This window comes from Scyliorhinus torazame, chromosome 8, assembly GCF_047496885.1.
Source record: "Scyliorhinus torazame isolate Kashiwa2021f chromosome 8, sScyTor2.1, whole genome shotgun sequence".
Lineage (NCBI taxonomy): Eukaryota > Metazoa > Chordata > Chondrichthyes > Carcharhiniformes > Scyliorhinidae > Scyliorhinus > Scyliorhinus torazame.
The window spans coordinates 58,064,566-58,208,744 of record NC_092714.1 but is presented as its reverse complement, the minus strand read 5'-3'; the positions used below and the strand labels follow the sequence as shown (position 1 = coordinate 58,208,744).

At 50.1% G+C, this 144,179-nt stretch overlaps 1 protein-coding gene across 2 annotated transcripts; it reads right to left on the bottom strand.

The window, feature by feature from the left end:
• Positions 1-23,094: 23,094 nt before the first annotated feature.
• dusp27 (dual specificity phosphatase 27) lies at positions 23,095-103,659 on the bottom strand. Of its 2 annotated transcripts, none has more exons than XM_072513675.1 (6): positions 103,498-103,659; positions 65,318-65,442; positions 55,530-55,624; positions 53,747-53,933; positions 42,324-42,541; positions 23,095-26,154 (listed from the first exon to the last, which is right to left on the bottom strand). In XM_072513675.1, exons 2-6 carry the CDS (start codon positions 65,425-65,427, stop codon positions 23,324-23,326), a joined length of 3,441 nt encoding a protein of 1,146 aa, XP_072369776.1. In that variant the 5' UTR covers positions 65,428-65,442; positions 103,498-103,659; the 3' UTR covers positions 23,095-23,323. The 2 variants fall into 2 exon arrangements, with proteins under 2 accessions (XP_072369776.1, XP_072369775.1); XM_072513674.1 differs by having other exon boundaries at positions 53,747-53,975; positions 103,498-103,658.
• Between the last annotated feature and the right edge of the window lie 40,520 nt (positions 103,660-144,179).

Here is a 144,179-nt window from a genome sequence, read left to right as displayed (position 1 = left end):
GCCATGGTAATTTTATTATTTCTAATTTTATTATATCTTGAATAAAATATTGTCATGTTTTTATTAGAAACATTGGTAATTATAACTTTCATTTGATAGAGAACGTAGTAAAATCTGTTGCTGTTTCCGTTAGTTATTTCCTTTAACGCATGTGCACTCTAACGTGAGCACAGTGGTTAGCACTGTTGCTTCACAGCGCCAGGGACTCGGGTTCGATTCCCCGCTTGGGTCACTGTCTGTGCGGCATCTACAGCTTCTCCCTGTGTCTGCGTGGGTTTCCTCCGGCTGCTCCAGTTTCCTCCCACAAGACCTGAAAGACGTGCTTGTTAGGTTAATTGGACATTCTGAATTCTCCCTCAGTGTACCTGAACAGACGCCAGAGTGTGGTGACTAGAGGATTTTCACAGCAACTTCATTGCAGTGTTAATGTCAGCCTACTTGTGACACTAATAAAGATTATTGTTATGTGCTTCCTGTTATATAGAATCCCTTCAGTGCAGAAGGAGGTTATTCAGTCCATCAAATCTGCACAGACTCTCTGAAAGAGCACCCCACCTAGGCCCACTCCCCCATCCTATCCCCGGAACCCTACATATTGATCATGGCCAATCCACTGAACCTGCACATCTTTGGAATGGGGGAGGAAACCCACACAGACACGGGGAGAATGTGCAAACTCCACACTGACAGTCAACCAAGTCCCTGGCGCTGTGAGGTATCAGTGCTAACCACTGTGCCACCATGCTACATATCATGATGAATCAAAAGGCTGCGGAAGTAAATATTTAAAATCATTTCAAGCTAGCCAGCTTCTTTTGTTACACACATAAAGCATGGCCTTGGTTGTCAGCAATAGGTGTTCCATTGTTTATATCTATAACACCAAATATGTAATTGATCTTTTAAAGCAGCAAAATCATTGTCAATATGAATATTTCAATGTACCACATTTCACTTTCCTCAAGTGATTACATTTTTTATAAAAGGTTCTAACATTTCTGGACATTATTTAACATTGATAAATAAGGGTGGTTGAAGCTCAATCTAACAATGTCCTTCACTAACATTCTGTTAGAATGAGTATTTTTATTAAAAGAATGTTATTTCTTCAAAGTGTATATGAAGAAAAGTAAAGGTAAAATTCCCGAAAACTACAAAAGCACTCGTTACAATCTAACAATAACAGCTCCAGTGATTGTATAATGCCATACATCTTTGTAGATGCAATACATTCAGGAGGGTACACTTAGAAGGAGCTAGTAACCTATTGAAAGAAAAACTGTCACTAACAATTTTAACTCAGAGGAAAACCTCTAAAAAGTTTCTGAATCATGAAATTTGAAATGTGGAAATTCCATTTCTGTCTCCAATGGGTTGTTGTGATGCACTTAGTGTGTGGGTGAAGAGAGTTAGCATATTATTTTCACATTTGTGGGATAGTTTGCTTCTCATTTTCAACACCCAACATTGGCTAGCAGCATTGTGAGAAACAAAGGCAAATGTTTTAGTCTCTCCCCAGCACAGCCCCTCCACTTGTCAGTCCCCAGCTATGTCTCCTTGGGGGTGACACACAGAAATTGTGTCCCTTGTGGTCTCAGACTAATGTTTCAGAGGAATTCGAAGGAGGTTTGGCCCCCAAACATGCAGTACATAGGCCCACTGGCATGTGGATACATCCTGCCACTCATGAACCAAACTCCCAGCTATGGGTGAACAGCTCCAATGCCTTATGGATACCTCAGAAGAGTTTAAAAAAATAAATTTAGAGCAATTCTTTTTTTCCAACTAAGGGACAATTTCGCGTGGCCAATCTCCCACCCTGCACATCTTTTGGGTTTGTGGGGGTGAGGCCTACGCAGACATGGGGAAAATGTACAAACTCCACACAGACAGTGACCCGGGGCTGGGTTCCAACCCGGGTCCTCGGTGCCGTCAAGCAGCAGTGCTATACACTGCACCACCATGTCGCCCTACCTCAGAAGAGTTTAAGGTTAAGGGTAGACCCTGACAAAAAATCTGGAGTGGAAAGAAAGGATGGACTAATGTCTAAATATGTCATCATTCAAACAACTCCTGTGACCGAGCCGGGATCAAACAATACATTGCATTTCTTTGGATTCAAAGGGACGTCAAGAAGTATCCTTGTGGAGGAGGTTTGGACACTCAGGAGGTCATAACAATGTGGCCAATTCACTATCTGATGAATGTAACAAAACCAACACAGCCATCGTTGGCTTAGCAGTATATATCTGCTTATTGGCCTATTTTTGTGCCTATAAGTTGATGTTGTCCTGCCTAAGGATGCAAACAGGGTCCATACACTCACAAAGCTTAGTACATGCAAGTCATTGCAGCATGGAAGGTGCTACAGAGACTTTGTTTCATGCTAAATATTGTGTCTGCATGGCCATAAAAAATGTAAGTGCGGGGTTTATTAAAAAGCTGGCCCAGCCCAACAATTAAATTTTAAAGTGAATATTGGGTGAATTAAGACCCATATTTTTGCGTGCTATGGATCTAATGGCTGTTTGAGGCACAAGTTGTAAAATTTAGCTGTCCTGACTGCATTCAGTGTCAGACTCACTGCGTTCAGGAGAGGCAGGACTACATGTGGTCTTAGCAATGTTCCTTAAGGGGTCGGGTGCAGGCAATCACCAAAAAGGTATGTTTTTAACAAACTTAGTTCAGTTCTGGGTTGGTAGGAACAGGAGTGTTCACTCCAGTACCAAATTACAACTGTGGCCACTGATTGCCTTTCTCCCTGACCCAATTGCCCCATCCCACCTCTCCCTAGGCTGCTTCCTCTAATGGTCACCCCCCCCCCATTCCCACATAATTGCTGCCCTTCCTATTTCCTAGCTACCTCCACTCCCTTTCCTTTACTTCCCTCCTTCCAGTCAAACCTTCCTTCCTAATTTATTCCTCACTTCTTGCTTCCCCTTTCCCTTGATCACTTCCATTCCTCTCTGCCCATCACATCCACAATCATTTGCAACCCCCTCCTCCTAATCACCCCCCTCTCCTGATCATTCGCTCTTCCTGACTATGGCTTAATTGTTTTCCCTCACTTCCAAGATTTTCCTAAAACTTCCTGAAATTAAAATATCTTCTGCAGTGTGCAGCCTGGGAGCACCCAATCGAACTGTGGCTCAATATTGTGTGGGCCTTGGGTCTGACTGTTCTGGCACGGGGAATTTCCTTGCTTCTAGTTCATGCCAGCTGCTTCCAGTGAAAGAAAAGATGGACACTGAAAATTTCAAGTTTTGTTGTGAAGATGGAAGAAAGCTGTGACAAGAACATTATGATGCTCCTTTGGAATCCTTAATCCTTGAGTGGTAGCAAAGAAAAATTGCCATCTTATGAGCAACACCATATAAACAATAACATGATCAACCACTTCTCAAAAGCTAGTAAATTCACCAAAACGGTGACAACAGTAGAATGTCCCTGGGCAGGATTCTCTGTGCGCCGACGGCAGAATTGCAAAACGCGATTTGGCGGAGAATGGGTCGACACCGAAATCATGGTGGGCGCCGGGTTCACGCCAAATCCCAATTCTCTGGTGTCTCGACAGCGGCGCCAATGCATTCCACTCCACACACATGCAGTAAACGGTGTTTGCATGTCATTTGCGGTCCTGACCCGGTATTCTCCGGAGCCTCAGCGATCGTCCGCCTCCACCAGTGGGGATTCCCGATGGCGAGATTCACTTGTGCTTTTAAAAATCGGGAACCAGGCGCTGTGGCTGATGAGGGAGAGAGGAGGTAGGACATGCAGAGACGCGACCATGGGTTGCCAGTCCTGACACTGGCTGGGCTGGCTGGGGGAGCCCTGCAAGGGCTGGGAGGGGGAGGCGGCGTGAGATGACCAGGGGACGGATGTGGGGCCGGGGGATCCCCCTCAGGACTGGGGCAGTGTCCAGGCCTGCAAGGTAGCCATCTTGCTGCGCACCCCACTGATCACCCACCGTGTCCTGTGGTTCTCAGAGTGGCCTTAGGGTTGCCCTCACCCCACCACCCACCGCACCCTACCGGCGCACCCTTCCGATTAATCTGGCCAAAACCCAGTTTGAAATGGCTAACCCGAAAGACTGCTGGGAAAAGCAGCTAACAAGACACAAGCAGGCAGCTGCAGACAGTATTGCATATTCGGCTCTGGGGAAGTTAGCCCAGATCGATACTCAGGGCTATCAACAGCCCATCAACCCAGTTATTTGCAGTTACATTCAGGACTGTTTGCAGCCCATCTATCCAGACATCTGCAGTTAAATCGGCTATCCCCGGGAACAATTGCAACATATTAGCAATTGAATACCGGGCCAGACCTGTCAGCGCCTGCAGTGGCCGAAACAAAGACAGGTGAACGACCACCCCCCGATCGAGGAATCGCCTCACCATTGGACACATCGACCCCAGGGATTGGGAACAAATCCAATCACTTGGGACTCAGGGTCAAGGGCCGCCCCGGGAGGCGGGAAGCCCCTGGGCCCTATAAAAGTGAGGGGCCAAGTTCAGATCTCTCTCTCTCTCCTCTTCGCCTGCTCGAGACCTTCGCAAGAACAGCAACCGGCAACAGTAAGTTTGAATCCAGCGATCGCTATCCGCTAGAGTCATCTAGCCACCGACCTGTAGCAGCCTTTTGAATCCCGCGGGCCAGATCTGATTGGACAAGCCATTCGTTTCCCTGACCTGGTGGGCTCTTCCTAAGTTAAGTATTGGCCAGTAGTGATAGGTTTATTATATAGAAAGTAGTATTAGGGTATTAATATTGCTTGTTGTATATAATAAATGACTGTTGTTTTAATCCTTACTAAGCGGTGTGCTGTATTATTAATCATAACCTGAACTTGAACCACGTGGCGGTATCATAAAGATACCTGGCGACTCGTGAGCAAAGGTGACGTAATCAGAGCAAATAGACTAAGGTTAAAAAGAGCAACATAATTGGCGACTCCGCCGGGACCCGACTTAGAAGTGGAAAACCACTCCAGGAGAACCCCAACATTTTGAATTAGAATCCAATCGGAAACAAAACAAAAAAAAAAAACCAAGTGTTCAAGCGGTTCCGGTTAATAATTCACAGTTCGGAAGTGTGTGTATGCATGCGTAACTAACAGGGTTATAAGGCAAAACTGATAGATTTTTTGTTGCGTCAAAACTATCGGCAGTTGGTATTTCGGAAATTAGCGCAAGCCGTACCCGCATCTACCACACCACCTTAGCCCCCTGTTCCAAATTCGAACGTAACGAGCAGATAAGAGAGAGCCATGCAGGCAATGCAAGCGATGCAGCGCTTCATGAACCCCAAAGATTTTGCTGTCGCACCAGTCAGCAGCGTAGGAGCGGGACAGTGTCCTGTTTGGGAAGTGGAAATCCGCAAAATCCTGCAGGGCAAAGGATGGCCCATGTGGAAGGATTTCTGCAATAACGACGACTCAGGTCCTGGAAGTATAGGGCATACTTGGTGGGAGAACCGGAGTGAGATCCACCAGAAGAGTTTAACAAAAGCGCGCAAGCCGATTGCAATTGTGTCCTGTCTGGCACAATTGCGAGGCACAGAGGAGGTCGTCAGGACGCTCCGCAAGGAAATAGAAGGCATACATCGGATGAGTAAAATCGATGTATACGAAATTGAGAAAGAGAACCTGGAGTTAAAAGGGAAATTAGCAGCAAAGGACGAAGAGGTGGCTGACGCCAAACGGGGTCACCAATCTTGTCTGGCGCCTTTGGGTAGTTTCCAGTCACAATATGAAAAGGCTTATCAGGACCTGCAGTGTGCAGTCCTGGTAAAGAAAGAAACAGAAAACCAGTTAGAGACGCTCCAGAAACAACGCAGTGATCTCAAGGCAGTCTTGAGAGCGCTCCACGCCACAACCACGGAACAAAGGCAGAGTACTTTGGACCATGCAAAGTGCCGAAAGCAGATTGCAGACTTGAAAGCACTGCTTTCTGTCCAAAAGGGATTTCAAGAAACCTTTGGGGACATGTTAGACCAGGAAGACGGCCCTGATTGGGAAGAATTGCAAGAGACAGCGCAGAGATATGTTCAGGGAGCATGTGCGCAGGGAAAACCCCAAAGGAGGAAAGCACCCCCACCCCCCACACAACAGATAATACAGGCTCCCATGAACCCTGTAACCACCCACCGCACCGCCACAGCAGACGAGGCGGAAGTCTTATATTCCACCCCCCTCACAGTGACCCAATTACGGGACGCGTGTGCCAAAATCACACCGTTCCTCCCCGTTTCAGACCCACACCATTTCTTTGCCACCATCAAACACCAGGCGACCATGTACGGCCTGGATGAGAAAGAGCAGGTAAAGCTCACGGTCCTCAGCTTAGACCCATCGGTCGCAGCAGCCCTTCCCGACCCACAGAATGTAGGAGGAGGCACCCTTGCAGAAATGCATACCGCGATCCTGGATGCGATCAGGTACAACCGGGGCGACCCCGTAGACGGTCTGAATAAATGCAGACAGAAAAAGTCTGAACACCCCACAGCGTTCGCAGGACGCTTGTGGATTCATTTTGAAGCCGTTTTCGGCAACGTAGATCGTGCCCATTTGTCCCCAGACAATATGGCCAAGTGGACCCGCACCCTTATCTCCCATGCCACGGAAGCAGGACAGAATGCCTGTAGCAATTATGACCCCTCGGCGGAGGCTCATAATGAAAAGTGGGTGGTCAAAAAATTGTCCCGCGTTTGGGAACAAGCGGCTCACGGCAAATCAGCAACTAGAACCCCCGAGGAAAACCAAGCCGTCGCAGAGGTGCAGGCAGTAAGAACCACTCTCCACAACCCCGCCTGGGTAAACGAGGGAAAGAACCGCCCCCCCAGCCAAACCGCAAGAGTGCTACAATTGCAGATAGTTGGGACATTTTGCTAAAGAATGCAATGGCCCTAAAAAAAAAAACCACAGAGTGCCCAACCGACAGGCACTCTCAATAAGAAAAAGGCAGAACCCATAGCGACCGAGAACTGAGGTGTCCACATGATGATTTGAAGGAGCCACTTGGTGAAAAGTGTTGTCCTTCCTGATGGAACCTGCAGAATGTTTTACGTTGTCTGTCTGTTTGTTAAATGTTGTTCGTCCTACAGGAGAATGTTCTCACTGCCCCACACCCATTCACCTGAACTTTTTAGCTCTTTTCCAATTGGACAAGCCAGACGCTTGTTCAGCGGTACCAACTTGTCCACAGATACCTGGTCACCAGACCAGACGCCCATTGAGAGGAACTAGCTTTTCAACTGATACGTGGTCACCAGATCAGACACCCGATCGTAGCTACTCTTCTGATTTGATGGTAGAATCAGAACAGTAACCCCACCATGATGACTACATTTTTGTCCGTTCTTTGGTCGCTCAGGCAGTGGAGAAATGGCGTGAGACCCGCCCTGCCTGGGGACCCCCCCGTTGGTCAAAAACGCTCGGGTAGGGAAGATACGGTATTGGTAGCCGTCCTACCCGGGGACTCCACCCAAATCTTAACCGTCGCGGCCCAGACGCACCTCATTCGAACTTTTCTTTCAAAAACAGTTTTATTTTATTTAGGCAACCTTTGGGTTGCTGCCACATGCTATTTACATCCTGGAACATTTGGATGATAAACCTAGAACTGGTCCACCATTGGGAAGTGTGCCGTGTCCAAACATTTGTTTTGAAAAAAGAAAATGGGGGGAGAGTCACATACTGTGACCAATTATAAGGGTTTAATTGGCCCCAAGGACAGACACACTAACACACCAGATATTAAACCGAAGTATTTACACACACTACGCTTGTCTTACAGAACTCCAGAAGCTCCAAGTCCGGAGAAAACCAGCGAACACAGGAAAAGGAAAGAAAGAAGACAGCCATGAGGACTCCTTTCTTCGTGCTCAACATGTTTGTGCTGGACTTTTGGTTGCGCGGGAAAATTGGACCCCATCACTCCAAACCCCTTTACTGTTAACACTTCACGGCCCAGTAGTACCGAGGGCCAGTCACCAACCACGCTGCATTATCCTGGTGTGCCAAGTTCATAACTTGGTACTCCTTATCGTACATCATTGAGACACTGTTAGCATTGGCTATACTCGGTTGTGCAGTACAGACCATGCGCCTCCGCAAGTGGAAAAGGAGAGCGTACCGCGTTCGAACCCTGGTCTATCGGATCCGATCCCCGATATTCGGCTATGACCAGACCCCAGACCCCCGCGACATATGAATAATAAAACATGCACTGGCGGTTTTTTCAGTAAATAAAAAGAAAATGTATGGAAATGTATGATCCTGAGCTTGACTGCCAAGCCAGGAAAGAATATATTAAATGTTGTGATTGTTATTGTATGTTTAGAGAGATAAGATTGTATAATGCTTGAAAAATTGTTTAGGTAAAATTAGAGGTTCCCAGTTTATTTTTTTTTATAGATACATGCCCCTGCCTGACATAGCGGCCTCAAGAATTGTTTAGGTAAATTTTTGCGCATAGCTAGAGTCAGAGTAATGGCCAATAAGGAGGTGTGTGCCCCCCCCCCCCCCCCGGTCAGGGAACGAAGAGGACAAAATTTATGTGATCCTTCACGCTTCGCGTTAGGATCACAAGGCGGGAATGTAGCCATGTAAAATGTTTGAAATGGCTAACCCGAAAGACTGCTGGGAAAAGCAGCTAACAAGACACAAGCAGGCAGCTGCAGACAGTATTGCATATTCGGCTCTGGGGAAGTTAGCCCAGATCGATACTCAGGGCTATCAACAGCCCATCAACCCAGGTATTTGCAGTTACATTCAGGACTGTTTGCAGCCCATCTATCCAGACATCTGCAGTTAAATCGGCTATCCCCGGGAACAATTGCAACATATTGGCAATTGAATACCGGGCCAGACCTGTCAGCGCCTGCAGTGGCCGAAACAAAGACAGGTGAACGACCACCCCCCGATCGAGGAATCGCCTCACCATTGGACACATCGACCCCAGGGATTGGGAACAAATCCAATCACTTGGGACTCAGGGTCAAGGGCCGCCCCGGGAGGCGGGAAGCCCCTGGGCCCTATAAAAGTGAGGGGCCAAGTTCAGATCTCTCTCTCTCTCTTCTTCGCCTGCTCGAGACCTTCGCAAGAACAGCAACCGGCAACAGTAAGTTTGAATCCAGCGATCGCTATCCGCTAGAGTCATCTAGCCACCGACCTGTAGCAGCCTTTTGAATCCCGCGGGCCAGATCTGATTGGACAAGCCATTCGTTTCCCTGACCTGGTGGGCTCTTCCTAAGTTAAGTATTGGCCAGTAGTGATAGGTTTATTATATAGAAAGTAGTATTAGGGTATTAATATTGCTTGTTGTATATAATAAATGACCGTTGTTTTAATCCTTACTAAGCGGTGTGCTGTATTATTAATCATAACCTGAACTTGAACCACGTGGCGGTATCATAAAGATACCTGGCGACTCGGGAGCAACGGTGACGTAATCAGAGCAAATAGACTAAGGTTAAAAAGAGCAACAGCACCCTCCGACATATCACCCCCCCCCCCCACGACTGCCCACCACCCGCCGGCGGGGCATCACGCGTCCCACCCAAGGGCAACACTCACAGTAGCCCCTGCAGGGGGAACGGTGCATACTGCTGGCAAGGGCAGCCAGCGGTACCCCTGGCAGCAGGAACGGGTGCCAGGGGCAGAGTCCCCCACGATGACGGGCACCAATGGGGCTTAAGGTGTGGAGATGGGGCAGGGGGAGGGGGACATGCAGAGGTAATATCCTCAGTGCCAACCGGGAAATCCACCTGTCATTGACCCACCGGTAGTCCAGAACATTTCTCCCATTTGATTGCTGTGAAGACATCGCAGAGTAGACTTGCTGGCACCCACACACCTCTGCAGGTCAACAGAATCCGTAACCACGAAGAGCACATTGTCGGTGTAAGCCAATAAGACTTGTAGGCTTTGTGGTGAATGTATTACTGCTACCATTCACCATTGTAATTGCATTACATTGTATTGTATCATGTTGATGCCCTTGTGGGCTCCGCCCCTCGGGGGAGGTATATAGAGCTGCAGTCTGTAGGTGGCACTCAGTACAAAGCAGTCGCAGGTAGGCACAGTTCTCGCTGATTAAAACCACTGTTCACTTCAACTTTCCATCTCGTGTGAATTGATGGTCACATCAATTTAATCAGCTACAATATCGCTATGGAAGCAGCCCGGAAACCTGATCGACTGGAACTCAACCCACAGGCAGCTGAAGCCAAAGGAATTTTTTCGCACTGGCTCCGCTGTTTTGAGGCCTACCTCGCCGCCTCCTCCTCGTCCACCGTCACCGAGGAACAGAAACTGAGTCTCCTCCACGCCCAGGTGAGCCACAGAATCGCCGTGCAGATCGAGGAAGGGACCATGTACGCAGACGCGGTAACGATCCTGAAAAGGCAGTATGTGAGGCCGGTGAACGAAGTGTTCGCACGGTATCTCCTCACCACTCGTCGTCAACGCCCCGGGGAATCGCTGGAGGAATACCTACGCGATCTGAATGTACTTGCTCGAAACTGCAACTACAAGGACGTCACGACCTCGCAGCATATGGAACTCGCCATCCGGGATACCTATGTGGCTGGAGTCCGGTCCAACCACATCAGACAGCGCCTGCTCGAAAAGGGTGCCCTCGACCTAGAAGAGATGGTAAAACTATCCACCTCCTTAGAAGTAGCGTTTCAGAGCCTCAATGCTTTCCCCTCCGGCCACGCAATCCCCTCGTGGACACCCAACCAGGGGGTGTCCCAGGCCTGTGCCGCGCGGCTGCCCGCCCAACCCAGGGGGCTGCCCTGCTATTTCTGTGGTCAGAACCAGCAACTCAGGCAACGTTGCCCGGCTCGGAACACGACCTGTAGTGACTGCGGCAAGAAAGGACACTTTGCCAAAGTCTGCCTGGCCAGATCCAAAGCTCCTAAATCACAGGCCCGACTCCCAGACTCACAGGCCCGCAGACACCGCAGTGTGGCTGCGTGCCTGCCGGTACCGCCCCCTTCGGACGCGTCATCAGCTTCGTGCTGTCCGTGGGGGCAGCCATCTTTAACCCAACCCGACACGTGCGACTCATGGGGGCCGCCATCTTGGCCGCCATCTCCAACGCCACCCGACACGTGCAACTGATGGGGGCCGCCATCTTGACGCCATCTTCAACGCCGCCCGACACGTGCGACCGACGGGGGCCGCCATCTTGGGAACGCCCCACCACCTCCGACCATGCCGGCTACCCGCAGCTCGGTGCTGTCACCTTCGACCAGGCACGGCCCAAGCATCTCAGGAACTCGATGATGACCATCCAGGTCAATAGGCACGAAACACCCTGCCTGTTTGACTCTGGGAGCACAGAGAGCTTCATACAGCCAGATACGGTAAGGCGTTGTTCGCTCCAAATTTCCCCCGCATTCCAAACAATCTCCCTCGCTTCCGGATCACATTCAGTGCAGATCCGGGGGTACTGTGTCGCGAACCTCGCGATACAGGGCGCTGAGTACGCCAATTTTAAACCTCCCCGACCTCTGCACTCCTCTCCTGTTAGGACTGGCCTGCCAGTGCAACCTCAGGAGCCTGACCCTGAAGTTCGGCGGGCCCCTACCCCCTCTCACCATATGTAGCCTCGCGACCCTTAAGGTCGCCCCTCCCCCGCTCTTCGCGAACCTCACCGCCGACTGTAAACCCTTTGCCACCAGGAGCAGGCGGTACAGTGCCCAGGACAGGACTTTTATCAAGTCAGAGGTCCAGTGGCTCTTGAGGGAGGGGGTCATCGAGGCCAGTAATAGCCCCTGGAGAGCCCAAGTGGAGGTCGTCAGGACCGGGGAAAAGAACCGGATGGTTGTAGAGTACAGCCAAACCATAAACCGGTACACGCAACTCGATGCGTACCCCCTTCCCGGATAGCGGACATGGTGACTCAGATTGCACACTACCGGGTGCTCTCCACGGTAGATCTGAAGTCCGCATACCACCAGCTTCCAATCCGCCCGGAAGATCGCCACTAGACGGCCTTTGAGGCAGACGCCCGCCTCTTCCACTTCCTCCGGGTCCCCTTCGGCGTCACCAACGGGGTCTCGGTCTTCCAAAGAACGATGGACCGAATGGTGGACCAGTACGGGCTGCGGGCCACATTTCCGTACTTGGACAACATCACCATCTGTGGCCATGAACAACCTTCAGAAGTTTCTCCAAACCGCCCAAGCCCTCAATCTCACCTATAACAAGGAGAAATGCGTTTTCCGCACAACCCGACTGGCCATCCTCGGCTATGTCGTGGAAAACGGAGTCCGAGGGCCCGACCCCGACCGCATGCGCCCCCTCCTGCAACTCCCCCTCCCCCACTGCCCCAAGGCCCTGAAAAGGTTCTTTTCATATTATGCCCAGTGGGTTCCCAACTATGCGGACAAAGCCCGCCCACTTATCAAAGCCACCATCTTTCCCCTGACGACTGAGGCCCGCCTGGCCTTCAGCCGCATCAAGGCAGATATTATCAAAGCCGCGATGCACACGGTGGACGAGTCCATCCCCTTCCAGGTGGAGAGCGACACGGCAGATGTCGCCCTGGCCGCTACCCTTAAAGAGGCAGGCAGGCCCGTAGCCTTTTTTTCCCGTACCCTCAACGCCTCTGAGATTCGACACTCCTCAGTCGAAAAAGCTCAAGCCATTGTGGAAGCTGTGCGGCATTGGAGGCACTACCTGGCTGGTAGGAGGTTCACCCTCGTCACCGACCAACGGTCGGTAGCCTTTATGTTCAATACACAGCGGGGCAAGATCAAGAATGATAAAATCTTGAGGAGGAGGATCGAACTCTCCACCTATAATTACGATATTGTGTATCGTCCCGGGAAGCTCAATGAGCCCCCAGATGCCCTGTCCCGCGACACATGCGCCAGCGCGCAAGATGACTGACTCCCGGCCATCCACAATGACCTCTGTCACCCAGGGGTCACCCGGCTTCTCCATTTCATCAAGGCCCGCAACCTGCCCTACTCCACCGAGGAGGTCAGGGCCATGACCAGGGACTGCCAAGTCTGCGCGGAGTGTAAGCCGCACTTCTATCGTCAAGGCCCACCTGGTGAAGGCATCCCGGCCCTTTGAACACCTCAGCATCGATTTCAAAGGGCCCCTCCCCTCCACTGACCGCAACGCGTAATTTTGTAACGTCGTTGACGAGTATTCCCGTTTCCCCTTTGCCATACCATGCCCCAACATGACCTCGGCCACTGTCATTAAGGCCCTGCATAGTATCTTCACCCTGTTCGATTTCCCCACTTACATCCACAGTGGGCTCCTCATTTATGAGCGATGAGCTGCGTCAGTACCTGCTTGGTAAGGGCATTGCCTCGAGCAGGACTACCAACTACAACCCCCGGGGAAACGGACAGATGGAGAGGGAGAATGTAACGGTATGGAAGGCCATCCTTCTGGCCCTACGGTCTAGGAGTCTACCAGTTTCCCGCTGGCAGGAGGTCCTCCTCGACGCCCTCCACTCCATTAGGTCACACAGCCACGAACGAGACCCCTCATGACTGCCTATTTGTTTTCCCCAGGAAATCCACCTCCGGGGTCTCGCTACCGTCCTGGCTGACAACGCCGGGGCCTGTCCTCCTCCGAAGGCACGTGAGGAGTCATAAGTCCGACCCCCCTGGTCGAGAGGGTCCAGCTCCTTCACGCCAACCTCCAGTATGCCCACGTGGCGCACCACAACGGCCGACAAGATGCAGTCTCCCTCCAGGATCTGGCACCCGCTGGTTCCCCTGCGACCATCACCTGTTTTGTGAAGGGGAGGTCGTGTCTCACTAACTTGATAGAGTTTTTCGAGGAGGTCACAAAGATGATTGATGCAGGTAGGGCAGTAGATGTTGTCTATATGGACTTCAGTAAGGCCTTTGACAAGGTCCCTCATGGTAGACTAGGACAAAAGGTGAAGTCACACGGGATCAGGGGTGAGCTGGCAAGGTGGATACACAACTGGCTAGGTCATAGAAGGCTGAGAGTAGCAATGGAAGGATGCTTTTCTAATTGGAGGGCTGTGACTAGTGGTGTTCCGCAGGGATCAGTGCTGGGACCTTTGCTGTTTGTAGTATATATAAATGATTTGGAGGAAAATGTAACTGGTCTGATTAGTAAGTTTGCAGACGACACAAAGGTTGGTGGAATTGCGGATAGCGATGAGGACTGTCAGAGGATACAGCAGGATTTAGATTGTTTGGAGACTTGGGCGGAGAGATGGCAGATGGAGTTTAATCTGGACAAATGTGAGGTAATGCATTTTGGAAGGTCTAATGCAGGTAGGGAATATACAGTGAATGGTAGAACCCTCAAGAGTATTGAAAGTCAGAGAGATCTAGGTGTACAGGCCCACGGGTCACTGAAAGGGGCAACACAGGTGGCGAAGGTAGTCAAGAAGGCATACGGCATGCTTGCCTTCATTGGCCGGGGCATTGAGTATAAGAATTGGCAAGTCATGTTGCAGCTGTATAGAACCTTAGTTAGGCCATACTTGGGGGTATAGTGTTCAATTCTGGTCGCCACACTACCAGAAGGATGTGGAGGCAGGAGAGGGTGCAGAAGAGATTTACCAGGATGTTGCCTGGTATGGAGGGCATTAGCTATGAGGAGAGGTTGAATAAACTCGGTTTGTTCTCACTGGAACGACGGAGGTTGAGGGGCAACCTGATAGAAGTCGACAAAATTATGAGGGGCATAGACAGAGTGGATAGTCAGAAGCTTTTCCCCAGGGTAGAGGGGTCAATTACTAGGGGGCATAGGTTTAAGGTGAGAGGGGCAAGGTTTATAGTAGATGTACGAGGCAAGTTTTTTTACACAGAGGGTAGTGGGTGCCGGGAACTCGCTACCGGTGGAGGTGGTGAAAGCAGGGATGATAGTGACATTTAAGGGGCATCTTGACAAATACATGAATAGGATCGGAATAGAGGGATACGGACCCAGGAAGTGTAGAAGATTGTAGTTTAGTCGGGCAGCATGGTCGGCATGGGCTTGGAGGGCCGAAGGGCCTTTTCCTGTGCTGTACATTTCTTTGTTCTTTGTACCCACCCCCCCACCCTACACCGAACACCGCCCCTACCCCCTACATGGACTACACCTCCCCTCACCCCATCGGCAACCTACAGTGATGAAGCTCCAGAAGAGACGCTCCGGGAGTCAACGAGCCCAACAACCGTGCCCGCACCGACGAGTTCAACACCCGTGCCCGCAGCGATACCAGAGCCCAGGCGATCACAGCGAACGATCAAGGCGCCGGAAAGACTAGATCTGTGAGCCCACTTCACCCCTGCTGGACTTCAATTTTTAACAGGGGGTGAATGTGGTGAATGTATTACTGCTACCATTCACCATTGTAATTGCATTACATTGTATTGTATTATGTTGATGCCCTTGTGGGCTCCGCCTGTGGCTCCACCCCCTCGGGGGAGGTATATAGAGCTGCAGTCTGTAGGCGGCACTCAGTACAGATCAGTCGCAGGCAGGCACAGTTCTAGCTGATTAAAACCACTGTTTACTTCAACTCTCCGTCTCATGTGAATTGATGGTCGCATCAGGCTTGTTATGTCTTGTGGTTGGCAAAAATTAGAAATAATCACACATTAGACTCAGAATGCTGGAGCTTCATTGAGCGATTCTCTGGCCTCGTTTCACTTGAGCGAGAATGCAACAAGGCTAGTGAATAGCATGAGGCAAAAAACGAGAACCGCACCAGGCGCCAAACATTTTGCGATGCAACTGGCTCGCTCCCATAGGCGAAATCGGGATCCCGCCATAGCGTGGTGAGAAACCAGTAATCACCATTTAAGCCCTATTTCCATACAATTAACAGGAGCCACCCATAACCAATGGCTTCCTGTCATTCAGCGGCCTCCCCAGCAAGTAGTCACGCTCATGCCGAATAGTATTCCTTTTGAAAAACGTGAACCTGGCGGAAGAGCTTCTGTGGGGAGTCGAGGAGGCGAGTAGCCATCTTTGCTCACAGGCAAAGAACCCGGGGGCACTGGGCTTGCCGCCGCAGTGTCTGGCGAGAGGTGGGGGGCAGCCTTGACTGGGGTGGGCCACCATGGGAGTGGGTGGCCCGCTGAGGGGGGCAACTGCAAGTGGCCATGTCAACCCCTGGATCATGTGTACCTGTTCCGGGGGCAACCCTTGTCCCTGCCCGTTTGCCCCACAGACAACCCGTAATGCCCACCGATTGCTGAGGCCTCTGGCTGTGCGGCTGAAGGTTATTGCTGAATTGGCAATCGTGGTTAAGTGAGCACTTCATTCATCCCGAGCAGATTCCCGTGTAGCATGTAGGAGATATTGCTTGGCATCCCAATCAGACCGTGATGCCTGGACACTGCCTGAACACTTCAGGAGGCCACACCAGCAAACAACATCCAAACTCCCAACTGATGGGACAGAGCTCCAGGGACATTTTCACAGCTGGAGTTTGGGTGAAGTGCAATGGGGCGGGAACCAACACCCGATCCAGGTAACATTATGTGCCGGTGTAAGGGGTACAGGGTCTGGGGCCGTTGAGGGGGGCCCTCTGCGGCTGGGAGTGTGTGGGCAGGGCATTCCGGGTGTGGAGTGGGGGGAGATCAATGGAGGAATTGAGGCTCCCGGGGTGAGAGCCACCATTGTTTGTCAGTCAAATACACTCTCACAATTCCTTACAGATATTGAATGATATGGACGGTGCCTTGGACCCCGTAGAAGAGGCCCCAGTTGTGCTGCTGGTAGGTCGAGCGGCCAGATGCCGGAGATGATGGCAGGAGCAGCGTCTGCAGAGCTCGAAATGTGGCCCATGTGATGGATCACGCCCCACACCATGAGGTCCCCACCGCCCATCAGGCCAGAGTGAGACCCAGAGGGGGAGTCCCGCGACTGCCCAGGGCGTACAGGCGTCGCTGGTCATTTGAATCGATGATGGACAGCGCACGCCGCAGGAGGCTCCGCCTCAACAAGGAGACGGTGTAGCACCTAAGCCATGTCCTTGCAGACTTGGCACCACTTGAAGAGGAGGACACCCGCTCTCTGTGGCTATCAAGGTCACTGCAGTCCTGAACGTTTACACCATGGAATCTTTACAGGGCTCGAGTGGGGACCTGTGTGGCATCTCTCAGGCCACGAATGCCCTGTTTGCCCGGATGGAAAACTATATCAACTTTGACATGGACCAGGCCCAACAAGATGCCCGGGCAGCAGGATTCTCCGCGATCGCCAGGATGCCCCAGGTCCGGAGACTGATAGACTGCACACATGTAGCTTGTGTGCACCAGGACAGCTGGGAGTGACCTACATTAACAAGAAGGGATTCCACTTCCTGAACATACGGCTTGTGTGTGACCACCACATGCAGATCATGCACATGTGCGCACGCTTCCCAGGGAGTGTGCACGACAGCTGCACCTTGGGGCAGCCAGACAATCTATGCCATCGTCTGACCCCTGCCTGTCTGCTGAGTGCTCCCACAGACCCATCAGTTGCACGTGGTGTGCCCTGGGCGAGAGGGCGGGGGGGCAGTGCATGGCTGGAGAGATGGGCAAGAATTTGGAGGTTGGCCCACATTGTAGGAGAAAGTGACAAGAGGCTTCATACTGGTTGTGGTGAAGGGTTTTTAATGTTTCACAGGTGCCAAACAATCCCCCACTCTACCACTGTAGCCTCATCAGAGGGGTGGAACTCGGTGGAGCTGGTGACCATCATCCCCACTCCATGGGACGGATCTGGGTTGGCACCTATCGTCCCCTTCTCCCAGTTAGTGCCCATTGGGCCCTGGGGTTCACCTTGGGACAGAGGGGCAACTGGTTTGAGCCCCGGCTGCCCCTGCCCATCTGGCTCTGCCAGCCCTGGTGGCTCCCCAATGTCTGCACAATTGTGTCAATGACATCTGTGATTCTCCTTAGTGACTGGGACATGCTCTGCAGCACCTCGGGCATTCCCATCTGAGAGCGCGTCCTGTTCCGCAGAACCTCATCAAGATCAGCCTAGTACTGGGTCACATTCCCCAGCGAGTCAGACATTCTGCCAAGGCCCTCAGCCATGGCTGTCACCGACTACACCATGCCTTAGACACCTCTACTAATGCTGCTAACGTCATGCACCAAGCTTTCCACTGCGGTGGCCACCCTAGCAGTGTTGGCCTCGGTGCCTCGCATTGCCAGCAACATCTCTTGCTCCCCTAGCCTCTGGAACTCCTCCAATCAGCTATGGGCCTGCTGGAGTGTCGCTGACATCTTCCTCTGAATGTCCCAACTGCTCCCTAATTCCTCCATATGCTCTGGGTTAGCCGTGGCCGAGGCTCAACATCTAGCAGGGACCAAGCTGGGTCCTGGGACCCAGCAGACCTCCGACTGCTGTCTCACATGGGGGTTACTGCCTCTACCTGATGTGCATCAGCAACTGTGTGGTGCTCACCATAATGTGACCCAGAAGCCTGACCACTAACCACCGAGGTGTGTGTCTCTGCGCTGGTGGAGGGATGGGATGACAGCTGTGACGCGTTGATTGTGACATCCTCAGAGCTCTCCGCCAAGGTGGTCCCTTGTGAGGGGGTCACCCTGGATAGGCCTGCGCCGTTGGCTGGAGGGCCTGCGGGAGAATGGACATGTGGTCAGTGGGAGGGATGGCTCAGTCTGTATGGCAATAACAACTCGCGTTTGACAGGTCCTCTGGGTGGGGCTCGGTGGTTACTCACCTCTGCGGAGTGCACCAACCTCCGCATTGGTGACCGCTCTGTCCTTGGCCACCCCCATCACCTCCAGGGCCCGATCCTCGAAGGTCTTATGTCCGGCACCCCTCCGCCAGTACAAGCCCTCTCCCAGCGATTTTGGGAGAGCTTCTCCTGTGGAGATACAGAGAGGGCATTGTTAGCTGAATGTGCGGTTCACAGTGGTGGGGGTGGTGGTGAAGGAAGGATTGAGGGGGGTTAAAGGGAGAGTGGGTTAAAGGGAGAGTGGGGTGAAGGGAAGGGGGTGAAGGGAGGGTTGGGGCACATGGAGGGTTGGGGGTTGCCCACGTGGGAGTGGAAAGATCTTGCGGCGGGTGCATCAGTGTCAACTCACCCATGCTGTCTGGTGTAGGTCGTTGACCTTCTTGCGGTACTGGAGGGCAATCCTCCTGGTCATGCCTCCTGAACTTCACTTTCCCGATCTCCCTTGCTGCCTCCTATTTCCTCAACTGATGCGCCAGCTTCCTGTTCGCCTTCTCACCATATCCATAAACCGTCCCTCTCGCCCTCCTCAGCTGCCCAACCGCTTTCCCAGTGGGTAACATCCCAAACTCCATCTGCAGTTCCTTCAACAGCCCCGCCTCCGGGGCTTCCGGGAACCTCCCTTCTACCTGCATAATTTCAATTAGCCTTTCCATGCGCTCCGCCTTGTCCCTGTGTACCCGTATAGAAATGAACTCCCCTCCCACCACTACCTTCAACACCCCCCCACAACGTGGCTGCCGAGACCTCCCCTGAGACGTTTAGCTCCACATACCCCCGGATGGCCTCCCTCACCCGCTCACACACCTCACCCGACAAAAGCCCCACATCTAGCCTCCATTGTGGGCACTGCCCCCCAACCCCCCTTACTCACACGCAGGTCCACCCAATGCGGAGCATGAGCTGACACCACTATCACCGAGTACTGAACATCGACCACCCACGTCAACAGTATCTAAGACAAAAAAGTCAATCCGGGAGTACACCCTGTGCTTATGCGAGAAAAACAAAAATTCCTTCACTCTCCATCTCCCAAACCTCCATGGATCCACCCCCACCACCCATATGCTTCATAAACCCCCTTAGCACTTTCGCTGCCTCCGACACCCTCCCTGACTTCGAACACAACCGATCCACCTTGGGTCCAAAACAATATTAAAATCCCCCCCATTATCAGCCGATGCGAGTCCAGATCAAGGATCTTTCCCAACACCCGCCTCATAAACTAGGCATCATCCCAGTTCGGAGCATATTCACCAACACTACCGGCATTCCCTCAATTTCCCACTCACCATCACATATCTCCTCCCCAGAGTCAGCAACTATACTCCCCACTTTGAACGCCACCCGTTTATTAATCAAAATCGCCATCCCCCTCGTTTTAGAATCTAATCCTGAATGAAATACCTGTCCTACCCACCCTTTCCTTAACCTAGTCTGATCCACCAGCTTCAGGTGTGTCTCCTGCAACAGGGCTACATCCACCTTTAGACTTTTTAAATGTGCGAACGCACGGGCCCTCTTGACCGGCCCGTTCAACCCTTGCATGTTCCATGTGATCAGCCTGGTCGCCCCCCCCCCCCCCCCCCCCCATAACCCCTCCATAACTCCTCCTGGGCCAGCCTCCAGTCCGTGTCCCGCACCTGCTCAGGCCCACCCTCGGGCCCCCACCATCATCGACCCCCCCATACCATCTTTTAGAACCACCTCCCCTCTCAGCAGTCCCCCCCACCACAAAATAACAACCCACTAGCCTCCCCATCCCGCTCAAACATACTCCCAGTGCAAACTTCACAACACCCAAACACAAAGAAAAGACCACCCACCATCCCCACCAAGCACAAATCCTGAGCAATGGTCCCAAACACAGTACAAAAATAACCCAAACAAACCCCAAAGGGACCTAAAGGGAACATTTCCTCCAAGGTTCAGTGTCCTCCTCCTGCCAGTCCCTGACAAAATCCATCGCCTCCTCAAGCATCCCGAAATACAGCTCCCGACCCTTATAGGTCACCCACAGACGCGCCGGGTACAGCATGCCAAACTTCACCCCCGACTTAAAGAGGGCCGCCTTCACTTTATTGAAGCCAGCTCTTCTTTTAGCCAACTCCACAACCAGGTCCTGGTAGACCCGCAGCTCGCTGCCCTCCCAGGTACAGCATCTCGTCTGCCTGGCCCACCTCAGAATCCGTTCCTTGTCCAAGAACCGATGCAGGCGCACCACCATCGCCCTCGGCGGCTCATTCCCCTGCGGGCTCATCAGTGCTCTGTGCGCCCAGTCCACTTCCAAGCGCCGTCCCCTCTCCCAGCAACTTCTCGAACATTCGAGCAACATACACGCCATTCGAGCAACATACACGCCGGCATCTGCTCCCTCGCTGCCCCCTGGCAGACCCACAATCCTCAAATTTTGCCTGCGATACCGATTCTCCAGGTCCTCCACTTTCTCCTGCAGCCGCCTCTGTTGATCCCGCATCAACCCAGTCTCAACTGCCATCAAGGTGAGCTGCTCCTCGTGCTCGAACACCTGGTACCTGACCCCACCACCTGCTCCACTTTCTGGATCACCTGGCTCTGGGCCTCCAGCCTCGTCTCTATGCGGTCGATCCCCGCCTTTGTGGGGTCCACCAACCTAGCTAGGCCCTTCAAATTCTCCTTCCTCTGCTGGGTGAGCTTCTCAATAAGGAAGCTCACCAGCTGCTCTGTCGACCATTGAGAGGGTAGGACCGATCCCTGACCCTCCGCCATCTTCTCCTGTGTCGCAGGCACCACTTCAGCTATCACAACCCGTTTCCTTCTTTTCGGCCACTTCTGGTCCACGCCTCCATCCACCGATGGGACACTGTCTCCTATCATCTCTCCTGCACCTTTTTAAATCAAAAGATCCATCCGTTAGCCATGGAAAAGGTCTGAAAATTCCACCACGAGCGGGAGCCATTAAATGTGCGACCATTCACCTGGCCACCACCGGAAGTCCTCACCTAACCTTTTTGGACACTAAGGGGCAATTTAGCATGGCCAATCCACCGAACCTGCACATCTTTGGACTGTGGGAGGAAACCGGAGCACCCGGAGGAAACCCACGCAGACACAGGGAGAAAGTGCAAACACCACAGACAGTTACCCAAGGCTAGAATTGAACACGGGACCCTGGAGCTGTGAGGCAGCAGTGCCACCACTGTGCCACCATGCCGCCTGTTGTGTCAGTGCTTCTGAAACATTTTGGTTTGAAGTTGCCCCATTTAAATTATAATACAATGGAATTCTCAGAACACCTGGTACCTGACAAAACTCGTATTTTGGTAGCTTTTGGGATTATGGTGTGAATATATTTTTTTAAACTTCCCTCTCTTGTGTAAGGGTGAGCTCATCTGGTAACCACCATCAAGTTTGGCAACAATGGGTCAACCTGGCAATCTTCCTGTCACTCTCAGTGCCCCTCCTTGCATGCCTCCCTTCAGACTAACAAAGCCAGCCCACTCTGTGCTGCACATGTGGCGGCTTGCACTTTGTTTCTGGCTCTCACTCAGCCTGATTCTTTTACAAACCCCAAGGGTCCAAGGAACCCAGTTTGAGAAACACACTGCTGCGCCTGAGCCTGAAAGTCACATATTGCATCTTCATTTAAAAAAAATGCTTTTGCTGCCAAATTAGATCCTTAGAAATGGACATTTATTTTCAAACTGTAAAATTGCAATGCTGGAAAAATATAAAGTAATAAAATGAATGAGTAATTTAAATTGATACTTTTCTTGTAGGTGTAATGCATTATATGATCTTAAGGTAATCTTAGAATAACTGCAGGCGGCAAATCGGTCATTCATAACTTAGACTCCCAGGAGCAAATAAAGTCAACAGTCGTGCCCTGCCTGAAGTCAAGGAAAGAGCAGTGACCATCCCCCAATCAACAAACAATTCTGAGTTAATGGAGGAAAGACCCCCTGTGCCTCTTTGGTGGACATCAGGGAACAAGACCAAACAAATGGTGTCGACCAAGGATCAGATGTTGCACTCAGTGTATGCAAAGCCATAACAAAAAAAACAAATGTACCAATGTTCTGCCCTTTGAACATTGTGCTTTGAAAATCTGCAGCGTGTTCACAAAGTGTCCCCAAGATGTTTCACACTGAACTCCTTTATTCAGTGTATAGCAAAAAATAAGGATCCCAATATGCACGGAGGCTCTCGCCTCAACTGCCCCCCCAAAAGCAGCAGTGTTAAAAGCTCACGTCGGTGAGAATGAAGCAGGTAAATGGAAGTGCTCCATTTGAATGGCATCCCAGCTGCATTCTGTCTTAAAATCACCACATAAGCTCTTTATAAATGGAAGCTGGATGCTAAAGACATTCCAAAGCAAAGTTAAATGAAGAGGTACTCATTTAAACAAAAAGTATATATTGATATGGGTTTTATTTCCACTAAAGGATTGTAAAACATCTTTCTCTCAAACATGAACAGAAAGTTTAAAATTTGCATCGCATTGCACTGCTGTCGCCATGTTTGGTGGGGTCAGAGGGTTGTTAAATTGTTAAAATTGGCTTTAATTCTGTTGTACATACCAATTCAATTGCACATACACAGCTTCTCATTCATTAATTCTATTATACCAGCGATTATTACGTTTATTCTCTTTGGCGCCTTTTTTTATCCTTTATTCTGCTTTCTTGACGACTCCTCCAAGCAGCTATAATCTCATCATCATCTTCAATGTTGTTTTCTGATACAGACTTCATACCTTTCTTTGCTGAAGAATTTTCAAGGTCACTGTTATTACCTTTTGTACTGGCTTGTTCATCTACATTTGCAAAACTCTGCTTAAATGTTCTCTTTGTATGCATCTCCAGGGTATCTTCATGATCATGGGCATTTAGTTCTGTCTCTGTTTGGCGCAAGCAAGATCTCCTTGGGAAAAGGTGAGTTGGTTGGTCTGCTGGCTGAAAACCAACATATGAATGCTGTGTTTCAATAGGGGACAATTCTCTGGAACTACCAGCTTCATTAGCCTTTAGCCTTCGGAAATTAGAGTCAGGTGGTGGGGTGGAATATTTTGATTTAGTTACATTGTCATCATCAATATTTGATTTGTAGGAAGAAGCAAATCTTCTAGATGTATATTCTTCTGAGTTTGCCAGTGGTGTTTTCAAATCAACATCTCTTGTAAGATACAATGAAGCTGAACCTTTTGTTGCATCCAATTGGCGATTTGGCAACAACCCACTATCAGGTTCATGCAGATAAGAAGCCCGATTGAACTTTGTTTCTTTATTCATAACCTGGTCACTTGTTAAGGATTTGTCATCAACAGATACTTCCTTAACATTTCGAAGCCATTTATGTATATTGGTAGTCGAAGTTGGTGTGCTGATGCCTGTGCATAAACCATTATCTGAAATATTGGAACTTGTGTCAAACCTATCTGCTCTTGAATAGGAAAGACATCCTGAATTTGTTTCAGCCAAATCCTCATCTCCACTTTCATCCTTCTTCTTCTTTTTAAATAACGTGCTGCGTTTATTGTCAACAACAACCTTTTCTTTTTTGTACGCATCCATCTTATCTTTCATTTCACTTTTTATTTCCTTGTTCTTGGAGTCCAACATTTTAAGGTTAACTTCATCTGCAAATAAGCTATAAAGTGGCTTGCTTGTTTTTGTAATCTTCTCCTTTGATTTGAAGCCTTCAGACCTGAAGCTAGATAGACTGCTGCCTGACAAGGCAGTCTGAGTACTGGTGCGGTGGGCTGCTTTAGTCCCCAGCAGCGAACTAGCACAGGCACTTCCAGTTTGCATGCTGAGAAGTGAAATTTTGTCATCTTCTGCATATATTCCAGTGGCCCCTTGTTGGAGGTTTTTGTCTAATATTGAGGCAGTGCCCAAGATCTCAGTTTGCTTTATTGCAATTTGCTCATTAACCACAGAAGCAATCCAATCTTGAATGCTAGAAAGTGAAACAGTGGCATCAGCATTTACTTGCAATGGTGGCATAGGCACTGCAGTAGCTGAGGCAGTTCTGGCTCTAGACATTGAAGTTCCACTACTCTGTATGCTTAACATCGAGGCAGCATCATCACTTACATTTCTATCAGAGATTCTGCACCCGAAAATAGACAGTGGAATGCTCCCGCTCATGGAACTCTCTGTCTCACACTCAGATAAGGATTTACTCTCTTCCAATGTTCGTTTGGAACGTTCCAAGACCTCGGCACGCCTTTGCTTAGTTCTCTTAGATGTAATATCTTCATCTTTTGCCAGACCAATGATCTCATTTTTGTTTTCATTGCCCAATTTTTTCTGATGTTTCAACTTCCAGCTCTGATAAGCAGTCAGGTTGACATCAGCAAGTGATTTTAGTCCTCCTTCATCCCCCTCCTCATTTTCTTCAATTTTGTTCTCATCATCTGCTTTGGAATCTTTTTTATTCCATCCAAATTGTATCCGTTTGATACGCCACCTTTCGAGAGGGGTGAGCTTGTCTTTGTTCTTCTTGCAGAAGTTGAACAGAGAACTAGTTTCTGAGAATGCAGAACTTTCCTCATCTGGGTCCCTTCTTTTTTCACCGTAGCTAAAAGAAACTATGCTACTGTTGTCATCACCTCTTGCAGCTTTCTTGCTGATCTCAAGCAACCGTTCATCCCACATATCCCAAGTGCTGGCTTCAGTGGACAAGGAGTCATTTCGAGTTCTCCTTGGTTTGTTTAAGCACTCCTCTAAATGTTGACGGAGAAGATCACTGTCAAGACTGTCAACACTCACGGTGTCATCATGTTTACTGGCAAGACATTGTCTGCTTCCTGCAACAATGGATCCTCTGTCTTCTTCATCGTGGCTAAGTCGTTCAGGCAGCCAACATGGATCCAATTCAAACTTTTCATTTTTACTTTGCCATTCCCTAATTAGCCAATCAACATTATTCTCTTCCTCAAGATCTTCAGGAAGTTTGGGTCTATCCTCTCTCGGTTTCTTGGTTTGTTCTATTGGTGACAAACCTTGTTTTGCTCTCCACTCTTCATAAATCCTTTCTTCTTCAGCTTCATCAATTAACGGTGGCCTTTTGGAAGCAACACTTGATTTTGTTGCAGAGCTCATTAAACTGCTCGCAATTAAGCTATTTGTGTCTTCCTCTTCGACCATGATAGAATGTGCTTCTGCACCCATGATGCTCTGTCTCTCCTCTTCGGCTACAGAGAGAGAATGGGCTTTTGCTTCTATGACAGAACATTGGCTTAGAGTCTCATCATCATCATCATCAGGATCATACTGGCCACGTTCTTCCAAAAGATTTTCATTTAGTTCCCTAAGCTGCATCAAGAAACCCTCATTTGGGAAGACTGGACGTTTTTTACGTAGCGTCATTAATGCCTCCATGATTGTCATATAGTGAAAGATCATAAGGTAGGCTGCCACTAGGGCTGCTGATCGACTGACTCCCATGACACTGCAAACCAAAACTTTACCTATGGAAAGAGGAAAGAAATGAATGTTTTGATGTTATTTTACTTCTCCTGTAAGAATTGTAACATATGCATGGAAGAGATACACTTATGTGTATGAGTCAATGACAAGGAAGAAAATGGTTGAGGTCAGAATTTTCGTAGCTAGGGTGGAAGTACAAAGGCATGATTACTCCCATTGCCTTTTGTTATTGAAATAGGAATAATAGGATAAAAAGGCCAACGCAAGGCTGAAGAAATGTTTCAGGCTCCTGGGCATTGGGACCAAGAGGTACCTGTTCAAAGATGACAGGTTGCACCTCAACACTGCTAGGAGCAATATCCTTGCAGGCTGATTAACTAATGATGTGGGAGAGTGTTTAAATTCAATTGGAAGGGGAAAGGCACCAGGATGAAATATTAACGAGGAAAAAGAAAGTGCACAAAGGACTGAGAGAGGCAAATAGCACTAGACTAAAGAACAATTCATAAATAGGAGAGACGAGACAAGGGATAAAGCTGCAGCAGTCTAAGATGGGTTTGGAGTGCAAGTACATAAATACAATGAGAGTGGGAAGTAAGTTAGTGAACAAGTATGTTGGTGTAGAAGTTATGATAGTGGTAATAACAGAGAGCTCTCTGCAAGGTAAAAAAGGGGGTTGGTCACGCAGGCAATATTGATTGATTGAACTATTCAGACACTGGAAAGGGGTTGTGTAGTTCAACTGCCACAGACAGTATTTAATTAGAAATTAGGTAAAATAGAGGAGCTAGTTAATGTGAACGAGATAGAGGAGCAAATTTAGTTTTCATGGAAAGTTACATACAGAGGAGGCCATTTTGCCCATTGAGATTGTGCTGGTTCTTTGGTAGATATCACAGCCCTGCTCTTTCCCCAGAGCCCCACAATTTACTTCCCTTAAATATTTATCCAATTTTCTTCTGAATATTACTAATGAATTTGTTTCAAACAGCCATTAAAACTGTGCACGAAAGAGCATAAAAAGTAGTTATATGCAAAAAAAGGTCTCCTCATGTTTCCTCTGGTTCTTTGTCAAACACCTTGGTCGGAATCTACCGACCGTTCACATTGATGGGATATTCCAGTCCTGCCAATGGCGCACCCCCACCGCTGGTTTCATGGTGGTGAGGAGTCCATTCAACAGGAAACCCGTTGTCAACGGCGGGACTAAATGATCCTGCCACCGGCCAATGGTAGGCCACCTTTGCCGCCGTGAAACATGTGGCAGGTTGCAAGAAAACTCCCGCCTTAAATTTGTTACTTCTTGTCATCAACCTTTCTGGCCATTGAAAGTAGTTTTTTCTTATTTACTCTTTCGAAAACCATTCATGATTTTGAGCACATTTCAGAAAATGTAAAAACTACAGAATGGGAAATTCCGGAGATGGGCTTTTGAAAGAACGCCAAAGGCTGCAGCTAGAACTTGGGCTCCTGTCCACAGGTAAGGCGGTGGGGCAGCTGAGGAGAGTATGGGGGTGTTGTATGAGTATGGGGAGAAAGTTTGTAGGATGTTGGCGCATCAGTTGAGGAAGCAGGAGGTGGTGGGAGAGATAGGGAAAGTGAGGGATACAGGGGGGACGGTTGTTCTGGACCTGGCCGGGCTGAATTGTGAGTTTGGGGATTTTTATAGTAAGCTGTATAAATCGGAACCCCAGCCAGGGAGAAGGGGATGAGACAATTTGGGGGGGGGGGGGGGGGGGGGGGGAGGCTGGAGTTCCCAAAGATAGATGGTGCAGGGCCTGGGGAGGTAACAGAGGGGCTTGGACGATGAAATCGGGCAAAGCCCCGGGACCGGTGGAACTTCATAAGAAATTTTCCGTGATGCTAGGGCCGCTTTTGGTAAAGGCTTTTAATGAGTCAAAGGAGTTGGGAGTGCTCCCCCCGACGTTATCACAGGCACGATCTCTCTCATCTTGAAACGGGACAAGGATCCGGAAAGCTGTGGGTTATATAGACCAATCTCCTTATTAAATGTGGATGCTAAATTGTTGGCAAAGATCCTGGCCATACGGATTGAGGACTGTGTCCCAGGGGTAATAGGGGAGGACCAAATGGGGTTTGTTAAGGGGCGACACCTGGCAATCAATATTAGACTGCTCTTAAATGTAATAATGATGCCTACGGAGGGGCATGAGGTCGAGGTGTGGGCACCGATTTGTGACAACCATCAGTTCGCTCCGGGGGGGGGGCTGGACGGGGGCTTCAGGAGGTGGTTGTGGGCAGGGATCGAGAGAATTGGAGATCTTTTTATTTAGGAGGGCTTCCCTAGTTTGGAGGAGCTAGAGGAGGAGTTTGAGTTGCCAGGAGGGAACGAGTTCCGCTATTTGCAGGTACGGGATTTTGTTCGGAGGCAGGTCCCAAGCTTTCCTCGCCTACCACAAAGGGAGCTACAGGAGAAGATGATGTTAAAACAGGAGTCTGGGAGGGGAGGGTCTCAGAGGTATACAAGGAGCTGATGGAGTGGGAATGAGTTCCAATAGGGGAGGTGAAGAGGAAGTGGGAAGAAGAGTTGGGAGGAGAGTTGGAAGCTGGGTTATGAGAGAGGCCCTGCGGAGAGTCCATATCGTGTGCCAGGTCAGCTTGATCCAATTCAAGGTAGTCCACAGGGCTCATATGATGGTGGGCCGGATGAGCAGGTTTTTTGAAGGGGTGGAAGACAGGTGTGGGTGCTGTGGGGGAAGTCCTGCGAATCATGTACACATGTTCTGGGTGTGTCCAAGGTTGAGGGGCTTTTGGCAGGGATTTGCGGACCTCATGTCTGAGGTCCTGCAAGGGAGGGGGACTTTGAGTCCAGAGGTGGTGATATCCAGAATGTCAGAAGATCCGGGGGGGGGTTACAGGGGTTTGCTCAGAGGTGGCAGCCGTTCATCGACTTCTTTAAGGAAAATTAGTCTGTCAGCAAGGGTGGGGGAATGTCAGAGAAAAGGGGGGGGCATGGAAGTGACGAATAAGGGTAGGAAAACCAACGAAGGGAGGGCTGTGAAACAGTGTGGTTATATGGACCATGTTGGATAGGGTCTGTGTTTGGGGGGGTGATTATGTTATTGTGGGCGTTTTGCCTTTGTTAAATCTTTCCGTTTAAAAGTGTTAAAATTACAAATGCCTTAATAAAATATTTTCTGGGAAAAAAATACAGAATGGTGCTCATGGGACATTTCAATTATCCTAAAATAGATTGGATTAGCAACAGTGTAAAAGACAAAGAGGGGGAGGAATTCCTGAAATGCGTATAATAGAACTTTTTTGACCTGTGTTTTCAGTCCAACAAGGAAGGAAGCAGTGGTGGATGTAATCCTGCAAAATGTGGAGCAAGTGGAATATATTTCAGTGAGGGATTAGTTGGGGAGCAATGATCATAAAGCATTAGTGTTAGAACAATCGTGGAAAAAGAAAAAGTGGAATCAAATACAAAAATACTTAACTGGAGGAAGGCTAACTTCACTCAGTTGTAAAGGGATCCGGCCCAGGTTAATTGGAATCAAAAATTGATAGGTAAAACAGTAATTGAACAATGAGGGGCCTTCAACAGAAAATGGTTCATAATAACACAAGAATTAGGAACAGGTGTAAGCTATTAGGTCCCTTGAATCTGCTCCACCATTCAATAAGATTGTAGTCTCAACTCCACTTTCTGCCTGCCTCCCATAACCCTGGAATTATTTGTCGATCAAATATCTATCCACTCAGCTTTACATTCAATACTCCAGCCGCCACTGGTCTCTGGGGAAGTGACTTCCACAGACAAATGGTCCTCAAGAGAAAAATATCTCATCTCAGTCTTAAATGGGAGACTCCTAATATTTAAACGGTGCCCCCTCGTTCAAGATTCTCCCACAAGAGAAACATCCCCTCAGCATCTACCCTGTCAAGTTCCCTCGGGATCTTATATATGACAATAAGATAAACTCTCGTTCTTCTCAACTCGAATGGGTATATGCCCAACCTGCCCCCTTTCCTCATAAGATAAGACCTTCATCTCAGGAATCAGCACTCCTAATGAGGTAGCAGACACATCCAGAGTGAGACACATCGAAGAGCGAGTTTGGGAGCTGGGAATTAAATTGGGAAGACTGTTCCTTTTTAAATTTTGTTAGTCTCGTTTAATACAAAGGTTGTGCAGTAAAGGTAAATAAGGGGCTGCCCCACCCACTCACGCGATATTATTGGGCAGTACAACTGAATAGATTAAAATAAATTAACCAAGGGACAAATTAAAAGGGGCCGCCCCTAGGTAGGAACACAGCCCAAAAATAACAGAAGAGAAATAGAAACTTAAAAACATCAAATCAACGTATGTCCACTCACATAACTGAGTGGCAGTTAACTGTCAATCACCTAAACCCTAATTATGAGGCAAGAGATGCTGACTGCAATTGTTTTGATCTAAAGTTACCAGATGTGTGAGTCATCTCAGGCCTATTTAAGAAGGGGTGTTCAAGCACACTCCCAGTGAGACAGAGAGTACATGCCCCGAGTGAGATACATTGAAAAGTGAGTTTGGGAGCTGGGAATTTGAGGCTGGGTGGGAATTTGAGACTGGGGGTGGTGCTTTTTATCCCTTGATTTGTAACACTCAAATTTGCAGTGTGTGGCCTTGCCCTGCTGCAGGTGACTACAAGGGAGAGAGCTGATTGGTGAGTAGCAGGTAAGTCCTTCATATCGGAAGTGGAGCTGAGGGGGAGAAATCCAGAGTGCAGTCTGTGAAGATAAGTGGTATTTGTGTCTGTCTTTCTGTGTTTTCAAATTGTGGGGGGAAAAAAACTGAGAAGTGATGACACAGTAAAGTTGTGACCTGTAGGGAATCTGTTAAATTTGGGGAAAAAACATTGAAAAACTAATTAATTAACTAGGTAGAGGAGTAACTAAACCGGAGGGCAGAGATTAGTAACTTTAATCTAATAACAATTTAAGTATTTATTTTAAATAAATTAACTAGAGCTTAAATGTCACTCAGCAGGATGCAGTGCTCCAACTGTGAGATGTGGGAGATCCGTGACGCTTCCAGTGTTCCAGTTGACTACGTCTGCAGGAAGTGTAACCAATGGCAGCTCCTCGCAGACCGTGTGGTTCAGTTGGAGCAGTAGTTGGCTGCACTTAGGAGCATGCAGGTGGCAGAAAGAGTCATAGATAGAAGTTATAGAGACATGGTCACACCCAAGGTGCAGACAGATGGGTGACCGTGAAAAAGGGCAGACAGTCAGTGTGGTAATTCCCTGTGGCTGTCCCCCCCTATAACAGGTATACCATTTTTGATACTGTTGGGGGGGTCCCCCATCAGGGGAAAACAACAGCAGCTAGAACAGTGGCACAACTGCCTTGGATGCTCAGTTGGGGAGGGCAAAGTGCAGGAGAGCGAATAGGGGACTCTTAAGGGGCACAGATGGTTGCTTCTGTGGACATGAAAGAGACTCCAGGATGGTATGTTGCCTCCCTGGTGCCAGGGTCAAGGATGTCTCTGAATGAACACAGGACATCCTGAAGGGGGAGGGTGAACAGCCAGAGGTCGTAGTACACATAGGTACTAACGACATAGGTACAAAGGGCGATGAGGTCCTGCAGAAGGAATTCATGGAATTAGGTAGTCAGCTAAAAAGCAGGACCTCTAGCATTATAATCTCAGGATTACTCCGTGTCATGTGACAGTGAGGCTCGAAATAGGAGGATAGTGCAGCTAAATATATGGCTAAACTAGTGATGTAGGAGGGGGGGTTCAGATTTCTGGGCCACTGGGATCTCTTCTGGGGCAGCTGTGACCTGTATAAAAAGGACGGGTTGCATCTAAACTGAAGGGGCACCAATCTCCTGCCTGGGAGGTTTGCAGCCTCCCCGAACAGGTGCCGGAATGTGGCGACTAGGGGCTTTTCACAGTAACTTCATTGAAGCCTACTTGTGACAATAAGTTATTATTATTATAGAGTCACTCGGGAGGATTTAAACGAGTATGGCAGGGGGGGTGGGAACCAGAGCGTTAGCTTAGAAGGTGCAATAACTGAAGGGGAAATAGAGAACAAAAATAAGAGAACATCACCCTGTCTGCTCAAAAGCAGTGCTTTGAAGTGTATTTGTTTCAATGCCAGAAGTATTGCAGGTAAGGCAGATGAACTTCGATCACTTAATAGTACTTGGAACTATAATTGTTGTGGCCATCTCAGAAAAATGATTAAAGAAAGGGCAGGATTGGCAGCTGAATGTTGGGAGGATATAGATGCTTTAGGAGGGATAGAGGGGGATATAAAAGGGGTGGGGGAGTAGCATTGCTGGTTAAGGAGAATATTAGAGCTGTATTGCGGGAGAATTCATACAATGAGGCAATCTGGGTAAAGCTCAGGAACAGGAAGTGGGCAATCACAATGTTGGGCATTCATAAACTATTTTATTGAGGAGTTTTGGCATAGTAAACAGTGTGCGCAAAAACCAATCAACATAGTGCAAAAACCAGCTCCCATCCCACAAGGACCGCCTAACTAACCCCCTAATCTACGTTGCCCTAACTCCTCTCTTTTCTCCCCCCCCCCCCTTGCTGACGATTAATTTTCCGTGAAGAAGTCGATAAATGGTTGCCACCTCCAGGCGAACCCTGACCGTGACCCTCTCGGAGCAAACTTAATTTTCTCCAGACCGATGAAGCTCGCCATGTCCAATAGCCAGGCCTCCGACTTCTGGGGGTTTGAGTCCCTCCATGCCAGCAGTATTCGTCGCCGGGCTACCAGGGAAGCAAAGGCCAGAACTTCGGGCTCTCTCTCCTCCTGGACTCCCGGGTCCTCCGAAACCCCAAAAATTGCCACCTCCAGACTCATCACCACCCTTGTTTTTAGTACCCGGGACATAACGTCCGCGAACCCCTGCCAGTAACCCCTGAGTTTTGGACTTGCCCAGAACATGTGGACATGGTTCACAGGTCCTCCTGCACATCTGGCGCACCTGTCCTCCAGTCCAAAGAATTTACTTAACCGGGCCACTGTCATGTGGGCCCGGTGGACGACCTTGAATTGGATCAGGCTGAGCCTAGCGCATGTTGTGGTTGCGTTTACCCTACTCAACGCCTCCGCCCACAAGCCCTCTTCTATCTCCCCTCCGAGCTTCTCTTCTCACTTAAGCTTCAGCTCCTCGGTCAGCGTCTCCTCTGCCCCCATAAGTTCTTTATATATATCCAAGACCCTCCCCTCCCCCACCCATCCACTCGACACTACCCTGTCCTGGATCCCCCTAAGTGGCAGGCGTGAGAAGGATGGAATCTGTCTGCATAGAAAGTCTCGCACCTGCAAGTAACTGAAATCATTCCCTCTCGCCAGCCCAAATTTCTCCTCTAGCGCCCTCCTGCTCAGGAAGCTCCCTTCTAAGAACAGATCCCCCATCCCCTCAATCCCAGCCTTCCGCCGTATTCGGAACACACCGTCCATATTCCCCGGGGCAAACCATTGATTGTTGCAAATTGGGGACTAAATCGATGCTCTCACTTCCCCCATGTGCCTTCTCCATTGACCCCAGATCCACAAAGTTGCCACCACTATAGGGCTGGTGGAGTACCGTGCCGGCGGGAGCGGCAGGGGTGCCGTAACCAGGGCTGCCAAACTGGTGCCCCTGCACGAAGCGGCCTCCATCCGCTCCCAAACCGATCCCGTACCCACCATCCACTTCCTTATCATAGCTATGTTGGGTGCCCAGTAGTAATTACTAAAGTTTGGCAGCGCCAGCCCCCCCTCCCCTCGGTTCCTCTCAAGTATCACCCTCTTCACCCGCGGGGACTTTCCCGCCTACACAAATCAAATAATAATTTTATTGACCTTTATAAAAAAGGACCGTGGAATGAAAATGGAGAGACACTGGAATACGAACAGGAATCTTGGGAGGATCATCATTTTAACTGTCTCCACTCTCCCCGCTAGTGTCAGTGGGAGCGCATCCCACCTCCGGAACTCGGCCCTCATTTGCTCCACCAACCGGGATAAGTTCAACTTGTGCAACCGACCCAAGTCTCGCGCCACCTGTATCCAAGTATCTGAAACTGTCCCCAACTAACCTAAACGGCAGCCCCCTCAGCCGACCCTCCTGGCCCCTCACCTGAACTACAAATAACTCACTCTTTGCCATGTTCAGTTTATACCCCGAGAACAGGCTGAATTCCCTCAAGGTTCCCATGATTTCATCCATCCCAGCCATTGGATCCGTAATGCATAAGAGCAGGTCGGCGGTGTATAACAAGACTCTGTGTCCTCCCCCCCTCCCCCTTCCCCCCTCCCCTCTCCCTCTCCCTCCCCCCTCCCCCCTTCCCCTCTCCCCCCTCCCCCCTTCCCCTCTCCCCCTTCCCCTCTCCCCCCTTCCCCTCTCCCCCCTCCCCCCCCTTCCCTCCCCCCTTCCCTCCCTCCCTCCCCTCTCCCCCCACCACCCCCCTGTACTAGCCCCTAGAAGCTCTCAGGGCAATTGCCAGCGGCTCTATTGCTAGCGCAAAGAGCAGTGGGGAGAAGGGGCACCCCTGCCTTGACCCTCGGTACAGTCTAAAATAGTCAGATGTCGTCCTGTTCGTCCTTACACTAGCCTCCGGAGCCTGGTACAGCAGCCTAACCCAGTCGATAAAGCCCTACCCGAACCAAATCATCCCAACACCTCCCATAAATAGTCCCACTCAACCCGGTCAAAACCTTTTCGGCATCCATTGCCACGACTACCTCTACCTCCCTACTCTCCGGGGGCATCATGATCACATTTAGTAGCCTTCTTAGGTTGGCCACCAGCTGCCTGCCCTTGACGAACCCGGTTTGGACCTCCATAATAATGTCCGGCACACAGCCATCAATCCTAGAAGCCAGAAGCTTGGCTAGTAATTTTGCATCTACATTGAGCAGAGAGATTGGCCTATAGGACCCACATGCCTCCGGGTCTTTGTCCTGTTGCAGTATCAGAGAGATGGTGGCCTGTGACATCGTTGGGGGGGCAAAACCTCTCTGTCTCTTGCCTCTTTAAAAACCCTAACCAGCACCGGCCCCACTATCTCAGAGAACTTTTTATAGAACTCCACCGGATATCCATCCTGGCCCGGGGCTTTACCCGATTGCATGGCCCTCAAGTCCTCCAATGTTTCTTCAGTCCTAATCGGGGGCCCCCGCCTGTCTGCCAACCCCCTATGCACTTTTGGGATGATCAGTCCGTCCAAAAAGCGCCTCATCCCCTCCGGCCCCACGGGGGGTTCCGAGGTATAAAGCTTACTGTAGAAGTGCCTGAACAACTTGTTCAGCCCTGCCGGATCTCCTCCCAAGTTTCCACCCCCCACACCCCCGTCGACTACTTTCCCCATTTCCCTAGCCGTCTCCCTCTTCCTCCGTTGCTGTGCCAGCATTCTACTGGCTTTCTCCCCATGCTCGTAGATCGCGCCCCTCGCCTTCATAAGCTGCTCCACAGCCTTACCTGTGGACAACACCCCAAACTCCGTCTTCAGCCTTCGTCGTTCCCTTAATAACTCTGCCGTCGGAGTCTCCGCATACCTCCTGTCTATCTGTAAGATCTCCTTTACCAGTCGGTCCGTTTCTGCCCTGTCCTGCAGGTCTGTCCCTATGTGCTCGGATCGAGATCAGCTCCCCTCTCACCACTGCCTTCAGCCCCTCCAGAGCACTGCAGCTGAGACTTCCCGTGTCATTAACCTGCAGGTAGTTTTGCATACATTTCCTCACCCTCTCACACACCACCTCGTCCGCCAACAGACCAACCTCTAACCTCCATTGTGGGCACTGAAAGCTTTCCTTACAGACCTGCAGATCAACCCATTGTGGAGCATGGTCCGAAATAGCGATCGCCGAATATTCTACGTCTGTCACCCCGCCAGCAAATCCCTGCTCATGATGAAAATCCCTGCTCATGATGAAAAAGTCAACTCCTTCCTCGTCGGCCGACTAGCCCTTCATGGGTCAACCCCCCCATTTGCTCCATGAACCCCCTCAGTTCCTTTGCCATCGCCTGCACCCTACCCGTTTTTGAACACTACCGGTCCAGGCCGGGGTCAAGGACTGTGTTAAAATCACTTCCCATAATCAGCCTGTGCGAGTCCAGGTCCGGTATCTTCCCCAGCAGTATCTTAATAAAATCCACATCATCCCAGTTTGGGGCATATACATTGACCAAGACTACCTTCACCCCCTTGAGCTTGCCACTCACAATGACAAATCTACCTCCCCCATCCGAAATTGTGCTACCCGCCTCGAATTGCACCCGTTTGTTAACCAAAATGGCGACCCCTCTGGTCTTAGTATCCAGCCCTGAGTGGAAGACCTGGCTAATCCAGCCCTTCCTTAATCTGACCTGGTCAGGTACTTTCAGATGTGTCTTCTGTAGCATACTTACATCCGCCTTCAGCGCCCTCAGATGTGTGAACACGCGTGCCCTCTTTACTGGCCTGTTTAACCCTCTAACGTTCCAGGTGATCAGCCTGGTTGTGGGGCACCGTGCCCCCCCCCCCTTCACCGATCAGCCATCTTCTTTCTTGGACCCGCCCCAAGCCCGTGTCGCGCCTCCCCTGGCCCGCCTCCTGGCAGCCCCCACCTCCGATCTCCTCCATGTTACTGAACCCAAATGCCTCCCTAGTCAGCATACCAACTACCCCCTTATCCCCCACACCTAGCAACAACACCCTGTAACCTAACCCCTGCCATAAACTAGCTATACGCACCACCCCCCCTACCTGGCTTCCGTAGACCAGCTCACCCAGCTAGCCTGGTGGCTCTCTACTCCGGCGCCATCAAGTCTCCCACCTATTGTTCCCTCTGTCCCATTTCCCCCACCCATCGACACCACTTCCCTAAACCAGCCACCTTCGAGCAATTGCTCTGAAAAAAAGTGATCAAAGAAAACCTCGACACTAGTGCAATCCAAGTAATACAAAGTAAGTAATCGGCACTTCCAACCACCCCCATCAGAACACCAAAAGCCCCCAGACCAAATACCTTAACTTGCCTCTTCTCCAGCAAAACTCGAATACAGAAGAAAAAAAAATAAACAAGAACAACATATAGACATCATTCAATAACTTTTTTAGTTAAGTCAGTTTGGCATCAACCCTTCTCTCTTGACGAAGTCTATCGCGTCCTCTGGCTCTTCAAAATAATAGTGCTGTCCCTCGTGCGTGACCCAAAGGCGTGCCGGGATATAGCAGCCCAAACTTCACCTGCTTCTTAAAACAAACTCTCTTTGACTTGTCTGTAGCCTGCCCTCCTCCTGGCCACCTCCACGTTCAGGTCCTGGTAAATGCGCAAGACACTACTGTTCCAATTCAGCTCCGCGTGCGCTTGGCTCACTGTAGCACCCGCTCCTTGTCCAGGAACCTGTGGAACCTAACCACCATCGCTCGTGTGGGGCGGGGGGGGGGGCTGTCTCGCCAGCGCTCTGTGCGCCCTGTCGACCTTCAACGGACGAGGGACGACATCATCCCCCAACAGCTTCTGGAACATGTCTGCCACATATGCGGTCGCATCCACTCCCTCGGCCCCCTCCGGGAGACCAACGATTCTTAAATTCTGCCGACGGGACCTATTTTCCAGGTCCTCCACCTTCTCCAGAAGCCTTTTTTGTTGGTCTTTCAGCCTCCCCATCTCCACCTCCACCACCGTTTGGTGATCCTCCTGCTCCTCCAGCGCCTTCTCCAGCTTCTGGATCGTCCGATCCTGTGCTCCAGGCGCTCGATTGATTTCTGAACCGGGTCTAAACTGTCCCGTTTCAGCGCGGTGAAGCCCTCTTGGATGGCCTTCAACGGATGCTCCGTTGTTGGCTGGGCTGTCTGCACCGGGGTCCGGACATCGGCCATATGTCCTCCTCCGCAGCCTCAACACTGCCCTTGTTTGCCCACTTCGTCAACTGTTTACGATTCTTTCCGCTTCTTAATTCCATACAACCTATATCTGGAGTCAGTGCCTATGCCTTCAGATCCAGCCCTCAAAAGCACAAAGAAGTCGGGGGGTGGGGGGTGGGGGGGTGGGGGGGGGGGGGGGGGGGGGGGGGTGGGGGGGGGGGGGGGGGGGGGGGGAGTCCAAAAGTCCGACCGGAGCGAAAGCCACCAAATGTGCGACTTACTCCCTCATAGCCACCACGGAAGTCTCCAATGTTGGGCATTTATTACAGGTCCCCAAACTGCCAATGAGCGAGAGGGGCCGATGGTAGAGAGATTTTGTGTAGGTGCAAAAGTAACAGGGTTGTTGTGGTAGGGGATTTTAATTTCTTCTATATTGACTGGGACTCACTTAGTGCTCGGAGCTTGGGTAGGGCAGAGTTTGTAAGGTGCATCCAGGAAGGCTTCTTGATACAATATGTAGATAGTCAACTAGGGAAGGGGCAGTATTGGACCTGGCATTGTAGAATGAGGTGGTTGAGGTTTCAGTAGGGGAACATTTTGGGAGTAGTGACCACAATTCCACAAGTTTTAGGGTACTTTTTAATAGGGATGAAGGTAAACCTCGCGTTAAGGTGCTAAACTGGGAATGGCAAATTAGGACAACATTGGACAGGAATTGAAGAATTTGGATTGGGTCTGGCTGTTGGAGGGTAAATCAACATTGGACATGTGGGAGTCTTTCAGCGACAATTGATTAGGATTCAGGAAAGTCACGTTCATGAGAATGAAGGATAAGTATGGGAAGTTTAGGGAGCCTTGGATAACGGGTTATTGTGAACCTTGTCAAAAAGAAAAAGGAGGCTTTGTATGGTCTAGAAGGGTGGGGACAGTCAAAACCCTTGAGGAGTATAAAAAAAGTAGCAAGTAGGATTAAGGTGAATCCCAAAGCTTTGTATTCATATGTAAAAAGCAAGAGGGTGGCCAGGGAAAGGATTGGGCCACTTGAGGACTGTGGGGGGGGAATCTATATGTTAAGCCAGAGGAAATGGGCGAGGTACTAAATGAATACTTTGCATCAGTGTTCACCAAAGAAAGGGAAGAAGATTCTTCGCTAGGCTGTGTGGACAGTCTGGGTCATTTTGACATTGAAAAGGAGGAAGTATTGGGTCTTCCAAAAGACATTAAGGTAGATACGTCTCCTGGGTCGGATGGGATTTATCTCAAGAATACTGAGGGAAGCAAGGGAGGAAATTTCTGGGGCCTTAAACTTACATCTTTGTATCCTCATTGGCTACAGGTGAGAACCCAGAAGACGGGAGAATAGCTAATGTGGTACTGCTGTTTACGAAAGGTTACAGGGCTAATCCAGGAAACTATAGGCAGTGAGTGAACCTCACATCAGTAGTAGGTAAATTATTGGAGGGAATTCTCAGGGACAGGATTTATACATTTGGAAGCAAATGGTCTTATTAGCGATAGACAGCATGGTTTTGTGAAAGGGAGGTCATGCCTCACTAACTTTATCGAGTTTTTTGAGGAGGTGACAAAGATGATTGAGGGGAGGGCAGTGGATGTTGTACATGGACTTCAGTAAAGCCTTTGACAAGGTACCTCATGGCAGACTGGTATGAAAGGTGAAGTCACATGGGATCAGAGGTGAGGTGCCAAGATGGATACAGAACTGGCTCGGTCACAGAAGGCAGAGGGTAGCACTAGAAGAGTGTTTTTCTGAATGGAAGGTTGTGACTAGTGGTGTTCCACAGGGATCTGTGCTGGAACCTCTGTTGTTTGTCGTATACATAAACGATTTGGAGGAAGATGTAGCTGGTCTGATAAGTAAGTTCGCGGGTCAGTGCTTCTAAATAGTGAAAAGCTGTAAACAGTAGAAGTCTGAAGAGATTTAGAGGTCCATGTCTGTAGGTCATTAAAATGCCAGACAGGTGCAGAAAATAATTTAAAAAGACTAATTGAAGGCCTAGAATAGAAGTCATGCTTCAGCAAAACAAAGCCCTGGTTCGGCCACATCTGGAGTACTGTGAGCAATTCAGGGCACCACACCTTCTCAACAACAACATTTACAAGTTTCAGCCCCTTTAAAATTATATTCTGCTTTTCTATTATTATGATCAAAGTGAATAACGTCACACTTGCCCATATTACACTCCCATCTGCCACATTGTTGTCCATTCATGTAACCTGTTCAGATCTCTTTTGTGGCCTCTTATGATCCTCCTCGGAGCTTGCATTGTCACTTCGCTTTGTACAGTCAGCAAACCTAGATGCATTACTCTCTCTTGCTTCATCTTAATTGTCAACATAGGTTGTAAACAGATGAGGCCCCAGCACTGGTCCTTGTGGCACTCCACTAGTTGTAGCCTGCCAATGTGAAAATGCCCCATTTATCCCTTCTCTTTGCTTCCTGTCCATTAACAAATCCTCTATTCCTGCTAATACATCACCCCCAAATCAATGAGCCCTTGCCTTGTGTATTAACCATTTATATGGCACTTTATCAAATGCCTAACAATATGGGATGATTTGATCCACGTTTTTCAAATGGAACTCTAAGCGAGACTGATAAGGGAGAGAGAGCGAAATTATTTCTGCTGACTGTGGGTGCCTAAGATTAAGGGACATAAATATTGGAACCAGATTTTTCATGAATGAAGCTCGGAAACACTTTTACACAGAGGCCAGCAAAAATTTGAAACTCTGCTGTGAGTGACATTTGTTGCCAGGTCAATTGATCATTTTAAATTTGTGATTGATAGATTGTTGTTAACCAAAGCTATTAAGGGACATGGGTCCCATGAATAGCAGAACAGGATTGAGGGGCTAAATGGCTTATTCCTGTTTCTATATTCCTATAATCTTCCAATCGACCCATTGAGATGGAGATGGTGCCAGAGGACAGGAATATTAAACTTCTGTTTAAAAATGAGGAGAGGGATAAACCCAACAACTGCAGGCAAGTCAGCCCAATGTCGTTGGTGGGGAAACTTTCAGAGACAATATTCTGTGAAAAAATTAATTGGCATTGGGGAAAAGTATGGACTAACAAATGAAAGGCAGCACAGATTTGTTAAAGGCAAATCATGTTTGACGAACATTATCAAATTTTTTGATGAAGTAACAGGGTAGATGAGGATAGTGTATACAAGATTGGCTATTGGATAGAAAACAGTAGTGAAAAATTGTTTTTGAGACTGGAGGGAAGCAACAATGATATCCTTCATGGATCAATGTTAGGGCTCTCTGTGATATAGATTAATTATCTGCACAAGTGTACTCTGGGTAGAATTTCAAAGGCTACAGATGATACAGAACTTGGCATTGGAGTGAACAATAACTCTTGCTTTGCATATTTACTGGCTGTCTTTTTGATATAAAATATACTTGGGAGTATAGTGTTCAATTCTGGTCGCTGCACTACCAGAAGGATGTGGAGGCTTTAGAGAGGGCGCAGAAGAGATTTACCAGGATGTTGCCTTTTTTTACACTAGTGTAGTGGGTGCCTGGAACTCGCTGCCGGAGTAGGTGGTGGAAGCAGGGACGATAGTGACGTTTAAGGGGCATCTTGACAAATACATGAATAGAGAGATATGGACCCCGGAAGTGTAGAAGATTTTAGTTTCGATGGGCAGCATGGTCGCCACAGGCTTGAAGGGCCTTTTCCTGTGCTGTACTTTTTGTTTTTTGTTCCAAAATGATCAAAGTTGCATTCTGGCCTCATTTAACTAATATGGAAAAAGTTTGGCTACCTGAGAAGCATACATGGGGATACCTGTGAAATATATAATATCTAGTTCATATCAAATCATAGATGGGATACATTGCTAGCATTAACCCAAAATACAAATATATATTGGGCTGTGTCCGGCAACTCCACAACATCAAGGACATCAGGTCCAAACGGAGGCCAATGTCGGTCGGGGCTATTATGTTACTTTACGTAGTATATATATATTACTCTTTGAACCAGCTGAGTTGATGAAATAAACAATAGTCTTTTTTAAAGATGAACTAATTTAATGAGTAATATAAATAATATTTGAGTCCTTTGTACTTAATACTCAACTAGTAAAAGAAATAAAATACGGCAAAGATATAACTATACAATGTAATAATGAAATAACTTATATTCTCTCTAGCTATTCTATGTCTTGTCTGTTCACTCTCCTGAAGCACACTCTCTCAGAAAGAGCGTGAAAGTCTTTCTTACACCATCTGATAGTGAGTCATCTAGTGTTGAATTGACCGTACTACATTTACATATTCATATACATAGATCACTACAGGGGCTATGCCATTTACTATGCCCTAGTTTGATTAGCATTGAGAATCTGAATCACCGTTTACCTCTGCATGTCAGAAGTGCTTCATCCATAAACTCCGCAGCTTTACGAAAGTGTTTGGACAGGTCAAAGTCAGGGAAGTCATCCGCTTCGATTCCTAGGTACTGAATTTCCATTCCTGCATAAAAGCCTGTTGTGGTGTACACACCCGTACCGTGGGCAGCATTAAGGATGTGAGTTATACCCAGTCGTTTCAATCGAACCTTATTCACCGTTGCACTCCTGGAAAAACAAAATGAAGCTGATACCAATTTTCTGTGGTCATGAGCCAACTAAACAGTAATTTAGAGCATAAAGGTTTACCCTCTGCATTTTCCCAGCACTGGGACAGTTTTCAAAGCACCTTTTTGTGTCAAGTGCTCTGAAAGAACATTCCAGATTTTGAAAGACCTCCATCATTCCCTTATTTTTTTAAAAGTGTACTTTATTCCAAATATATGTAAAACAGCAACAAATAAAATACACACTCCACAAAATCACAGTCCACGGTTTATATAATTTCCCCCCTTTTATCCCCTCCCGCCCCCTGTGACGAACAATTCCTCAAACAGTGTCATGAACAACCCCCACCATACCTCAAAGCCCTTCGCTGCCCCCCAATCATCTCCAACTGGAGAAAGTTGTGCAAGTCTCCCGGCCACACCCAGCAGCGTATCTAACCTCCAATTCAACAGGATCCTTCCCAGGCAATTAGAGTGGCAAAGGCCACAACGTCGGCCCCCTACCACTCCAGCATTTCCGATACCCCAAAAATCGCCACCATTGGGTCCGGCCTGACCTCCACCCCCACAATCTTAGATAGCGTCCGAAACACCGCTTCCCAGATCTCTCCAGCTTTTCATAACCCCAGAACATGTGCGCATGATTCGCTGGCCCTCGCCCACACTTCTCGCACTTGGCCATCCTCTGGAGGAACCCACTCATCCTCACCCCGGGTCACATGTACTCTATGTAACACCTTGAATTGAATCAAGCTCATTCTCGTGCAGGGGGAAGCTGAATTCACCCTCCGTATCGCCCCACACCACAGTCCCCAGCCTAATACCCCCAACTCCTCCTCCCATTTGTTCTTGATCCTCACCACTTGCGCTCCCCCAACCACCCATATATATCCCAAATCCTACCCTCTACCAACCCACCTGGGAGCAGCAGGTTTTTGAGTACGCATACGGAACATGTATCTCTCAAATGTCTCATTCTTTTTGGGGGAGTAATGCCGATTGAAGTATCTAACGACTTCATTGTATCTCTTGGTATCCTCCTCTGTGCCGAATGCAGTTGCACAGTTAAATTGCTTCTGGGCCTGCCACCGTTGGCAGCAACACAATTCGCCTTTCATCAGGCTGAGCCTGCAGGCCTAGGGCCGGAACATCTAGTTTGAACTGCTGCTTGAAGAGCCGCCAGCTTTTGTCTACGTTACTGGATATCTGACGCTGGTGGGGGGGGCTTTCTGTCCTTCCATCTCGCTCTTCAGCGTCTTCTACTGCATTCAGTCACAAGCTGCAGTTCACCAGATCGGTCTGTCCGCCAAATTTGAACTTCGTCACTGCCTTTGTTATCTTCAAATATTCAGCACTCTTGGTATCATGTTGCGTTTGGTGTTTAATGTCAAGCAAGGAATCTACCAAATGACTCGACTTGTCCAAACCAGGATCTTTATTGAATCACACATGGCAAGATTGCGATCTGTTACAGAGCAAGTTATCATGGTGTTTCTTTGTACTGCTCTGGAATACACCGAGCACGACTGTTCACTTGTACGTCTTGCAACCATCTGCCGATGGATGGATATGCCCCCACTTATTTTGGAGTGCCTTGTCACATGACCACTGTCTTGAGACTGCATGGTGTGTCTGTACCGCCACCTGCTGGTTGGAGTTCGCACCACCAGCCATCTATGATATTGCTTACATGCATCTCACCACAGAAATGTTGAGCGCAATTCTCCGGAAAGATTTCTAGGTGTGGTAGCGAGGGGGAACTCCTGTAAGCTTCTCAGCACTCGGCCCAGAGATGCCGGAAACACTATTCAATGTTAATTGGCCCACTTAACGAGGCCCCATGGGCTTCTCGCCGCAAATGAAGACTCAACCAGCTGATTCGCCGGCACCGTGCTTGCCAGCCCGCCACTAACCAGTTCGAGCAGCACTTAAGCAGAACTTGCTCAGCTCGCAGCCATGGCGCCGAGAAGACCGGTCCCAAGATTCGGCGATGCGGACCTGGGGAGGCTCCTTGATGCGGTATAGGCCAGTAGAGCTATCCTGTTCGCCCGAGGATCCCGGAGATTGAGCCACAGGGCAGCCAGTGCTGCCTGGGATGAGGTGGCGGCGGATGTAAGCTCTGGGAGTATGACCAAGATGACTGGCTTCTGGTGCTGTAAAAAGGTCAATGACCAACACCGGTCAACACGGGTGAGTAAACCCCAGACCTCCCTTCACTTTCCCCCCCACCCCGCCCCCACCACCACTGTGAACCTCACGTGTGGCTAACGAAGCCCTCGGTCTTCTCAGGATAAGCTTCCGCAAAACCGTCGGGCGAGAGCGCAGACTGGCGACGGGTGCCGGACAAGAATCCTCACCTCCTTCAAGAAGCGGGCCGTGGAGGTGACTGGGGTGGCCGAGGACATGGCAGTCACCATTGCAGAGGTTGGTGGAAGCGGAGGTGAGGAACCACCGGACCCCACCCCAAGAACCTGTCAAACGTGAGTTGTTATTGCCGGTCTAACTGACCCATCCCTTCCACTGACCACATGTCCATTCTTCCGCTGGCCCTCCAGCTAAGGATGCATGACCATCCCGGGTGGCCCGCTCCCCAGTCTCCCAGGAGACCAGCTCAGAGGAGAGCTCCAAGGAAGACGTGATCAAGGCATCATAGCTTGTCATCCCCACCCTCCTCCACCGCAGATACACTCAACTCGCTGGTCAGATTTCTGTGGCACAATCTGGTGAGCACCATGCAGTTGCTGATGCACTTAAGATGGAGGCAGGAACCCCCAGGCGAGACAGCAGTCGAAGGTCTGCTGGATCCCAGGACCCAGCTGGGTCCCAGCCAGATGCTGAGCCTCTGGAAGAGTTGTACCCGGAGCTAATGGAGATGATAAGGAGTGGCTGGTATATTCAGAGGGAGATGTCAGTGACATTCCAGCAGCTTCATAGCCGATTGGAGGAGGGCACAGGCACAGGAGCTGTCGCCAGCATAGTGTGGCACCGAGGCCAACAATTGCTAGGGTGGCGAGCGCAGTGGAGAGCATGGTGCACGATGTCGGCACCATTAGTGAAGGTGTCCAAGGTGTTGTGCAGTCGGTGATGGCCATGGCGGAGGGTCTCAGCAGAATGTCTGACTCGCTGGGGAAATGTGACTAGTACCAGGCTGACCTTGATGAGGTGCTGCAGGACATATCCCGCTCTCAGATGGGCATGGGCGAGGCGCTGCGGAGCTTGTCCCAGTCGCAGGTGGGCATTGCTGAGGCGCTGCAGTGCATAGCCCAATCACTGAGGAGCATCGTCGAGGCCATCGACATGATGGTGCAGGCATCGGGGAGCCACCAGGGCTGGCAGAACCAATGTGAAGGGGCAGCCGGGGCTTGAAACAGCTGCCCCTCCCTCCCAAGGTGAGCCCCAAGGCCCTATGGGCACTGAGCGGGAGGGGGCACTGGGTGCAAACCTGGACCGGACCCATGGAGTGGCGATGGTGGCCACCAGCTCTCCAGAATCTCCCCCCCCCCCCCCCTCTAATGAGGCCGCGTATCAGTGAGCACACGGGACATGCCGGCACGGCTGGGCATATGCCGCCGACAAGTGCGCCAGCCCGGGAGCCCCCAGAGGATGCCCACCAGGGGCATCAAATGCCATTGTATGAGGCAAGCAGCCGACTGCCCCAAGCTCTGATATGCATTCTGGGGGACACCTAGCGGTAGAGCTAGGAGGACCAAGCACATCGAGGATCACTGAGGGCACCGGGGGAGGGGTGGGCGGCACCATCGGGAGTGGGGAATTGTATCACACATTGAACACACTTGTGAACAACCAGTGTGATGACTGTCACTTTCATCCACTATGCGGGCTGATATCCGAACCCTTGGCCCATCTCTCCAGGCATCCTCCTCACAGCACCCTGGAGAGATGTGACACAGACTCTGGGAGATGGGGGCAGGGGGTGGGTAAGGTATCAACGACGGACCAGGTCACATCCTAAGTGAGTGAGTATGAGGGCCTCCCTGGCCCTCCAGGCTTGTCGGACCCTCACCGCTGCCACCTGTCCTGCAGCCTCCGGCTGGTCCTCTGGTTCCTCCCTGGGCTCATCCTCCTGCCCCGGCTGGTCCGGCACCACCTCCTCATCCTCCTTGGAGATGGGCACATGTTCCTCATCACTAACCTCCATCTCGTCACCCTGCTGCTGTGAGAGGTTGTGGAGGACACAGCAGACCACAACAAAGCGGGCTGCCCTCCGGGCGGTGTACTGGTGAGCACCAGCGGAGCGGTCGAGGCATCGGAACTGCATCTTGAGGAGTCCGATGCTCTGCCCATTCACGGCCCGATTGGCCACATGGACCTCGTTGTACCGGATCTCTGCTTTGGTCTCCCGCCTCAGTAATGGCGTCATTAGCCACCTCCTCAGCGGGTACCCCTTATCCCTCAAGTGCCAGCTGCCCATCCTGGGGTGGCCCTCTGCATCTGGGGATGACCGACTGCTCCAGGATGTAGCTGTTGTGCACACTTCCTGGGAAGTGTGCACACATGCCTGATCTTCATGTGTACGTTCAGGGTGTGCAACCCCTTCCTGTTAGCGTAGGGCACTCCCAGATGGCCAGGTGAGCGCAAGGCAACATGGGTGCCATCCATTACCCCCCTGGACTTGCGGCATCCTGGCGATAGCAGAGAATCATGCTGCCCGCCCAGCCAGTTGGGCTTGGTCCATGTCAAAGCTCAGACAAACCGGGTATCCGTGACCTGTCGGATACACCTGTGGCCTGAGATGCCACAAAGGTCCCCACTCGAACCCAGGAATGATCCTGAGGTGTAAAGCTTCAAGGCTGTGGTGATCTTGACGGCCACGAGCGGGTGACGTCCTCCTCGACGTGGTGCCAAGTTTGCAAGGACATGGCTCAGGTGCCGCACTGTCTCCTTGTTGAGGCAGAGCCTCCTGTGGCACGTGCAGTCCGTCATCTGTTCGAATGACCAGCGATGCCTGTACACCCTAGGCAGTCGGGGGACTACCTTCTGGGTCCCTCGGCCTGATGGGTGGCTAGGTCCTCAGGGTGTGGGGTGGGGCCGACACGTGGACTGCATCTGCAGACGCTGCTGGTGCCGCAGTCTGGCCGTCCGGCCCAGCATCAGCACCACTAGGGCAAGTTCTTCTGGGTCCAAAATCCTTTCCATAACGTCCAATCTCTGTAAGGCATTGGGAGAGGGTGTTAGACTGACAAACTCATTGGGAGAGGGTGTTAAGACTGACAAACAGTGGTGGCCCCCCCACCCATGCACTCCTAGTCGCAGCAGGCTCCCTACCCCGGACACCGCACATAACGTCACCTGGACTGGGCACTGGTCCCCTCCCCAGGGCGCTCGCCCACCCTCTGGCTGTGGACATGTCCCCGGAGCTGTGTTCCATCTCCTGGGTGTTCGGACCTCGGCTGCTGCGCGTGTGGTGTTGCCTCCCGCAGTGTTCAGGCATTGTGGTCTGATTGGGAGGCAATGACTCCCACATGCTACAAGGCCTGTCCACCCACAAAAATCCACTAGCATTGTGTGAATTGCTCACTTAACCATGATTACCAATTCCCTATTAGCAGTAGCTTTCAGACATGCGGCCAGAGGCCTTGTCAGTAGGTGAGGGTTAAGAGTGGTCGATGGACCCGCTAACGGAGCCCCAACGGCACTTTTTTTTTTAAAAAACCAACCCGTGGGGAAGGAAGGAGAAAGGTCCCCTACAGACCTGCATGGATCGGACCCGCAGCAAAACGGGGAAAAAAGTGGCCCTGGAGCAGCGGGAGAAGAAAGAAGAAAAAAACAAAATGGCGGCACCCATGGACAGGGAGGAGATGAAAGAGTTCATCAAGTGCTGCTTCGAGGAGCTGCGTAAGGAGATGGTGGCGCCTATACTGGCAATGGTTGAAAGACTTGGAGCAACCCAGAAAGCCCAAGAGGTGAAGATCCAGGAAAAAGTGAGTGAGAACGACGACGAGCTCATGGGCCTGGCGAAGAGAGTGGCACGGCACGAGGCGCTGCACAAGACATGGGCGGGAAGACTCGAAGACCTGGAGAACAGATTAAGGAGAAACAACTTGAGGATCCTGGGTCTCCCAGAAGGAGTGGAGGGGGCCGATGCCACGGCATATGCGGGCACAATGATCGGGGCGCTGATGGGTGCGGAGGCCCCCCGGGATTGCTGGAGCTGGATGGGGCGCACTGAGTGCTAGCGAGGAAGCCCAAGGCAAAAGAGCCTCCAAGGGCGATGGTGGTGAGATTTCACTGGTTTACGGACGAGAGGGTCCTGAAATGGGCCAAGAAGGAACGGAGCAGCAAGTGGGACAATGCGGAGATCAGAATATACCCGGACTGGAGCGCGGAGGTCGCTAAGCGGAGAGCGGGTTTCAACCGGGCCAAAGCGGTGCTGCATCGGAAAGGAGTGAAATTTGGAATGTTGCAGCCAGCGCGACTGTGGGTTACACATAATGGCCAACACCACTACTTCGAAACGCCCGAAGAGGCATGGACCTTGATACTAGCTGAAAAATTGGACTCTAATTGAGGGTTTGTGTGGGAGGGGGGTGTTTGAGGGTTGAAGTATGATGGTTGTTGTACATAGGGGGTCAACCACACGCAGGAAATGCTATATGGGCTGGGGGAGAGGGACAAGGCCACGACAGGAGCTGCGCCATGGGGGGCGGGGCAGACTTTGGAAAACGCGGGGTTGTCTTTCCCGCACGCGGCAAGAGAGGCGGGAAAGGGAACAAAGGAATGTACATTGATTGGGAGATTCCCACACGGGTGGGGGTCAAAGGGATGGCGGGGGAAGCCGGGGTCAGCAGGTGTCAGCTGACTTACGGGAGGGATATGGGGGGAGCAAAAAAGCTGTGGGGGGGGGGGGGGGGGAAGGGAAAGGGTTGCTGCTGCACTGGCCGAAAGAGAACGGGACACAGAAGAGGTGGCTGGGACGGGGGGTCCCCCGGCTGGGGGACTGGAGAGTGAGGGAGACGCGGACAAGGGACTGGCCCAGAAAAGGAGATGGCTAGTCGGGTTTCAACCGGGCCAAAGCGGTGCTGCATCGCGCGGGTTCCGGACCTGGAGGTAGGAGGACTGATAATGGGAGGGGACTTCAATACGGTGCTGGACCCAGCACTGGACCGCTCCAGATAAAGGGTGGGAAGGAGGCCAGCGGCGGCCAAGGTACTTAGGGGGTTTATGGATCAGATGGGGGGGGGGGGGGGGGAAGAGAGTGGACCCATGGAGGTTTGCAAGACTGCAGGCCAGGGAATTTTCTTTTTTCTCCCACGTGCATAAGGCTTACTCCCGGATAGATTTCTTTGTTCTGGGCAGGGCGCTCATCCCGAGAGTGGAGGGGACGGAGTATTCGCCCATAGCCGTTTCGGACCATGCCCCGCACTGGGTGGAACTGGAGCTGGGAGAGGAGAGGGACCAACGCCTACTGTGGTGGTTGGATGTGGGACTGCTGGTCGATGAGGTGGTGTGTGGGAAGGTGAGGGGGTGTATTGAAAGGTACTTGGAGGCCAACGACAACGGGGAGGTATGAGTGGGGTTGGTATGGGAGGCGTTGAAGGCAGTGATCAGGGGAGAGCTGATCTCCATCAGGGCTATTAGGGAGAAGACAGAGGGAATGGAAAGGGAGAGGTTAGTGGGGGAGATCTTGCGAGTGGGCAGGAGATACACAGAGACCCCGGAGGAAAGATTACTTGGGGAAAGGCGACGGCTCCAGACGGAGTTTGACCTGCTGACCACGGGCAAGGCGGAGGCACAGTGGAGGAAGGCGCAAGGGGCGACTTACGAGTACGGGGAAAAGGCGAGTCGGATGCTGGCGCACCAGCTCCATAAGAGGGCGGCAGCGAGGCAAATAGGGGGAATCAAAGATGGAAGGGGAGCCACGGTTCGAAGTGCAACGAAAATAAATAAGGTAGTCAAGGACTTCTATGAAGAGCTGTATAGATCCCAGCCTCCAGGGGGGGGAAGGGGGGATGAGGCGATTCCTGGACCAGCTGGGGTTCCCGAGGGTGGAGGAGCAGGAGGCGGTTGGTTTGGGGGCACCAATTGGGTTGGAGGAGTTGAGTAAGGGTTTGGGGAGCATGCAGGCGGGGAAGGCCCCGGGGCTGGACGGGTTCCCAGTGGAATTCTATCGAAAATATGTGGACCTGCTGGCCCCGCTACTAGTGAGGACCTTCAACGAGGCAAGAGAGGAGGGAACCCTGCCCCAGACAATGTCGGAGGCGACAATCTCCTTGATTCTAAAGCGAGACAAGGATCCACTGCAATGTGGATCGTACAGGCCGATTTCGCTCCTCAATGTGGATGCTAAGCTATTGGCGAAGGTACTGGCCACTAGGATTGAGGACTGTGTCCCAGGGGTGAGGACCAAACGGGATTCGTAAAGGGCAGGCAGTTAAATACCAATGTGCGGCGGCTCTTAAACGTGATAATGATGACATCGGAGGAGGGAGAGGTGGAGATAGTGGCAGCTATGGACGTGGAAAAAGCCTTTGACCGAGTAGAGTGGGAGTACCTCTGGGAGGTATTGCGCAGGTTTGGGTTCGGGGGAGGGTTTATTAGATGGGTTAAGCTCCTTTACAGCGCCCCGGTGGCGAGTGTAGTGACGAACCGGCGGAGGTCGGTGTACTTTTGGCTGTACCGAGGGACGAGACAGGGGTGCCCCCTGTCCCCCCTGTTGTTTGCATTGGCGATCGAACCCTTGGCCATATCGCTTAGGGAGTCTCAGAAATGGAGGGGGATAGTCCGCGGGGGAGAGGAGCATCGGGTATCGCTATATGCGGATGACCTGCTGCTATACGTGGCGGACCCAATGGAGGGGATGGTGGAGGTCATGCAGACTCTGAAGGAGTTTGGAGAGTTCTCGGTCTACAAGCTTAATGTAGAGAAGAGTGAGCTTTTTGTATTACAGGCAGGGGACCAAGAAAGAGGGATAGGGGACCTACCGCCGAGGAGGGCGGAGAGGGGTTTTCGGTATCTGGGGATCCAGATAGCCAGAAGTTGGGGGGCCCTACATAAACTGAATTTGACGAGGGTGGTGGAGCAAATGGAGGAGGATTTTAAAAGATGGGACATGCTCCCGCTCTCGTTGGCGGGTAGGGTGCAGTCGGTCAAAATGGTGGTCCTTCCAAGGTTTTTTTTCGTGTTTCAGTGCCTCCCCATCGTGATCACCAAGAGCTTTTTCAAGCGAGTAGGTAGGAGTATTATGGGGTATGTGTGGGCAAATAAGACCCTGAGGGTTAGGAGAGGGTTCTTGGAACGCAACAGGGACCGAGGAGGGTTGGCTTTGCCAAACCTAGAGAGTTACTACTGGGCAGCAAACGTGGCGATGATCCACAAGTGGGTCATGGAGGGAGAGGGGGCGGCATGGAAGAGGATGGAGATGGCGTCCTGTAAAGGAACGAGCCTTGGGGCGTTGGTAATGGCACCGCTGCCGCTCTCGCCGACAAAATACACCGCAAGCCCGGTGGTGGCGGCAACACTAAGGATCTGGGGCCAGTGGAGAAGACACAGGGGTGCAATGGGAGCATCGGTGTGGTCCCCGATCAGGGGTAACCACCGGTTTGTCCTGGGGGCACAGCCTTAGAATAAAAGGGAGTCACTTTAGAACAGAGATGAGGAGAAATTTCTTCAGCCAGAGAGTGGTGGGTCTGTGGAATTCATTGCCACAGAGGGCGGTGGAGGCCAGGACATTGAGTGTCTTTAAGACAGAAGTTGATAAATTCTTGGTTTCTCAAGGAATTAAGGGCTATGGAGAGAGAGCAGGTAAATCGAGTTGAAATCAGCCATGATTGAATGGTGGAGTGGACTCAATGGGCCGAATGGCTTTACTTCCACTCCTATGTCTTATGGTCTTATGGGGAAGATGGACGGGGGGTTCCAAGGCTGGCATCGGGCGGGGATAAGAAGAATGGGGGACCTGTTCATTGACGGGACATTTGTGAGCCTAGGGGCACTGGAGGAGAAATTTGAGTTACCCCCGGGAAATGCATTTAGATATATGCAGGTGAGGGCTTTTGTGAGGCGACAGGTGAGGGAATTTCCGTTGCTCCCGGCACAAGAAGTTCAAGATAGGATGATCTCGGGGGTATGGGTCGGGGAGGGCAAGGTGTCGGAAATATACCAAGAGATGAAAGAAGAGGGGGAAGCGCTAGTAGAGGAATTGAAAGGTAAATGGGAGGAGGAGCTGAGGGAGGAGATTGAGGAAGGGTTATGGGCTGATGCCCTGGGTAGGGTTAATACCTCCTCTTCGTGTGCCAGGCTCAGTCTGATACAATTTAAGGTGGTTCACAGAGCGCATTTGACGAGGCTGAGTAGGTTCTTTGGGGTAGAGGATAGATATGAAAGATGTTCAGGGAGCCCGGCGAACCATGTCCATATGTTTTGGTCATGCCCGGCATTGGAGGGGTTCTGGAGAGGTGTGGCGGGAGTAATATCCCAGGTGGTGAAAGTCCGGGTCAAGCCAAGCTGGGGACTAGCAATATTTGGAGTAGTGGATGAGCTGGAAGTGCAGGAGGCGAAAGAGGCTGGAATTCTGGCCTATGCCTCCCTAGTAGCCCGGCGAAAGGTCTTGCTCTTGTGGAAGGAGGCGAAGCCCCCTAGCCTGGAGGCCTGGATTAACGACATGGCGGGGTTCATAAAATTGGAGAGAATTAAGTTTGCTTTGAGAGGGTCTGCACAGGGGTTTTACAGGCGGTGGCAACCGTTCCTAGAATATCTCGCGGAGCGTCAGAAGAAGGTCGATCAGCAGCAACCCGGGGTGGGGGGGGGGGGGGGGGGACGAGGAACGAGAGATTGTTTGAGGGGATGGACGAGCGGGAGATAGCATGGAGGGAAACGGTACGTGCGGCCAAGAGCCAGTGTATAAAGCTATGTAAATATACCATCTTGCCATGTATATATCCTGCTCAGGGAGATTTTGCGTTATTTTGTTACGGGGGGGGGGTTACTGTTTGTAAGGGGAAAAATTGTGTTAAAAAACCTTAATAAAAAAAATATATATTTTTTTAAAAGTGGTCGATGGCGCAGATGGGCAAGGAGCAAGATAGTCTGCGCAAGATAGCGCAACGAGGCCAGAGAATCGCGTACTTTAACATTCTCTCTCCACAGATGCTGCCAGACCAGCTGAGTATTTTCAGCATTTTCTCTTTTGATTTCAGATTCTAATCATCTGCAGTATTTTGCTTTAGAATTATTTATTCAGACTTACTTTTCAGCTATGAAGACATTTGGCCACACCTCATCCATAAGTTCTCTGGGGGCCTCCATCTTTTGCATCAGAGCACGCTGGATATCCATGATGCAGGGTGTGTTGTATCTGCTGGTGTCATCAAACTTCACTTTTACCCGGTTATAAAGATCTTCCACCAGTAGCTGCTCAGCTGACTCCATCATTTCTGGTGACATTGGCTTAAATTTTATTCCTTTGGGTTTCAACTCTTCAGATACAAACAATGAAGAATATTTTTGAAACATTTAAAATTCAGATTGAACTTGGGAGCAATGAAACACAGAAATAATTGTAAATCAAGGGGGTGAAAGGGAGAGAGCAACTTAATCAGGTACTGAGGAAAGTGTTAGAACTAAAGGCTGACAATTCCGCAGGTCCAGATGAGCATCATCCTAGGGTTTTTAAAGTAGTGGCTGCTGAGATAGTAGAATCATTGGATTTAATTTTCATAAAATTCTCTAGATTCTGGAAAGGTTCCACCTGATTAGAAAATAATGATACTGATTCCTCTATTCCAGAAAAGAGGCAGACAAAAAGTAGGATATCGGCTAGCTAGCCGAACATGTATCTTGGCGAAAATGCTAGAATCTATTATTAGGGAGGTTATAGCAGGCCACTTAGGATATTTAATGATCAAGCAGAGTCAAAATTTTGTGAAAGGGAAATATTGTTTAACTAATTTATTAGAGTTCTTTGAGGAAGGAACCAGCATTATGGATAAAGGGAACATGTAGATGTGGTGCACTTGGATTTGACATGGTGTCACATCAAAAGTTATTGCACAAAAAAAGAGCTCATGGTGTAAGGGGTAACATATTAACATGGATGGGGATTGATTAGCTGATAGGAAATAGAGAGTATGGAGAAATGGGTCATTTTCAGGTTGGCTAAATATATTGAGTGAAGTGTCACAGGGATCAGTTCTATGGCCTCAACGATTTATAACCTATGGGTGCAGTATACCAGCCTCATTGCACCTGACTTGGTGATGTGACAAAACCAGTGCATCCCGCGAGATTCATCCCAACCTCGGAGATGGAAAGATCCAGATATACATAATTAAATGAGCCGTACAGCTAATTTAAATATGTCTGCGTCGGATTCTCCCGACGCCCGGGAACTAATTGTCTTCCCAGCGAGGCCTGGACCGGGCGCCATTTCATACTAGTCCACACAAATGTGAAATATCATCTTGCGTGGAGAAAACGGAAGAATCAAAAAAATTAATTAAGTCACTTCATTGCATTACAATTAACACCAATTTTTGGAAAAAGATATTTTTTACTTTTTTTCCAAAAATCATTATTGCTCAAACAACAAAATATCTATCCTCCTCTGTGTATTGCATTGTGTGTCTCTCCCCTTCAAACTGGAAATCTGAATTAGTTTAAATTTCTGACCATTAAATTTCACACCCGTGGTGATTTTGGTGCAGATTCTTATTAATTTAGAACAGTTAAATACATAAATATTGCGCCAAGTTACTTTCCGTGGTTTGCTTTACTGGATTGCTCAGGCACCTAAACACTCTTAAATCTCTCAAAGCAACTGAAATGCAAGATTTTAACCTCTTTGGCTCTTAACCTGCTGTAAAAATTGTTACTACTGATATCATGTAATGATAAATATGCCTGGGCCTTTTCACTGGGACAAACTCTCCCTACTTCCCACCTGCACAAAGCCTATCTGGAGTTAAAATTGGGTGCAGGAAAGCTGTAAAAGTTTATATATTTGAGTTAAACTGGAAACATGAGAATCTTACCTTCATTAATAATCTTGGTTGCAGCAATTGCCGATGAGAGATGGATGGGCTCCATGAAGATGCTTTCTGTGTTGGTATCTGACATAGTGGAAAATCTGCCAATGAAAATAAAGTACAAGTTTTTTTAAATGTTTAATGTGCAATTTAATATTGTTCCTTTGCTTTTTTCATTATTGCCCCTTGTCTCCAACAACTCATTGTTTATTAAACTATTTAGCAGATTATTTATTAGCCCTTATTATTAATTTTGCTTTACCATCAGAAGCTTTACCTTCGAGGAGTTCTTACTCTTTTGTTTTCAGAAGATTTTACATCTCATGGGTAGAATGCTTGTTTCCAAGTCAAAATTCAAATTCAACTCCAGGGAATTAAGCAGTGTACATTATCTAGGTGGATAATTCAGTGCAGTATCAAAGGAGTGATGTGCCACTGGGTGTTGAAAAGACATCAAACAAAAACCCTATTTGACCCCAGGTGTTCATTAACTATCCCATAGCATTGTTCAAAGTAGAGCAGGTGAGCTTTTTCCAAGAGTATTCAAAAGTTCAGAAGTAGTCGCAAAAAGGAAAATATATTTTGTTGGCACATTCTGGTGAATGCTTGTGGCTTTAAGTAAAGGTGGATCAAAGTTGTGAGTTCATTCATTTGTCATCTTTTAATTTTTGGAAGTTAGATACTGGTTGATATATTGACTTCTGTTTAACAAAGGGCCTTAGCAGATACCTTAGAAGATGGGAAGGTGTGGGGTAGGGCTGGAGGAACAGTGGGAAAAGAGAGTAAGGAGGAGTAAAATGATTTTATTTAGTCAATCAATCTTTATCTCTTGGAAGTTCTGCTGATCTTGCTCCAAATAAATATTTCCAGGTTTGTTGATAACACAACTTATTGGGAATGTGGGTGGTGTAGCCATCTCGGATGGCCACGTCCCGATTACAAAATGGACACTTTGCAAAGAATGCAGGGAACATTGGACAATACCGAAAAAGCAAGCAGGTGCAAGGTCTGTCTGTTGATTAGAGCTGTAGCTCTCATACAAGACCGATACTGCAGAACCATCTACATACTAATGAGCCATCCCTGGAAACAAAAAGGCAACATTTAGGTAAACAATGCTAAGACAGACACCCACCAACGGTGCTAGAGGAGACTAAAACAAAGCAAACCAACGGCCGCCTAGGACACGCCCAGCAACCAGGGAACCCACCCCTCTATTGGAGGAAAATCGATGAGAACGATTGGGAAATGGCCCAATTAATTGGGGCCAAGTTTAAGGCCCGCCCAAAAGCACGCAAAGCCCTTTTGGGTATAAAAAGGATTCCCCAAGAGAGAATCGCTCTCTTGGCCTTGGCTCTCAGCGAGGAGAGACCTGCCAAAGCTACGCCAGACCAAGTAAGTTCCAAGTCAACGCACGCTACGAAATAGACGCTCCTAGTTGCTATCCTGTAAACAGTTCAACCCAGCAGCCTCAGAACCGAGCAACGGCCATTGTTCCTCTGACTGAGTGGGCACCCGAAGCTAAGTATAGGCTTTTAGTAATACTGATAGTTTAGGTTGTAGAGTTTTATGCATGAGTATATTTGACTGTGTGTAAATAAATGAGCATTGCTTTTGAACTTACTAACTGGTGTATGGAGTCTTTGATCAGTATTCGGTTTTGAACTTTGTGGCGGTATCGAGATACCTGGTGACTCTTGAGCAAACGTAATTAAACAGAGCCAAATTAAGAGACAGCAGCAAATTAGCAACAGTGGTGAGGAGGATGTTAAGAGGTTTCAAGTTTTAGGTGGAATTTTCCTATAATTTGTCACTTTGTCAGGCTTTGACTGAAAACTGACGTGCATCTCTCCAGATGTACTGCTGAGTTTTCAGGCCAGATCTTGAGCCACTCTGACAAAACAGTCAGGCAGGGTGGGACCTGATACAGTTGGCAAGGCCGAAGCCGCAGCGATCCGGGCACCATCTTTAAAGGGAGCACCGATCAGAACTGACAAGTCCCCCACAGCCACCACCCCTCCAACCCCATCACAAATGTATAGAGGATCTTCCCGTTCACCCCCCTCCCCCCCACAGCTTGCTCCATTACTGGCAAGAATCCTATTTCTTAACACTCGTGGGATTTTGCATCAGTGTCACCATTCTCACTGATGGCGCATGCAGCTTTAAAATTGCTCCCTTTGAGTGAATGACAAATACATGACAGATGTGGTATATCATGGATAATGTGTTATCCATTTCGGAAGGAAAAACAGAATGGGAGAGTATTATTTGAATAGTGATAAATGCTGACGTTCAAAGGAACCTGGATATCCTTGTACACCAGTCACTGAAAGCAAACATGCAGGTATAGCAAGCAGTTAAGAAGGCAGTTAAAAAAGCTCTGCGCAGGTCAAGGAGACACAGCCTGCGTGAGACACATCCAGAGTGGGAATTGGAACTTGGTAATTTGGTGCAGTAAGGTAATTCGGTGCAGAGTGGGAGAAGGTGCTTTTTTCCTGACTGTTCTGGTCTCTCTCTTTCTTCTGGCCTGTAACTTTTAATCTGCAGGGAGAGAACCAGAGAGCATCTGAGAACCTGGGAATGTATGTGATTTTTATTTATTTTTATTACCTTTTCAAATTGTGTGTGTGTGGGGGGGGGGGGGGGGACTTGGAGTGACATCACAGTAAAGCTGTGACCTGATTGGCTGGTTGGGAATTTACACTAAATTAAAAAAATTAAGCATTGTTAAACTAATTAAACATAATTACTTAATTATAATTTAGAGGGGTATCTAAGCCAGAGATCAGAGAGTACTGTATTTAGCTTTCACATTTATAGTAGAAATCTAGTGCTAGGAAACGTATAGTTAACTAACTTTTTTAAAAAAAATTTAATTTACTAATTAATTGACGCAATGTCAATTAGAGGGTGAAGTGCTCTGACTGTGAGATGTGGACGGTCCGGGAAGCTTCCAGTATCCCGGGTGGCTTCATCTGCAGAAAGTGCACCCAACTGGAGCTCCTCACAGACCGCATGGTTCGGTTGGAGCAGCAATTGGATGCACTTAGGAGCATGCAGGTGGCGGAAAGCGTCATAGATAGCAGTTATATAAATGTGGTCACACCCAAGGTGCAGGCAGCGAAATGGGTGACCAGCAGAAAGGGCAGGCAGTCAGTGCAGGAATCCCCTGTGGTGTCCCCCTCTCGAACAGGTATACCCCTTTGGATACTGTCGGGGGGATAGCCTATCAGGGGAAAACAGCAGCAGCCAGAGTAGTGGCACCACGGCTGGCTCTGATGTTCAGCAAGGAGGGTCAAAGCGCAGAAGGGCAATAGTCATAGGGGACTCTATAGTCAGGGGCACAGATAGGCGCTTCTGCGGACGTGAAAGAGACTCCAGGATGGTAATTTGCCTCCCTGGTGCCAGGGTCCAGGATGTCTCCGAACGGGTAGCGGGCATCCTGAAGGGGGAGGGCAAACAGGCTGAGGCCGTTGTACATATTGGTACTAACGACATAGGCGGGAAGAGACATGACATCCTGCAGCAGGAATTCAGGGAGCTAGGCAGAAAGTTAAAAGACAGGACCTCTAGGGTTGTAATCTCGGGATTACTCACTGTGCCAGGTGCCAGTGAGGCTAGAAATAGGAAGATAGAGCAGCTAAACAGCTGGTGTAGGAGGGAGGGTTTCCGTTATCTGGACCACTGGGAGCTCTTCCGGGGCAGGTGTGACCTGTATAAGAAAGACGGGTTGCATCTAAACTGGAGAGGCATAAATATCCTGGCCGCGAGGTTTGCTAGTGTCACATGGGAGGGTTTAAACTAGTATGGCAGGGGGTTGGACATGGGAGCAATAGGTTAGAAGGTGAAAGCATTGAGGGAGAACTAGGGAATAGGGCCAGTATGGCTCTGAGGCAGAGCAGACAGGGAGATGTTGCTGAACACAGTGGGTCTGGTGGCCTGAAGTGCATATGTTTTAATGCAAGAAGTATTACAGGTAAGGCAGATGAGCTTAAGAGCTTGGATTAGTACTTGGACTATGATGTTTTTGCCATTACAGAGACCTGGTTGAGGGAAGGACAGGATTGGCAACTAAACGTTCCAGGATTTAGATGTTTCAGGTGGGATAGAGGGGGATGTAAAAGGGGTGGCGGAGTTGCGTAACTGGTTAGGGAGAATATCACAGCTGTACTACGGGAGGACACCTCAGAGGGCAGCGAGGCTATATGGGTAGAGATCAGGAATAAGAAGGTTGCAGTTACAATGTTGAGGGGTTTACTACAGGCCTCCCAACATCCAGCGGGAGATAGAGGAGCAGATAGGAAGACAGATTTTGGAAACGAGTAAAAACAGGGTTGTTGTGATGGGAGACTTCAACTTCCCCAATATTGACTGGGACTCCCTTAGTGCCAGGGGCTTAGACGGGGCAGAGTTTGTAAGGTGCATCCAGGAGGGCTTCTTAAAACAATATGTAGACAGTGCAACTAGGGAAGGGGCTGTACTGGACCTGGTATTGGGGAATGAGCCCGGCCAGGTGGTAGAAGTTTCAGTAGGGGAGTATTTCGGGAACAGTGACCACAATTCAGTAAGTTTTAAAGTGCTGGTGGACAAGGATAAGAGTGGTCCTAGGGTGAATGTGCTAAATTGGGGGAAGGCTAATTATAACAATATTAGGCGGGAACTGAAGAACTTAGTTTGGGGGCGGATGTTTGAGGATCAACATCTGACCTGTGGGAGGCTCTCAAGTGTCAGTTAAAGGAATTCAGGACCGGCATGTTCCTGTGCAGAAGAAGGATAAATACGGCAGATTTCGGGAACCTTGGATAACGAGAGATATTGTACGCCTCGTCAAAAGAAAAAGGAGGCATTTGTCAAGGCTAGAAGGCTGGGAACAGATGAAGCCTGTGTGGAATATAAGGAAAGTAGGAAGGAACTTAAGCAAGGAGTCAGTGGGGCTAGAAGGGGTCACGAAAAGTCATTGGCAAATAGGGTTAAGGAAAATCCCAAGGCTTTTTACACGTACATAAAAAGCAAGTGGGTAGCCAGGGAAAGGGTTGGCCCACTGAAGGATAGGCAAGAGAATCTATGTGTGGAGCCAGAGGAAATGGGCGAGGTACTAAATGAATATTTTGCATCAGTATTCACCAAAGAGAAGGAATTGGTAGATGTTGAGTCTGGAGAAGGGTGTGTAGATAGCCTGCGTCACATTGAGATCCAAAAAGACGAGGTGTTGGGCGTCTTGAAAAATATTAAGATAGATAAGTCCCCAGGGCCTGATGCGATCTACCCCAGAATACTGACGGAGGCTAGAGAGGAAAGTGCTGAGGCCTTGACAGAAATCTTTGGATCCTCACTGTGTTCAAGTGATGTCCCGGAGGACTGGAGAGTAGCCAATGTTGTTCCTTTGTTTAAGAAGGGTAGCAAGGATAATCCCGGGAACTACAGGCCGGTGAGCCTTATGTCAGTGGTAGGGAAATTACTGGAGAAAATTCTTCGAGACAGGATCTACTCCCATTTGGAAGCAAATGGACGTATTAGAGAGAGGCAGCATGGTTTTGTGAAGGGGATGTCATGTCTCACTAACTTGATAGAGTTTTTCGAAGAGGTCACAAAGATGATTGATGCAGGTAGGGCAGTGGATGTTGTCTATATGGACTTCAGTAAGGCCTTTGACAAGGTCCCTCATAGTAGACTGGTACAAAAGGTGATGTCACACGGGATCAGGGGTGAGCTGGCAATGTGGATACAGAACTGGCTAGGTCATAGAAGGCAGAGAGTAGCAATGGAAGGGTGCTTTTCTAATTGGAGGGCTGTGACCAGTGGTGTTCCGCAGAGATCAGTGCTGGGACATTTGCTGTTCGTAGTATATATAAATGATTTGGAGGAAAATGTAACTGGTCTGATTAGTAAGTTTGCAGAGGACACAAAGGTTGGTGGAATTGCGGATAGCGATGAGGACTGTCGGAGGATACTGCAGGATTTAGATCGTTTGGAGTCTTGGGCGGAGAGATGGCAGATGGAGTTTAATCTGGACAAATGTGAGGTAATGCATTTTGGAAGGTCTAATGCAGGTAGGGAATATACAGTGAATGGTAGAACCCTCAAAAGTATTGAAAATCAGAGAGATCTAGGTGTACAGGTCCACAAGTCACTGAAAGGGGCAACACAGGTGGAGAAGATAGCCAAGAAGGCTTACGGCATGCTTGCCTTCATTGGCCGGGGCATTGAGTATAAGAATTGGCAAGTCATGTTGCAGCTGTATAGAACCTTAGTTAGGCCACACTTGGAGTATAGTGTTCAGTTCTGGTCGCCACACTACCAGAAGGATGTGGAGGCTTTAGAGAGGGTGCAGAAGAGATTTACCAGGATGTTGCCTGGTATGGAGGGCATTAGCTATGAGGCGCGGTTGAATAAACTCGGTTTGTTCTCACTGGAACGATGGTGGTTGAGGGGCGACCTGATAGAGGTCTACAAAATTATAAGGGGCATAGACAGAGTGGATAGTCAGAGGCTTTTCCCCAGGGTAGTGGGGTCAATTACTAGGGGGCATACGTTTAAGGTGCGAGGGGCAAGGTTTAGAGTTGATGTACGAGGCAAGTTTTTTTTACCCAGAGGGTAGTGGGTGCCTGGAACTTGCTGCCGGAGGGGGTAGTGGAAGCAGGGACGATAGTGACATTTAAGGGGCATCTTGACAAATACACGAATCAGATGGGAATAGAGGGATACGGACCCAGGAAGTGTAGAAGATTTTAGTTCTCGGGCAGCATGTTCCTGTGCTGTACTTTTCTTTGTTCTTTGTTCAAGTGGTATGTCAGCCTTTATTGCAAGCGGACTTGAGTACAGGAGCAACGATATCTAAATGCAGCTGTACAGGGCCTTGGTGAGACCACGTCTGGAATATTGTGTGCAATGTTGGTCTCCTTGGGCGGCACGGTGGCGCAGTGGTTAGCACTGCTGCCTACCACGCTGAGGACCCGGGTTCGATCCTGGCCCTTGGTCTCTGTCTGTGTGGAGTTTGCACATTCTCCCTGTGTCTGCGTGCACCTCACCCCCACAACCCAAAGATGTGCAGGGTAGGTGGATTGGCCACGCCAAATTGCTCCTTAATTGGAAAAAAGTAATTGGGTACTCTAAAATTATTGTTAATACCCCCAAAAGGTTTTGGTCTCCTTACTTAAGAAAGGATATACTTGCCATTGAGTGAGTCCAGTGAAGGTTCACCAGACTGATTCCTGGGATGGCGGGATTGTCGTTTGCAGAGAGATTGGGTCAACAGGACCTGTATTCATTGGAATTTAGAAGAATGAGAGGAGATCTCATTGAAACGCATAAAAGTCTGACAGCTGGATAAACTGGATGCAGGGATGTCGTTTCCTCTGGCTGGTGATCTAGAACAAGGGGTCAGTCTCGGGATACACCATTTAGGACTGAGATGAGGAGAAATCTCTTCACTCAGAGGCTGGTGAACTTGTGGAATTCTCTACAACAAAGCCAGGTCACTGAATATATGCAAGATGGAAATAAATTTTTAGACTCTGCAGGCGTCAAGGGGTATGGGGAGTGTCATGATATGTATATTGCCTGGGATGTAAAGATTTAACAAGTTAATGATAATGCTTCTTACCACGAGCGGGAACCACAGAACTGTCATATATATATATCATGTCTCTTCCGCCTCCGCCATGGTGGAGACCGTGGCGAAGGCGGAAGGGAAAGAGTGCCCCCACGGCACAGGCCCGCCCGCAGATCGGTGGGCCCCGATCGCGGGCCAGGCCACCGTGGCGGCACCCCCCAGGGCCAGATCGCCCGTGCCCCCCCCCACAAGACCCCGGAGCCCGCCCGAGCCGCCTTGTCCCACCGGTAAGGTAGGTGGTTTAATCTACGCCGGCGGGACAGGCATTTTAGCGGCGGGGCTTCGGCCCATCCGGGCCGGAGAATCGGGGGGGGGGGGGGCCAACCGGCGCGGCGCGATTCCCGCCCCCCGCCAAATATCTGGTGGTGGAGAATTCGGCAACCGGCGGGGGCGGGATTCAGGCCAGCCCCCGGCGATTCTCCGACCCGGTGGGGGGTCGGAGAATCTTGCCCCAGTTGTGTATTTAGGAGTTCTGTAGTTAGAGATAGCATAGTAACCTTATACTTTAGGAATACATGCAAATCTTATTTGGTAGTGTTAATAAATTAGTTTTGTTAGTTAACAAAGCTTGTTGTTCTTTGTTCAACACTACGAATCCATGCCATCCATGTAAAGCAAATCAGAGAACAACACAGGGAGAGCGTGGGATGATAATGGCATTGAAATAAAGGATCAGCCATGGTCATATTGAATGGGAGAGCAGGCCTGAAATGACCTACCCGTGCCCCTATGTTCTATGTTGACATGTTTGTAGCTGGCTTTCCAGTTGTACTTCCTTTGCTTTCTGTGGAGCTGGCCCCCTCAGCATGATGAGTGTCTACATGTAGGGAAAGACCACCAAATTTCTCGAAGAAACACCAACATAACCTCTTCCATGTTTCATTCTCCTCTTCATATCAGCAAAATAAAGGTGGTCAAGAAAATCAATATTTTGAGTGCAAAGCGGCAGTTTGTGGAGAGCTGAGAAAATGTAGAAGCAAAGGTTCTGACTAAAATTACTGAAAATATTGCTGTGCAGGCAAAGAATCACTCACCTTCATTAGCATGAAACAAAATTGTCTCTACTATTTTAATCCGGAATGCCTTCCAACCTGCCTTACTATCACTGATATAGTAGCTGTGATTATTTGGGGTAGAAATAGAGGAGTCATCCATGCCCCCTGAGATTACTTCAATGTTGTAGAATAGATTTGTTGTGGCCCCTCAAGGGAGGTGGCAATTCAATCCTCCAGCATACAACGTGCCTGGTGCCAACTGTTTTACAACCCTGTCAAAGTGCAAAGTTCTGCATAATGTGTTTTAGTGTGGTCATCATGCCCTGAAAGGATTGTCTATCTCATCAATATTTTAAATCATGACCAAGAGTCAATCTTTACAGACCTTAAATGCAGTAACAACAGCCAGAATCTAGGCTCCGGGAAACATCATACAAATCAACAAAAGAAATTGCATTTACATGGTAGACAATTTGCTGACAGCAATCTCCCACACACACAGCAATGTGATAATGGCCAGATAATCTTTTTTTATAATGTTGATAAAGAGATAAATATTGGATAGAACACTGGAGATAAATTCCCTTTTTCAAATTAGTACCATGGGATTTTTGCATCCACCTGGCAGGCAGGTGGCGATAACATCTCATCAGACAAATAACAGCTCAGGATTACACCTCCGTGTTAACGTTAGTTTTTGTGCTCAGGACCCTGGAGTGGGAGTTGAAACCAGTGACTAAAAGACAAGAATGCTGCTCACTGATCAACAGTAAGGGCAGCAAGGTAGCAGTGGTTAACACATTTGCTTCACAGTTCCAGGGTCCCAGGTTCGATTCCCGGCTTGGGTCACTGTCTGTGCGGAGTATGCACATTCTCCCCGTGTCTGCGTGGGTTTCCTCCGGGTGCTCCGGTTTCCTCCCACAGTCCAAAATGTGCAGGTTAGGTGGACTGACCATGATAAATTGCCCTTAGTGTCCAATAAGGTTGGGTGGGGCTACTGGGTTACAGGGATAGGGTGGAGGCGTGAGTTTAAGTGGGGTACTTTTTTCAAGGGCCGGTGCAGACTCGATGGGCCGAATGTCCTACGTCTGCACTGTAAATTCTATGATAAACTATGAACAGTTCACACGCATTTGTGGTTCGATTTGCTTATGCCAGGGAATTAATCATTGCGCACATCAGACCTGCTAGGAGATGGACTGCGGAGATATCGGGCCTGCACGGACAGGACATCATCTTGATCATTATCTCCTGGAACAACTTGTTCACTGTTGGTATTCTGAGATGTAGCCATGACTCTTCTCCAGTTCTGTGTAAAATCAAAGAGAATCAATACATCTAAGTGTGGAAAGAAGACCAAGAAAAAGCAAACAAATACATGTATACAAATATTGTTTCTTCATTCATGGTACTCCAAAAATGAAAGGAGGTAAACATCATAAATTAGATATTTCATCTAAATGAGCAATGCTTTGCGAACACTTGAAACGAAACAAAAGCAATTTGTACCATTTCATTATTCTGACAATATTCCTCAATCCCAGCTGCACTGCAATCATCTGACCTTTATATTTCCCACTCCTCCATTCTCATACTCGCTGACATGAGATTGCCAATAAAAGTTGGAAGAATTATCCTTTCACCTTCGTGGCCTGTGCTCAAATGCTGCTCGGGCAGAGGAACCAAAGATCTACTTTCTTTGATTGTTAAAGGCTCGGAATGAAATGATCTTGAGAAAATGTCATCTGACCTTCAGCAGTCAGTAGTTCCACATCAACAGCAATCATCAAATTTGGCAGTCAGTTGGTTTGGCTGCCTGTTTTATACCCCGCAAGATGTACATTCCAAAGGAATCTGGAATGAAATGTGGTGCACAGCAGACAGCCAGACCTGTCCTGTCAATTTCCCACCAGGCAAGTTTGATCAAAATTACCCCCATAAGCGACACCATGTTGTTGAAAAGGAAAAATGTGGAAACTAGAAAATGTGCAGAAACACATTACTAGAAATGCAAATTACACTGAGAAAGAAATGGAGGAAGAGTGAAAGAAAAAAAAACAATGTAGGAGTCAAAAATAACATTCCTCAAACATAAACCTACATACAAAACACACCTAACCCAAAACATTTGTGAAGACCAGTTCTCCCTGTGGCCGGCGCAGTTAAACCTACATCACGTATCAGTGCAGCACCAGTTTTGTTGAACTCTGAACATTAGAAACATAGAAAATAGGAAAAGGCGTAGGCCATTAAGCATGCTCCGCCATTCATTATGAACATTCAATTCAGTAATCTGTTCCCCCCCCCCCCCCCCCCCCCCCCAGCCAATATACATTGATCCAGTGCTATATCTAACTCCTTCTTGAAATGATGTGGCGATGCCGGCGTTGGACTGGGGTGAGCACAGTAAGAAGTCTTACAACACCAGGTTAAAATCCAACAGGTTTGCTTCTATGTCACTAGCTTTCGGAGCGCTGCTCCTTCCTCAGGTGAATGAAGAGGTATGTTCCAGAAACATATATATAGACAGATTCAAAGATGCTAGACAATGCTTGGAATATGAGCATTAGCAGGTGATTAAATCTTTGCAGATCCAGAGATGGGGTAACCCCAGGTTAAAGAGGTGTGAATTGTGTCAAGCCAGGACAGTTGGTAGAATTTCGCAGGCCAGATGGTGGGGGATGACTGTAATGCGACATGAATCCCAGGTCCCGGTTGAGGCCGCACTCATGTGTGCGGAACTTGGCTATAGGTTTCTGCTCGGCGATTCTGCGTTGTCGCGCGTCCTGAAGGCCGCCTTGGAGAACGCTTACCCGGAGATCAGAGGCTGAATGCCCTTGACTGCTGAAGTGTTCCCCGACTGGAAGGGAACATTCCTGCCTGGTGATTGTCGCGCGATGTCCGTTCATCCGTTGTCGCAGCGTCTGCATGGTCTTGCCAATGTACCACGCTTCGGGACATCCTTTCCTGCAGCGTATGAGGTAGACAACGTTGGCCGAGTCGCAAGAGTATGTACCGCGTACCTGGTGGGTGGTGTTCTCACGTGTAATGGTGGTATCCATGGCGATGATCTGGCACGTCTTGCAGAGATTGCCATGGCAGGGTTGTGTGGTGTCGTGGTCACTGTTCTGAAGGCTGGGTAGTTTGCTGCAAACAATGGTTTGTTTGAGGTTGCGCGGTTGTTTGAAGGCAAGTAGTGGGGGTGTGGGGATGACCTTGGCAAGATGTTCATCTTCATCGATGACGTGTTGAAGGCTGTGAAGAAGATGTCGTAGTTTCTCCGCTCCGGGAAAGTACTGGACGACAAAGGGTATTCTGTCGGTTGTGTCCCATGTTTGTCTTCTGAGGAGGTCGGTGCGGTTTTTTGCTGTGGCAAGTTGGAACTGTCGATCGATGAGTCGAGCGCCATATCCCGTTCGTACGAGGGCATCTTTCAACGTCTGTAGATGTCTGTTACGCTCCTCCTCATCTGAGCAGATCCTGTGTATACGGAAAGCTTGTCCATAGGGGATGGCTTCTTTAATGTGTTTAGGGTGTACGTACGCGGTACATACTCGTGCGACCTGGCCAACGTTGTCTACCTCATACGCTGCAGGAAAGGATGTCCCGAAGCGTGGTACATTGGCAAGACCATGCAGACGCTGCGACAACGAATGAACGGACATCGCGCGACAATCACCAGGCAGGAATGTTCCCTTCCAGTCGGGGAACACTTCAGCAGTCAAGGGCATTCAGCCTTCAGTCTTGTAAGACTTCTTACTGTCCTTCTTGAAAACATACACTATTTTGGTCTCAACTGCTTTCTCTGGTAATGAATTCCACAGGCTCACCACTCTCTGGGTGAAGAAATCTCTCATCTCAGTCCTAAATGGTTTAACCCGTATCCTTAGACCGTGAACCCTGGTTCTGGACTCCCCCGCCACTCCTGGTTCTGGACACCCTCGCCATTGGGAACATCCTTCCTGCATCTACTTTGTCTAGACCTGTTAGAATTTCTATAGGTTTCTAGCAGATCCCTCATTCTTCTAAACTCCAGCAAATTTAACGCTAAACAATTTAATCTCTCCTCTTGTCAGTCCCACCATTAGGAATCAGTCTGGTAATCCTTCACTGCACTCTATAGCAAGAACATCCTTCCTCAGATAAGGAGATCAAAACTGGACACAACATTCCAGGTGTGGTCTCACCAAGGCCCTGTATAATTGCAGTAAGACATCCCTGCTTCTGTACTCAAATCCTCTCGCTATGAAGGCCAACATACCATTTCCCCGATTTACCACCTGCTGCATCTGCTTGCTAACTTTCAGCAACTGATGTACAATGACACCCAGGTCCCATTGCTCAATCTAAAGCCATTCAGGTAATAATCTGCCTTCCTGTTTTTGCTACTAAAGTGCATAACCTCACATTTATCTATATTATACTGCATCTGCCATGCATTTGCCCACTTACTCAACTTATCCAAATCATACGAAAGCATCTCTGCATCCTCCTCACAGCTCAACCCCCACCCAGCTTTGTGTCATCTGCAAATTTAGAGATATTACATTTAGTTCCCTCACCTAAATCATTAATATGTATTGTGAGTAGCTGACATCCCAGCACCAATCTCTGTGATACCCCACTAGTCACTGCCTTCCAATCGGAAAAAGACCCGTTTATTCCTACTGTTTGTTTTCTGTCTGCCAACCAGTTTTCTATCCATCTCAACACACTACCCTCAATCCAAGATGGCGCCGGAGCGAGGCGACTCTCTGCGAGCTCTCCCCAACAGATCCACTTTTTACTTAACTTATACTCGTTCTAATCTTTTAAAAATTAATTCTAAAACTAACATTATTACTAACCTCTCTCTTTTATCTTCTCTTGCAAGCTTGAACATCCTCCGAGGCCCTTGGAGGCCTTTTGACCCGACCCGACCTGACCTCCACGACCTGGAAGTAGATCGGGCCCAAACTGGAAGTGAAGCCCCGACCTCGATTTGGAGCCGACCCGGACCTCAGAGCGCCCAACCCGACCTAACTACCGACGCCAGCCCCTGGATCGCCGTGTCCAGTCCCCGGAGCTTCCGACCCGACCCCCGACGGCAAGACCCGGCCCAGAGAGGCCTGCCCAGCAACCCGACCCAGTGAGGCCTGCCCAGCAACCCGACCTACCTGGTCATGGAAGAAAGAAAAATCCATGTGGAGGCCCGACCGGGCCTACTTCAAGATCCGACCCCAGGAGCGCCCAGGGAGGGAACAGACCATGGGACCCAGCCCAACCTGCCTCAGGAAGCCCCTGCCCACGAGCCAGGACCCCCGTAACAGCGGAGACCCCACGTGAGGACTCAAACGCGCTGCAAGGTATTCCCGCAGAACGCCGGGACCCATCCGGATTGCAAACCCGCCCCCCTTGCAACCCCTCTACCATAACCAGTGCCCGGGACCCTGCCAGACGCGACCCCAGATACGTAAACAGCGCTCTGGATTATCACAGCGGTCTACATCCCACCCCAGGCAGAACTGAGGAAGGCGCTGGACGAACTATACACAGTTATAAACAACTACGAAACAGAACACCCGGAGGACTTGTTCATCGTGACCAGAGACTTCAACGAGGCCAACCTCAAGAGTGTACTGCCAAAATTCCACAAGCACATCTCCTGTACCACCAGGGGCGACAACACTCTTGACCAATGCTACACAAAAATCAAGGGCGCCTACCGTTCCAACCCCGACCTCACTTTGGGAAATCAGACCATAAGACGGTGCTCCTTCTCCCGGCATACAAGCAGAAACTCAAGCGGGAGAATCCAGCTAAGAAGGTTGTGCAGTGCTGGTCCGAGGAGACAGAAGAGCTGTTACTTGACTGCTTAGAGACAGTGGACTGGTCCATATTTAAGAACTCAGCGACCAACTTAAATGAGTATGCCACCACCGTCACAGACTTCATCAGCAAATATGTGAACGACTGCGTGCCAAAGAAAGCAGTACGTACGTTCCCCAACCGGAAACCATGGCTCAATCGCGAGATTGTCTCCCTACTGAAGGACAGATCTGAGGCGTTCAAGACTGATGACCCTGACCTATACAAGAAATCCGGGTACGACCTCCGCAAAGCCATCAGAGATGCCAAGAAAGAATATCAAACCAAGCTAGAGTCACAGACAGACTCTCGGCAGTTGTGGCAAGGACTAAACAACATAACGGGCTACAATGCGAAGCCGAACAGTATCTCTGGCAGCAGCGCACCCCTCCCCGATGAACTCAATGCGTTCTATGCTCGGTTCGAGCAGGTAACCAACAATCTGCTGTCAAGTGCCCCAGCAGCCCATAACTCACCCATACCCATCATCACATCTTCCGAAGTCAGATTGGCCTTCCTGAAAGTGAACCCTCGGAAGGCGACGGTCCTGAACGGGATCCCTGGTCGTACACTCAGAGCCTGCGAAGACCAGCTGGCAGAGATATTCGCAGACATCTTTAACCTGTCCCTACTCCACTCCAGGTCCCCACCTGCTTCAAGAAGACCACCATCATACTGGTACCAAAGAAGAACCAGGCAACGTGCCTCAATGACTACCGTCCAGTGGCCCTGACTTCAGTCGTAATGAAGTGCTTCGAGAGGTTGATCATGAAGCGCATCACCTCCATACTCCCAGAACGCCTTGATCCACTGCAATTCGCATACCACTGCAACCGGTCCACATCAGATGCCATTTCCCTGGCCCTACACTCATCCCTAGAGCATCTCGAAAACAAGGACTCCTACATCAGACTCCTATTTATTGACTACAGCTCTGTCTTCAACACCATAATCCCAGCCAAGCTCATATCAAAGCTCCAAAACCTAGGACTTGGCTCCCCACTCTGCAACTGGATCCTCGATTTTATGACCAACAGACCACAATCAGTAAGAATGAACAACAACACCTCCTCCACAATAGTCCTCAACACCAGGACCCCGCAAGGCTGCGTACTTAGCCCCCTATTCTACTCCCTGTACACACATGACTGCGTGGCAAAACTTGGTTCCAACTCCATCTACAAGTTTGCTGACGATACGACCATAGTGGGCCGGACCTCGAATAATGACGAGTCAGAATACAGGCGGGAGATAGAGAACCTAGTGGAGTGGTGTAGCGACAACAATCTCTCCCTCAATGCCAGCAAAACTAAAGAGCCGGTCATTGACTTCAGGAAGCAAAATACTGTACACACCCCTGTCAGCATCAACGGGGCCGAGGTGGAGATGGTTAGCAGTTTCAAATTCTAGGGGTGCACATGTCCAAAAATCTGTCCTGGTCCACCCACGCCGACGCTACCACCAAGAAAGCACAGCTGCGCCTATACTTCCTCAGGAAACTAAGGAAATTTGGCATGTCCAAATTAACCCTTACCAACTTTTACAGATGGACCATAGAAAGCATCACAGCCTGGTATGGCAACTGCTCAGCCCAGGACCGCAAGAAACTTCAGAGAGTCGTGAACACTGCCCAGTCCATCACACGAATCTGCATCCCATCCATTGACTCCATCTACACCTCTCGCTGCCTGGGGAAAGCGGGCAGCACAATCAAAGATCCCTCCCACCCGGCTTACTCACTCTTCCAACTTCTTCCATCGGGCAGGAGATACAGAAGTCTGAGAACACGCACAAACAGACTCAAAAACAGCTTCTTCCCCACTGTCACCAGTCTCCTAAATGACCCTCTTATGGAATGACCTCATTAACACTACACCCTGTATGCTTCATCCGATGCCAGTGCTTATGTAGCTACATTGTATATGTTGTGTTGCCCTATTATGTATTTTCTTTTATTCCCTTTTCTTCCCATGTACTTAATGATCTGTTGAGCTGCTCGCAGAAAAATACTTTTCACTGTACCTCGGTACACGTGACAATAAACAAATCCAATCCCATGCGCTTTAATTTTACACACTAATCTCTTATGTGGGAGTTTGTTGAAAGCCTTCTGAAAGTCCAAATAAACCACATCGACTGACTCTCCTTCGTCAACTCTACTAGTTACATCCTCAAAGAATTCCAGTAGATTTGTCAAGCATGATTTCCCTTTTGTAAATCCATGCTGACTGTCCCGTCCTGCCACTGTTTTCCAAATAATCTGCTATTAAATCTTTTATAATGGATTCTAGCATTTTCCCCATACCGATGTCAGACAGACTGGTCTATAGTTTCCTGTTTTCTCGCTACCACCCTTTTTAAATAGTTACATTAGCTACCCTCCACTCCGCACAAACTGTTCCAGAGTCTATAGAATCCGAGAAGATGACCACCAATGCATCCACTATTTCTCGGGCCACATCCTTAAGTACTCTGGGATGTAGATTATCAGGCCCTGGGGATTTATTGGCCTTCAATTCCATCAATGTTCCAAACACCATTTCCCATCTAATGCTGATTTCCTTCAGTTCCACCCCTCACTAAAACCTGTGTTCCCCAATACTTCTGATACGTTATTTGTGTCTTCCTTTGTGAAGACAGAACCAAAGTATGTACTTAGCTGGTCATCCATTTCTTTGTTCCCCATTATAAATTCCCCTGTTTCTGATTGCACCAATCCTATTCTCTTCAGATACCTATAGAAGCTTGTCCAATCAGTTTTTATGTTCCTCCTCAAATTTTTCCCATCTTAAATCAATTCCTTTGTCCTCCTTCGTTGAATTCTAAACTGCTCCCAATCCTCAGGTCTGCTGGCTTTCTTGGTCAATTTGTATGCTTTATCCTTGGATCTATACTATCTCTAATTTCTCTTGTAAGCCATTGAATGTTTGCCATTGCCTATCCACTGTCATCCATTAAGTAATATTCCCCAATCCATCCAGTGAGTTGTTTAATTGTCCACCACCATTCATAACTGGATGTGGAAGGCTGCAGAGCTGTGAGATCACTTAACTCTGTCTATTACTTGCTGCTTATGTTGTTTGACATGCAAATAGTCCTGTATAATAGCATCATCAAGTTAGAAACGTAGATTTCCTACAGCGCAGAAAGGAGACCATTCATCCCATCGAGTCTGCACCGATGCTCTGAAAGGACACCCTATCTAAGTCCTCTCCCTGCCCATTCCCCATTACCCCACCTAACCTGAACACCTTTGGACTATGGGAGGAAACAGGACCACTACAAGGAAACCAACACAGACACAGGGAGAAAATGCAAACTCCACACAGTCACCTGAAGCTGGATTTGAACCCGGGTCTCTGGTGCTGCGAGGCAGCAGTGTTAACCACTTTGTCACCGTGCCACCCATTGGTGTCTCATTTTTCTGTATGCCTGGTGCTGCTCCTGACATGCCCTCCTGCACTCTTCGTTGAACCAGTGTTGTTCCCCTGGCTTGGTGGTAATGGTAGTGGGGGATATGCCGGGCCATGAGGTTACAGATTGTGGCGAAGAACAATTCTGTTACTGCTGATAGCCCACAGTGCCTCATGGATGCCTAGTCTTGAGTTGCGAGATCTGTTCTGAATCTATCCCATTTATCACGGTGGTAGTGCTACAGAACACGATGGATGGTATTCTCAATATGAAGATGGGACTTCGCCTCCACAAGGACTGTGCAGTGGTCACTCCTACTGATACCGTCATGAACAGATGCATCTGTGGCAGGCAGTTTGGGGAGAATGAAGTCACATCGGCAGCGCAATAGCACAGTGGTTAGCACTGTTGCTTCACAGCACCAGGGACCCGGGTTTGATTCCCGGCTTGGGTCACTGTCTGTGCGGAGTCTGCATGTTCTCACCATGTCTGTGTGGGTTTCCTCCGGGTGCTCCGGTTTCCTCCCACAAGTCCCGAAAGACATGCTATTCGGTAATTTCAACGTTCTGAATTCTCCCTCCATGTACCCGAACAGGTGCCGGAGTGTGGCGACCACTGGCTTTTCACAGTAACTTCATTGCAGTGTTAATGTAAGCCTACTTGTGACAATAAATATTATTATTATTATTATTAACTGGCTTCCTCTTGTGACAGGTGAGGCACACCTGATGCATGTGAAGACTGAAATTAGCATATCCACTTCATCCTTAGAAGGCAACCTCATTCCCCCAGCTCTCAAAGGCTGCGGATTAAACGAGCCTTCCAACTTGAACATCAGCCACCCAGACACTAATCCCTTACAGGCTGGCCTCCATACCCAGTGGCCTTGAACTTCCATACAGCTCATGCCCCCTGACTTTACAGTGCTGCTTGAGTGTGACTGTTCATTCTCACGGCAGTCATATTCCCCCCTGTATGAGGGTCTTCAGGCCTCATGAGGCTGGAAAACACTCATTGTCAGTGTCTCCCACTCTGCCCGTGCCACCTGGCATCTCATGGACTCCACCCATGAACCTCACAGTTGCCTCCAGTGTTGACACCATGGATTCATCTTCTCCCACCCACTTTCCAGCTGCCACTCTGGAACAGAAATCCCTCAGCAGTTATTTCGCCACAAGTCCAGTAAGGAGGACACTGGGAGCGCTACCTGCATATCAGATGGCGGACCCCTTTAAGCCTAGAGGCTCTAGGTTTATAGGATGTTAATGCCTGCGAGTGACCCCATTCCCCTCCACCCCTGCCCCCATGTCATCTCCGCTGCTCCCTCTGCAACTGGCATCCTGGAGGGCAATGGCGACCTGAGCACTGGCCTCTGATATCCCCTGCGAAGGCGAGGTCGCCAGGTTCTCATTTTTACACAGCTATTGTAAGTCGCGCCGGCGATGTCACGCCAGCAACGGATGAATATTCAGGGGGGGGAAGTCCCGGTGGGAGGGCTCGCTAATGATGTTATATCGTATTTAAATGAGGTTCCAAAGACAAAGGGCTGGATTCTCCGCAGCCTCGCGCCAAAATTGCGTTTGCCGCGTAGGCGGAGAATCCACTTTTACGACAGGATCGGGCCTAGTGCTGCTCCCGCAATTCTCAGTTCCCCAGAGAATCGCTCGCACGCGAATTACGCGGCACGGCTGGGGGACATTGCCAGAGGCTCTCCCAGCGATGCTCTGGTCCCGACTGGCCCGAATTCCCGGTTCTAATCACTTCTGGCCGGTCGGGGACTCAGTCCGCGGCCCGCCCTGGTGGGGGGGCGGGGGTTCAAGTACCGGGGGGTGGGGCGCCTTATAGACGGCTGGGGCAGCAATTGGGCGGGTTAGATCGAGCAGCATGGAGCAGATCGTTGGGACCTTTTTTGTTGGTCCAGGTCCGCCGGCTGAGTCCGCCATCGCGTTCGGCGTGGCCGCTGCAGGCCGTTGGCGTGCGCATTGCGCGGACTCGCAACCAGAAGTGCGGGGGGCCCCCTTCGCAAAGCTGCGAGAAACACTCCGGGGCCCTGCCAACCCCTTCAAGGTAGGTGAATAGCTGTACATTTTTTAAAGGAAAGTCTGGCATGAAACGCCAGCGTTTTTACGCCGGCGTGGGGACATAGCCCCATTTTTGGAGATTCTAGCCCAAAGACTACAGACCAATCTCACTCCTTAACACCGAGCTAAGAACCTGCCAAAGACTCCGGCAAGGCGCCTGGAGATCACTTGCCACAGGTAATCGCGGAAGATCAGACAGGCTTTGTCAAGGGTAGGCAGCTAACAGTGAACACAAGGTTACCTGCTGAACGTGATCATGACCTAATCCGGGAGAGAAAACCAGGTGATCATCCCTCTGGACGCAGAAAAAAGCCTTCGACAGGCTTGAATGGAAGTACCACAAAGAGGTACTGAAGTGTTTTGGATTTGGGTCAGGGTGAGGCACAATCAATTTGACTGGAGACGAAGTTGAATCCAAACTGAGGCTTTATTAGTATCAGATGTGTGGCCTCCCACAGCAGATGGCGAAATGGCTGCGAGCTGGAGGCCACGCATATTTACATCCCGCCTCCTGGGCGGAGCTAGCATGCAGGGGGCACAGGTGAGCCTGTAGTGCATGTTCTAACCGTACAACCTCTAATATCAGAACACAGTGGTTTACCACATTCACCCCCTGTTAAAATTGAGTCCGGCGGGGGTGGTGGATAACCAAATACAATTAGAAATTTTAATATTTACACAGCAGGAAAAATAATGTCTCTTGGCATCCGTCGAGCCAGTCAGGAGGTTCAGCCGGTCCGGTGCCTTGATGGTTCTTTGAGATCGGCGAAGTGGTGACGGCGATGTTGGCGCTGTCATGGTCGAAGTTGATTCCGGGAGCGTGCCAAAATCCTCTTCATCGACAGGAGTGGGCAGGGGGAGGACGGACGGTCCTAGGGGGGGGGGTGACGGGAGCGGTGGGGGAGGGGGAGGGTGGCGCCAGGGGTGGTGTGGGGGGTGGAACCTGCTGGTGCCAGGTCCCTGAGGGTGACGGTATCCTGGCGGCCATCGGGGAACACCACGTAGGCGTACTGTGGGTTTGCGTGGAGTAGGTGCAATCCCTCTCCACCAACGGATCCGCCTTGTGGAGCCGCACGTGTTTACGGAGAAGCACGGTTCCTGGAGCTGTAAGCCAAGTTGGGAGCGATACCCCCGGATGTGGACTTCCTGGGGAAGGCAAAAAGACGTTCATGTGGTGTACTGTTAGTGGCAGTGCAGAGTAACGAGCGAATGGAATGTAGTGCATCAGGGAGGGCCTCTTGCCAGCGGGAGGCCGGTAGATTCCTGGACCGCAGGGCCAGCTGGACGGCCCTCCATACCATCCCCATTCTCCCGGTCTACCTGTCCATTTCCCCGGGGGTTGCAGCTCGTCGTTCTGCTGGAGGTGATACCCCTGCTGAGCAGGAACTGACGTAGCTCATCACTCATGAATGAGGATCCCCTGTCACTGTGGGATGTAGGCGTGGAAACCGAACAGAGTGAAGATAGAATGGAAGGGCTTTAATGACGGTGGCAGACGTCATGTCGGGGCATGGGATGGCGAAGGGGAAACCGGGGGTATTCATCGATCACACTGAGGAAATATGTGTGTCGTATCGGAGGAGGGGGAGGGGGGCCCTTTGAAATCCATGCTGAGGCGTTCAAAAGGGGCTGGAGGCCTTCACCAGGTGCGCGCGGTCCGGCTGGTAGAAGTGCGGCTTGCATTCCGCACAGTCCTGGCAGTCCCTGGTGATTGTCCTTACTTTCTCGCGACGGAGTAGGGCAAATTTCGTGCCTCAATGAAATGGTACAACCGAGTGACCCCTGGGTGACAAAGGCTGTCGTGCAGGGTCCGGAGTCGGTCTACCTGTGCGCTGGCACATGTACCTCGGGGATAGGGCGTCTGGGGGGCTCGTTGAGTTTGCCAAGGCGATACTTAATCTCGTAATTATAGGTGGAGAGCTTGATCATTTTTATCATTTTTGATCTTGCCCCCGCTGTGTGGTGTTGAACATGAAGGCTACCGACCGTTGATCAGTGAGGAGAGTAAATCTCCTACCGGGCCAGGTACTGCCTCCAATGTTGCACAGCCTCAACGATAGACTGGGCCTCTTTTTCGACGGACGAGTGCCGAATTTCAGAGGAATGGAGGTGTGCGGGAAAAGAATGCCACGGGCCCGCCTGCCTGATTGAGGGTGGCGGCAAGGGCAATGTCCGATGCGTCGCTTTCTACTTGGAATGGAAGTGTCTCGTCTACAGCGTGCATTCCAGCTTTGGCAATATCAGCTCTGATCTGGGCGAAGGCCTGTTGGGCCTCGGCCGTCAGGGGGGAAGTGAGTGGACTGTCGGAGTGGACGGGCCTTGTCCGCATAGTTTGGGACCCACTGCGCATAATATGACAAGAACCCCAGGCAACATTTGAGGGCCTGGGTGCAGTGGGGGAGGGGGAGCTCCATGAGGGGGTGCATGCGGTCGGGACCAGGTCCCAGAACTCTGTTCTGGACCACGTAGCCGAGGATGGCTAAGCGGTTTGTACGAAACACACACTTCCCCTTGTTTATACGCGAGGTTGAGGAGAGTCGCGGTGTGGAGAAATTTAGCAAGGTTGGCGTCGTGATCCTGCTGGTCATGGCCGCAGATGGTCATATTATCTAGGTACGGAAACGTGGCCCGCAAACCGTACCGGTCGACCATTCGGTCCATCTCCCTTTGGAAGATCGAAACCCCGTTGGTGACGCCGAAGGGGACCCTAAGGAAGTGATATAGCCGGCCGTCTGCCTCGAAGGCGGTGTATGGCCGGTCCGATTTACGGATGGGGAGCTGGTGGTAGGCGGATTTCAGGTCCAACCATGTCAGATATGCGTGGGAGGGGGTACGCGTCGAGCTGCGTGTACCTGTTGATGGTCTGGCTGTAGTCCACGACCATTCGGTTTTTCCCCCCAGATTTAACCACTACCACTTGAGCTCTCCAGGTGCTGTTGCTGGCCTCGATGATGCCTTCCCGAAGCAATCGCTGGACCTCGGACCTGACGAAGGCCTTATCCTGGGTGCTGTACCGTCTGCTCATGGTGGCGACGGGTTTGCAATCTGGAGTTAGATTGGCAAAGAGGGAAGGAGGGTCGACCTTTAGGGTCGCGAGGCCGCACACAGTGAGGAGTGGTAAGGGTCTGCCGAATTTAAGGGTCAGGCTCTGGAGGTTGCACTGGAAGTCCAGGCCGAGGATAAGTGCAACGCAGAGGTTAGGAAGGACGTAGAGGCGAAAGCCGTGGAACTCTACGCCTTGGACTGTGAGCATGACCGTGCAGTACCCCCGGATCGCTACGCGATGGGATCCGGAGGCCAGGGAGATTTTTTGATTGGTAGGGTGTACCTTAAGGGAGCAGCGCCTTACCGTATTTGGGTGTACAAAGCTCTCGGTGCTCCCGGAGTCCAGTAGGCAGGAAGTCACATGGCCGTTGACTTTCACGCTGGTGGATGCGTTGGTCAGGTCATGTGGTCGGAACTGGTCGATTGCCATGGAGGCGAGCCGTGGTTGATCGTCGGGTAGTGAGGCGGCCGTTGAGTTGAGGTCCTGGAATGCCATTGGTGTCCATGTGCTGCGGGATGGACAAGATGGCGGCGCCCGAAGATCCTGGGGAGTACAAAATGGCGGCGCCCATGGGACGCACGTTGCGGGGCTGGAGCAATATGGTGGCACCCATGAAACGCACGTGTTGCGTGGAGGAGAAGATGGCGGCGGCCATTGATCGCACATGGCCTGGAGAGGAGAGGAGGAGGGCGGCGCCCATTGTCCGTGACCGGGGGGGGGGGGGGGGGGGGACCGCAGTTGCTGAACGGGCCTGGCACACAGCAGCTAAGTGGCCCATTTTCCCGCAGGCCTTACAAAGGGCAGCGCGGTCCGGGCAGCGTTGGCGGGGGTGTTTTTGATGGCCGCAAAAGTAGCATCGGGGCTCCTCGGGGATCGCTGGCTGGCGCGTAGCGCAGGCGTATTGGGTGGGTAGCGCCCCCGCTGGGGCGGCTGTGTGTGGGGCCCATGAAGCGTAGGAGGAGTGGGCCGCGCGGTTGGGGGCGTAGGACTGGACATTGCGCAAGGCGACCGTCATGGAAAGCTCTAGTGTTTTAGTCTCTGCGAGGTCGTGCGTGGTCCCTTGTAGGAGCCGCTGCCTGATAATATCAGACCCAATCCCAGTCACAAAAGCGGCCCCTATAAGGAGATCTGAGTGCTCCTTAGCTGTAACGTCCTGGCAGTCACAGTCCCGAACTAGTGGGATCAGGGCCATCCAGAAGTCCTCGACTGACTCACCAGGTAGTTGAGTACGCATTGCGAGCGCGTGTCTGACGAAGAGCGTGTTCGTCTTCTGTTCATAATTTTCTTTGAGTCGAGTCATAGCATCAGCGTAATTGGGCGCATCCTGGATCAGCGGGAAGATTTTAGAGCTGAGTCTGGAGTACAATATCTGGATCTTCTGAGCCTCTGGAACAGGGGTCGGCACCGTGTTGATATACGCTCCAAAACAAGCTAGCCAGTGCTGGAAGTCCTTTCTGGCATCGCTTGAGTGTGGATCCAGCTGCAGGTGATCTGGTTTAATATGGAGGTCCATCTTCTGAATCTGATACTAATAGATTGAGGCACGATCAATTTGACTGGAGATGAAGTTGAATCCAAACTGAGGCTTTATTAGTATCAGATGTGTGGCCTCCCACAGCAGCTGGCGAAATGGCTGCAAGCTGGAGGCCACGCATATTTATACCACACCTCCTGGGCGGAGCTAGTATGCAGGGGCCACAGGTGAACCTGTAGTGCAGCTTCGACCGTATAACCTCTAATGTCAGAACACAGTGGTTTACCACACAGGACTCACCTCCTGGGTTGAACTACTGTACAGCGTTCCCGTGGCGCGCGTGCGGACAAACACCACCAGCTGCGGATGATTCCGGCTGCAGAGAGGCACAAGGCAAGAATGCCCATTGTCCCCTCTGTTGTTTGCGCTGGCAAATGAGCCGTTGGTGATTTCTCTCAGAGCAGCGAAGGGGTGGAGAGGTATCCAAAGGGGAGACAGAGAGCACTCTATGTGGATGACCTGCTCCTTTACATCTTGATCCCCTGGCCAGCATGGATGGAATAATGAAACTCCTGAAGGAGTTCGGAGCCTTCTCAGGTACAAGCTTAAACTGAGTAGGAGCAAAATCTTCCCTCTGTACCCCCGGGGGGAAGAAGCAGAGCTGGGAGGACTGCCATTCAAACTGGCACAGACGGGACATGGATCCAAGTGGAACCTGATGAGTCTGGTGAAGGAAGTTAAAAAGGACCTGCAGAGGTGAAGCTCACTCCTACTCTCCCTTGTAGGGAGAGTGCAGTTGATCAATATCAATGTGCTGCCCTCTTCTTGTTCAGACCCCTCCCGATCTACATCCCCAACGCCTTTTTCAACACAGTTGATAAGTTAATCATGGCATTTGTTTGGGGAGGGGAAGGGGGGGGGGGGGAAGGGAAAGAGAACCTGAGTATTAGAAATAAGGTCCTGCAAAGGAGGAGAAATGTGGGAGGCCTGGCCCTCCCGAACCACCAGTTCTATCACTGGGCGGCCACTGCAGAAAGAGTATGGGGATGGGTCAAGGAACCGGAGAGGTGTGGGTGAGGATAGAGGAAGGTTCCTGAGCAGGGACATCCCTCCGAGCACTAGCCATAACCGCACTCCCATTCCACCACCCCCCCCCCCCCCCCCCCGCGCGCCCCCCCAACCTCCCGTTCCACCCACCCCGCCCAACCTCCCCAGTCAGACGGTTGAGTATCGACCCTGGGGGAACAGACGGAGAAGTTTCAGCTTTCGAGAGGGAGCGACCGAAGGTAAATACAGGTTAAAATCTTTCTCGGCAAGGAAACGACAATGTACCCCCAGAAACTGCAAGAGACTTGTTTGCTGGCAAGTTAATGCCTGAACCACACCTGTACATAAACCACTCTAAATGTATGTTTTTAAAAAATAAATTTAAAGTACTCATTTCTTTTTTTCCAATTAAGGTGCAATTTTGCATGGCCAATCCACCTACCCTGCACAACTTTGGGTTGTGGGAGTTAGACCCACGCAGACACAGGGAGAATGTGCAAACTCCACGCAGACAGTGACCCGGGGCCGGGATCGAACCTGTGTCTCGGCGCCGTGGGGCAGCAGTGCTAACCACGGTGCCACCATGCCGGCTCGAAATATGAGTTTTGGCCAAGTCTGGCAATATAAAGTCCGCAAGAGTCATCGGTTGGATCTTCTTCTTTTGTTGATATATCTGTTGGTTTTGTTTGGCTTTGTGAATTTGGGGTATAAAATGGAAAAAGCTCAATAAAAATATATATTTTTTAAAATTAGGTTCCCAGCCTTCCATGGCGGGATTCTCGTTGCATCACTGGCGTGGGATCTGGAAAATTGGAAAACGCGTTCTCACTGGCAAGAATCGGGATTCTCACCGTATTTTCCGTTCTAACTGACAGCTAACACGGGCTCATAATTCCACCCACTCTGACCCAAGGTTTTGCGCTTCCGCCAGCGGCAGGAATGATCGAGGGCAGGACTGAAGAATTTGGAGAGCAGCCAAAAGTCTGTTGACTTCGAGCGGGTGGGAGTCCTGTCCTATGATGTGAAGAGTCACACTGAAGTTGTAGAATATTGTACGAACGCAGAGATTCCAACTAGCTAAAGGCAACAAACTCCGATACCTGCAGCGTAAAAACGTCCTACGGAAGGAGACAAGTACATACCCGCGACAGACACTATCAGAAGAGCTACTGGGCGCTGACATCCTAGGCAGAGGGAACTGTAGTGACATGTACGAACGACTAGTGGAGAAGGCGAACTGGACACAAGGAGGAAATAGGAGGAAGACTTGGGGTTCGAAATAGGGTGGGGACTCTGGAGCAAAGCACTGCACAGGATCAACACTACCTGCACATGCGCGAGGCTCAACCTAACGCAGCTAAAAGTGATACATAGAGCCTACTTGACCAGAACCCGAATGAGCAGGTCCTTCCCAGAGGTGGAGGATAGCTGTGAACGGTGCCATGGGGGCCCGGCCAACCACATATTCTGGTCTTGCCCCAGACTTCCTGGGTACTAGGCAGCCTTCTTCGAGGCAATGTCCAAAGTGGTGGGGATAAAGATGGAGCCGTGCCCGAAAGTGGCGGTCTTCGGGGTACCATGCCAGATCTCTTCATGGGGAGGATGGCAGATGCCTTTGCCTTTGCCTCCCTGATCGCCCGCCGTAAAATCCTGCTCGGCTAGCGGTCAACAGCACCACCTAAAGCTGCAAAGTGGCTGTCCGACCTATCAGAATTTCTCCAAATGGAGAAAATCAAATTCACCATCCGTGGATCGGAAGAGAACTTGCACAAAACATGGGAGCCATTCACCCGACTGTTCCGAGACCTGTTTGTGGTCAACACATAAATAAATAAATAGCCAATAGCCAGGGGGAAATTGCCAGGACAAGATAGAAAGGGGAAAGTGAGGGAAGACCGGGGAGGGGGGGGGGGGGGGGGGGGGGGGTAGTGTCAGGACTATACCCTGTATGTAAGGGCAATGTATTGCTATGTGATATTAATAAACAGTTATTGTTCAACCGTACAAGACTCTAGACCACTTAATGAGACAACATGCAACAATAATAACAAAACTGAGCTTGCACAATCCACCAATCTGGCCCCACTTGATGTCCAATCATAGTCAAATGCAACAAGATGCAAATACTTCAGAAAACACAGCAAAGGGGAATTAGATTGATTTCTCAGATTAATCAGCAAAACTGTGAGAAAATTGCTCAAAGTATGTCAAAATTTATATTTGAAAAAAAGCAGGCTTTGAGATCTTACTTCTTATTCATCTTTCTGGTACGATAAGCTCCAATACAAGAGGGGTCATTTTTGATCAGCCAAAAGCATGTATAAACTGGATGGTTCACCAACAAAATCCACCCGAAGAGATCATCTGGAGGCCTAGGCACCTCATTGGTGCCTGGGCCTGGGAGGAGGCGCTGATGTGATGGGTGGCTGATGGGATAAAACAGTGAGATAGGACTGACAACAAGCCTCTGTAGTTCGGACCCCATCAAAATTCCTTTCCAATAGTTTCCCAGGTTATTTTTGGAGTGGTCCCCAGTAAGCTTTGGTTAGGTGGTTTAATGTCTGGCACAACTGGGTCTAGCATGTATTATGTACTCTCCAGCCATTTGTAGATGAAATGGCAATGGGCATCTTCAACTAGTTTAGGATCCCAATCCGTATCTTTAAACTGGCCTTCCTCTTTGGGATGGGAACGCTCAATGCCCATTTAAGGGCCGGGGCGGCACGGTGACGCGGAGGTTAGCACCGCTGTCTCATGGTGCCGAGGACCCGGGTTCGATCACAGTCCCGGTGTCACTGTCTGTGTGGAGTTTGCACACTCTCTCTGTGTCTGCATGGGCCTCACCCGCACAACCTAAAAAGATGTGCGGGGTAGGTGAATTGGCCATGCTAAATTGCCCCATAATTGGAAAGAAAGAATTGGGTACTCTAAATTTATTTTTTAAAAGGGAGTGTCTGACAACTTACTCAAGGCGTGAAAGCAGTTTCCCAGGTACCGACTAGATAATTCTCTGAAAATGTCCCCTTTTTATCGTGACCGGTGGTGAATCCATGAAATGGAGGATAGTTATTAGCTCATTGGCTGTGGCGGGAGTGGGTAGCTTAGTGGGCAGTGGTAGGTGGCCCAAAACGTCCATGTTTATTCGGGTTTCAGCCCCCCGATGGTCACTGAATCTTCCTGGAATACGGTCGGAAATCTGGCCAATATGCCAGGAGACCTCCGAAGGCTGACTGTTTGGAAGAGCATTGAGGCGAACACAAACAAAAAGCTCAGCTGTCCAAGAGGGCCTAGAGGAAACAATAGCCAGTGACTTGTGAATCTTCTCATTCCAAGTCTTGCGGAAGCAATTGCAGCAGGGACTGCGTAGCCAAAGTGGGGCTCCTAGCACACTGGGTGAGGTTCAACACAGAATTGACCACCATAGTGCAAACCATTGTCTCAGGAGGTAGAAGACATTTAAATAAAACCGAAAACAGCCCCTGTGCATTTAAAAGATATTCTGCTACGATGAAAGGTCATCCCAACTAATATTCTGCTACGATGAAAGGTCATCCCAAATTTAGATGCCAATTGAGTAGCTGTGAAACTCCAGCATTTTCTGCTTTTATTTCATTTTTGATAGATTTTTATTTTCTCAAAAACAGTTCCTCAAAACACAAGTCTCATTCACTGAGATTGCAATAGCAATCTAAATTATGTTGCAAGCATCCTTCATGAAAATAAATATTTTAGATGTCCTGATGTAGTTTTCAATGATGTGGTGATTGCTAGCCTGGAGTGCAAACAGCACATAAATAAACAAAATAATAGCTTTCAATTCAACTCAGCAAAATCTTCTATTTTAACAGTTCAAAAACAAATGGTCACTTTGATAAATGCAATTTATTCCAACAATAAAACACAAAAATGGCAGAATCTTTCAGGTTAAAATGCTTATTAACATGCTGTATGCAGGTCACTGCTACTAATTCATACATTGGGGCAGCATGGTGGTGCAGTGGTAGCACTACAGTCTCACGGCGCCGAGGTCCCAGGTTCAATCCTGGCTCTGGGTCACTGTCCGTGTGGAGTTTGCACATTCTCCCCGTGTTTGCGCGGGTTTCGCCCCCACAACCCAAAAGATGTGCAAGGTAGGTGGATTGAACATGCTAAATTGCCCTTTAATTGGAAAAAATGAATTGGGTACTCTAAATTTTTTTTAAAAACCTAATTCATATATTGTTCGACTAGTCTTTTTAAAATGTATTCTTTCATGTGATGTGGGTGTCGCTGGCTAGGCCCGCATTGATTGTCCATCCTTAATTTCTCTTGAGTTGGTGGTGGTGAGTTGCCTTCTTTAATCTCTGCAGTCCATGTAGGGTAGGTACATGCACAGTGCTGTTAGGAAGGGAGTTCCAGGATTTTGACCCAGCGACAGCGAAGAAACGGTGATATATTTCCAAGTCAGGATGGTGTGTGCTTTGGAGGGAACTTGCTTTTCATGCAAGACCCTTTGTGCAGAAGGATTCTTCTCTGAGCAACTAATGCTGAAGGCACAGATTTGCTTAGGATTCCATAAAGAAAAAAGATAATGTTCTTGAAGACTGATTAACCACTTCCTTACCTTGCAGGTCAGCTGTTCGGGAGAGAGAGGGAGCCGGGACCTTGGAAACAGCGCGGGAGTTTGAAAAAGCGCGGGAGCTGCGAGCAGAGGGGACAGAATAAAAGGTCGCTGCCTGGGTGAGGTAAGTACTGATTAACCACTTCCTTACCTTGCAGGTCAGCTGTTTGGGAGAGAGAGGGAGCCGGGATCTTGGAAACAGCGCGGGAGTTTGAAAAAGCGCGGGAGCTGCGAGGCAGAGGGGACAGAATAAAAGGTCGCTGCCTGGGTGAGGTAAGTACTGATTAACAACTTCCTTACCTTGCAGGTCAGCTGTTAGTTTCGGGAGATCAGTTTTGGGAGCAGGCCTATTGGCTGACTGTAAATCAGGAAGGATACAAAAGGTGTGGCTGAAGTGCCAATAGATACAGAGTGCTGGAGGCAAACAGAATGTATCTAAGTTTGGGTAAGGCTGAGTTCGGGTAAGAGGTGAGTGAGGGCTGTGTTTGTTTTTTGGTGTTTGGTGTTGAGTTTCCCCCCCAAAAAAAAAATCCAATTAATTAAGTAAATTAATTAACTAGTTAAGGGAATTTGGTGCTCATCTTAAGGAGGTGCAGAGAAGCAGACCTGTGAGGGAGCCTCGGGAGCAATTACATCACAGCCAGCAGGTGAGTGATTGGCTTGTAACTGGTAAGTGATTTCTCTCTCTTTGACTTTCTCTTAGCTGTGTAGTGTAGTTCAAATTTAACTTCAGGTTTAAGTCATGGCAGGAGAGCTCAGACCCGTGTCATGCTCCTCTTGTGAGATGTGGCAAGTCAGGGACCCTTCTGGTGTCCCTGACTCCTTCATCTGCAAGCAGTGTGTCCAACTGCAGCTCCTGTTAGACCGCTTGACGGCTCTGCAGCTGCGGATGGACTCACTTTGGAGCATCCGCGATGCTGAGGAAGTTGTGGATAGCACATTCAGTGAGTTGGTCACACCGCAGATTAAAATTACTGAGGCAGATAGGGAATGGGTGACCAACAGACAGAGGAAGAGTAGGAAGGCAGTGCAGGGATCCCCTGCAGTCATCTCCCTCCAAAACAGATTTACCGTTTTGGAAACTGTTGGGGGAGATGGCTCACCAGGGGAAGGTGGCAACAGCCAGGTTCATGGCACCGTGGCTGGCTCTGCTGCACAGAAGGGCGGGAAAAAGAGTGGCAGAGCTATAGTGATAGGGGATTCAATTGTATGGGGAATAGACAGGCGTTTCTGTGGACGCAAACGAGAATCCAGGTTGGTATGTTGCCTCCCTGGTGCAAGGGTCAAGGATGTCTCGGAGCGGCTGCAGGGCATTCTGGAGGGGGAGGGTGAACAGCCAGCTGTCGTGGTGCATATAGGCACCAACGATATAGGTGAAAAACGGGATGAGGTCCTACAAGCTGAATTTAGGGAGTTAGGAGTTAAATTAAAAAGTAGGACCTCAAAGGTAGTAATCTCAGGATTGCTACCAGTGCCACGTGATAGTCAGAGTAGGAATGACAGGATAGCTAGGATGAATACGTGGCTTGAGAGATGGTGCAAGAGGGAGGGTTTCAAATTCCTGGGACATTGGGACCGGTTCTGGGGAGGTGGGACCTGTACAAATCGGACGGTCTGCATCTGGGTGGGACCGGAACCAATGTTCTCGGGGGGGTGTTTGCTAGTGCAGTTGGGGAGGGTTTAAACTAATGTGGCAGGGGGATGGGAACCGATGTAGGAAGTCAGTGGGGACAGAAACAAAAGGCAGGAAGGGAGAGTGTGTAAAGCATGACCTGAGAAAGCAGGGCAGAGAGCAAGGAAGGTCTACATTAAACTGCATTTATTTCAATGCAAGGGGCCTGACGGGCAAAGCGGATGAACTCAGGGCATGGACGGGCACATGGGACTGGGATATTATAGCTATGACTGAAACATGGCTAAGGGAGGGGCAGGACTGGCAGCTCAATGTTCCGGGGTACAGATGCTATAGAAAGGATAGAACAGGAGGTAAGAGAGGAGGGGGAGTGGCGTTTTTGATTAGGGAGAACATCACGGCAGTACTTAGAGGGGATATATCCGAGGGTTCGCCCACTGAGTCTATATGGGTGGAACTGAAAAATAAGAAGGGAGAGATCACCTTGGTAGGACTGTACTACAGGCCCCCAAATAGTCAGCAGGAAATTGAGGAGCAAATATGTAAGGAGATTACAGATAGCTGCAAGAATAATAGGGTGGTAGTAGTAGGGGACTTTAACTTTCCCAACATTGACTGGGACAGCCAGAGCATTAGGGGCTTGGATGGAGGGAAATTTGTTGAGTGTATTCAGGAGGAATTTCTCATTCAGTATGTGGATGGACCGACTAGAGAGGGGGCAAAACTTGACCTCGTCTTGGGAAATAAGGAAGGGCAAGTGACAGAAGTGCTAGTGAGAGATCACTTTGGGACAAGTGACCATAACTCCATTAGTTTTAAGATAGCTATGGAGAATGATAGGTCTGGCCCAAGAGTTAAAATTCTTAATTGGGGCAAGGCCAATTTTGATGGTATCAGACAGGAACTTGCAAAGGTAGATTGGGGGAGACTGTTGGCAGGCAAAGGGACGGCTGGTAAATGGGAGGCTTTTAAAAATGTGTTAACCAGGGTGCAGGGTAAGCACATTCCCTTTAGAGTGAAGGGTAAGGCTGGTAGAAGTAGGGAACCCTGGATGACTCGAGATATTGAGACTCTGGTCAAAAAGAAGAAGGAGGCATATGACGTACATAAGCAACTGGGATCAAATGGATCCCTTGAAGAGAATAAAGATTGTCGAAATAGAGTTAAGAGGGAAATCAGGAGGGCAAAAAGGGGACATGAAATTGCTTTGGCAAATAATGCAAGGGAGAATCCAAAGAGATTCTACAAATACATAAAGGGGAAAAGAGTAACTAGGGACAGAGTAGGGCCTCTTAAGGATCAACAAGGGCATCTATGTGCAGAGCCACAAGAGTTGGGTGAGATCCTGAATGAATATTTCTCATCGGTATTCACGGTGGAGAAAGGCATGGATGTTAGGAAACTAAGGGAAATAAATAGTGATGTCTTGAGAAGTGTGCATATTACAGAGGAGGAGGTGCTGGAAGTCTTAAAGCGCATCAAGGTAGATAAGGTGTCGCAGGTGGACAGGGTGGTGAAGAAGGCATTCGGCATGCTTGGTTTCATTGGTCAGAACATTGAATACAGGAGTTGGGACGTCTTGTTGAAGTTGTACAAGACATTGGTACGGCCACACTTGGAATACTGTGTGCAGTTCTGGTCAACCTATTATAGGAAGGATATTATTAAACTGGAAAGAGTGCAGAAAAGATTTACTAGGATGTTGCCGGGACTTGATGGTTTGAGTTATAAGGAGAGGCTGGATAGACTGGGACTTTTTTCCTTGGAGCGTAGGAGGCTTAGGGGTGATCTTATAGAGGTCTATAAAATAATGAGGGGCATAGATAAGGTAGATAGTCAACATCTTTTCCCAAAGGTAGGGGAGTCTAAAACTAGAGGGCATAGGTTTAAGATGAGAGGGGAGAGATTCAGAAGGGCCCAGAGGGGCAATTTCTTCACTCAGAGGGTAGTGAGTGTCTGGAATGTGCTGCCAGAGGTAGTAGTAGAGGCGGGTACAATTGTGTCTTTTAAAAAGCATTTAGATAGTTACATGGGTAAGATGGGTATAGAGGGTTATGGGCCAAGTGCGGGCAACTGGGACTAGCTTAATGGTAAAAACTGGGCGGCATGGACTGGTTGGGCCGAAGGGCCTGTTTCCATGCTGTAAACTTGTATGATTCTATGATTCTATACTCTCCTGCATTAAGGTTTACTGACATTTCATAACTTTTACTCACATCTTGGATCTATGGCTGTCAGAAAAGCAATTTCCTACCTGAACAGAGTTTTTACTGAGAATGTCAAAGAAAAGGTAATAAATTTAACTGAGGCCTGATCCACTGGAAAATCTCTACAGAATTTCCTGACAGTTAAGTATATCGCCTGTCAGCAGGACATGTAGATGGATAAAACTTCTACGATTTTGTCTAAGATTGAACCTCCTTGATATGAACCTTCTGGCTAGCAAAATCCATGGGCTGTGATCCCGGTAGTTATGCCTGCACTTGGTGGTGGTGTGCTCCAGTGCTGGCCCAGTTAGACTCTTTAGGAGGGCTCCAATGGGCACCGTTGTCTCTGCGGCTGTAACTCCGACTCCATGCAGGTCAAAAATCCAATGCTTGTCTTCTATGTTTTTCCTCACACTCGACATAACCCACCTCAGCCCCTATATGTAAATGGTCAACCCAATCTCTAAAAAAAAATGATTTGGGCTTACCTAGACCCATCCATGGTGGGACCCCAACTGTGTGCCCATTTGGAGGTCAACATTCCTCACCAAGCTGTTATACACTCCAAGTACCTGCTGAGTCAGGTAAGTGGGAACTCCCAGCATTGGGAGCAGCATTAACTTTTAGAGAGTGTAACTTCCACTCCCACCTGGGAGAAAGTCTCGTCATAGAGATCTGCTCGCCTATCAGACTGCCCGGTAGCTTTATAGTCCCAGCAGCACCAGGTTCAATGGCCACTGCTGAGGTTAAGGCAGTCTCTAAGAAGTGATGGAGCTCCGAACTTAAAAGGGAAGTCTGGGAGTTGGCAGGCCGCCTGGCTGGCAGACTCCAATGAAGTGGGGGAGGGGTGTGACGGTTTGAGAGGCCGCAAAAGATGAATTAAAGGGGGATTGTGATCTTGCTGGGTATACTTTCAATGGACACAGAGGACCCTCTAAAGGAGGGACATCCCCCTTCCTGCCTGACAGCAGCCTGCCTAGTGAATGTTGCTGGCTACCCACCTTGCTTCTGTCTTCCCCTGCTGCCATTAATTAGCCACTAAGAGCCTCAATAGGCCTCAGGGGGTTGTACAATCCAGCCTATAACTTCACAAGTTTCTAGTCCAGTACCAAAATCACCCAGCAACTCATACTCTTTGGGCTAAAAGCCGAAAATGCTGGAATTGTTTAACAGGTCTGGCAGCCTCTGAGGAACGAGAAACAGTTATTAGGTCAGATATTGAAAGTGGTGTCAGAAACCTGGCATCCAAAAGAATTTGGTGGTCTTGATCCAACACTTCAACAGCAGCACTTTTGTGATGCTATTTTCTTTTTTTTTTAATAAATATTTTATTGAAAATTTTTGGTCAACCAACACAGTACATTGTGCATCCTTTACACAATATTATAACAGCACAAATAACAATGACCTATTTTATATAAACAAAAAAAAGAATAAATATTAAATAACAAAAATGAAAACTAGCCCTAATTGGCAACTGCCTTGTCACAAGTTACACCCCCCCCGCCCACCCCCCCACCCCCCAAATCCTGGGCTGCTGCTGCCTTCTTTTTCCCATTCCATCTATCTATCCGCAAGGTATTCGACGAACGGTTGCCACCGCCTGGTGAACCCTTGAGCCGACCCCCTTAGGACGAACTTAATCCGCTCTAGCTTTATAAACCCCGCCATGTCATTTATCCAGGTCTCCACCCCCGGGGGCTTGGCTTCTTTCCACATTAGCAATATCCTGCGCCGGGCTACTAGGGACGCAAAGGCCAAAACATCGGCCTCTCTCGCCTCCTGCACTCCCGGCTCTTGTGCAACCCCAAATATAGCCAACCCCCAGCTTGGTTCGACCCGGACCCCCACTACTTTTGAAAGCACCTTTGTCACCCCCATCCAAAACCCCCGTAGTGCCGGGCATGACCAAAACATATGGGTATGATTCGCTGGGCTTCTCGAGCACCTCGCACACCTATCCTCCACCCCAAAAAATTTACTGAGCCGTGCTCCAGTCATATGCGCCCTGTGTAATACCTTAAACTGAATCAGGCTTAGCCTGGCACACGAGGACGACGAGTTTACCCTGCTTAGGGCATCTGCCCACAGCCCCTCCTCGATCTCCTCCCCCAGCTCTTCTTCCCATTTCCCTTTTAGTTCATCTACCATAGTCTCCCCTTCGTCCCTCATTTCCCTATATATATCTGACACCTTACCATCCCCCACCCATGTCTTTGAGATCACTCTGTCCTGCACCTCTTGTGTCGGGAGCTGCGGAAATTCCCTCACCTGTTGCCTCGCAAAAGCCCTCAGTTGCATATACCTGAATGCATTCCCTTGGGGCAACCCATATTTCTCGGTCAGCGCTCCCAGACTCGCGAACTTCCCATCCACAAATAGATCTTTCAGTTGCGTTATTCCTGCTCTTTGCCACATTCCATATCCCCCATCCATTCCCCCCGGGGCAAACCTATGGTTGTTTCTTATCGGGGACCCCCCCAAGGCTCCAGTCTTTCCCCTATGCCGTCTCCACTGTCCCCAAATCTTCAGTGTAGCTACCACCACCGGGCTTGTGGTGTAGTTCCTCGGTGAGAACGGCAATGGGGCTGTCACCATAGCCTGCAGGCTAGTCCCCCTACAGGACGCCCTCTCTAATCTCTTCCACGCCGCTCCCTCCTCCTCTCCCATCCACTTACTCACCATTGAAATATTAGCGGCCCAATAGTACTCACTTAGGCTCGGTAGTGCCAGCCCCCCCCTATCCCTGCTACGCTGTAAGAATCCCTTCCTCACTCTCGGGGTCTTCCCGGCCCAAACAAAACCCATGATGCTCTTTTCAATCCTTTTAAAAAAAGCCTTCGTGATCACCACCGGGAGGCACTGAAACACAAAGAGGAATCTCGGGAGGACCACCATCTTAACCGCCTGCACCCTCCCTGCCATTGACAGGGCTACCATATCCCATCTCTTGAAATCTTCCTCCATCTGTTCCACCAACCGCGTTAAATTTAACCTGTGCAATGTGCCCCAATTCTTAGCTATCTGGATCCCCAGGTAACGAAAGTCTCTTGTTACCTTCCTCAACGGTAGGTCCTCTATTTCTCTACTCTGCTCCCCTGGATGCACCACAAACAACTCACTCTTCCCCATGTTTAATTTATACCCTGAAAACTCCCCAAGTATCCGCATTATTTCTGGCATCCCCTCCGCCGGATCCGCCACATATAGTAGCAAATCGTCCGCATACAAAGATACCCGGTGTTCTTCTCCTCCCCTAAGTACTCCCCTCCACTTCTTGGAACCCCTCAACGCTATCGCCAGGGGCTCAATCGCCAGTGCAAACAATAATGGGGGCAGAGGGCATCCCTGCCTTGTCCCTCTATGGAGCCGAAAATATGCCGATCCCCGTCCATTCGTGACCACGCTCGCCACTGGGGCCCTATACAATAGCTGCACCCATCTAACATACCCCTCTCCAAAACCAAATCTCCTCAACACCTCCCACAAATAATCCCATTCCACTCTATCAAATGCTTTCTCGGCATCCATCGCCACTACTATCTCTGTTTCTCCCTCTGGTGGGGCCATCATCATTACCCCTAACAACCTCCGTATATTCGTGTTCAGCTGTCTCCCCTTCACAAACCCAGTTTGGTCCTCGTGGACCACCCCCGGGACACATTCCTCTATTCTCATTGCCATTACCTTGGCCAGGACCTTGGCATCCACATTTAGGAGGGAAATTGGTCTGTAGGACCCGCATTGTAGCGGGTCCTTTTCCTTCTTTAAGAGAAGCGATATCGTTGCTTCAGACATAGTCGGGGGCAGTTGTCCCCTTTCCTTTGCCTCATTAAAGGTCCTCGTCAGTACCGGGGCGAGCAAGTCCAAATATTTTCTGTAGAATTCGACTGGGAATCCGTCCGGTCCCGGGGCCTTTCCCGTCTGCATGCTCCTAATACCTTTCACCACTTCTTCTACCTCGATCTGTGCTCCCAGTCCCACCCTTTCCTGCTCTTTCACCTTGGGAATTTCCAGACGATCCAAAAAGTCCATCATTCTCTCCCTCCCATCCGGGGGTTGAGCTTCATATAATTTTTTATAAAATGTCTTAAACACTTCATTCACTCTCTCCGCTCCCCGCTCCGTCTCTCCTTCCTCGTCTCTCACTCCCCCTATTTCCCACGCTGCTCCCCTTTTCCTCAATTGGTGTGCCAGCAACCTGCTCGCCTTCTCCCCATATTCATACTGTACACCCTGTGCCTTCCTCCATTGTGCCTCTGCAGTGCCTGTAGTCAGCAAGTCAAATTCCACATGCAGCCTTTGCCTTTCCCTGTACAATCCCTCCTCCGGTGCTTCCGCATATTGTCTGTCCACCCTCAAAAGTTCTTGCAGCAACCGCTCCCGTTCCTTACTCTCCTGCTTCCCTTTATGTGCCCTTATTGATATCAGCTCCCCCCTAACCACCGCCTTCAACGCCTCCCAGACCACTCCCACCTGGACCTCCCCATTGTCATTGAGTTCCAATACTTTTCAATACATCCCCTCACCCTTAGACACACCCCCTCATCCGCCATTAGTCCCATGTCCATTCTCCAGGGTGGGCGCCCTCCTGTTTCCTCCCCTATCTCCAAGTCCACCCAGTGTGGGGCGTGATCCGAAATGGCTATAGCCGTATACTCCGTTCCCCTCACCTTCGGGATCAATGCCCTACCCAGCACAAAAAAGTCTATGCGCGAGTAGACTTTATGAACATAGGAGAAAAACGAGAACTCCTTACTCCTAGGTCTACTGAATCTCCACGGGTCTACCCCTCCCATCTGCTCCATAAAATCTTTAAGCACCTTGGCTGCTGCCGGCCTCCTTCCAGTCCTGGACTTCGACCTATCCAGCCCTGGTTCCAACACCGTGTTAAAGTCTCCCCCCATTATCAGCTTTCCCGTCTCTAGGTCCGGAATGCGTCCTAGCATCCGCCTCATAAAATTGGCATCATCCCAGTTCGGGGCATATACGTTTACCAAAACCACCGTCTCTCCCTGTAGTTTGCCACTCACCATCACGTATCTGCCCCCGTTATCCGCCACTATAGTCTTTGCCTCGAACATTACCCGCTTCCCCACTAATATAGCCACCCCCCTGTTTTTCGCATCTAGCCCCGAATGGAACACCTGCCCCACCCATCCTTTGCGCAGCCTAACCTCGTCTATCAGTTTCAGGTGCGTTTCCTGTAACATAACCACATCTGCTTTAAGTTTCTTAAGGTGTGCGAGTACCCATGCCCTCTTTATCGGCCCGTTCAGCCCTCTCACGTTCCACGTGATCAGCCGAGTTGGGGGGCTTCCCACCCCCCCCCCCTTGCCGATTAGCCATCATCTTTTTCCAGCTTCTCACCCAGTTCCCACGCAGCTGTATCTCCCCCAGGCGGTGCCCCCCCGCCCATCTTCTCCCGTACCCGCTCCCCCCTTTCCCCAGCAGCAGCAACCCAGTAATTCCCCCCTCCCACCCCCCCCGCTAGACCCCCCGCTAGCGTAATTACTCCCCCCATGTTGCTCCCAGAAGTCAGCAAACTCTGGCTGACCTCGGCTTCCCCCCGTGACCACGGCTCGCACCGTGCGACGCCCCCTCCTTCCTGCTTCTCTATTCCCGCCATAATTATCATAGCGCGGGAGCCAAGCCCGCGCTTCTCCCTTGGCCCCGCCCCCCATGGCCAACGCCCCATCTCCTCTCCCTCCCCACCTCCCCCCATCACCCCCTGTGGGAGAGAGAAAAGTTACCACACCGCAGGATTAGAACATCAAACCCCTCTTCGCCCCCCACATTCGCCCCACCACTTTGTCCAAACGTTCTTTTTAATAATCCACTCATTCCAGTTTTTCTTCTACAATAAAAGTCCACGCTTCATCCGCCGTCTCAAAGTAGTGGTGCCTCCCTTGATATGTGACCCACAGTCTTGCCGGTTGCAGCATTCCAAATTTTATTTTCTTTTTATGAAGCACCGCCTTGGCCCGATTAAAGCTCGCCCTCCTTCTCGCCACCTCCGCACTCCAGTCTTGATAAACGCGGATCACCGCGTTCTCCCATTTACTGCTCCGGGTTTTCTTCGCCCATCTAAGGACCATTTCTCTATCCTTAAAACGGAGGAATCTCACCACTATGGCTCTGGGAGTTTCTCCTGCTCTCGGTCCTCGCGCCATAACTCGGTATGCTCCCTCCACCTCCAACGGACCGGCCGGGGCCTCCGCTCCCATTAACGAGTGCAGCATCGTGCTCACATATGCCCCGACGTCCGCACCCTCCACACCTTCAGGAAGACCAAGAATCCTCAGGTTGTTCCTCCTTGCGTTGTTCTCCAGTGCCTCCAGCCTCTCCACACATCGTTTCTGATGTGCCTCCTGTATCTCCGTCTTCACCACCAGGCCCTGTATATCGTCCTCATTCTCGGCTGCCCTCGCCTTCACGACCCGAAGCTCCCGCTCCTGGGTCTTTTGTTCCTCCTTTAGCCCTTCGATCGCCTGTAGTATCGGGGCCAACAGCTCTTTCTTCATTTCCTTTTTTATCTCTTCCACGCAGCATTTCAAGAACTCTTGTTGTTCAGGGCCCCATGTGAAACTGCCACCTTCCGACGCCATCTTGGTTTTTGCTTGCCTTCCTTGCCGCTGTTCCAAAGGATCTGCTGCAATCCGGCCACTTTCCTCTCCTTTTTCCATCCGTGTCCAGGGGGAATTCCCTTCTGGTTTACCGCACGGTGTTTTTAGCCGTTAAAAATTGCCGTTGGGGCTCCTATCAAGAGCCCAAAAGTCCGTTCCACCGGGAACTGCCGAAACGTGCGACTCAGCTGGTCATCGCCGCACCCGGAAGTCTGATGCTATTTTCAAATTCAAATAGTTAATTGGTCAGGGGCAAGCTCGGCACCCAATTACTGGTGCTGGGCATCTTCAAGAAGTGGGTGCTTTTCCCAGAGTGCCAGTGGCAAAGGCAGGCGATAGCCATGTTGGAGGTTTCTGCTGCCTTGCCAAAAAGAACAGGCAGCTCCTTATGGGGCCAGCTGTGTTGACGTGGGCTAGAAGGTGCCATGCAGGACAATTGAAGCTCCAGTGCACACACCAGAACTAGTCAGTCCCGGAAAAAGCAAGTGAAATACAAAAATAAAGATAATGTTCAAATGGCCCTGCAGAAAACCTTCCAGCTATGCTCCAAGATGGATCAGACTGTTTGGGTTTGCCAAAAGAAATGTTAAAAATACAACCCTGAAGCAGGCAGGCTCATTAAGAAGGAATTTACTGAGCTGTTAACTGGCAACAAGTGGGTTTCCCATTCCATCCTCAGAAAATTGCAGACTCTTCAGGAGAAGTCAAGATCCCAAGGAAAAACCTCCAGAACCATGATTTTCAAATCCAGCACCATGTCCCAATCCTTGGAAATCTCTTTGAAAATCCGGCCCAATGTTTCAGGTCTGTGACCTTGCATCAGAACCCCTCAGAGCATTATTGTGGTGGCTGACACCGGGGGGCGAAATTCTCCGTTATCGCCGCGATGTCCGCCGACCGGCGCCAAAAACGACGCAAATCCCACCTGCATCACGCCGCCCCAAACGTCGCAAGGTCTCCGGCCCAGAATGGGCTAGCAGCGACATGACGCTATCCGCGCTGGCTCACGTGGTTCACGCCGTGCGGCATCATACACGCCACACGGCGTGACGGCTCATAAGACGCGCTGGTCCCCCCACCCGACCAGAAGACCCGACCGGATGGCCGCCCGCCGCTCAGCCCCGAGGTTCCAGTCCCGTGACATTGAGGCGCTCCTGGACGCAGTGGAGCAGAGGAGGGAGGCCCTGTATCCTGGACACGGCCGCAGAGTCGCCCCACGCCACAGCCGGCATCTGTGGAGGGAGGTGGCAGAGGCCGTCAGCGCTGTGGCCCTGACACCACAGACAGGCACCCAGTGCCACAAGAAGGTGAACGACCTCGTCAGAGCAGCCAGGGTGAGCCTCCCCCCCCCCCCCCCCCCACTGCCTGACATCCATACCCCCCATATCCCCCCCTCCCCCCATATCCCCCCTCCCCCCATATCCCCCCTCCCCCCATATCCCCCCTCCCCCATATCCGCCTTCCCCCATTTCCCCAAGTGAATCCAGCCCTAACCTTAACCTCTGCAATACACGCGCAACCGATGGCGTGCATTCATATACCTGTCTAACACTGTTGCCTTTTACCCCTGCCACCACCCCCCCACAGGAGAAACGCGCACACAACACCAGGGAGCATGTGAGGACTGGAGGAGGCCCCGCTGATGAGGCCACTGACCAAACATGAGGGAAGGGCCCTGGAACTGGCTGGCGGACCTGAGGACCGGGAGGTTGCTGATGCAGAGGTCGGGGGCCCACCAGCAAATGAGCCACCGACAGCCCGTCCCCATATCCCCCTCCCCCATATCCCCCCTCTCCATATCCCCCCTCCCCCATATCACCTGATCACTGCCTGCGTGTCTAACCATGCATGCTTCATTGTGTATCGCAGGAGCAAACGTCGAGGCACCCATCCCCGCAGATGCAGACCGCCCGCATGATGCCCCTCGGACACCATGGAGACGGAGAGACCCGGACCCTCTGGCATGCGACGAACGCAGGATGCCCCTCGGAGACCACTGGAGACGGAGAGACCCGGACCCTCTGGCATGCGATGCCCACAGGATGCCCCTCGGAGACGGAGAGACCCGGACCCTCTGGCATGCGACGAACGCAGGATGCCCCTCGGAGACCACTGGAGACGGAGAGACCCGGTCCTTCTGGCATGCGACGCCCGCAGGATGCCCCTCGGAGACCACTGGAGACGGAGAGACCCGGACCCTCTGGCATGCGACGAACGCAGGATGCCCCTCGGAGACCACTGGAGACGGAGAGACCCGGTCCTTCTGGCATGCGACGCCCGCAGGATGCCCCTCGGAGACCACTGGAGATGGAGAGACCCGGACCCTCTGGCATGCGACGCCCTCACGATGCCCCTCGGAGACCACAGGAGACGGAGAGACCTCGAGCAACAGGGAGACGACGCCCCCGTCTCGTGTGGGCGCGACGACGCAAGCGTGTGCCACCCAGCGACGAGAGGGGCAGCCACAGGCCCCCGTTACAGCCGAGCCACAAAACCACAACCCAGGACACCCCTACCCAGGACACCCCTACCCAGGACACCACTACCCAGGAAACTGAAATACAGGACAGTGACACAGATTGGATGGGCGGAGACGAACCGCCACCCCAAAGTGCCATGAACTCCGAGTCGGACGATGCGCACGACACAACGCCACTGCTGTCACCAACACCCACCGCCATCGCAGAAACACTCACCTCGGTTGGGCACTTTAGTGATGAGGCGTCTGGTACACTCACTGGTGCGCACAACACAGCCGTCCCGGTACAGCAGGTGGAGGTAGGAGCAGCAGAGGGGCTGGGCGGTCGGAGGGCAGCCCAGCCCAAGCCGCCCAGATGGATCCCGGGTTCCTGGAGTTACCACACCCACCCATAGGTCCGATGCAACCACCAAACCTGAGACGAGCGAAGAGGGTGACGGCCAGCTTGCGGCGGCTGCAGTCGCAGGTGGAGGAGTCCACCCGCGTCCAGGAGCTGGCAGTGGTGCCGGTCATGCGTGCCACCCAGGCCGACACCGCACGGGTGGCGTCCGCGGTGGAGGCAATGGGTGCGACGGTGTCAGACATGGGGAGCGGTTTGCGAGGCCTGGGGCTTTCCCTGCAGGCGGCGCCTGTGGCCCAGGACATGGCTGCCCTCTCACAGGAGGCCATGAGCCAGCGCCAGCGGCAGATGGCAGGGGCGCTCAACGCCATGGCCCAGTCTCAGCAGGCCATGGCCCAGTCTCAGCAGGCCATCGCTGAGGGCATCAGCGCCATTGCCCATGTGCTAGCCGGTGTCGCACAGTCACAGACAGGGATTGCCAACTCTCTGAGCTCCATGGCTGCAAACCTGCAGATCCTTGTCGATACCAGCACGGGCCTCCAGGACTGGCAGCGCCAGATATTGGGGGGGCGTCGGATGGCCAGCCCGTTTGCATCCCCCACCCATGTAGAGGCCTGGGGGCCATCGGGCACCCCGAGGGAGGAGGAGGTGCTGGGGAGTGTTCCGGGTCCCATTGTAGGGGAGGTCCCAGAACACCTCAACACCTCGGACTCCCCCCCCTTCCGTCCCAGGTGCATCGGGTGGGCAACGGGCAGGACAGGCTGGCAGCTTGCCAGCCCAGTCGCCCGGGCCGCAGCCTGGCCCATCTAGGCCAGGACGCCCCAGGAAACGGCCGCCAAAGGGATCCCGTGTCAGAGGGCAGGAATCACAGGAGTCCACCTCCAGTTCTGCTGTACCGTCTGGGGAACCACCTAGACGTAGTCATAGGGTCCGTAAGGCCAAACAATTCGAAACTGAGTAAGTTGGCACGGGTGCAGGGCACAGATGAGTTTTAGGGGCTAGGGCACGTGCATGAACTCCTTTTGTTATTAAAGTCAATGTTACACCTACAGAAGCTGCCTTTGTGCTCTGTCCAAAGCATGCGGGAGTGTCATGTACATTGAGCGCAAGTGTGTGGTGTGAGGGATGGTCTTACCTCAGCCCCAGGTGAGTCTGCCCCCTTCCCCCTGGGCCGCCATCAACATCCCCCCGGGCAGAGGACGGGACCGTGCGCTGCGGTGTCACAGCCGCATGCAGGGTTGGTCCGGGTGGATGGTGGTACTGTGGCCATGGGTCAGACATAGTCCAATGATGTGGAGCCAGGAGCTCATCGCAGGGCGGGTTGTCATCATCCTCCATGGCCTGCAATAGACACGCGTCCACCTGCAGCTGTGTGAGCCCGTCCGTTGTGCCGCAGGTGGTTCGGAAATGGGGGGGGGGTGGTGTGCATGCGGGTGGGGTGGGTGGGGTTGGGGAGGGGGGTGAGGGTGCTGGGTGGGTGGATGGGTGGGGGGTGTGGGTGGTCGGGTGTTGCCATGGTGTGCGGTCTGTGGCCATACTACCTGATTCCCACGCCCATCGAGTCAGTGAAGCGGGCATCTATCAGCCTGTCCCGTGCCCGCTGGTCCAGCCGGTAACGGTGGACAGCCACCCGCCCGTGTCTGGCCCGTCTGTCCTGACCATTGCCCCCATCCCCCTCATCTGGGGAGGACTGCGCCTCTTCCTGCTGCTCCTCCACTCCACCGTCCTCTGCCTGCGGCACATCGCCCCTCTGCTGGGCTATATTGTGCAGGACGCAGCACACCACAATGATGCGGCCGACCCTATCTGACCGATACTGGAGGGCGCCCCCAGAGAGCTCCAGGCACCTGAAACGCATCTTCAGCACGCCAAAGCACCTCTCTATCACTCCCCTTGTCGCTACATGGGCATCATTGTAGCGGTTCTCCGCCTCATTGCGTGGCTTCCGTATAGGCGTCATCAGCCACGATCGCAATGGGTAGCCCGTCGCCCAGCAACTAGCCCCTCAGCCGGGGATGGCGTCCCTCGTACATGCCGGGGATGGATGACCGCGACAACACGTATGAGTCGTGTACACTGCCTGGGTACCGGGCGCAGACGTGCAGGATCATCATGCGGTGGTCGCAGACCACCTGTACGTTCATCGAATAGGTCCCCTTCCTATTGGAGAACACGGCCCTGTTATCTGCAGGTGGCCGCACGGCGACGTGCATCCCATCAATCGCGCCCTGGACCATGGGGAACCCGGCCACGGCAGAGAAGCCCACGGCCCGGGCATCTTGGCTGGCCCGGTCCACAGGGAAGCGGATGTAGCGGTGCGCTATGGCATATAGGGCGTCTGTCACTGCCCGGATGCACCGATGTCTGCGATATGCCGGACAGGTCCCCACTCGGTGCCTGGAATGACCCCGTTGCATAAAAGTTCAGGGCCACCGTAACCTTGACGGACACGGGGAGAGGGTGTCCCCCGCCAGTGCCACGCGGTGACAGGTGCGCCAGCAGGTGGCAGATGTGTGCCACAGTTTCCCGGCTCATCCGGAGTCTCCTCCTGCATTCCCGGTCCGTGAGGTCCTGGTATGACAGCCGGGGCCAGTACACACGGGGCGTCCTCGGGTGCCTCCGTTGCCATGGGGCCGCGACGTCTTCCTCCCCCTCCTCGTCCTGTCGGTCAGGTGTCCCTCCAGCCTGGTCGGCTGCCGCCTGCCCCTCTGCGGCAGCCGACCAGGCTGGATGGGCACCTGACCGACAGGACGAGGAGGGGGAGGAAGACGTCGCGGCCCCTCTCTGGCACGCTCGCGGCCCCTGCCCCTCTCTGGCACGCTCCTCCTCCTCCTCCTCCTCATTCAGGGCAACATGGACATTAGCGGCTGCCGCCAGGGCGGCCAACATCGCTGGCTGACCGGAAAACATGACGGCCGGGGGGGGGGGGGGGGGGACAACGACATGTCATCATTGCCCATACCCCCTCCTTCCCCCAGCCAGGTGGCATGGACCGCATGGGTCCGACTGGTGGAAGCTGGCACCTGGCCAGGTGGACCAACTCACTTGCCCTTGCACCCCCCCCCTCCCGGCACGGATCCCCCGTCCCCCTCCCCGACACGGACCCCCTCCCCCGTCCCCGGACCCCGTCCCCCTCCCCGGCACAGACCGCCCGTCCCCCCGTCCCCCTCCCCGGCACGGACCCCGTCCCCCTCCATGACACGGAACCCGTCCCCCCGTCCCCCTCCCCGGCACGGACCCCGTCCCCCTCCCCGGCACGGACCCCATCCCCCTCCCCGGCAGTCATCCTCCCGTCCCCGGCACTCCCCCCCCCCCCTCCGGCACTCCCCCGGAGCCCAGCCCACTCTAACCACACCCCCCGCCGCACACACACAGACACACAACCCTACACACACCTCTCCCCCACACATACAGACTGCGGCTACGCCATCGTCTCTCCAGCGGCCAACCCCCCAGGCCGTCACCCACCTCCACGCTGGTCGGCGTAAACATTGAGCACTGGATGACGCCGATTGAAAGGTGGTTTGATTTACGCCGACGTGACGGGACTTCGGCCCATCCGGACGGGAGAATATCGGCAGCCCCGAAATCCATTGCCTCGCGCCCACCCGTGCTATTCTCCGAGGCGTGCGGCGCGATTGACACCCCACCGACTTTTCTCCCTTCGGAGAATTCGGCAGGCGGCGGGGGCGGAATTCACGACGGCCCACGGCGATTCTCCGACCCGGTGGGGGGTCGGAGAATCTCGCCCCAGAAACTCAATTGTTCTCTCTCCACCGCTGCTGCTAGACCTGCTGAGCACATGCAGCATGTTTTGTTTTCATTTCAGATTTCTAGTATCTGCAGTGTTTTACTTTTGGGCAAAACTGGTTTCAAAACATTTCATGTGATGGAAACAGAACTGATGCAAAATCAACCAGGTCGCCGCCACATATTTCAAAAATAGGTCATAATTTATTTTCTATCCTATCTTCGTAAAACGTGAATAAATCTTCCTCCATATTTTAATTTTGGGCCCATTGCTCCATTAATTTGACAAGCTGCCATTTCCTCTGATTATTTTTAAGGACTGCCGGTTACTTGTTATAAGGCAAGTTCAATGAAACAAAATGCAAAACAGGAACGATATGAAAGAAAAATTGTTTGGGAACTCTCCACTGAGGTAATGCAGATATAATTTTCGTTGGTGAAAGCGTTCACAGCTCATCAGCATACCACCAAAAACGATTGAAATTGAAATCAAAGCAGGAAAACAACAACAAAAAAGATTTGAAACTTTTACATAATGTTTTGATTTTGCGAGCTCAGGAGAGGCACCGGCCTGAAATGAGAGGCCAGCGACTATTTTGAGCCTGTGACAGCTGCAGACTGGAGAGCAGCTCCCTTGACTCACGTCGGTGGAATGTGCCCTTTGATGGATACGACAGGCGACACCACTCGGGCCGTTTCAATCTTTTCAAAAGAAAACTTAGTAATACCTTAATGACACCTTTTTTGTTTTCAAAACTAACATTCCAGCTCCTTTAATCATTCGTCGGTGAAACTAAAGTGTTAGAACATGGGTCATTACCTGGATGCTGAAAATATCTGCTCGAGTGAACCGTCACCAAAAACTTCTCCAGCTCCAAACTCGCGCGACCGAGGGGGAGAACCTGACACCGGGGTCCTCGCCTGGAATGTGCAAATAAATTGGTGCCTGTCTGACAAGTGGCAGAACAGGACTTCCAGCAAGAAAAAAAGTTCGTGTTTCTTTGTTTCGTCTTTTATTTTGGTTTTTGTGTACTTTATTAATAAACGATGAACACTGATGATGAATCTTGTTTCTTTTTATTTCAACAATGTTTAGAAGGGGCCTGCTCAAAGTACAGGTGGCGATGACATCAGCGTTATTTTAGTCAATGTTCTGACTGATAAATAAATCACAAACTGATTTGGGATTATGCTGTCACAAAAGCTTATCAACATCATTTGAAAAACATTTTCTGCCTGATTGGACTATACTATCAACACTAACATTAAAATAATCGTTGTGAGTTGTGAAGAAATTTAGCAATGCTAATGAAGTAATGTAAAGTGTGAAGTCACAAGTAGACTGGATGGAATTGTTGTCGGTATTTCTCATGAACAAAAGGAGACCTGAAGCAATGAACTGCCAGCACAAATGTGGAAAGCCTTTTTTTTAATCATTGTGTGAGAACACAAGTGTATCACCTCGCTTATGAAATCTAGCTCAGGATGGGCCTTCGATTGTTCCTAGGTTTGGGCTCCAAAGCTCCAACTTTTGGATGGTAATTTCATTTTGGAGCTTTCACTCACTTTCTGGAAAGTAACATTTTCACAATTTCTTTCAGGATAGAAAATAAGCATGCAAAGGATTGTGCAAGAATAGGGAGCGTTATGACACTCACCATCAAACATAATAAACCAATTGTTATTTGGTCTCAGATTTTAATCTGAAAATAAAAGATAAATCATGCCATCCATTCACGTGTGCTCTGACTGAAGGCAGCTCCTTAGCTCATTATCAGCTGGTGCTTCATCCTGAGCCATTTACTTGGCAGTTTTTGTCAGAGGCTGTTTACCATTGCCTTCCACTCTCAGCACATAGCTGCGCAATGCCCCATCTCATTTTCATTACAAAATACACACTCGCCTCTTGTTCCATTCATAGCATCCGCCAGCAACATTCTTTTCTCACTTGATTGCTTTTGTACAATCACTGACCTGCCTCATGGCTCTTCCTTCACTGTACTCTACACATGTGCTTTCCAATCAACCTCGCCTCATCCTGAATCCGTTCTTCTTGCACTCAGCATCCAGGCAAGAAGTAGAAGGCTCACACATCAGCACTTTCTGCTGTAGAGGACATTAATTGTCATTCTCTCATTCTACATGACAAGCTAGTGCACAACACAAAGGAACGGGTAAGATTGGAGGATCACAGAATGCTGGCAAAGCTGAAGCAGCAAGCACTAACACTCCAATGGTTCCTCTAGAACTGTGGGAATATGACATTTTGAGACTGAGGGTTTCTTTGAACAGGGGCCCTAAGGGCTATTACTTCCACACCTTCATGAATCTCTAGGAAATGTGCAAATACACTGCTTTACCGCATGAAGTTGCCTTTCATCCACTATTTTCCAGCCTCATGATACCATCACCATCTCAGCTTTTATCTGATTCCTCTAAGTCATTCTCAGCAGCCATAGCTCCCTGAAGAAGACCCCTCAGGAGGTGAATATTTCTGAGGAAGCACTGTCATCCATCATTCATTCCATCACTCTCAAGCATCAGCAAAGAGATTTATTGGGATAGAGTGAGTTAGATAGATCTACACAATCTGAAACTGTTACAATCCAAGTTGATGTTACAGCACGTGGGATGATCCCAGAATGGAACTCTGGCTCAATAGCTTTTACATTTTTGAATGTCACAGGACCACTAATTAGTTTTAACAACAAGAAAAAAAAATATTAAACATGGAAAAATTAGATTATAATACAATACGCCTTTATTCCCTCCCAATAGTTTAATAAATCCACATAAATGTAAAAATTAACATGGATTACAAAGATTACAAACATATCTTAATCTACAATGGTCTCATTAACACAAAGTGCCTTTTAAACACACAAGATGACTGAGCAAATAAGTTCTCCACTCTGAACCCCAAGTGAATATTTGTGGATGTCTCCTCAGAATCCCCCTAGAGGATTATCATGTGAGAGTTTCCAAACTCCACTCCCCAAAAACCACTTTAAAATCTTCTCTCGTAATTACGCTTTCCTGTAGTGATTTACATTCTGAAATCCGGATCAGGTTTTCAAAATGACACTTTTAAACAAAGCTTCTGTTCCACTTTTAACAGTGAATCCAGTCTAGGATTCACATCAACTCCTCTCTTTTGGATTTATTTGTCTTGACTGCTGTGAAAACTTCTTACAATTACTTTAGCTCTCAATTCCCAGACGATTAGAATTACATCAAACGTTTTATGTACCCTGAAGTCTGCTGTCCCACTTTAAACTTTGTTTCAGCAATTGTCTCTTTAGCTCAGAATCTTTTCTTCACTCTTCTTTGAATTCTTCTGAGCAATACCCTGGTCTTTGTTCTCTTTACTTCAGGAGTCATAAATGTTATTTCTATCCATTCGCTCTGGAAAATGGCCTTCTGTTGCTAAGCACTGACTCACTTCTATTTACTCTTCACACTGTAGCCCTCTTTAAGCACAATAGTGTAGCCATCTGGGATGGCCACTTCCAGAATACAAAATGAATGTTTGCAAAGATTGCAGGGAACTATAGACAATGCTAAGAAAACAAGCAGGCACAGAGCCTGTACGTGTATTGGGACCGCTGCTCCCAGACAAGACTGAAACTGTAGGTATTTTAGCATATTGATGGCCCATCTCCGGGAACAAAGGGGAGATACTCAAGTAACCGATCTGGCTCCAGAGCTCGCGGCGCCAGTTTTCCAAACCGAAAGCACAAACAAAGCCAGGCCAACGGCAACCTAGGACACGTCCAGCCATCAGGGCACCCACCCCTTTATTGGTCAAGATCAATACAAGTGATCAAGATACGGCCCAATTGATTGGGGCCAAGTTCAAGGCCCGCCCAAAAGCGCGCGAAGCCCTTTCAGGTATAAGAAGAAGGCCCCAGGAGAGAATCGCTCTCTTAGAATCGATTCTCAAAGCGGAGAGACCCTTCCACCAGCTACACCAGAAGCAAGTAAGTCCAAGGTCAACGCTCGCTACCAGATGGATGACCTTAGCTGTTCTCCTGTACCACTTCGACCCCAGCAGCCTCAGATCCGAACAACGGCCATTGTTCCTCTGACTGAGTGGGCGCCCGAAGCTAAGTATAGGCTTTAGCATTAGAGATAGTTTAGTCTGTAGTATTTCGTGCATGAGTAGATATTGTTGTGTATGTAAATAAATAGCATTGACTTTGAACTAACTAAATGGTGTATCGGCTCTTTGATCAGTATTTGGGTTTAAACCTTGTGACGGTATCGAAAGATACCTGGCGACTCTTGAGCAAATGTAATTAGGATTAAGGAAGGCAACCATATTGACCTCCATATTTAGAACCAAATAAAGAGAACAACAATAGAATCACAGATGGAACATAAACAACCCTCACACATACAAACACCTTTGTCCAGCATGAATCTAACTATAGGATTAACCCTTCCAGGCACAGAAACATTAAACACACTTAAAATGATAGCTTATTTCTAATAGTTACCAATACAAATCTAATTCCCTTAAACCTACCCTTGTTTTCCTAAAAAAAAGCACCAAGCACTGGTGAGCAGCATCCGATACTTAGGACCAGGACAAACCAGGCGATAATTTGCCGGAAGGAGAGGTCCTCCAAAAACCCTGCTGACGAGGACAGTGATGTGAATTTCAGGGGGGTGTATCAATGAGAAGTAGACTGCTTTCTATGCACAAACAGTTATATCAGGCTGCTAAGAATGTTCACTAAAATGGCTTAAAATGAGGAAGTGTTTGCTTCCAGCCTTTGTGATGTGATCTCTCATGACACCAGCACTCTGTCTTAAAGAGTTGGGACAACTCCAGGGATTCTACAGTGTACCCCTGTAACGTAACTTAATGCTCACAGCCTTTGCAGACTCTGGGTTCAAACCTGAGCTCCATCTTGGATGGGTGCCATTCATTTTAGACAAATTGATCACAAACAATGTTGGCCACAAGCCCCTCAGATGTCCTCATTAGGGAACAACACTGTTTTCCAGTTCTGCTGAAGCCATTGTTGGAGCACTTGGTAGGAATTGTAGAGTTAGTAAACCATCCTTTACGAACATCACTATGGGATGATCACTGAGGTACAAAATAATTCACCATAGTATTGTGTGTTTTGATTTTTTAAATCATTAAAATTATTAATTTTCGTCTATGATTTTTTTTCTTATTACAGCTTTTTAGTCTGTGTTGTCAGAAAGTCGTTGCCAATGAAGTTGACTGGATGGTTTCAATGATCTCCAATGTAGAACCAGGGGAGGAATGGACTGTTAATGCTGAGGTACATTTACTGACTTTGGAAATAAAGGATGTCCCTGAAAGTGCTGCCCTGTCAACAGCTCCAAGAACTCTTGGGTTACAGTGCTCACACAAACATACAAATTAGGAGCAAGAGTAGGCCACTTGGCCCTTTGAGCCTCCTCTGTCATTCAATAAGATCATGGCTGATCTGATTTAAAAAAAAAAAATTTAGAGTACCCAATTCGTTTTTTCCAATTAAGGGGCAATTTAGCGTGGCCAATCCACCTACCCTGCACATCTTTGGGTTGTGGGGGTGAAACCCACACAAAGAAGGGGAGAATGTGCAAACTACACACAGACAGTGACCCAGAGCCGAGATCGAACCTGGGACCTCGGCACTGTGAGGCAGCAGTGCTAACTACTGCGCCACCGTGTTGCCCTGGCTGATCTGATTTTAACCTCAACTCCACATTCTTGCCTACCCCGATAACCTTTCACCCCCTTGCTTATCAAGAATCCATCTACTTCTATCTTAAAAATATTCAAAGTGGTCTTCAGCCTCTGCCACCTACCTCAGGGGGTCGCCAGCGGCAGGACCGGAAGATCCCATCACCGGGAATAGCTGGAAAATTCCACTCTTTACCTCCACTGCCCTTTGAGGAACAGAGTTCCAAAGACTCGCAGCCCTCAGTTCTTTCCAACTTATTGTAAGGCTTAACTTTATTACCAGATCCAAGGAACATGTTAGATACCAGTAGGATGTTTCCACTTCTAGAACTAGAGTACATAGTTTAAGAAAATAGGTCTCCCTTTTAAGACTGAGATATGGAGATGCATTTCTCTCAGAATGTTGTTAACATGTGGAATTCTCTTCCCCAGAGAGCAATGTAGGCTGGGTCATTGAATCGACCTTTATTCGACAGGGGAGTCAAGGATTACAGGGTACAGACGGGAAAGTAGAATTGAGACCACAACCAGGTCGGCCATGATCATATTGAATGGCAGAGTAGGCGTGAAGGGCCAAATGGGCTACTCCTGCTCGTAAGTCCTAAGTTCATCATATGAATGGATAGAAAAGCACATAATGGACAGGATTCTCTATTCCGGAGTCTAAATGCTCCCACCAGCGGAGAATCACGATAAGTCGGGGCTGCTGCCAGGAGCACTGATGAGGAGCAATTCATGATCCCTTCTTCAAAGAGGGTGTGGGGTATGCTGGCAGTGTGCATCCCGCCCTAGTCCCAAATCCCCAGGTGTCTGATTCACTGGAGTTGGAAAGCCCATTGAGAGGCTGACAAGCTGGAGCAGCTTTTAATCACTCCATGCAGCCCACACTTTCATCTAACCAAGAGGATGGCAGCTAAAAGTCCTGCTCCCAGGCTTCTGGATACCGACATCAACAGGATGCTGAAAGCCATTGAGGGGAGGAGAGACACCCTCTTCCCGATGTGGGGTGGAGACAGCAACTATCTGTAAGGAACAGAGCCTGGGAATTTGTGACAGAGGCACGGAGTGCTGGCAGCCTCACCAAGAGGACCAGCATGCAATGCAAGAAAACAATGAATGTCACAGTCACAGAGCTCCATGGCAGGGGGCATCAACACCATGGTTCAGACGAGGACAGGCAGGGCCAGGTGACGGTGAGGGCTCTGGAGCTCACCCCGACTTCCCCTTCATCCCATGGGACCAGCGAGCACCTCGAGGGAGGAGGAATAGACGGAGCACATCCCAGTGCCTCCCACAGAGGAACACTGGAACATTCATCCCTTCCGAGTCCCCCTCCACCTGGCACTGGCACATCTGCTGGGCAGATGACTGAACAGGGTGACATGTCATCACAAGTGACACCCGACGGTCGGTCGGGCCCATGCAGGCCCAGACCCTCCATAGGACACCTGCCAAAAGCATCACATGGCAAAGGGCGAGACAAGCAGCAGGTCACCTCCACTCCTGACATGCTGTCTGGGGCAACACCTAAAAGGAGCAGTAGAGCATGAAAGTTAAATAAGATAGATGACACATAAGTTGGCACTGGTGTATTAGGTAGTAAAGAGGGAAGGGGACACTTTGTAAATCCACGCCATTAAATCTTTTTGGCATGTCAGTTACGACTCTCACCAACGTTTACAGATGCACCATAGAGAGCATTCTTTCTGGTTGTATCACAGCTTGGTATGGTTCCTGCTCTGCAAAAGACCGCAGGAAACTACAAAAGATTGTGAATGTAGCCCAGTCCATCACGCAAACCAGCCTCCCACCCATTGACTCTGTCTGTAATTCCCGCTGCCTCAGAAAGGCAGCCAGCATAATTAAGGACCCCACGCACCCCGGACATACTCTCTTCCACCTCCTTCCGTCAGGAAAAAGATACAAAAATTTGAGGTCATGTACCAACTGACTCAAGAACAGCTTCTTCCCTGCTGCTATCAGACTGTTGAATGGACCTACCTTGTATTAAGTTAACCTTTTCTCTACATCCTAGTTATGACTGTAACATTACATTCTGTAGTCCCTCCTTCCTTTCCTATGTACGGTGTGTGTTGTCTGTATAGCATGCAAGAAACAATACTTTTCACTGTATACTAATAGATGTGACAAGAATAAATCAAATCAAAATCGATATCATCTTGCCCTAATGTGTGTCCCACTGGTGGGAAGGATGGCCTGGGGCTGGGTGTTGGGTAGTGGCCGGTGGATGATGGGGAGGTTGGGGTACTCAGGGCATAAGAACAAAAGAACATAAGAATTAGGAGCAGGAGGAGGTCAAGGGGCTGTTTAGCACAGGGCTAAATCGCTGGCTTTGAAAGCATACCAAGGCAGGCCAGCAGCATGGTTCAATTCCCATAACAGCCTCCCCGAACAGGCGCCGGAATGTGGTGACTAGGGGCTTTGCACAGTAACTTCATTGAAGCCTACTTGTGACAATAAGCGATTTTCATTTTTCATTTCATTTCATCTGGCCCTTCGAGCCTGCTCCACCATTTAATGAGATCATGGCTGATCTTTTGTGGACTCAGCTCCACTTTCCCACCTGAACACTGATGCACTATCAATTACGGCGAGACGAGAGTAGAGAATAATCAAGGCTTTATTACACAGAGATGTGTTGCCTCCTACAGCTGCTGCTGAAATGGCTGCAGCTCGATGAGCACACAAATTTATTCTCTGCCTACTGGGCGGAGCCTGTAGGCAGGGATCTACCCCCGTACCGTATTACATCTCATATGTGTACTTTATACAAACGGTGGTGACTACCACATTCACCCCCTGAAAAAAGAGTCCAGCGGGGGGGGGTGAAAAACTATTTACATGTAAGTGAGCATTTTTAAAGTGTACAGTTCTGGAAAAGTTCACAAATTCAGCCGGTCGGGTGCCTTGATCCTCCGTTGTGAGCGCCGCAGTCCCGGTGGCACTGCAGGCACCGGTTTGGTCGCCGGTAACTCCAGGAGCGTATAGTCCTCATCTTCATCCCCGGGTGGAACTAATGGGAGAACGGATCGTCCTGGAGCGGGGGCTGTGGTGAGGTGCGCTGGGGGGAGGATGGGTGGCGCCGGGGCAGATGGGGGGGGGGGGCCCAGCTGGTGCCAGGTCCCTGAGGGAGACTGTGTCCTGTCGGCCGTTGGGGTATGCCACGTAGGCGTACTGCGGGTTTGCATGGAGCAGCTGTACCCTCTCGACCAACGGGTCCGCTTTGTGGAGCCGCACATTTTGCGGAGGAGAACGGGTCCTGGAGCTGCCAGCCACGTTGGGAGCGAAACCCTGGAGGTGGACTTCCTGGGGAAGGCAAGCAGACGTTCATGGGGGGTTGCATTAGTCGCAGTGCAAAGTAGCGATCGGATGGAGTGGAGGGCATCGGGGAGGACCTCCTGCCAGCGGAGACCGGGAGATCTTTAGACCATCGGGCCAACAGGACGGCCTTCCAGACCGTCCCGTTCCCCTTCTCCACCTGCCCGTTTCCCCGGGGGTTGTAACTGGTCGAGGCAATGCCCTTGCTGAGCAGGAATTGACGCAGCTCATCACTCATAAAGGAGGATCCCCGGTCGCTGTGGACGTAAGCGGGGAAACCGAACAGAGTGAAGATGCTATTGAGGGCCTTGATGACTGTGGCAGACATCATATGGGGGCATGGAATGGCGAAGGGGAATCTGGAGTATTCGTCGACCACGTTAAGGAAGTACATGTTGCGGTCGGAGGAGAGGAGGGGCCCTTTGAAGTCCATGCTGAGGCGTTCAAAGGGATGGAGGGCCTTCACCAGGTGTGCTCGGTCTGGCCGGTAGAAGTGCGGTTTGCACTCCGCGCAGACCTGGTAGTCTTTAGTGACTGCCCTGACATCTGCAATGGAATAGGGTAGGTTGCGGGCCTTTATGATGTGAAAGAACCAGGTGACCCCTGAGTGACAGAGACCATCGTGTAGGGCCTGGAGTCGGTCCACCTGTGCGCTGGCACATGTACCTTGGGATAGAGCATCGGGGGGCTCGTTGAGCTTACCGGGGCTATATAAAATATCGTAATTGTAGGTGGAGAGTTCGATCCTCCACCTCAAGATTTTATAGTTTTTGATCTTGCACCGCTGTGTGTTATTGAACATGAAGGCAACCGACCGTTGGTCAGTGAGGAGAGTGTATCTCCTGGCGGCCAGGTAATGCCTCCAATGCCGCACAGCTTCAACGATGGCTTGGGCCTCCTTTTCGACGGAGAAGTGCCGAATTTCAGAGGCATAGAGGGTGCAGGAAAAGAATGCCACGGGTCTGCCCGCCTGATTGAGGGTGGTGGCTAGAGCGACGTCTGATGCATCGCTCTCAACTCGAAAGAGGAGGGTCTCATCGATCGCGTGCATCGCGGCCTTGCCGATGTCGGCCTTGATAGGGTTGAAGCCCTGGTGAGCCTCGGCCGTCAGGGGGAAAACTGTGGAGTGAATGAGTGGGCAGGCCTTGTCTGCATAGTTAGGGACCCACAGGGCGTAGGATGAGAAGAACCCCAGGCATCGTTTGAGGGCCTTGGGGCAGTGGGGGAGGGGGAGTTCCATGAGGGGGCGCATGCGATCGGGGTCGGGCCCTAGAACTCCATTTTGCACCACATAGCCAAGGATGGCTAAGCGGTTGGTGCTGAACACGCACTTCTCCTTGTTATACGTTAGATTCAGGAGTTTGGCGGTGTGGAGAAATTTGGAAAGGTTAGCGTCGTGGTCCTGCTGGTCGTGGCCACAGATGGTGACGTTATCCAGGTACGGGAAGGTGGCCCGCAGTCCGTACCAGTCAATCATTCAGTCCATCTCCTTTTGGAAGACCGAGACCCCATTAGTGACGCCAAAGGGAACCCTAAGGAAGTGGTAAAGGTGGCCGTCTGCTTCAAACGCCGTATATTGGCGGTCCGCCTTGTGGATGGAGAGCTGGTGGTAGGCGGACTTCAGGTCCACTGTGGAAAGCCCCGGTACTGTGCAATCTGATTGACCATATCAGATATGCGTGGGCGGGGGTACGCATCAAGCTGCGTGTACCGATTGATGGTCTGACTGTAGTCAATGACCATCCTGTGTCTCTCCCCAGTCTTTACAACGACCACTTGGGCTCTCCAGGGGCTGTTGCTGGACTCGATGATGCCTTCCCGCAGTAGCCGCTGGACCTCCGACCTGATGAAGGTCCTGTCCTGGGCACTGAACCGTCTGCTCCTGGTGGCGACGGGTTTGCAATCCAGGGTGAGGTTCGCAAACAGGGAAGGTGGGTCGACCTTAAGGGTCGTGAGGACACATACCGTAAGGGGTGGTAGGGGCCTGCCGAATTTCAGACTTAGACTTTGGAGGTTGCACTGGAAGTCCAGGCCAAGTAGCAAGGCAGTGCAGAGGTTGGGGAGGACATAGAGCCGGAAGTTGCTGAACTCTACACCCTGGACGGTGAGGGTGGCGGTGCAGTACTCCCGGATCTCCACGGAGTGGGATCCGGAGGCCAGGGAGATTCGTTGGGTAATGGGGTGTACCGCGAGGGAGCAGCGCCTTACCGTATCGGGGTGGCTGAAGCTCTCCGTGCTCCTGGAGTCGAGAAGGCACGGTGTCTTGTGGCCATCGACTTTCACCGTCGTTGATGCGGTTGCGAGGTTGTGTGGCCAGAACTGGTCGAGCGTGATAGAGGCGAGCTGCGGCTGGTGTTGGTGGGCCCCGGGCTGGTCAGCGGCGGTTGCGGGCGATGAGTGGCCCGATGAGCGGGGTCCTGAGGCGCCGTCCAAAATGGTGCCAAAGATGGCAGCGCCCACAGGGAGCACGTGGCAGGCGGCATTAAAGATGGCGGTGCCCAGCGACCGCACAAGACCTGATGGAGGGAAAATGGCGGCGCCCACGGGCCGCACGTGGGGGTTGCAGGACCAATGGGGCTGGTTACAGCGGCGATCGACCGGGCCTGGCATACCGCAGCGAAATGTCCTTTCTTCACGCAGGCCTTGCAGAGTGCACTCCGTGCCGGGGAGCGCTGGCGGGGATGCTTTGTCTGCCCTCAGAAATAGCACTTGGGCCCCCCGGGGCTGGCTGGCTGCCGCACGGCGCAGGCTTGGGGTTGGCTGGGGGCGGTCGCTTGTGGGGACCACGGTGTCCAGGATGGGGTGCCGTGCGGTCGGGGGTGTTCGCTTGTACATTACGGGAGGCTACCGTTAGCGAGGTCGCGAGTTTCTTGATCGCCGCGAGGTGCTGGCGCTGGCGGATGTAGCCGACCCTATGCCCGTAACGAAAGCGCCCCTGATTAGGAGTTCGGAATGTTCAACGGCCAAAACTGCTTGGCAATCGCAGTTTCTCACCAGGGCGTGCAGGGCACGCCAGAAATCTTCCAATGACTCACCGGGGAGTTGTTGCCGCGTGGACAGGAGGTGCCTGGCGTAGAGTTTGTTGATCGGTCGGGTGTAGTTCTCTTTCAGAAGCGCCATGGCCTCAGCGTAATTGGGCGCGTCCCGGATAAGAGGAAAAATATCGGAGCTCAACCGTGTGTACGGGATCTGTAGTTTCTGTGCCTCTGAGGGTGGTTCTGTCGCTGATCCGATGTAGGCTTCAAAGCAAGCTAGCCAGTGGTCAAAGGCCGACGTGGCGTTGTCTGCTTGAGGGTGCAGCTGCAGGTGATCTGGCTTGATGCGAAGGTCCATCGCCGTAAAATCTCTGCGTAATAAATTGATGCACTATCAATTACGACGAGACAAGAGTAGAGAGTAATTGAGGCTATATTACGCAGAGATGTGTTGCCTCCCACAGCTGCCGCCGAAATGGCTGCAGTTCGGAGAGCACACACATTTATACTCCGCCTACTGGGTGGAGCCAGCAGGCAGGGATCTACCCCTGTACCTGTAGTACAGGAGCCTTACCGTATTACATCTCATATGTGTACTATGTACAAACAGTGGTGACTGCCATATACACCATAACCCTTTATTCCTTTATTCTTCAAAAACAATCTATCTTTATCTTGAAAATATTCAATGAAGGAGCCTCAACTGATTTACTTGGCAGGGAAGTCCCTAGATTCACAACCCTTTGGGTGAAGAAGTTCCTCCTGAGCTCAGTCCTAAATCTACATCTCCTTATTTTGAGGCTATGCCCCCGAGTTCTGCTTTCACCCGCCAATGGAAACAACCTGCCTGCATCTATCCTATCTATTCACTTCATAATTTTATATGTTTCTATAAGATCCCCCCCCCCCCCCCCCGCATCCTTCTAAATTCCAACGAGTACAGTCCCAGTCTACTCGACCTCTCCTCGTAATCCAACCCTCTCAACTCTGGGATTAACCTAGTGAATTTCCTCTGCACACCCTCCAGCACCCTTTCTCAGGTAAGGAGACCAAAACTGAACACAATACTCCAGGTGTGGCCTCACTAACACCTGATACAGTTGCAGCATAGCCTCCTTAGTCTTAAACTCCATCCCTCTAGCAATGAAGGACAAAACTCCATTCGCATTCTTAATCACCTGTTGCATCTGTAAACAAACTTTTTGCGACTCATGCATTTTGCTGTTATTCCTGCCAAAATAGATAACCTCACATTTGTCAACATTGTATTCCATCTGCCAGCCCCCTGCCCATTCACTAAAACTATCCAAATCCGTCTCCAGACTTCCAGTATCCTCTGCACTTTTTGCTTTACCACTCATTTTAGTGTTGTCTGCAAACTTGGACACATTGCACTTGGTCTCCAACTCCAAATCATCTATATAAATTGTGAACAATTGTGGGCCCAACACTGATCCCTGAGGGACACCACTACCTACTCATTGCCAACCAGAGAAACACCCATTAATCCCCACTCTTTGATTTCTATTAATTAACCAATCCTCTATCCATGCTACTATTTTACTCTTAACGCCATGCATCTTTATCTTCTGCAGCAACTTTTTATGTGGCACTTTGTCAAAAGCTTTCTGGAAATCCAGATATACCACATGCACTGGCTCCCCGTTATCTACCGCACTGGTAATGTCACTAAATTAGTTAGGCATGGCCTGCCCCTTATGAGCTGCCGGCGTTTTGACTGCTAGTCATAAAATCAGGAAATGATCAGCTTGTCTCTGGTGCGACAGCCCTGAATGACTCGTTCAGCAGTCTGCCGAGCCAGATCCGATCCTCTCCTAGCTCCTCATGGGCGCTGCCCTTGTCCGACGAGGCATGTGACCCCGCTGCTGCGCGATGTTATGCAGGATGCAGACGGCCACCACGATGTGCGAGACCCTCTGTTTCTGCCTCACCAGAACGGTCCAGGCAGCGGAAACACATCTTTAGGAGCCCGATGCACCACTCGATGATGCTCCTGGGTGCTAAGTGAGCATCGTAATAACGATTCTCTGCCTCAGTATGTGGCCTCTGCACAGGCGTCATCAGCTAAGACTCAGCGGGTAGGTCTTGTCGCCCGCTGGCCGACCCCTCAACCGAGGGAGTGCCTCAAAAGTGCCGGGAATCTCCGATTGACCAGAATGTAAGCTCTGTGCACACTGCCTGGGTATCGTGCACAGACGTGCATGATGTGTAGCTTGTGATCACACACCAACTGTATGCTCAGGGAAGGAAGCCTTTCCCGTTAATGAAAGGCATTCCCTGTCTAGCCGGTGCTCAGAGGGCGACATGCATGCCATCAATAACCCCCTGGACCCTGGGGCATGCCAGCGATTGCAGAAAATCTTGCAGCCTGGGTATGCTGGTGGGCCTGATCTTGGTTAAAATGTATGTTGCTGCCTGGGCGCATAGGGCATCCATGACATCTTGGATGCACCTCTACGTGGATGATCACATACCCCCGCTCGAGCCCTGGAACGAGCCAGAGGCATAGAAGTTTAGGGCCACTGTCAACTTGACGACTACCGGGAGCAAGTGTCTTTCCTCAATCCTCATGGTGCCAGGTGTGCCACCAACTGGCACGGTCTCCTTTGTGAGCCGGAGTCAACAGTGGCACATGCAGTCCGGCAACTCCTCAAAGGACAAGCGTCAACAGAATAAACGTTGCCTGATGTGGCACTGCCTTCGCACATGCTCCTTGGCCTGCTGGACGGCCAGCACTTGAGCCTTACCGGTTGACCTTGCTGCTCTGGGATGGGCTCCTGTGGTGCAGGGTCTTCCCTGGGCTGGCCTTGTCCCTGGCCCTCTCGCCACCGTGTATCCACGACAGCAGCAGCAGTCAAATAGCTAGCATGGCAGGCTGTGTCCCAAATTCCAATTTTGTGCGAGGAGGGAGACACAGAGATTGTCACCAAGGTGATGATTCCCCTGACCATCCAAAGCCACAGACTATCCAACTGATTTGAGATCATGTAGCCCAAAGTACATCCCTGTCCCCATCAGTGACTAACATCTGGCCTTGAAGGGTGACAGCTGGTTGCGTGATGGAGACATTCATACTGTGCAGGCCTGTGTCTCTATGCTAAGAGACTGGTGTGCGGGCTGGTCTTACAGGTGGAGGTAACTGAAGGATGTGTACCTTTGCTGGGAGCGTAGCTCCAGTGTGATGGTAAACCTGGGATTTACACAGAGACTGTGACAGGGAAATGGTCAGGTTTCCTGGGCAGGTCTGGGATGGATGGACTCTATGATCTGATACCAATGGGGCACTGTCGACCTGCAGAGATGGAGATATCGCCTGATCCTTATGAGTGGTTCGCTGATAGTCTCACAAGTGAGGCTGTTACTCTGAGTATGACAGTGTGCCAAGGAAGGTTCCAATGGCACTGGTGAATGTGTCCTTTGGGGCTAGCTCTGTTAATCTGCTTCTTCTGGTGTGCAGTTGTGCATCAAAGATGTGCAATGAGGAGTGTCCACACCTGGTAGTCTGACGATTGATCATGGCCACGCCCATCCCTTTGATTGTACTGCTCATGCATGAGGTCTCATACAGATGGTTGGGCTGGATGGGTTTCCACATGATCAGGAGACCTCAGAGCATTTCCTGGATACTGCAGCAGTCTCAACAGTCAGGAGTTTGTAAATTACACCTCAGGGGTGGGTTGCAATGCTTTTAGAGTAGCTATGAGACATTCTGCCAGGGCACCCTGATCCACACACTTGGCACTAGGTCTGCCCCCACACGAGCTCCACGCATACAACCCCCAGCAAGCCCAATTCATGTAAAAGGTTTTCTTATCACCTTGCTCCCCTTCACAGCCCATGATGCCGGGTCCCCGGTTATAAATACTCACACCAAGTCACACCCACGGCTGTCTGGGAGTGGTGGACCACAAAGGGGGGAGAACTGGGCTTCCGGCCCGATCACGTTTAAATGTATGCAAATCGGCAGTTTGCATGTTGGCGCCGGCATGGGACGGATTGCACGCTACGGCCGGCGGCAGGGGCGCAGAGACTAGGAAAAGGCTTGTCGCCTGGCAAGGATCCCATTTTTCAGCCGACCCTACATTCTCTGCCCGATCGGGAATCCCGATCTCAGCAGCGGGAACAGAGAATTCCTGGCCATAGGTACATAGACGTTAGGAGCAGGAGGAGGCCTTTTGGCCTGTTGAGCCTGCTCCGCCATTTATCATGATCATGGCTGATCATCCAACTCAACAGCCTAATCCTGCTTTCTCCCCACACCCACATTGGGAACATCTTCCCCACAACTATCCTGTCTAGTTCTGTTAGAATTTTATAAGTCTCCATGGAAACCCCCTCATTCTTCTGAACTCTCCAGCGAGAACAATCCTAACCTAATCAGTCGCTCCTCATAAGACAGTCCCGCCATCCCTGGAATCAGTCTGGTAAACCTTTGCTGCACTACCTCGAGAGCAAGAACATCCTTCCTCAGAAAAGGAGACCAAAACTGTACACAATATTCTAGGCGTGGCCTCACCAAATCCCGGTATAATCGCAGCAACACATCCCTGCTTCTGTACTTGAAACCTCTCGCAATGAAGACCAACATACCATTAGCCTTCTTTACCGCCTGCTGCACCTGCATGCTTACCTTCAGCAACTGGTGCACAAGGACACCCAGGTCCCGCTGCACACTCCCCTCTCCCAATCTACAACCATTCAGGTAATTATCTGCCTTCCTGTTTTTGCTTCCAAAGTGAATAACCTCACACTTATCCAAATTATACTGCATCTGCCATTAATTTGTCCACTCGTCCAACCTGTCCAGATCATGGCCAATATCTCCAGGAGGACAAAATATTAGCATTGCGATTAAATTTCACTGTAGCACCTAAAAAAAGAACCAGGAGGCTGTGCAGAGGATTCAAAAAGGTGCAACACACAAGGTGATTCTATATCATTGAAGTGTGAAGGAAGGCTAAGAGAGTGCCATCTGATTTCATTAGCAAAAAGGACACACATGTTTTTAAAATTGAAGGGGATTGATAGATTAACTGGTCCTTCATCTTGTTACTAATTATTAGATGTAACTGTTTCTATGTTTACCTGTGCAGTAGTCATGGCATTCCAAACATAATTCATTGTTTGAAGCACTTGAAATGCTTTGACAATGCGATCAGGACAAAGGATCTTCTATGACATTATTAAAAAGACCAATGATGTAAAGAATATTGTTCATATTAAGGATTTATCTCTTGTGAGATAGGCTAAGCACTAAAAGTAATGACGTTTTTCCAGCACTGAATCTTAGGTACCACAGATAAATATTGCACAGCCAGATTTCACTGCTGCATTGGGAGAGGAAAGGAACACATTCCTGTTGCATGATAATGATTTGTTCAGATCCCAATGAGAACCTGGACAGTCAGGTGGCTTGACAGGCAATTCTCTTTTGGTACTCTTTAATTTCCAATTAATTTGAGATAACATAACAAGTAGCATATCCATTAAAATGTCAAAAGCTTTGCATTTATGTCAGTCCACAGTGAGCTAGGAACATTTGTGAAATATCATCAACATAAGTACCGATAAGGCAAACCAATCAACCCAGCTAGCTCATCAATCTGGGTGCATTTGTAGGATTAGGTCTTCCTCTCCAATTCCAGCTAATGTTAGATGGTTCAGATGGGTGAGAGTTGAACGTCAAGATGAAGACTTCCTGCCATCTCCCTGCCACCTAATGCTGGAATTTCCTACTCAGGCAACGATCCCATTTTAGATACAAGTGCCCTGAAATTAGAATTCTGATGCACTGCACCGCACTCCTCTTCTGCCATTGAAGACCAGAAAAAATATTTCCACTGCCAGATGTTCTATGTGCTATTTCTGTGATTGAGTACATACCTCTGTGTCAGTGGGTAAGTGGAGAGACAAAATGTGACAGGAGCAAGACAGTACCAGCTCTAAGCATGATAAATACCTCCATTTAACCATCCCCTATTCCCTCAATTCTCTCATATAACTCATGATGGTGGGGATGGTCTTAAATGGAGACAAGAGTTTATCCTTCTTTGCAATCCCCTAGCTTGGGCTGGTTTCCTCTTACAATGTGCCACCCTGCACATAGAGCAGTAGTCTTACAATGTTACGAGTTTAAATAGCACTTGCATTAAGCAACATCTATCCATTCTTCATGTCGGTAATTGTTCATGCATTATGCTGTTATGTGAAATGAAAAATGAAATGAAAATCGCTTATTGTCACAAGTAGGCTTCAAATGAAGTTACTGTGAAAAGCCCCTAGTCGCCACATTTCGGCGCCCGTTCGGGGAGGCTGGTACGGGAATTGAATCCTGCTGCTGGCCTGTCTTGGTCTGCTTTAAAAGTCAGCGCTGTAGCCCTGTGCTGTCACTTCAGAGATTTAGTTCTAAGTAGCCACTTGAATTTTCACAATGCTACATTATGGCTATTTATGTGAAGCATCCAATGGGCTAATGATCACTTGGATGACTGCACAAGGTAAGGTTGTATGAATGCTTTGGGTAGACCAACAGTGAAAGGTTATGAGGAAATACTGTGACATGCATATATGTGAAACCAATTGGATTGGGTTTTATGGAGTGCAGTGCTCCATGAGCTTGGTCAGTGAGTAACAGCTGACCTGTTGCCATTTAATGGCTAAAAGCAAATTACTGTGGATGCTGGAATCTGAAACCAAAAGAGAAAATGCTGGAAAATCTCAGCAGGTCTGGCAGCATCTGCAGGGAGATAAAAGAGCTAACGTTTCGAGTCCAGACAAAGGGTCAGACAAAGAGTCCCTTTGACAAAGGGTCATCTGGACTCGAAATGTTAGCTCTTTTCTCTCCCTCCAGATGCTACCAGACCTGCTGCGATTTTCCAGCATTTTCTCTTTTGGTGCCATTTAATGGCTGATTGTCTGTTACTAAACTGGAGGCAAGATTTCCACCAGTCAGGGACAGGACATCCCATCTCAGAGAACTGCCAACCAATCAAACTGTCGGCACGGTAGCACAGTGGTTAGCACCGTTGCTTCACAGCGCCAGGATCCGAGGTTCGATTCCCACTTGGGTCACTATCTGTGCAGAGTGTGCACGTTCTCCCCGTGTCTGCGTGGGTTTCCTCCGGTTGCTCCGGTTTCCTCCCACAAGATCCGAAAGACGTGCTTGTTAGGTGAATTGGACATTCTGAATTCTTCCTCAGTGTACCTGACAAGGTGCCAGAATGTGGTAACTACGAGATTTTCACAGTAACTTCATTACAGTGTTAATGGAAGCCTACTTGTGACAATAAAATATTATTAACAGAAGATTAAATGGTGGCAGCTCTCCAGTAAAAAAACAATAGTGACTACTGCATTCAGGGTTTGAGGAGGCAAGCTGCAATGGATGAGGACTTGGGAAGCTTTTGGTGATTTTGTACTTCAGGTACTGTGTGCATTACTTATAAAATGATGAGCCATATTTCGGACCTGTTGGAGGGGATGGGGGAGGTCATGCGGATCCTGGGGGACTTCGGGAGGTTCTCGGGGTATAAGTGGAATGTGGGGAAGAGTGAGCTGTTTGTGGTCCACGGTAGGGGCCAGGAGGAGAGACTGAGGGAGCACCCGCTCAGGATAGTGTAGAGGAGTTTTCGGTACTTGGGGATACATGTGGCCAGGAACTGGGATGCCCTGCACAGGCTCAACTTAACCCGGCTAGTGGAGCAGATGGAGGGAGAGTTTAAAAGGTGGGATATGCTCCTGCTTTCCTTGGTGGGACAGGTGCAGACTGTGAAGATGACGTTTCTCCCCAGGTTCCAGGTTCCTCTTTGTATTTCCTCCCCATTTTCATCCAAGTCCTTTTTTAAGCGGGTGAATAGGATTGTTACGGGATTTCTGTGGGCGAATAAAACCCCGCGAGTCAAAAGGGTATTCTTGGAGCGTAGCCGGGTGGGGGGGGGGGACTGGCTCTGCCGAACTTCTGCAGTTATTACTGGGCGGCAAATGTGGCCATGATCAGGAAATGGATGATGGAGGAGGGGGCGGCATGGGGGCGGTTGGAGGCGGCATCGTGTAGAGGCACCAGTCTAGGGGCACTTGTTACATCTCCGCTGCCGTTCTTGCCGGCGCGATACACCACTAGTCCTGTGGTGACGGCGGCACTGAGGATCTGGGGGCAGTGGAAGAGACACAGGGGAGAGAAGGGGGCCTCGGTGTGGACCCCGATACGGAATAACCACAGATTTACTCCGGGTAGGTTGGATGGGGCGTACCAAGGCTGGTACAGGGCAGGTATTAGGAGGATGGGGGACCTGTTCATAGACGGGGTCTTCCACAGCATGCAGGCGCTGGAGGAGAGGTTCGGCCTGCCCCCGGGGAATGCGTTCAGGGACCTGCAGGTTCGGGACTTCCTTAGAAAACAGGTGGGGACATTCCCGCGGCTGCCCCCACGTAGGATCCAGGATAGGGTGGTGTCTGGCATCTGGGTAGGGGAGGGGAACGTGTCGAACATACATCAGGAGCTGCAGGAGGTAGAGGAAGCCTCAGTGGGGGAGTTGAAGGATAAGTGGGAGGAGGAGCTGGGCGAGAAGCTGGATGAGGGCCTGTGGGCCGATGCCCTGGGCAGGGTGAACCTCTCCTCATCATGTGCCAGGCTCGGATTAATCCAGTTTAAGGTGGTGCATCGGGCTCATATAACGGCGGCAAGAATGAGTAGGTTTTTTTGGGTGGAGGACAGGTGCCCGAGGTGTGCAGGGAGTCCGGCGAACCATGCCCATATGTTTTGGGCATGCCCGGCGCTTAAAGAATTCTGGCAGGGGTTTGCCAGGGTGATGTCTAGGGTTTTGGACGCTCGGGTGAAGGCGAGCCCAGCGGTAGCGATATTTGGGGTGGCGGAGGATCCGGGAGAGCAGGAAGCAAAAGAGGCCGAGGTACTGGCCTTTGCCTCCCTGGTAGCCCAGAGACGGATTCTGTTAATGTGGAGGGACTCGAAACGCCCGAGTGTGGAGACCTGGGTTAGCGACATGGCCGGGTTCCTCAGCCTGGAGCAAATAAAGTTCGCCTTGAGAGGGTCCTTGATGGGGTTCTCCCGGCGGTGGCAATCTTTCCTTGACTTTCTCGGGGAGCAGTAAGTGTCAGCAGCAGCATCCTGGGGGGGAGGGGGGGGGGGGGGTTCAGGTGGGGCGGGGGGTACTGTTGATATATTGTGAGTTGGGTATGGAGGCAAACCCACCTTGTACTGTTTAAAAAACATTTTTTTTCTGTTGTGTAAGTAGTTTCATTTTAAGCTTTGGGCTATGTTTATTGTTATTTTCTATTACAATCTGTATTTCTATTTTTGTTATGTAAAAACGCTCATTGGAAAAACTTTAATAAAATATTTATTAAAAAAATAAAATAAAATGATAAGCCAATGTACTAGGTGCAAAAGGATATCTTTTTTTCCATATTCCAACAATATGCACTGGGGCCAAAAGGGAAAATGCTGGAAAATTTCAGCAGGTCTGGCAGCATCTGTAGGGAGAGAAAAGAGCTAATGTTTTGTGTCCAGATGACCCTTTGTCAAAGCTTTGGGAGCCTGGTTAGCTCAGTTGGCTAGACAGCTGTCATGTAGATCAGATTAACATCATTAGCTTGATCTCCATTCTGGCTGAGGTACACTCAAGGGTGCCTCCTTGCTCTACTTGTAGTAAAAAAAAATCACACTACTGTGCCTGCAAATAACCAGCAAGGACTTACTTTCAGGCGGAGAACTGAAGAACAACAGCATACAGAGGGGACAGAGATAATTTAGTACTGGAGCTGTTCACTCATTTCAGGTAAATTTGGTTTTGGGTGATAATGTGAAATTGGTACCATTAATTCAGCTGTCCAAATATAAACACCTGCTCCAATTTACAAACCATGGGGATATATAAGATGCAGCTGAATCAATATTGTTCATTTTACCCTTACCATGATGTTTTATGGTATCTCTTTCGAATCAATATCCATAAAGAATGTGGCTGAGTTCTGGGCCTCTGAGCCATCATTCCCAAGATGTACTGTCAAGAGTGTACTGCCAAAATTCCACCAGCACATCTCCTGTCCAACCAGGGGCGACAACAGTCTTGACCACTGCTCTCAAAAATCAAGGGCGCCTACCGTTCCATCCCCCGACTGCATTTTGGGAAATCAGACCATAAGACGGTGCTCCTTCTCCCTGTAGCCACTTAAAATGGCCAACTCCCGATTCAAAATGGCGAACGGCAAAGGCTGATGGGAAAGTCAGACAACAGGACAAAAACGAGTAGCTGCAGGTTGGCTGTGTATTTACCTCTGGAAAGGCCAGACAAGATCGATACCAGTAACCATCAGCATAACAAAACACCAGCCATCTGCATACTAATGAGCAATCCCCGGGAACAATAAGCAACATTTAGACACACAAAGCAAAACCAGACTCTTCGGCGCCAGCAGAAGCCTACACAAAAGGAGGTGAACGACCACTTCAAGACCGCCCATCGATCAGGGAACCGCTCCAGCATTGGATTAAATCGAACCAAGTGATTGGGACAAAGTCCAATCACTTGGGACCAGGTACAGGGTCCGCCCGAAAGGCGGGAAGCCCCTGGGAACTATAAGAATTGAGCCCCAAGTTCAAATAGCTCTCTTCAGCTCTTCACCACCTCTCTTCCAGCTCTCTCTTCCAGCTCGCTCTTCCAGCTCTCTCTTCCAGCTCTCTCTTGCAGCTCTCGTCACTCTTCAGCAGCCGATCAAACCTGTAAGTCTTACTTCAACGCTCGCCAGGAGATAGGCACTCCTAGCTACCAATCTGTCCCAACTTCGAATCCCGCAAGCTCAGAACCCGAACTAAAGGCCATTTGTTTCCCTGACCTGGTGGGCCAGTTCCAAGTTAAGTATAGGCCTGTTAGTTGAAGAAGTAGCTTAGACGTAGAATTTGTGCATGAGTAGCAATCACTGTGTATAATAAATGTGCTTTGATTTAAATCTTACTAATCGGTGTATTGGATTATTGATCATTACTCGGACTTGAACCACGTGGCGGTATCATAAAGATACCTGGCGACTCAAGAGCAAAGGTGATAAAACAGAGCAATTAAACTAAGGCAAAATCAGCAACATCCCAGCATACAAGCAGAAACTCAAGCGGGAGAACCCAGCTAAGAAGGTTGTGCAGTGCTGGTCCGAGGAGACAGAAAAGCTCTTATGTGATTGCTTAGAGACAATGGACTGGTCCATATTTAAGAACTCAGCGACCAACTTAAATGAGTATGCCACCACTGTCACAGACTTCATCAGCAAATGTGTGGACGACTGCGTGCCAAAGAAAGCAGTACGTACGTTCCCCAATCGGAAACCATGGCTCAATCGTGAGATTGACTCCCTACTGAAGGACAGATCTGAGGCGTTCAAGACAGACGAACCTGACCAATACAAGAAATCCAGATACGACCTCCGCAAAGCCATCCGAGATGCCAAGAGAGAATATCAAACCAAGCTCGAGTCACAGACAGACTCTCGGCGGTTGTGGCAAAGACTAAACAACATAACGGGCTACAAAGCGAAGTCGAACAGTATCTCTGGCAGCAGCGCACCCCTCCCCAATGAACTCAATGCATTCTATGCTCGATTCGAGCAGATAACCAACAATCCGCTGGCGAGTGCCCCAGCAGCCCATAATTCACCCATACCCACCAGCACAGCTTCCGAAGTTAGATTGGCCTTCCTGAAAGTGAACCCTCGGAAGGCAACGGGCCCGGGCGGGATCCCTGGTCGTGCACTCAGAGCCTGCGCGGACCAGCTGGCAGAGGTATTCGCAGACATCTTTAACCTGTCCCTACTCCACTCCGAGGTCCCCACCTGCTTCAAGAAGACCACCGTCATACCGGTACCAAAGAAGAACCAGGCAATGTGCCTCAATGACTACCGTCCAGTGGCCCTGACTTCAGTCGTAATGAAGTGCTTCGAGAGGTTGATCATAAAGCGCATCACCTCCATACTCCCAGAACGCCTTGATCCACTGCAATTCGCATACTGCTGTAACCAGTCCACATCAGACGCCATTTCCCTGGCCCTACACTCATCCCTAGAGCATCTCGAAAACAAGGACTCCTACATCAAACTCCTATTTATTGACTACAGCTCCGCCTTCAACACCATAATCCCAGCCAAGCTCATATCAAAGCTCCAAAACCTAGGACTTGGCTCCCCACTCTGCAACTGGATCCTTGATTTTATGACCAACAGACCACAATCAGTAAGAATGAACAACAACACCTCCTCCACAATAGTCCTCAACACCGGGGCCCCGCAAGACTGCATACTTAGCCCCCTACTCTACTCCCTGTACACACATGACTGCGAGTCAAAACTTGGTCCCAACTCCATCTACAAGTTTGCTGACGATACGACCATAGTGGGCCGATCTCGAATAACGACGAGTCAGAATACAGGTGGCAGATTGAGAACCTAGTGGAGTGGTGTAGCGACAACAATCTCTCCCTCAATGCCAGCAAAACTAAAGAGCTGGTCATTGACTTCAGGAAGCAAAGTACTGTACACACCCCTGTCAGCATCAACGGGGCCGAGGTGGAGATGGTTAGCAGTTTCAAATTCCTAGGGGTGCACATCTCCAAAAATCTGTCCTGGTCCACCCACGTCGACGCTACCACCAAGAAAGCACAACAGCTCCTATACTTCCTCAGGAAACTAAGGAAATTCAGCATGTCCACATTAACCCTTACCAACTTTTACAGATGCCCCATAGAAAGCATCCTATCAGGCTGCATCACAGCCTGGTATGGCAACTGCTCGGCCCAGGACCGCAAGAAACTGCAGAGAGTCATGAACACCTCCCAGTCCATCACACAAACCTGCCTCTCATCCATTGACTCCATCTACACCTCCCGCTGCCTGGGGAAAGCGGGCAGCATAATCAAAGATCCCTCCCACCTGGCTTACTCACTCTTCCAACTTCTTCCATCGGGCAGGAGATACAGAAGTCTGAGAACATGCACGAACAGACTCAGAAACAGCTTCTTCCCCACTGTCACCAGACTCCTAAATGACCCTCTTATGGACAGACCTCATTAACACTACACCCGGTATGCTTCATCCGATGCCAGTGCTTATGTAGTTACATCGTATATGTTGTGTTGCCCTATTATGTATTTTCTTTTATTCCCTTTTCTTCCCATGTATTTAATGATCTGTTGAGCTGCTCGCAGAAAAATACTTTTCACTGTACCTCGGTACACGTGACAATAAACAAAATCCAAATCCAATCCAATCCAACAGAGTCGATCCAAATTTTGCTCTGAATTTAAAATCAGAAAAACATTGCATTCATGATCAGCAGATCTGTAATCTAAAGACCAGATTAGTGCTCTGGGGACATGGGTTCAAGTTCCACTGTGGCAACTGGTGGAATTTAAATGCAATTAACTATATCTGGAATTGACAGCTAGTATCATGAGGCTGTCACTCATTGTTGTAAAAACCCATCTGGTTCACTAACGCCCTGCTATCCTTTACCTGGTCTGGTCTAAATCTCACTCCAGACCCACAGCAATGGGGTTGACTTTTGAAGCCACTCAGTTCAAGGGCAAATAGGGATGGGTAACAAATGCTGGCCTAGCCAGCAATGCCCACATCCCATGTAAGAATAAATATTAAAAAAACAAGTGAGGAGTGATGATGCTGCTGCCTTTCTCCATCCAAAGTGATAGGAAAAATTGGCTGACACATTTAAATGATGTGCAAATGATGAGAATATGTTTTGCAACCTGCTCCATAGCAGCTGCTCCATAGCAGCACCAGACTCTGGGGATGCCTGGCATTCCAGGTGTACATTGTAGCAATGGTGTACAGAGCAGAAAATGCTCTTTATTCTTCTGATTTCCAGCAGCCGCAGTAATTTACTTTTGCAACCAGGAAAACCGTTGGAAGGGAACGGTTCTATAATGGATGCCCCCCATTTGGTCCATTTAATAATGTTGTTTGGTATCTCATTTAGAAGCCTGAAAGCGCATATAGTTGAACATAAACTGTTTATCAACATTTCCTAATTACATACATCTCCAAGGTATAACCCTGCATGGGTGCTGTCTCCATGCTGACTCCTTCCAGACTCTACTACACACATTCTACCAACATGTGATTCACTACATCATGCTGTGGGTGGTACTTTTCTCCAAAATTAATCCTTGATTTGCTGAACACCCTTATACTACTCCTCCCTCAAGCCCTTACCCAAATAAACAATTTTCTTTATTTCAATGCTGCCCCTTCTCCCTCATTCAAGTCTCTGATTATATCAATTCATGGATTTATGAATTTATAAACAGATTGGAGGCTTCATGCTGCTTCCAGACGTTGTTCTGTTACATTTGGAGGAACGGTAGTGTCAGTTGCTTTGGGTTCACTTTGTCGGTTTGGCATTGAAATTGTAGTACTCTGTGGATGGGATTTTCCAGCTCTTCCAGTTGTCGGGATCTCCTAGTCCAGCTGAAGGAAAACCCATGCGGTGGGTACCCTGGTGGCGGGACTGTTGGTACAAACCACCATAGACTTCAGCAGGATTGGAAGATCCCGCCAACAGTCAATGGCAATCCTCCTCCATGGCCAGAAAACACACCACATGGGGGGGGGGTGAGGGAGGTGGGGGGGGGGGGGGGGTGAGGGAGGGGGGGGTCCGTTTGCCCTCCTTTGAGTTGAATATCTCCTAATCGACAATCTATCAGCTTTATTTGGACACCATAGGTGTCCATCCAAAGAGAATCTTCGCTCCGTTCATTTCTGGGGTGGACTTGGATTTTTTTTTTTACAGCGGGACGTGCCATGACACTGCTGAATATTGGCCTTTCAAAAATGGAAGCTTCATTTCCACTCGTTTCATTATTTCAGCCAAATATTCGTTTACTCTCTTATTTTCCAATTCTTTTTAAACCTATGCATCTTCATTCAGCTCAGCAACTACTCCAGTAAGTTCAATTGACTTTGTTTCAGAGTAATCTGCCTTACCTTCCGGGAGCGGCGAGGAGCTGGACCTGCAAGGGACACCTCTTCTGGGAGAGGACAAATACAGCGCGGGGCTCGGGGCCTTGACTTACCTTCTGGGAGCAGAGAGGAGCCAGGTGAGAGACCCTTTGTTTCAGAATTTGAGGGGAAAAAAAACGGTAAAGTGGGTCACAGGAGACTGTGACCTTATTGGCTGAAAGGGAGATGGCAAAATTTGAAAATCTGTTGAGTTATTGATTTAAATATCTATTTTTAATTTGACTTAAATTACTACTTTTAATTTGATTTCAGATCAAGAGGGATAAATACTCAGTTTTTTTTAAAAAGCTAAATAAATAGTATAGGAGACCTTGGATATAATCTGACAAAAAACATCTTTTAAAAGTTTAATTTCAAAAGTTTAATTTAAAGGGATAAAACACGGCAGGAGAACTCCAAGTCGTGGTTTGCTCCTCTTGCTCCATGTGGCAGGCTGGGGGCAGTTCCAATCCCCAGGGTCAGCATGTGTGCAGGAAGTGTCTCCGGTTACAGCTCCAGGAAGCTCGAGTTTCAGAGCTGGTGCGGCGGCTGGAGACACTGCGGAGCATCCGCGAGTCGGAGAGCATCGTGGATAGCACGTACAGGGAGGTGGTCACACCGCAGGCTCAGACTCCGCAGGCAAGAAGGGAATGGGTGACCACCAGACAGAGCAAGAGAGCTAGGCATCTACTGCAGGAATAGCCTTTGTCCATTCCCCTGCAGAACAGACATACCATTTTGGATACTCTTGAGGGGAATGGCCTCTCAGGGGAAAACAACAATAGCCAAACTTGTGGCACCACGGTTGGTTCTGCTGTAGAGGGGAGGGGTAATAAGTGTGCCAGTGCAATAGTTATAGGGGATTCAATTGTAAGGAGAATAGACAGCCGTTTCTGTGGCCGTAAGCGAGACTCCAGGATGGTATGTTATCTCCCTGGTGCTAGGGTCAAGGGTGTCTTGGTGTTCATTCTGGAAGTGGAGGGTGAACAGCCAGTGGTCGTGGTACACATTGGTACAAACAACATTGGTTAATAAAAAGAATGAGGTCCTAAAAGCAGAATACAGAGAGCTAGGAATGAAGTTAAGAAATTGGATCTCAAAGGCAGTGATCTCAGGGTTACTACCGGTGCCACGTGCTAGTCAGAGTAGAAATGACAGGATTTATTGGATGAATACGTGGCTGAAGAGATGGTGTCAGGAGGAGGGTTTCAGATTCCTGGGGCATTGGGACTGGTTCTGGGGGAGGTGGGACCAGTACAAACTGGACGGGTTACACCTGCTCAGGACTGGGACTGATGTCCTATTTGCTAGAGCAGTTGGGGAGGTTTTAAACTAATATGCCAGGGGTGTGTGAAGGAGTCAGAGAAAGAGGGAGCAAGGACAAAACAAAAGGTAAAAAAGTGAATAAGAAAGGTGATAGGTGGAGAAGCCAAGGGCAAAATTCAAACTGGGCAAAAGAGAAAAATATTGGGAGCAAGACAAAGAATGTGAAAAAGACAAACTTAAAGGCTCTGTGTCTTAATGCATGGAGCATTTGCAATAAAGTGGATGAACTAGTCGCGCAGATAGATATAAATGGGTATGATATAATTGAGATTACGGAGATACGGCTGCAGGGTGAACAGAGATGGGAACTGAATGTCCCAGGGTTTTAGGAAGGACAGGTAGAAAATAAAAGGTGGTGGCGTGGCACTTCTGGTTAAAGAGGAAATTAACACAGTAGTGAGAAAGGATATTAGCTCTGACTATGTGGAGTCTGTATGGGTAGAGTTGAGAAATACCAAGGGGCAAAAAACATTACTGGGTGTCATATATAGACCCCCAAACTGCAGTGGAGATGTTGGGAATGGCATTAAATACAAAATTAGAGATGCATGTAATAAGGGAATATCGGTGATCATGGGTGATTTTAGTCTTCACATAGATTGGGCAAATCAAATTAGCCACATGCCGCAGAGGAGGAATTCCAGGAGTGTATACGGAATGGTTTTCTTGACCAATATGTGGAGGAACCAACCAGAGAGCAGGCCATCTTAGACTGGGTACTGTGTAATGAGAAGGGAGTCATTGCCAATCTGGCTGTACGAGACCCCTTGGGGATGAGCAACCATAACATGATAGAATTTTTTATCAAGATGGAGAGTGAAGTAGTTGATTCGGAGACTAGGGTGCTGAATCTTAATAAAGGGAACTATGAAGATATAAGGCGTGAGTTAGCCTTGATAGATTGGAGAGAGTTACTTAAAGGGATATCAGTGGATAGGCAATGGCAAACATTCAAGGAATGCATGGGGGAACTACAGCAACTGTTCATTCCTGTCTGGCACAAAAGTAAAATGGGTAAGAGGGCCAATCAATGGCTTACAAAGGAAATTAGAAATATTATCTGATCCAATAAAGAAGCATACAGATTGGCCAAGAAAAATAATAGGTCTGAGGATTGGGAGCTGTTTAGAATTCAGCAAAGACAAACAAAGGGATTGATTAAGAAGGGGAAAGTACAGTACGAAAGTAAGCTTGCAGGGAACACGAAGACTGACACAAAGAGTTTCTATAGATATGTGAAGAGAAAGAGATTGGTAAAGAGAAATGTAGGCCCCCTACAGACAGAAACAGGGGATTGCATAATAAGGGACAAAGAAATGGCTGAGCAATTGAATACATGCTTTGGTTCTGTCTTCACAAATGAGCACACAAATCAGATCCCAGAAATGTTGGAGAATGAAAGCTTTAGTGAGAGGGAAGAACTGAGGGATATCAACATTAGTAGAGAAGTGGTGCTGGAAAGATTAATGGGATTAAAGGCGGATAAATCCCCAGGGCCTGAGAATCTGCATCCCAGAGTGCTTAAGGAGGTGGCTCTGGAAATAGTGGAAATTGGAGGTCATTTCAGGAATTCTATAGACTCTGGAACAGTCTCTGCAGATTGGAGGGTAGCTCCGATATTCAAAAAGGGAGGTAGAGAGAAAGCAGGGAATGATAGACCAGTAAGCCTAACATAGGTAGTGGGGAAAATTCCTGAATCCATTATCAAGGACATTATAGCGGAACATTTAGAAAGCAGTGGCAGGATCAGTCAGAGTCAGCATGGATTTATGAAGGAAAAATCATGCTTGACAAATCTGTTGGAATTCTTTGAAGATGTAACCAGTACAGTTGACAAGGAGGAGCCAGTCGATGTGGTATATTTAGGCTTTCAGAGGCATTTGACAAATTCCCGCATAAGAGATTATTGTGCAAAATTAAAGTGCATGGGATTGGTGGAAGTGTATTGAGGTGGATAGAAAACTGGTTAGCAGAGAGAAAACAAAGTAGGAATTAATGTATCCTTTACAAATTGGCAGGCAGTAACTAGTGAGGTGTCCGAGAGATAAGTGCTAGGACCTCAGCTATTCACAATATATGTCAATGATTTGGATGAGGGAACAAAATGTAACATCTCAAAGTTTGCAGATGATACCAAGTTGGGTGGGAGAGTGAACTGTGACGAGGATGCAGGGATCCTATACCATGATCTGGAAAGGTTGGGTGAGTGGGCAAATCAATGGCAGATGCAGTATAATTTGGATAAGTATGACGTTATTCACTTTGGAAGCAAAAACAGGAAGGCAGATTATTACCTGAATGTAAATTGGGAGAGGGGAGTGTGTAGCAGGACCTGGGTGACCTTGTGCACCAGTCGCTGAAGGTAAGCATGCAGGTGCAGCAGGCGGTAAAGAAGGCTAATGGTATGTTGGCCTTCATTGCGAGAGGTTTCAAGTACAGAAGCAGGGATGTGTTGCTGCAATTATACAGGGCCTTGGTGAGGCCACACCTAGAATATTGTGTGCAGTTTTGGGCTCCTTTTCTGAGGAAGGATGTTCTTGCTCTCGAGGAAGAGCAGGGAAAGTTTACCAGACTGATTCCAGGGATGGCGGGACTGTCATATGAGGAGCGATTGACTAGGTTAGGATTTTTCTCGCTGGAGTTCAGAAGAATGAGGGGGGATCTCATGGAGACTTATACAATTCTAACAGGACTAGACAGTGTAGATGCAGGGAAGATGTTCCCAATGATGGGTGTGTCCAGAACCAGGGGTCACAGTCTGAGGATTCAGGGTAAACCATTTCGGACAGAGATGAGGAGACATTTCTTCACTCAAAGAGTGGTGAGCCTGAGGAATTCATTCCCACAGGAAGTAGTTGATGCTAAAACATTGAATATATTCAAAAAGCAGCTAGATATAGCACTTGGGGAGAATGGGATCAAAGGCAATGGAGAGAAAGCAGGATTAGGTTATTGAGTTGGATGATCAGCCACAACCGTGATGAATGGTGGAGCAGGCTCGAAGGGCCAAAAGGCTTCCTCCTGCTTCTGTGTATCTATGTAAAGCCTAGATTTGCCCATCCATACTGTGCATCGTGGGCGGGATTGTCCATTTCTTTTTCTTTTTTTAAAATATTTTTATTCTCCTTTTTCACATTTTCTCCCACATTTACACCCATCAACAATAAACAATAATCAGCAAGATATGTCAATCCCCATAATAACAACAATCCCATCCACCCACCAACCCCCAAACCTCAGCCCGCATGTTTACATAAACAAATGACAAAAAGGAATCACCCCCCCGCAGCGCTCACACACATCCTCTACTCCTTCAAAAAAAGTGCACTCTATATACCACCTTCAGCTGTATCAGCCCCAACCTCGCACATGAGGTGGAGGCATTCACTCTCCGGAGCACCTCACACCAGACCCCCTCCTCAATAACCTCTCCCAGCTCTTCCTCCCACTTTGCTTTGATCCCTTCCAGTGGTGCCTTATCCTCTTCCAGAATAGCTCTGTACACCGCTGACACTGCCCCCTTCTCCAGTCCCCTTGTCGTCAGCACCTCCTCCAGCAATGTGGAAGCCGGTTCCTCTGGGAAGCTCTGTATCTCCTTCCTGGCAAAATCCCGAACCTGCATGTACCTAAACACTTCTCCCTGCTCTAGCCCATACTTCGCTTCCAGCACCCTCAATCCTGCAAACCGACCCCGAAGAAACAAATCTTTTAGCGTCTTAATCCCCTTCTCTTCCCATTTCCGAAAACTTCCATCCCACCTCCCTGGCTCAAATCAGTGGTTCCCCCGAATCGGCATTTCCCTTGACCCTAAACCCAACCCGAAGCGTTGGCGAAACTGCCTCCAGATTTTCAATGAAGCTATTATTACCAGACTCCCTGAATATTTCCCCGGAGCTATCGGGAGCGGCGCTGTTGCAAGTGCCTTCAGCCCCGACCCCCTGCACAAACTCTCCTCCATTCTGACCCACTGAGAATCAACCCATCTGACCCAGCTCCGCACTTTCTCCACATTCGCCGCCCAGTAGTAGTACAACAGGTTCAGGAAACCCAAACCCCTGCCTGCCTTCCCCTCTGTAGTAGCACCTTTCTCACTCTGGCCACCTTCCGCCCCATATGAACGAGGTAATCCTTCCCACAATCTCCCTGAAAAAAGACTTTGGCAGGAAAATAGGTAGGCATTGAAAGATAAACAGGAATCGCGGCAACACATTCATTTTAACCGCCTGTACCTGACCCGCCAGTGACAGAGGAAGGCCATTCCACCTTGCCAGATCGGCTTTCACTCTCCCCACCAAACTAGTTGTACCTGCGAAGCCTCCCCCACTCCCGGGCAGCCTGCACCCTCAGATACCTAAAATGAGTCCCTGCTCTACGGAATGGCAGCCCCCCCACCCCTGGCCGAGACACCACAAAGTACTCACTCTTGTCCAGGTTCAACTTGTACCCCGAGAAAGACCCAAATACCCGCAGTAGCTCCAATATTCCTCCTATCGACGCACTCGGCTCCGACACATACAGCAGCAAGTCGTCGGCATACGAGGACACCCTATGCTCTATCCCCCCCCGCACTATTCCTTTCCATGATCCCGAACTTCTCAATGCGATGGCCAACGGCTCAATCGCAAGTGTAAACAGCAGGGGGGGACATAGGACATCCCTGTCTCGTCCCACGGTGAAGAGAACAGTATCTCGAACTGATATTATTTGTGCGGACACTCTCCTTCGGTTCCTTATACAATAGCTTTACCCAGTTCACAAACCTTGGTCCAATCCCAAACCGCTCCAGCACTGCCATCAGGTACCCCCATTCTACCCGATCAAACGCCTTCTCGGCGTCCAATGCCACAACTACCTGTTTCCTTTCTTTCCGCCGGTGCCATAACAACGTTCAAAACCCTCCTAATGTTCGAAAACAGCTGCCTCCCTTTCACGAACCCCGTCTGATCCTCCTCTATTACCTTCGGAAGGCACTCCTCCAGCCTACCCGCCAGTACCCTTGCCAACACTTTTACGTCCACATTCAGAAGTGATATGGGCCGATACGACCCACACTCCGTCGGATCCTTATCTTTTTTTAGTAACAGGGAAATCGATGCCTGCCCCAAGGTTTGCGGCAACACCCCCTTCCCTATCGCCTCCTCAAACATCCCCACCATCAGGGGTGCCAACCTATCCTTAAATTTTTTATAATATTCCACCGGAAACCCATCCGGCCCTGTCACCTTCCCCGACTGCATCCTCCCAATCGCATCCTTTATCTCCTGCTCCACTATTGCTCCTTCTAATGTAGCCCTGTCCCCCTCCCCTAGCCTCGGGTACTCCAACCCATCTAGAAATTCCTGCATCTCACGGTCTCCCCCGAGTGGCTCTGACTTGTACAACCTCTCATAAAACTCCTCAAAAACCTTGTTAATCAGCACTGGAGCCACCACCAACTTCCCTGCCCTATCCTTCACCTGAAGAATTTCCCTTGCCGCTGCCTCCCTCCGGAGCTGACCTGCTAACATGTTCTTATCTCCATGTTCATAAACTGCACCCCTTGCTCGTCTCAGTTGGCGCACCCGTGCACTGTCGGTCGAAGCTCGCCTGTAGTCCCTTCCTCTTTTCCAGCTTCGCCGGGTCCCCATCCTCTGCATAACTCCTATCTACCTCCAACATCTCATCTATTACCCTCTGCCGCTCCAACCTCTCCTCTTTATCCACCCTGGCCTTAAACAAAATTACCTCACCACTCACCACCGCCTTTAGAGCCTCCCAGACGACTGCCTTCGACACCTCATCCGTACAATTGAAACCTACATATTCCTTAATTATCTTTTCAATTTTCTCACGGAACACTTGGTTCCCCAAAAGCCCCACATCCAGTTTCCACCCCGGTCTCTGCGCTGCCCCCTTCTCCAGCACCATATCCACCCAATGTGGAGCGTGGTCTGACACTGCAATTGCAGAGTATTCCGACCCCTTGACTCCAGCCAGCAAAGCCTTCCCCACCACAAAAAAGTTGATCCGCGAGTATACCTTATGGACCGCTGAGAAAAACGAATACTCCCGTTCCCTTGGGTGCAGGAACCTCCAAGGGTCCACCCCTCCATTTTCACCATTAGCCCAGCCAGCGCCTTCGCCCCCCCTGATGGGACCAGCGAGCGCGGCCGTGATCTGTCCAACCTTGGCTCCTACACCAAGTTCCAGACACCCCCACAATCAGCTCATGCGTGTCCAAGTCGGGAATAGCCCCAAACACCTTCCTCGCGAATCCCACATCGTCCCAATTGGGACCGTATACACTTAACAGCGCCACTAATCTCCCCTCCAGTGCCCCTTTCACAATCACATATCTACCCCCCTGATCTGCCACCACCTTCTCCATCTGGAAGCGTACCCTTTTGCTGACCAGCACCGCTACCCCTCGAGCCCTTCCATCAAATCCGTAGTGAAACACTTGGCTAACCCAGCCCTTTTTAAGTCTCACCTGGTCCTTCACCCTCAAGTGAGTCTCCTGCAGCATTGCTACATCGGCTTTCAAACTTTTAAGATGTGCAAGCACCCTTGACCTCTTGACCGGACCTCCTAACCCTCTCACGTTCCACATGACTATCCTTACTGGGGCTCTCTCATTCCCCCCCCCACCTTTCTTATCCACCATCACCATACCACCGGGCCCTGCCCCATAAGCCTGACCCGCCCCTGTCCATTGTTAACATCGAACCCCTTCCCCCCCTCCCAAGAACCCCCCCTACAAAAACATCCCCCAACATCCATCCCTCCCCCCCTCGCTCGCAGGCCCATTGAAGCCTGCTATCCAGGCTCCAACGTCTGCAGTCCTCCTCTCACCTCACCCCCGTTCACTAACTGACTTTAGTTAGCTAGCGCGGGTGGCTCCCCCCGCCAAGACCTCTCGCCCCCTTCCACCCAGTCCCAGAGAAAGAAACACCAAAACAAACCCAACAATCCAACCCCTACAATTCACTAACATAACATTTAACCGTCGCAACACAGAACGCCATTAACTTGAACTCTGTAACAATGCAAAGAGAAGTAAATTTCAATACAAATCAGTAAAAAGAAAGTTGTAACATTTGTACATTTTCCAACCGCTCAAACACAGTCCACAGTCTCTCTTCCAGTTCCGCTCTTCACGTCTGTCCCAAGCCTTCTGCCCTCACGAACGCCTCAGCCGTCTCCGCTGCCTCAAAATAAAAGTCTTTGGCTTTATATGTTACTCTCAACTTCGCCGGGTACACCATACCAAATCGCACCCACTTCTTGTACAAAGCCGCCTTCACTCGCCCAAACGCCGCTCGTCTTTTTGCCAACTCCACCGTCAAGTCCTGGTAGATCCGAACCGCAGTACCATCCCACAGCACCTCACGCTCCTGCTTCGCCCAGCTTAATACTTTCTCCTTCATGCAAAACTTATGGAAGCAGATAATTACTGCCCTTGGCGGCTCGTTCACTTTGGGCTTCGGCCTTAATGACCAATGAGCTCGGTCTAGCTCGTACAGGGTGGGGTTCTCACCCTCCCCCATAAGCTCCGCCAGCTTCTTAGCGAAGTATTGCGTTGGCCTTGGGCCCTCTGTCCCTTCGGGCAAGCCCACAATTCTCAAATTGTGCTGCCTTGAGCGGTTTTCCAAGTCTTCCAGCTTTGCTCGGAGCCCTCTGTTAACCTCCACCACCCTCCGCAGCTCGTCCCCCATCGAGGTGACCTGGTCGCTGTGTCGTGTCACGGCCTCCTCCACCTCCTTCATCTTCTCGCCCTGCTCTCTCACCTCGGCCGATGCCTTTGCCACCTCCACCCTCATCAGGCCGATTGCCTCCCCCACCAATGACCTCAACACGACCGCCGTCTCTTTCCTCAAGGCCTCCATGTGCTTCACCAAATGTTTTTCCAGCTCCACCGCCATCACCTCGGCCATCTTCTCCACCGTAAGTAGTGCGGTTCTGCCTTGCAGTTCGGCTTCCGCCATCCTGTCAACACTTTTGCTCGTCTTCTTCGGCGGCGAACCCGCGTTTCCTCCTTTCTTCAACGCTGCTCTTCACATCCTTTAGCGGCTTATTGTTTTTTTATCTTCTTTCCTTTCTCCTCTTTCCCCCTTCACCCTCCTGCCCTTCATCAATCTGACATTCTTCCTTTTTGAAAACAAAAGGGGGGAGAAAAAAAAATCTTTCACCAAACCTCCTTAAATCTTCTTTCTTTCTCCTCTGCATTCACCTGGGACCAGGCTTCAACCTTCTTTATTCTTCCTAGGTGGGAGCCATCCGACGTGGAGCACCCTCCCTACATGGTGCCCTGGCCTCGGGCCTGCCGCCTCGGCCTCCTCGAAGCTCCGTCCCTGCTACTCTGACCTGCCGCGCCGGGCCCGGTGCCTCAGCCCCCCGCCGCCCGACAACCACGCGGGGTTCTTCGCCGGTTTTTGAACCGGCCCCGCTGGCTGCTCGTGGCGGCCCCAAAGGCCGACGATAGTCGGGGGGGTGCGTGAAGACTCGGGGATTTCCCCGAAATCGCCGCGAATCGCGGGAGCTCTTGTTGTTGCGCCGCCCTGCTCTCCCACGCCACTGGAAGTCGGGATTGTCCATTTCTGAGACTAAGTATTGATGCCAACGCAGAATCCATGGACTTTTACGACAGAAAAACCAGTGTGCAGCTGCACCAATTCCGTTACCGTTAAGGAGCTTCACCGGCACCATGTGGAACACAATCGATTCCAATGAAAAATGGTGCGGGATATACTGGGCAGTGATCGACACTCAGGAGGCTGACAAGCACATACACATTACAATCCACAAACACCCCATCCCAGCCAAGGAGATGGCACTGGTTGCGCTGGAGCTTGCCCATACAGCTGATCGGCTGGTTCGTCAAGAGGGCACCCAGGGGGGTGCCATGGGGACACACCTGTCTGACGACAAAATCGCGGCGGGCGCCAATTTGACCACAAATCGCAATTCTTCATCACCTTCACAGCCGCGTCAATGGGGTCTGGAACGCACATACCCGACCCGGTATTCTCCGGGGCCTCCGTAATGCTCCACCTCTGATGGGCCGAATCCCTGACGGCGCGGTTCACTTGTGCTTTTAAAAATCGTGAAACTGGTGCCGTGGCTGATAAGGGAGAGAGAGGTGGTAGGACATTGTGAGGAGCGACTGTGGGCTGCCGGGCTGGACACTGGCCGGGCTGGCTAGGGTGGGGGTGGGGTGGGGGGGAGTGGAGCGGGCCCTGCTAACACTGGGGGACGTGGAGTGGGGAATGGGTTGAGTGACCGGGTGGCCCCCCACGGGACTGGGGTGTTGTCCAGTCATGGACTGCCATTATCTCAGCCTGCAAGGCAGTCACCTTGCTGAGCAACCCACTGACCACCCACTTTGGCCCCTGGTTCTGCAGAGTGACAATGGCCATATGGGTGCTCCCACTCCCCACCAAACCCTCCGCCATACTCCCCCCAACCCGGCCGCCACTCTCCGGCGGCGCATTAGGCGACCCACCCAGGGCAACGCCAACAGTGGCCCCTATAGGAGTGCCGGGCGGGGGCCACCAAGTGTACCACTGGCAAGGGCAGTGCTAACCGACGGTCGCCCTGGCATCAGGGATGGGCACCAGGGCCAGAGGCCCCCACAGTGCCGGGCATCGACGTGGCCAGAGGTGCAGGGATGGGGGGGGGGAACATGAGCGGCAGGGCTTGCAGTCCCAACCGGGGCCACCATGTAGCCTATTGAACCTGGTTGGGCACTGGGGTACGCACCATGCTACATGCCGACCTTTCACCTCCTGCAGACAATGGATATTGGAATACAACCAGCAATGGTGGCCTCCTTGCTAGTCGCCGCAGCCTGGGGGATGTCCTGCGGCAACAGGAGCTGGAGCTGCTCAAGGAGGAGGAAACTGCAGCAGTGGAGTATGTAGCAGTGGAGTGTGCCACACAGGAACAGGAGGCAGCTGCCCAGGATGGCGAGCCAGCTGCCCAATAGTCCGAGGAGGAGGAGGAGGTGCCAAGGAGGTGCCGCGTGAGGCCTCGTGTGTACTTGCAGCGCCTGTCATTTGAGGATCTGCCGGACCGGGCATGCCGTCGAAGACTCCGGCTGAGCAGGGAGACATTGGAAATGACCTCATCATTGGAATGAGTACTACATCATCATTCATAATTTTGGAACACTTTGCTAAATCTGTAATGAATCTTAGGAATGAGGGCAAATGTCAGGACGGATATCAATTTTGGAAGCATGGTGGCATTTGGAAAACTGTTTTCTTTCAAGTAATTTCAATGTACGAAAATTATTTTGTGTTCCAACTAAGAAGCTTTAACCAAAGTACTGATGAGTTAGTGTGAACAGACCCATTTGCATTGCAATCCTTGGGAGCCGCTTGTATTGTGAAAAGTTCTCAGTCCTGTGTGTGTATGATGAGATTGAAACCAAGGTGGTATTGGGATCCTGAACTACGTGTCACAAGTCTAGTAATCTCCTGTGTATGGTGCCAGTTGTTGTGAAGAATTCAGATGGGAGTCTGCTGGGATTTTGACCTCAGGGTCATATTTCTGTGAGTATCTGTGAAATACACAACAGTGTAACCAGAAAAGTTAAATAATGCCTTCAATGTCTCTTGTTTCTAGTGACTTGAAGGAATTACCATCCATGAGAGGTGAAGAATTGTTAGTGATCTCTTTATCCAGTCGGTGATAAACAGAGACTTGAGGCCAACTGCACCTTTAGTAGGGCATAGTGCTCCTTCACTGGAGCCAGTGGTTTCATCAAAACCCAGAATTGTGCAAAAGTTGACAACTTGTGAATGGGCTTCTGATTCCTCATCCCATGAAATTGCCTCATATCAGGTCCACTGATCCAAGTTACAATTGTGTAGAAATCCACGTTACTCTCTTGACTAGTTGTCAAATTTTTATCCACAGTCTCACAGATTCCCATCTACTCCAGATATATTCTGTGCATTGCTTTGCAGAAAGACACTATCACTGAGTTTTCTTTGCGAGCAAATATTAGGTGCATGTATAGCTTAAAATCAATTTTATTAAGTTGTTCACCATTTTGATTAGCTAAATTATCGCTAATTAGGAAAGTGGCTAATGATGGTGTTCTCTGCATCAAATATATTTGTTTGCATATCACATCTATCCCCCTGTTATTCCAGAAACCCCTTTGCATTACTGTAGTTTGATGCAAGACCTTCATCTGTGTTGCCTTTATTTAACTCTTTGCAAGAATAATACTGAGGTGATTTAATGAACTTTTCCTTTCTGTCATTTTTAAAGGATTAATTACAAAAACAGATAATGAAACAACAAGGTTTTCAAGCGTCACATTCTTTTATATATTACATACAAGGGCACTTGTCATCTTGACAAGTGACAAGGGAGATAGACCACTTGGTTGCATGGTGTACCATAAACAACCTCTCTCTAAATGTCGGAAAGACCAAGGAACTGGGGTGAAATTCTCCGGAAACGGCGCGATATCCGCCGACTGGCGCCCAAAATGGCACAAATCAGACGGGCATCGTGCCGCCCCAAAGGTGCGGAATGCTCCGCATCTTTGGGGGCAGAGCCCCAACCTTAAGGGGCTAGGTCGGCGCCGGACGAATTTCCGCCCCGCCAGCTGGCGGAAAAGGCCTTTTGTGCCCCGCCAGCTGGCGCGGAAATGACATCTCCGAGCGGCGCATGCGCGGGAGCGTCAGCGGCCGCTGACGGCATTCCCGCGCATGCGCAGTGGAGGGAGTCTCTTCTGCCTCCGCCATGGTGGAGACCGTGGCGAAGGCGGAAGGGAAAGAGTGTCCCCACGGCACAGGCCCGCCCGCGGATCGGTGGGCCCCGATCGCGGGCCCGGCCACCGTGGGGGCACCCCGCGGGGCCAGAATCGGCCCACGCCCCCCCCCAGGACCCTGGAGCCCGCCCGTGCCGCCTTGTCCCGCCGGTAAGGTAGGTGGTTTAATCTACGCCGGCGGGACAGGCATTTTAGCGGCGGCACTTCAGCCCATCCGGGCCGGAGAATCGCGCGGGGGGGGGGGGCCGCCAGCCGGCGCGGCGCGATTCCCACCCCCGCCGAATCTCCAGTGCCAGAGACATCGGCAACTGGCGGGGGCGGGATTCACGCCAGCCCCCGGCGATTCTCCGACCCGGCGGGGGGTCGGAGAATCTCGCCCCAGATCATCAACTTCAGGAAGCGTAGCATGCCCCCCCCCCCCCCCCCGGTCTACATCAATGGCTCCGAAGTAGAGATAGCCGATAGCTTTAAGTTCCCGGGGGTTACCATCGCCTACAGTCTGTCCTGGTCCATTCACATTGATGCAACAGTCAAGAAAGCCCAACAAAGTCTTTACTTCCTTTGGAAGCTGAAGAAATTCGGCATGTCTGCATCGACTCTCACAAACTTCTACAGATGTGCCATCGAGAGCATCCTATCCGGCTGCATCACAGCTTGGTATGGCAACTGCTCGGTCCAAGATCACAAGAAACTGCAGAGTGTGGTGAACTCAGCCCAACGCATCACACACGCTTGCCATCCTCCCATTCGTTCTGCCTACACCTCCCACTGCCTCAGAAAGGCAGACAGCATTGTCAGAGATCCCTCACACCCAGGCTTTGCCTTCTTCCAGACCCTTCCATCAGGCAGAAGATACAGAAGTCTGAAGACCCGCACATCCAGACATAGGAACAGCTTCTTCCCCTCAATTACTAGACTCCTCAACGATTCTCCCTCGGACTGATCTGTTCCCTGTAAGAACACTATTCACGACGCCCTATGCTGCTCTTGTTTGGTCTTGTTCCGCACTGTAACCAATCACGATTGTCGATGTACTATTTGTCAATGTACTCTGTCGATTATTCTTTTGTCTACTCTGTAGACAAAGTATTATGTACATTCCCTTGGCCGCAGAAAAATACTTTTCACTGTACTTCGGTACATGTGACAATAAATATCAATCAATCAATTGTACCCTGTATAAATTGTTAAATTGGTTCAATCTTCTTAAAGGTATTTGCCAAACCTTTTCTAAATGTGTTTAGAAACAAACACAGAATGTAAATTACTTCACTTGTACATGTAATCACGGTGAAAGAAGTGTTTCCCTACTCCAAATGAAAGAAAGATCTGTCAAGCACTGGACTATGTTA

Bases quoted from the DNA above. Each gene is read 5' to 3' on its own strand.
- dusp27 (XM_072513674.1), bottom strand. From the start codon at position 65,427: ATGGCTACATCTCAGAATACCAACAGTGAACAAGTTGTTCCAGGAGAT. The intron at 53,976-55,529 runs GTAAGATTCTCA...TTGTATCTGAAG, and splicing joins AACCAAGATTATTAATGAAG to AGTTGAAACCCAAAGGAATA. The intron at 26,155-42,323 runs GTAAACGGTGAT...CTCTTTCCATAG, and splicing joins AGCACTTCTGACATGCAGAG to GTAAAGTTTTGGTTTGCAGT.